At 42.6% G+C, this 144,179-nt stretch overlaps 4 protein-coding genes across 19 annotated transcripts in view; 2 read left to right on the top strand and 2 right to left on the bottom strand.

The window, feature by feature from the left end:
- Window positions 1-1,532: 1,532 nt before the first annotated feature.
- LOC118362231 (MAP kinase-activating death domain protein-like) lies at window positions 1,533-75,322 on the top strand. 15 transcript variants are annotated; one of them, XR_008079307.1, is made up of 39 exons: window positions 1,533-1,857; window positions 24,382-24,599; window positions 24,742-25,380; window positions 28,220-28,523; window positions 31,018-31,149; window positions 31,583-31,696; window positions 32,370-32,450; window positions 35,096-35,152; window positions 36,031-36,203; window positions 37,519-37,754; window positions 39,503-39,662; window positions 39,907-39,942; window positions 40,189-40,289; window positions 40,630-40,850; window positions 41,084-41,337; window positions 41,597-41,736; window positions 42,135-42,248; window positions 47,207-47,321; window positions 47,639-47,825; window positions 47,934-48,084; window positions 50,701-50,910; window positions 52,431-52,487; window positions 54,173-54,276; window positions 54,579-54,659; window positions 55,198-55,356; window positions 55,578-55,710; window positions 57,496-57,558; window positions 58,050-58,170; window positions 58,276-58,381; window positions 58,524-58,634; window positions 59,625-59,732; window positions 59,982-60,146; window positions 60,318-60,390; window positions 61,063-61,169; window positions 61,551-61,928; window positions 62,037-62,121; window positions 64,223-64,292; window positions 71,971-72,017; window positions 73,590-73,606. XR_008079307.1 is itself a non-coding variant. In XM_052479310.1 (37 exons), the coding sequence occupies exons 2-37, from the start codon at window positions 24,541-24,543 to the stop codon at window positions 73,701-73,703; spliced, it is 5,106 nt and encodes a 1,701-aa protein (XP_052335270.1). In that variant the 5' UTR covers window positions 1,534-1,857; window positions 24,382-24,540; the 3' UTR covers window positions 73,704-75,322. The 15 variants fall into 15 exon arrangements, 4 of the variants coding, with proteins under 4 accessions (XP_052335270.1, XP_052335275.1, XP_052335281.1 ...); XR_008079302.1 differs by having other exon boundaries at window positions 54,579-54,662; window positions 73,590-73,605; XR_008079303.1 differs by having other exon boundaries at window positions 50,704-50,910; window positions 54,579-54,662; window positions 73,590-73,605.
- A 735-nt stretch (window positions 75,323-76,057) lies between these two features.
- On the bottom strand, window positions 76,058-99,636 carry LOC118357547 (gamma-butyrobetaine dioxygenase-like). Of its 2 annotated transcripts, XM_035734764.2 has the most exons (9): window positions 99,617-99,636; window positions 99,311-99,394; window positions 97,720-98,159; window positions 95,276-95,390; window positions 87,430-87,628; window positions 80,013-80,118; window positions 79,663-79,859; window positions 78,323-78,489; window positions 76,058-78,076 (listed from the first exon to the last, which is right to left on the bottom strand). In XM_035734764.2, the coding sequence occupies exons 3-9, from the start codon at window positions 98,143-98,145 to the stop codon at window positions 77,916-77,918; spliced, it is 1,371 nt and encodes a 456-aa protein (XP_035590657.1). In that variant the 5' UTR covers window positions 98,146-98,159; window positions 99,311-99,394; window positions 99,617-99,636; the 3' UTR covers window positions 76,058-77,915. The 2 variants fall into 2 exon arrangements, with proteins under 2 accessions (XP_035590657.1, XP_035590668.1); XM_035734775.2 differs by lacking the exon at window positions 99,617-99,636 and having other exon boundaries at window positions 97,720-98,145.
- A 659-nt stretch (window positions 99,637-100,295) lies between these two features.
- LOC118357549 (fin bud initiation factor-like) lies at window positions 100,296-102,331 on the bottom strand. The gene has a single exon (XM_035734789.2). It carries the CDS (start codon window positions 101,830-101,832, stop codon window positions 101,203-101,205), a length of 630 nt encoding a protein of 209 aa, XP_035590682.1. The 5' UTR covers window positions 101,833-102,331; the 3' UTR covers window positions 100,296-101,202.
- Window positions 102,332-133,947: 31,616 nt separating this feature from the next.
- Window positions 133,948-144,179, top strand: part of LOC118357556 (mucin-15-like) — a 13,004-nt gene continuing 2,772 nt past the window's right edge. The window contains exons 1-2 of the mRNA XM_035734801.1: window positions 133,948-134,088; window positions 135,505-136,362. Coding sequence (XP_035590694.1) covers window positions 135,528-136,362 — 835 coding nt within the window. The 5' untranslated portion in view covers window positions 133,948-134,088; window positions 135,505-135,527. The remainder of the gene's footprint in view (window positions 134,089-135,504; window positions 136,363-144,179) is intronic.

Consider the following 144,179-nt stretch of genomic DNA (forward strand, 5'->3'; position numbering starts at 1 on the left):
ATTGGATTCAGTTCTGGGGAACGGGCGGGCCAGTCCATAGCATCAATGCCTTCCTCTTGCAGGAACTGCTGACACAGTCCAGCCACATGAGGTCGAGCATTGTCTTGCATTAGGAGGAACCCAGGGCCAACCGCACCAGCATATGGTCTCACAAGGGGTCTGAGGATCTCATCTCGGTACCTAATGGCAGTCAGGCTACCTCTGGCGAGCACATGGCTGACCCACCGCCAAACCGGTCATGCTGGAGGATGTTGCAGGCAGCAGAACGTTCTCCACGGCGTCTCCAAACTCTCACGTCTGTCACATGTGCTCAGTGTGAACCTGCTTTCATCTGTGAAGAGCACAGGGCGCCAGTGGCGAATTTGCCAATCTTGGTGTTCTCTGGCAAATGCCAAACGTCCTGCACGGTGTTGGGCTGTAAGCACAACCCCCACCTGTGGACGTCGGGCCCTCATACCACCCTCATGGAGTCTGTTTCTGACCGTTTGAGCAGACACATGCACATTTGTGGCCTGCTGGAGGTAATTTTGCAGGGCTCTGGCAGTGCTCCTCCTGCTCCTCCTTGCACAAAGGCGGAGGTAGCGGTCCTGCTGCTGGGTTGTTTCCCTCCTACGGCCTCCTCTACGTCTCCTGATGTACTGGCCTGTCTCCTGGTAGCGCCTCCATGCTCTGGACACTACGCTGACAGACACAGCAAACCTTCTTGCCACATCTCGCATTGATGTGCCATCCTGGATGAGCTGCACTACCTGAGCCACTTGTGTGGGTTGCAGACTCCGTCTCATGCTACTACTAGAGTGAAAGCACCGCCAGCATTCAAAAGTGACCAAAACATCAGCCAGGAAGCATAGGAACTGAGAAGTGGTCTGTGGTCACCACCTGCAGAACCACTCCTTTATTGGGGGTGTCTTGCTAATTGCCTATAATTTCCACATGTTGTCTATTCCATTTGCACAACAGCATGTGAAATGTATTGTCAATTAGTGTTGCTTCCTAAGTGGACAGTTTGATTTCACAGAAGTGTGATTGACTTGGAGTTACATTGTGTTGTTTAAGTGTTCCCTTTATTTTTTTGAGCAGTGTATGTGGCCCTGGGTGTCACTGAGCAGACTGATACCCCATTTAATTGATCCACAATCCATATGTAAGACTGTACAGTGCAATATGATTATGAATATAAATATACAGTAGGCTGACTAAGCCCACAGTCAAAGTCCTACAATAAGAGCTATGATACTAATATTTGTGTAAACTATTCACAGTTGTTCTGTGGGTGTCACTGAGTGGACTGATACCCCATGTGATTGAACCACAAGCCATAGTTAAGGCTGTACAGACAGATAAGTATGCCCCCAATGCAATTATGAAGTCTAATACATCCACTGTGCGATTTCAACTGATTGTTAAATGTATATAACATGCCCACCTTGTTTAACATTATATTGTCCACATATGACATGATATGATTCAACTGTGTCCGTTTGCATCACTTTCAATGAGGGACTTTTATTTTGAAGACAAACCGCAAATTCAGTCTGCCCCCACCCGCGGAACTCCTGTCCCTGCAGATGATCTGGAGGAAGTGTTATGAAGACGGGTTTTATGCGAATAATCATACGTATGCAAGCAAACTAGCATTTCACAAGCTAAAATTAGGCGTGGATTTAAAAATACACATTGAAGAGCTGTTGAATCGCCATCTCTGGAAAATGGATCCAGGATACGTATTACATCTCGCTATTTGAAATACGTCTCAATTCATCTCCTCGCTGGCTTTCTTTCTACCACCAACAACATACCAGGCCGACATCGACGACAGCTAGCGAGTATTGCTATCCACCTAGCTAACACTGCTAGGTAAGATGTTCTTCCATTTTCAATTCGTATCTTGGTTGATAATTTCACAATCATCACAAATGTGACAACTGCAATGAGTACAGATCGACCAAATATTATGTTACTTGCCATGGTAAACAAACTTAAAGATAGACAGTCCGCTACTTACGATAGCTAGCCACTTACGGTAGCTGTTAGCTAATACACTCGTGACGTACGTATAAGTGATGGAGTTGGGTTTGCTCTGTACCTGTCCTGAAGGACGCTGAATATAGATGGTGCTTAACACTGGAACAACAATTACATGTGGGTCGTTGTAGATATAATATCCACGTCCTTGTTGTAATTAAACACGGGACTTATCAACCATTTGGAGGTAACTTTTCCGTTTCACATAATTTAAGTCACCTTCACCACTGTCTTCCTTATTCCGTCACGACAACGTGAGGTAGTGTCATAGTTTAGCTCTATCAAGCCAGCAAATCAGGCTATGTGTAGCTTGCCGAGAAGGGCGCCATTACGACCCGCAATTTGGGGCGTTCGTGCATTAGCAGGAACCCCTCTGTATATTTCCATTGGTCCGTTTTTAAGCTGGTACACACGCGGGAGTGGGGTGGGGGGGCTTCAGTACAGTAGGTGGCGGTAATGCACCATAACATTGGATGCCAACCGCTGATAAACCACACGGAAGAAGTGACGGGGCAACAATCCTTAGCTAGTGACGGGAAACTAAGCTTCCTGAAGCATTGAGGCTTTTCACTCAATTCTTTCAAATAGGTCCATTACTCGAGTCTTTGACCAACACGCTTACTATTGGCACCTGCTGGTCAAAATAATTTAGAGCAGCCAAATGATTATAGATGACATCCCACATCCTGTAGCGTGTGTGCAACGTAGCCTTTTTGTCTTCTGGCAAACTGACCAGGTGGTTGTTCAACAAAACGAAGCATCGGATGTCATTGATCACATGCTTCTGATAAATTGATACAGACATCGGCACCCTGCTTTGAAGTACACTTGCCGATTTCGACGTGTGCCTCTGAGCTCCAGTATCAAATGTAGCATCACTAGGTAGATGGTGTCCATTGCCCCCGCCTGTCGGCAGGGATGCAAACTAGTCACCTTTTGGTGGAATTTGCCGTTTAGAATCCAAAAGCGGGAGTAGATACGACTAGTGATGTGCGTTTGTAGCAATATAAGAGCAGAATGCAGCACGCGACTGAAGAGAGAAGAGACAACCAATTTGCTTGTTACAGCATCATCGCATGCTCTGGAAAGACAGCAGAGAGTAGGACGGCAGTTTACCATTTACAGTAGCACGTCCCCTGAATGAAAACAAAGAAGTAGGTGTAAAGTCTGTCCATGGAGACAGGGGCGAGAAGGTGATGAAGTGTACTTCATGAGCTGTAACTGAAAAACAACTGGCATTTGGAAGGTTTGAGGTGAGGGAGAAGGTGTGGTGGAACAAGTATTGTTAGCATTGTTAACTATCCTGCTAACGTAAACTCGTACATCGCCTTGGTCAGTACAATTGCCCTTATTTTAACGCCCCAAAAACGTAATACTTCCAGATCAACTGTAATGTCAATACCATTGTAAAGCACAATTTCTCCCCATTCTACAGAATCAATTACATGACCTAAACACTGTCAGTTTCTGCATAATTCAAGCAGGCAATGAGCCCCGTCGGGTCTTTTTAAAAATGGCGGGTGGGGAAGCAAAACTAATGCGTGATAATGAGAAGGAGAGATCACGTGTGGGAAAATTGCTTTTTTTCACCTGATCTGTACAACTTATCACCTTATTGCCTCTAAAATGTAAATAAAACACTGTAAAGAGTTTATATAATGTGTCATTACATACCTATTTGAAGGTTTGTGTTGAATTTGAATAGGGTTTTTAGGGCGGTGCTAAAGTGATCTTAGAAGTAAACAGCGGCTTTGAGAATGATGATCGCATGCAATGATGACGCAAAAAAATGACTAGGAATCCCCCCTTACCCCCGTCACTGTCCATTTCTTGTTTTTAAAGGTTTAGAGATGCTACACCTGGTGGAGCGAGATTGTAAGACAGAAATAGTTGCTTTATGCGTGCTGTACGTTACGACATGACACGCCACGATGTAACGGAGGGTCCGTTTTTTCAACTTGTCTCCAATACTATAGAGCCATTACCATGTCGGTCAACGCTTGAATAGAAACCTAGTTCACACCCCCGATTTTGACGTCAACACAGTCGCTACAGTCCCGTTAGTTTTCTTTGTAGCCTCGTTTGAATGTTGCGGTTGCGCACATTTGTACGGAATGGGGTTAGTTTACGTTAGCTGGATCGAATTCTCCGTTAGCTTGCCAGAGAAATTTTGAGCAACATTAGCCAACTTCACTGATCAAATAATTGAGTTTATGGTGTGAAAATTAGCTGACTAATAAAGTCAGGCAGCTAATTTTAGCTAGCTAATGTTACAACATCAGATGAGCTAACATAAGTAACCTAACCAATTCGCTATAGTATTAACTGGTATAACGTTACGACTCCTTGCTGTTCCTCAAGTTATAACGCCTTAGTTGCTTACTGGACGCTGGCAATCTGTAAAATGTTGACTAGCAAACTCGCTAACTAACTACTATCTGTGAACTAATGTTTTCCCTCTACAATAATATTGTGGTTCATTTTCAGGATGAGAGAATTAGGTGAAAATGAGGCGTTGCTTGTAATTTCTTGTGACTCCCCATCCCGGGTCCGGGAGCGTAATCATCGGCAGACACTAATTAGCATAATGCAATGGACATAAATCTTCCTAGAAAATCTTCCTATTCATGAAAATCACAAGTGAAATATATTGGAACACAGCTTAGCCTTTTGTTAATCACCCTGTCATCTCAGATTTTCAAAATATGCTTTACAGCCAAAGCTAGACAAGCATTTGTGTAAGTTTATCATAGACTAGCATAGCATTATGCCTTGCTAGCAGCAGGCAACCTTGTCACGAAAATCAGAAAAGCAATCAAATTAAATCGTTTACCTTTGATGAACTTTGGATGTTTTCACTCACGAGACTCCCAGGTAGATAGCCAAAAAGTTCATTTTTCCCAAAAGATTATTTTTGTAGGCGAAATAGCTCCGTTTGTTCTTCATGTTTGGCTGAGAAATCGCCCGGAAATTGCAGTCACAAAAACGCCTAAAAATATTCCAAATTAGCTCCATAATATCGACAGAAACATGGCAAACGTTGTTTATAATAAATCCTTAAGGTGTTTTTCTAATATCTATTCGATAATATATCTGTCGGGACAATGAGTTTTTCAGTAGGACCGATTGGAGTAATGGCTACCTCTGTATTTTACGCGATAGTCACCCTGGGAGCCATCAGGTGACCACTTACGCAATGTAGCTGCCTACGGCTATTCTTCAACATAAATGCGTAAAACTACGTCACAATGCTGTAGACACCTTGGGGAATACGTAGAAAGCGTAAGCTGGTTGATAGCACATTCACAGCTCAATAGGGACTCATTGGAACGCAGCGCTTTCAAAATATGGGGTACTTCTGGATTGGATTTTTCTCAGGCTGCAACATCAGTTCTGTTATACTCACAGACAATATCTTTACAGTTTTGGAAACATTAGCGTGTTTTCTATCCAAAGCTGTCAATTATATGCATATTCTAGTATCTTGTCCTGACAAAATATCCCTTTTAAAACGGGAACGTTTTTTTCTCCCAAAAATTAAAATACTGCCCCTAGAGTCGCAACAGGTTTTAACAAGTGGATTCAGGGATCAAGTGTAGCTGGAGCTGGGTCTGGTTGGAGTGAGGGGTATTCCATTTTTTACTGTGTGAACGCTATTTTTTTGCACACATGTAGCCTTGTGCACTTAATCGATGTCTACTATAGTTGCCACTATAATAGAGCAAAATAGAATGCCCGTTTGTGTCATTCTATTTCAACTTTAAGAAGTTTTCTCCAAGTGCAATATTTAGATGTGTATGGTCATAAGCATTCTATTATAAAGGCTGTCATGGCTAACTGCAATATTAGTGTAATGTTTTTTTCTCCAGACTTTAGTGTCATGTGCAGTAAAGTCTAGGCAACAAATAACATTGGATTGCTTCCTTTAAATGTTTCAGCTGTGAGTTAGGTTCACATGAACCACTTTTTATTTTACACACACAGACAGAGCATGTAGAGCATATGCTTTGTTGTTTAATTAGCTAGGGCTTTTTTTTTTGCATGTTTCAGTGAAGAAGAAAAAGTGTCACCGTTTTGGGCCCTCACCAGTTTGCATCCCTGATTGGGCACAGCTTTCCAGCAGTTTTGTTAACGATGGCGAGGGCAGGTGTTCGGCAGGCAGGAGCGAAGGACACCGTGTGAGCCCTCTAGCTAGCTAGGACTCCTGTACACAGCAGGTGGGAAAGGTCGCGAGCTAGCACACCGGTAGACTGTACGTCACTCCCGCCTCTCTGGCACTGTTTTCCCGCAGTTCTGTTATCAAAGACGAGGGCAGGTGTTCAGTGAATGACACTGAGTGCTAACAATAGCTAGGACACCAGTAAAAGGTGTATTTTGCCCCCGCCTGTCGGGCACTGCTGTCCCGCAGTTCTGTCAACGGCGGCGAAGGCAGGCTGGAGCAAAGGACACGGTCTTGAACTGTCTAGCTGCAGTTGCACGTCAGGCAAATTATGATGACATTGCAAGAATGAGAAAGAAGCTCAAGCCTATAGCTTAAATACTTTCATGAATACTACTCAAGCAGTTTTGCTTGTACTAGTCGGTGTCTTCTTCATTTGATAAAGGCATAATATTAAAAATGTTTTTTTTTTATTTAACCTTTTTTAAACTATATTAGGCCTATGTCTGAATCCTGACACACTAGCCACAACATCAAGATCTGTCCCTTTAGGGACCAAGAGAGAGAGAGCCACATTTGTTTATTTACTTTGAGACCATGGCCAGCCAGCTGGTGTGATGGAGTCATTTTCATGTTTTGAAACATCATCAAGGGCACCAATTTCCAGTGAATGGTGAAAATGCAGTACTTCAGAATATTCCCAACTGTACGGCACTTTTGTGTACCTATGTTTTAATGTTTCTAGGTGTCTTTCCGCAGTTTTAGTTTGTTCTCAGCAAAACTATCAAGATGTTGTCTTGTCCAATAAAGGGGCAATCTGGCTATTTTAAAAATGTGAGGCCACTGCAATAGGTTACATCCTTTCCATAATATAATAATAATAATAATATATGCCATTTAGCAGACGCTTTTATCCAAAGCGACTTACAGTCATGTGTGCATACATTCTACGTATGGGTGGTCCCGGGAATCGAACCCACTACCCTGGCGTTACAAGCGCCATGCTCTACCAACTGAGCTACAGAAGGACCAAGGATGTTCAGTATTACTGGTAATAGTTGGTTTGCATGTTGTGTGAATCATATCTCCCCCCCAATGCTTACATAACCAGTCAGTGCCTGCTGCAGAGTAGACCGCTCTGACCAGATTCAGCTGTTGCCTTAACCTGTGCCATTATTTAGCCTGTGAAGATGATTCGATTTGTGGGGGTCTGCTTTCTCCCACATGGCTCAGTCATTACGCTAGCCTGCTCTCCGAGAAAGGAAGGCTTTGATTGCTTGACCCAGGTCTCACCTCTTGTCAGATGAGGCAGCTGAGAGGTTTACAGTGTATCTTGTGTTTTTTGCCAGTGTTGCTGCTGCATTGGTAAACTTTGACCTGGAGCTCTAGCTCTGATACCCCTACCCTAAAAAGTGTATTTTCAATAACTCTATTTCAATATGTCACAATGTTAAAATTGTGCAGCTATTGAAACCTGGCATGCAACGCATAGTGTACACAGTGACGTACACTATGCATAGTGAAGAAGGGTTGTTGGTTTTGGTGGGGAAATTGTGTATGTTGTCAGCTTTGTATGTTGATGCTGGCCAGATATAAAAACTCTGGTGTTGTCATTAATGTGGCAATACTGAAGGTGGCAGTTACAAATGTTTTGCTGTATATTGGACAGAAATGACCGGCCCAGCTTGGCCCTAACTGTAAACATAAGACAATTACATTTTCCAATCAAAAGGATATTTCTTTATCAGTTTAGCTTTGTGGCAATTCCAAACAGAATTTGCTAGTGATGGGGGATTCATAGTTACATATCACAATATTATTTTGGACTAATTTATATTGATACTTTGACTCCAAATATCGATTTATTTTTATATACACTGAACAAAAATCTAAATGCAACATGTAAAGTGTTGGTTGTATGAGCTGAATTAAAGATACCCGAAATGTACCATATGCACAAAAAGCTTATTTCTCTCAAATTTTATGCACAAATTTGTTGACATCCCTGTTAGTGAGCATTACTCATTTGCCAAGATAATACATCCACCTGACCGGTGCGGCATATCAAGAAGCTGATTAAACAATAGGATCATTACACGGGTGCACCTTATGCTGGGGACAATAAAAGGCCACTCTAAAATGTGTGGTTTTGTCACATAACACAATGCCACAGATGTCTTAAGTTTTGAGGGAGCGTACTATTGGCATGCTGACTGCAGCAATGTCTACCAGAGCTGTTGCCAAATAATTTAATGTTAATTTCTCTACCAATTAACCACTCAACATTATTTTAGATAATTTGGCAGCATGTCCAACCGGCCTCTCAACCGCAGACCACATGTAACAACGCCAGCCCAGGACCTTCACATACGGCTTCTTCACCTGCGGGGTCGTCTGAGTGGGGAGTGCTGAGGATTATTTATGTCTGTAATGAAGCCCTTTCGTGAGGGAAAACTCATTCTGATTGGCTGGGCCTGTCTCACAGGTTGGTGGGGCTATGCCCATCCATGGCTGCGACCCTGCCCAGTCATATAAAATCCATAGATTAGTGCCTAATGAATTTATTTCAATTGACTGATTTACTTATAGGAACTGTAACTATAGGAATTTTGTTCTCTCTGTGTGTGTGTGTGTGTGTGTGTGTGTGTGTGTGTGTGCATATATGTACGCTGCTCAAAAAAATAAAGGGAACAATAAAATAACACATCCTACATCTGAATTAATTAAATATTCTTATTAAATACTTTTTTCTTTACATAGTTGAATGTGCTGACAACAAAATCACACAATTATCAATGGAAGTCAAATTTATCAACCCATGGAGGTCTGGATTTGGAGTCACACTCAAAACCACACTACAGGCTGATCCAACTTTGATGTAATGTCCTTAAAACAAGTCAAAATGAGGCTCAGTAGTGTGTGTGTGGCCTCCACGTGCCTGTATGACCTCTACAACGCCTGGGCATGCTCCTGATGAGGTGGCGGATGGTCTCCTGAGGGATCTCCTCCCAGACCTGGACTAAAGCATCCGCCATCTCCTGGACAGTCTGTGGTGCAACGTGGCGTTGGTGGATGGAGCGAGACATGATGTCCCAGATGTGCTCAATTGGATTCAGGTCTGGGGAACGGGCGGGCCAGTCCATAGCATCAATGCCTTCCTCTTGCAGGAACTGCTGACACACTCCAGCCACATGAGGTTTGTCTTGCATTAGGAGGAACCCAGGGCCTAATGATAGTCAGGCTACCTCTGGCGAGCACATGGAGGGCTGTGCAGCCCCCCAAAGAAATGCCACCCCACACCATGACTGACCCACCTCCAAACCGGTCATGCTGGAGGATGTTGCAGGCAGCAGAATGTTCTCCACGGCGTCTCCAGACTGTCACGTCTGTCGCATGTGCTCAGTGTGAACCTGCTTTCATCTGTGAAGAGCACAGGGCGCCAGTGGCGAATTTACCAATCTTGGTGTTCTCTGGAAAATGCCAAACGTTCTGCACGGTGTTGGGCTGTAAGCACAACCCCCACCTGTGGACGTCGGGCCCTCATACCACCCTCATGGAGTCTGTTTCTGACCGTTTGAGCAGACACATGCACATATATGGCCTGCTGGAGGTAATTTTGCAGGGCTCTGGCAGTGCTCCTCCTGCTCCTCCTTGCACAAAGGCGGAGGTAGCGGTCCTGCTGCTGGGTTGTTTCCCTCCTACGGCCTCTTCCACGTCTCCTGATGTACTGGCCTGTCTCCTGGTAGTGCCTCCATGCTCTGGACACTACGCTGACAGACACAGCAAACCTTCTTGCCACATCTCGCATTGATGTGCCATCCTGGATGAGCTGCACTACCTGAGCCACTTGTGTGGGTTGTAGACTCCGTCTCATGCAACCACTAGAGTGAAAGCACCGCCAGCATTCAAAAGTGACCAAAACATCAGCTCGGAAGCATAGGAACTGAGAAGTGGTCTGTGGTCCCCACCTGCAGAACCACTCCTTTATTGGGGGTGTCTTGCTAATTGCCTATAATTTCCACCTGTTGTCTATTCCATTTGCACAACAGCATGTGACATTTATTGTCAATCAGTGTTGCTTCCTAAGTGGACAGTTTGATTTTACAGAAGTGTGATTGACTTGGAGTTACATTGTGTTGTTTAAGTGTTCCCTTTATTTATTTTTTTGAGCAGTGTATATATATTTTTTGCTAGGGAGCTACTAGTTAGCCCTAGTCAGTTGTACCTGCTCCAGAACTATTTTTCATCTCATAGCTTGTTATTCATCTTCTTTTTTAAATGGTTAGCCAACATGTTTTCAGCACTTTTGTTTCCGTGACTGATAAACTCATTTTGTCATGCTCTCTCTCTCTGCAGCAGACATGCACTACATGACCGAAAGTATGTGGCCACTTGCCCGTCAAACATCTAATTCCAAAGGCATGAGCATTGATATGGAGTTGGTCCCCACTTTGCTGCTATAACAGCCTCCACTCTTCTGGGAAGGCTTTCCAGTAAATGTTGGAACATTGCTGTCTGGACTTGCTTCCATTCAGCTATGAGCAGTAGTGAGGTCCGGGCACTGATGATGTTGGACGATTAGGCCTGGAGGCGCAGTCGGTGTTCGAACACCTCTGGGAGGAATTGGATGTGGTTGAGGTCAGGGCTCTGTGCAGGCCAGTCAAATTCTTCCACACCGATCTTGACAAACCAATTCTGTATGGACCTCACTTTCTGCAATGTCATGCTGAAACAGGAAAGGGCTTCCCCAAACTTTTGCCACAAAGTTGGAAGCACAGAATCGTCTAGAATGTCATTGTAGGCTATAGCATTAAGATTTCCCTTCACTGGAACTAAGGGACCTTAGCATAAACCATGAAAAACATCCCTAGACTATTATTCTTCCTTCACTCAACTTTACAGATGGTATGATGCATTCCCCTGTCATCTGCCAAACCCACTTGAAGATATTAACAAAGTTCTTGAAGTTCTCCATATTGACTGACCTTATCTTAAAGTAATGATGGACTGTTGTTTCTCTTTGCTTATTTGAGCTGTTCTTGCCATAATATGGACTTTGTCTTTTACCAAATAGGGCTACCTTGTCACAAAACAATTGATTGGCTCAAATGCATTAAGAAGGAAAGAAATTCCACAAATGAACTTTTAACAAGGCACACCTTGAAATACATTCCATGTGACTACCTCCATGAAGCTGGTAGAGAGAATGCCAAGAGTGTGCAAAGCTGTCATCAAGGCTATTTGAAGAATCTCAAATGTAAAAATATATTTTGATTTGTTTAACACTTTTTTGGTTACTACATGATTCCAAATGTGTAATTTCATAGTTTTGATGTCTTCACTATTATTCTACAATGTAGAAAATAACGAAAAACCCTTGCATGAGTGTTCTAAAACTTTGACCGGTAGTGTATTTGGAACGTCAAATAGCAATATATTTGCAGTATGAAATCGCAATACATATAGAATTGTGAGAAACGCAATATATCTGTTTTCGGCAGCTATGTATTGTGATAATATTGTATCGTGAGGTCCCTGGCGATTCCCAGCCCTAGTTTTTGTCCATAGATTCATTAGAGTTGAATCTAGTGATGCACCAATATGACATTTCTGGCCAATCCCGAAATACGATATTTTCCTTGCCAAAAAAAAGATACCTATACTTAACATTTTTGCTGCCTTTTAAGCATTCTAGTTCAGTTAAATAGTTAACACACACACATGGACGCAGAGGTCTAAATCACTGCATCTCAGTGCAAGAGTCGTCACTACAGTCCCTGGTTCGAATCCAGGCTGTATCACATCCAGCCGTGATTGGGAGTCCCATGGGGCGGCGCACAATTGGCACAGCGTCGTCCGGGTTTGGCCGGGGTTAGGCCATCATTGTAAATAAGAATTTGTTCTTAACTGACTTGCCGAGTTAAATAAAGGTTACACACACACACACCACACTGACCAAAAAGTTATATTGTTTGCATTGACGTATGTCCCCATTACAAGTAAAACATATTTATTTCACTTACTTGCTGTGCTGTTTCATTGTTCATTTGTTCAGTCGGTTCATTCTCAACCAGGATTGCTATGGAACTCCGTTTGGGTCTTTTGAGTGTCAAAAAATATACTATTTAACACTATTTGACGTGTCAAATATTTGGCTTTAATGGATTTTGCCTTTGAGTTGTCTCGCTGAATAACATTATTTGACAAATCGGGACCTGAATATGACTGCACTTCACATAATAATTTAACACGCTCATAAATGTTTGATGTAATTATTACACATTGATTACGCTATCACTCGTATTTCATATGTCACAACGATTCATCGATACGTATGCTATTATGCTGGTAAAGTTGTCTTGCGCCCCTACAATGCTGGCCATACAAAGAAAAGCTAGCTAGCTCATGGATTCAAATAATGTTCTTCCTCCAAATTCAAAGCAAAACAACATCTGTTTCAGTAGCTATAGTTAGCTAGCTAAATATATATCTAGGTGTCATCATCTAAAATAACCCTAATTTATTAAACTGTTATTATTTGATTAATGTTGGTCAGACCCATCTGTGAAGCTAGCCACAATAAGGATTAGCCACAATAGTGGATTTGCAGTTAGTCTTCAAAATAAACGTATGGCATAATTCTACTATTTGTATTAATTTGCATCACTGTCAATGACATACTTTTATTTTGAAGGCAAGCCTCAAATTCCACTTTTGTGCCTAATCCTTAATTGTGGCTAGCTTCACAACACATAACCCGGTCCGGTCGAGTCTCACTAGCCAGATGAAGCTAGCTGGCTGCTTAGGTTTGGGCAACAGAGTTAAGTAGCTGCTAGCTATTTATTTTCATGAACTGAAGTTCAATTTCAAGAAATGAACAACAAGTGGCAACCCAGCTAATACTTACTCGCAACGATTCCTAAATTGCTAAGAATAATGGAAAAAGACTGCAGTTTCTACTGGTCATTGTTTTCAGGCTGGTTGTAATCGTGCTAGCTAGGTACCAAGCTAAAGCTAGCTACCCCAGAAGTTGCGGTCAAACAAATTATTTATCAATATCAACATGGTATTGTAGACACATTGTTCGTGGCCGGTGTTTGCTTGTTTGCAGACTTTTTTTGTACAGCTTTGATAGTGGTACTGCTTCTTTTTTGATACGCAAAGACCCAAACGGCGTTCCATAGTATTGGTAGTGTGTACCGGTGCTCGACCAGTCGACGAAAATCCAACATTACCCATGACTGAGAACGGTTGATTGTCAAGGGCAATGAATTCCATTATCTTGGCTTTAATGGATTTTGCCTTTGAGTTGTCTCGCTGAAATGTTGTTACGCTTTCAAATGACTACTCGACTTGTTGACTGCTCGATCCACACAGCAGACATTGTGGGCTAGGTTAGGAACGCTGTGTTGCACGTATAGCTCAACATTTTACCTGGCGTCATTATGTTATGTACCTACGTTCTATAGGTATCCACGTCAGCTTTGACATTGGTTTTGCACATCAGCGTTAAACTAGACATCGGCCAATACTGATGTTGGTATTTTTAGCTAATATCGTCCGATTCCGATATGTTCACCGATATATCGTGCATCCCTAGTTGAATCCAGTTGGAGGAAGGCAGCCTAATGGTAGCTTGTTTTTTGTACAGGTTTGAATTATTTTGTAAATGTTGTCTAGGCCCCCGAGTCATTGAAATTCAGTGTCTGAATTTCAGTCTTTTGCACTCTGTTGTGTGCTACAGGCTGTTTCAGCCATAGCCACTCCAAATGGCAAACTGTTAGCAAATGAATGGCACGAACAGCCTGTATTTCATGTCTCCATCTCCGGGCACACACACTATCCAGACGGTCTGGTGCTTTTACTTCATTCTCCGTGGCTATTTCTTTTTTGCTGACCACTTAGGCCTAGTAGGCTGATATTTGATTATGCCTATACCCATCAGATCAAACACAACCTACTTTAACATATATGCTACTTGTAAGCTGATCTGGTTGTGGAGTGTTTGTCTTTCTGGGTGTAGTTTCAAAGGCACCACTTGCAAATGTATCTAGTTTCTAGTGCAGAATGCACTGAGTAGGCCAGATGTAGGCACTGGACTACTTTGTTAAATGATCACGTTGTCTGGCTCTAGATGTAGCCTAAGCCCATTTTGAATTATAGATGCTAGGTGGAGCTGACATTTTATCACCATTTAAGAAGGCTACTGGATATAAAGCGTGCATAGTTTCTACATGGCCACATAGATTTGTTATTTGCTGACACTTCACTGCTGAGGTCCCTAGTGCATTAGCGCCCACGCATTTCTAAGTTAATTACGCTACTCCGAGAAGGAAGGTAAACAAGCCAGTGAAGGTGGCTCAGCCAATATTTGCTGTGCTATTGATGGGAGAGAAAAAAAGCTAGGCCTACGTACATGCAGTGGCATCTTAAATGAAGATTCTAGACCGTTATATGCCTAGTTGCTTTGTTGACAATTCAGTGTGGGCCTTTTTTGACTGAGAATAACCTTCCACGGACATGTGTTTGTACCAGCCTTTGGCGTCTGCATAATATTGTACGCGTATGACCTGAAATTGAGCACGCAATTAAGTTTTATCAATATCCCAGGCCTGTGGGTAGGTAATTAGGCTTTATTGTGAAAGGAGCAACTTAAGAAATGAGCCGCGTCGTCCTTTGAGGAAATTGAATGAACTTGAGCTGCTTTAATCAAACTTTAGGCTACCTTTCAGTGAATGGCCAGTTATGCCTATTTTAGATCACAGCCTCACTTTTTATGAACCCAATTCACATTATTCTTTGAGTCTACTTGAGGTACTTGTCCTCTTCCGTTCTTTGCTAAGCTTGTTTGCCTGTCAGGTTTTTTTGTTGATGCTTGCCATTTGGTCAGGCTTTGTCCAGAGCCATATATAGGCTACATTCTTCCTGGTTTTTGCTTTGTAGCTGTCATGGTAAATGTACTAATTTGACCTCATCATATTTTGTAAAACCATTAGCCTAGATAATAAAACCTTTGGTGCCACTGATAACATGGTGCCCTGCTCACTAACGTTCTCTGATTTAAGAATAGCCGGCACACAGCTGAGCAAGAAGAAAGCAGGGTTGGGTTGCTATGACGACTATGCTGAATGTTATTACCTCAGGCCGATAGGGCTGTAGGCGGAATAAAAAATGATTGACTGGGAAGCAAGTAGGTCACATGACCAGTTGAGCAAAGACGTTAGATTGTTCTCTCAGATCCACCTTGTTTTTCACACTCAGTAGGCTAATATTTCTTCAATGAATTATGCCTAAAGCCTAGTTTATACCCTATGTACAGACGCATTGAAGAACTACAAGTAGCTATACACAATGGTGTTGCGTAGGAAACCTACACAGACATGTGCAGCCCCACAATTCATAATTTGACACAAGAATGCAGGCTCTCCGTTTTACATACTTTTTTTGTGTTGCGTACGTCATTTATAAACCAGCCTTAATTGTTCTAGATGGGAAAGGTATGACAAGCCTAAATAAGTTCAGGAGTAAAAATGTCCTTTCAAAGTCAGTCACAGACTCACTGTGAGTGCAATAATAGCTTTAAACATGATTTTTGAATGACTACCTCATCTCTGTACCCCAGACATGTAATTATCTGTAAGGCCCCTCAGTTGAGCAGTGAATTTCAAACCCAGAGTCAATCGCAAAGACCAGGAAGGTTTTCCAATGACCCGCAAAGAAGGGCTCCTATTGGTAGATGGGTAAAAAAAAAAATCAATGAATATTACTTTGAGCATGGTGAAGCTATTAATTACATTTTGGATGGTGTATCAATACACGCAGTCACTACAAAGATACAGGTGTCCTTCCTAACTCATTTGCCGGAGAAGGAAACCATTCTGGGATGTCACCATGAAGCCATTAGTGTCTTTTTAAAACACTTACGGCGTTTAATGGCTGTGATAGGAAAACACTGAGGATGGATCAACAACGCTGTAGTTACTCCACAATACTAACTTAAACGACCGAGTGAAAAGAAGGAAGCCTGTACAGAATAAACTATTTCCAAAATATGCATCCTGTTTGCAATTAGGCAGGCACTAAAGTAAAACTGCAAAAAATATGTCAAAGAAATTAACTTTGTCCTCAATACCAAGCATTATGTTTGGGGCAAACACAACACATCACCTCTCTTCATATTTTCCAGCATGGTAGTGGATGCATCATGTAATGGACATGCTTGTCATCGGCAAGGACTAGGTTTTTTTTTAAGGATAAAAAGACAGAATAGAGCCAAACACAGGAAAAATCCTAGAGGGAAAACCTGGTTTAGTCTGCTTTCCAACAGACACTGGAAGATGAATTCATCTTCAGCAGGGCAATAACCATTTATTTAAAAATATTTGACTATGTAGCTAATATTGTTTTAATTAGAACAATTTTTGATAAAGGGGGTGGATTACACCAAGATGGGTGCCCTAGTTTTTTGTTGTTATGTGGAGGTCCGTGCTTTCTGATTGGCTCAAAGTGAAGTTGTCGGCCACCGAGTGGCAGGGAATTCTACATGTAGAAATGTTCGGTTTGTCAGTACCAGCCCGTTGCGCAACATGCAGTGTCTTTTTGTTGTTGTTGTTGTTGTTCTAGCAAGAGAAGGAACGGCCTCTTACTGTACTCTTACTGTACTCTTACTGTACTCTTACTGTACTCTTACTGTACTCTGTAGGCCTACCTATTGGCAGTCAGTTTTCTCTGTGCACCTGACCTCCTTTGTTATTCAGTCTTTTTTAACAGAAGATATTCGAAATACTTTGCATCTTCAGTTGAGCCACGAGTTCACCTTCTGGTGAGGCGAGAAAGGTAATTGGGGAATTCTAATGTAGGCTTTCTAAAACATTACAGGGAAACCACTAGAGCTGGGCATTGCCAGGGACCTCACGATACGATATTATCATGACATTTCGGTGCCGATTACTATTATGTATTGCGATTCTTGTGATTTTCACAATTCTGTATGTATTGTGATTCGATAGTGATTTTATTGCGATTCGATGTTCCAAACCTATTGCTCACCATATGTCTGCTGCAGAGGGATGGGCGAGCCATGAGAAAACACGTTTTGATTAGTCATGGTGGAAATGACGGTTGAAAACAAATTGTGCTCCCTATTTAAAAAGGAATATGGAGAACAAGCTATGACGGACAAGTACTGGAGTTGAATATAACGTAATGCAGAGCTGTGGTAAGTGTCCACTTTGAGAGCGCACACTACTAGATGGGGTTGGGGTTGTCTGTCAATTAGGCTATAGTTTACCTTTGTTTGTAGTGTCTCCTGACTCTCCAGTTACTCCTCTGATGGGTGCTGTAGCACTGGTTTTAGACTACAATCCTCGATTCCACATGTGAGACACACATCTCCATTAAGTTGATTCAGTCTCTTTTAGTATGTTAAAATCTGTCCTGTAGCCTAAACTGTACTTGGAGACATGTTTATGTCTCGTGGTATTTACTATCCAAATGGCCCATTACTGGTAACTTACTATGTCATCCCAGCTATCAATCTCCAATCTCTGTCCACAGGTTGATTTGTGAGCTATTTAGCCTCTTAGCAAAAATTGCTTTACGAGCAGAAGGGTCTGTGCACTAATCACTGAATCATGCCTTCATTTCCACCTCATTGCCAACGAGGCAGATTGATAGTTTTTCTGGTTCGAGAGCTGCGAGAGTCTTGCAGCCCAAGCGATTCTCCACAAGCAGGATCTAATCAGAGTATTTAATTATATTTATAGTAGTATTCGTCTTATCGTAATGTGCTGTTTTGGAAGAGGAGTACTAGGGGTTTGAATGTGACACCATGTGATCTATAGCCGATGATACAAAACAAATTCACGGGTCCATTTCCTGATTTATGTTTAATTGCAACGTGTGTTTTGAATTCCTACGTCTGTCCTAGTCATGGGTTGGTGTAGTTGTTAAGGTGGATGTGGATAAAGCTTATTTCCACATTTCATATCCTCTGTCCTTTGGGCTACATCTCCATAAATCCTTAGTTGGATTACTTCTCATGCTCTCAAACACTTGAGGCATGTACTCTAAATATACAGTATTTGACACAGCTACTCATTCAAGGGTTTTTCTTTATTTGTAACATTTTCTACATTGTAGAATAATAGTGAAGACCTCAAAACTATGAAATGACACATGAAATCATGTAGTGACCAAAAAGGTGTTGTACAAATATATTTTATATTTGAGATTATTTAAAGTAGCTACCCTTTGCCTTGATGACAGCTTTGCACACTCTTGACGTTCTCTCAACCAGCTTCACGAAGTAGTCACCTGGATTTAATTTCAATTAACTGGTGTGCCTTCTTAAAAGTTCATTTGTGGAATTTATTTCCTTCTTAATGCGTTTGAGCCAATCAGTTGTGTTGTGACAAGGTAGGGGTGGTATACAGAAGATGGCCATATTTGGTAAAAGACCAAGTCCTTATTATGGCAAGAACAGCTCAAATCAGCAAAGAGAAAAGACAATCCATCATTACATTAAGACATGAAGGTCAGTCAATACGGAACATTTCAAGAACTTTGAAGGTTTCTTTAAGTGCAGTCGCAAAAACCATCAAGCGCTATGATGAAACTGGCTCTCATGACGACCGCCACAGGAATGGAAGACCCAGAGTTACCTCTGCTGCAGAGGATAAGTTCATTCGAGTTACCAGCCTCAGAAATTGCAGCCCAAATAAGTGCTTCACGGAGTTCAAGTAACAGACACATCTAAACATCAACTGTTCAGAGGAGACTGTGAGTCCAGGCCTTCATGGTTGAATTGCTACAAAGAAACCACTACTAAAGGACACTGATAAGAAGAAGAGACTTGCTTGGGCCAAGAAACACAAGCAATGAACATTAGAACGGTAGAAATTTTGTTATTTTGGTCTGGAGTCCAAATTGGAGATTTTTGGTTCCAGCTGCCGTGTCTTTGTGATACGCGGTGTGGGTGAATGGATGATCGCCGAATGTGTATTTCCCACAGCAAAGCGTGGGGGTGTTATGGTGTGGGGGTGCTTTGTTGGTGACACTGTCTGTGATTTATTTATAATTCAAGGCACACTTAACCAGCATGTCTATCAAAGCATTCTGCAACGATACTCCATCCCATCTGGTTTTGCCTTAGTCCCACTATCATTTGTTTTTCAACAAGACAATGACCTAAAGGCTGTGTAAGGTCTGTTTTACCAAGGAGAGTGGATTGCTGCTTCAGATGACCTGGCCTCCATAATCCCCCATTCTCAACCAAATTGAGATGGTTTGGGATGAGTTGGACCACAGAGTGAAGGATAAGCAGCCAACAAGTGCTCAGCATATGTGGGAACTCCTTCAGGACTGTTGGAAAAGCATTCCAGGTGAAGCTGGTTGAGAGAATGCCAAGTGTGTGCAAAGCTGTAATCAAGGCAAAGTGTGGCAACTTTGAAGAATCTCAAATATAAAATATATTTTAACACTTCTTTGTTGTTGCTTACTACATGATTCCAAATGTGTTATTTTATAGTTTTGGGTTCTTCACTATTATTCTTCAATGTAGAAAAGGGTCAAAATAAAGAAAAACCCTTGAATGATAGGCGTTCCAAAACTTTTGACTGTTAGTGTACATAAATATATGTTTGACCCTTTTTTTCACCCTTTTTTCCCCCACTGCTCGACTAAATAAATCTTGGTCGACCAAACATTTTCCAGTCGACTAAATAGTTTCAGCCCTAATGCTAGTAGAACGCTGATTGGCTAGCTCAATGAGGAAATAGCAAGAATTTGAAACGGTCTGTTGGAGATGCAAGTTTGTGGTGTTTTTTTTAAGTGTTTTTATCTCCAACTCATGTTTTGCCCACATACAAGTATAGGATGAGTCAACATTATTATTAGTTAAAGAGATTCTCTGGTACTTTCGTATACTTTTTAGATAGTAGTTCTGAAAGAAGTGTTCAGCAACTTCGCACAGCCATTGAAGAGGAGTGGGACCAACATATGCATATCTGTATTCCCAGTCATTTGAAATCCATAGATTAGGGCTTAATTCATTTATTTCAATTGAACTGTAATCCTTTAAATTGTTGCATGTTGCGTAAATTTTTTCCCACTATATTTACATAAATGGATATAGATTGCAGCTGTCTCATATGTACAGAAAATATTTATACCCCTTGACTTATTCTATATTTTGTTGATTTACAGCCTAAATTCGGAGTTGATTAAATCGATTTCTGTCTTGCCCATCTACACACAATACCCCATATGAGAAAGTGAAAACTTATTTTTTAGGAATGTTTGCAAATGTATTTAAAAGATGAAATACCTAAATATCTAATTTACGTAAGAATAGAATCATAGAATCACATAGAATCACCTTTTGGCAGCGATTACAGCTGTGAGTCTTTCTGGGTAAGTCTATAAGGGCTTTGCACACCTGGATTGTACAATATTTGCACATGTATTTTTTTCCATTCTTCAAGCTCTGTCAAGTTGGTTGTTGTTGACCATTGCTAGACAACCTTTTTCAAGTCTTGCCATAGATTTTCAAGCCAATTTAAGTCAACTTTAACTAGACCACTCAGGAACATTCAATGTCATCTTGGTAAGCAACCAGGGTGTATATTTGGCCTTGTCTTTTAGGTTATTGTCCTGCTGAATGGTGAATTTTACATTTTACATTTACATTTAAGTCATTTGTCTCCCAGTGTCTGTTGGAAAGCAGACTGAACCAGGTTTTCCTCTAGGATTTTGCCTGTGTTTAGCTCTATTCTGTTTCTTTTAATCCTAAAAATGTACTAGTCCTTGTCGTTGACACAACCTGATGAAGCCACCACCTTGGTTGACAATATGAAGACTAGTACTCAGTGATGTGCTGGATTTGTCCCAAACCTAAAGCTTTGTATTGAGGACATAGTTTATTTTATTTTTTTCTCAATTTTTGGCAGATTTACTTTAGTCCCTTGCAAATAGTATGCATGTTTTTGAATATTTGTATTCTGTACAGGCTTCCTTCTTTTCACTCTGTTAGTATTGTGGAGTAACGACAATGTTGTTGATCTACCCTCAGATTTTTCTTATCACAGCCAATATACTCTGTAACTGTTCTAAAGCCACCATTGGCCTCATTGTGAAATCCCTGAGCGGTTTCCTTCCTTTCCGGCAACTGAGTAAGGAAGGACGCCTGTATCTTTGTAGTTACTAGATCTACTGATACACCATCTACAGCGTAATTAATAGCTTCACAATGCTCAAAGGGATATTCAATGTCTTCATTTTATTTTCATTTGACTCATCTAGCATTAGGTGAGGCATTGGAAAACATCCCTGGTCTTTGTGGTTGAATCTGTGTTTGAAATCACTGCTCAACTGAGGGACCTTACAGATAGGTGTGGGGTACAGAGATGAGGTAGTCATTCAAAAATCATGTTTAAAGCTATTATTGCACTCACAGTGAGTCTCACTTTTTAAGCACGTTTTTACTTACTTTTACTTATTTAGGCTTGCCATAACAAAGGGGTGGAAAACGTATTGAATTTGTAAAAAATCTCTTAACATAATTCTGCTTTGACTTTGAGGTATTCTGTGTAGGCCAGTGACAATCTCAATTTAATCTATTTTAAATTCAGGCTGTAATACAACAAAAAGTCAGGGGTGTGAATACTTTCTTAGGCACTGTATATAAATGAAGGCATGGCACATTGCACAAGCCCTGTGGTTTTAAAATGGCTGTGTTCCGATGTGAATCTGCGCATGTTTAGAGCGCCACCATTAGGTAAAAGATCAACAACAAAACTCACTTTTTTTGTCCTTTTGAACAGTAATTGGCTTCTAAATCTCTTAAAGTCTCTTAATTAAAACACAAACAAAACCATTTTTACATCCGTTTTGGGCTTTTTAGTAATCCTATTGTTTCTGACATCTTTATCAGAATCTCACAGTTCTTTCCTTTCTAAATGTACTAGGCAGGTGTTTATAATTTCTACAGTTTTGAAACTGAAATGTACTTTGAGGTTAGTACAGAATATTGTGGCTCTTGCTTTGTTTCTAAAGCAAGGCTAATCCCTGCAGGATTGATTGCTCCCGCCCAGTTGACTGAGTGTCTCATGCTGATGCCTCTGTAGGGTCTTTCCAGATTCGCTGGCTGTGCGCTCCTGAGCTAATTATCCACCAGTGGTACCTTTTCGGGTAACTAAAGGACACACACACACACACACACCACACACCACACACCACACACACACACACACACAATATTTTTATTTTTTGAGAATTATTGTACATACTCAATCTGGTTTTAGTAATTTAAGTTTACACTGTAAAGCACTTTTCAATCTTGGCAATTATCATTATTATTAACATTTAGGCCCAATGATTTAAATGGTGGAATTAACCTGGTCAGCGCGCACTGCGCCCGGCCCACCACAGGAGTCGCTAGTGTGCGATGAGACGACGATATCCCTTCCGGCCAAACCCTCCCTATCCCGGACGACGCTCGGCCAAATGTGCGTCGCTCCATGGACCACCTGGTTGTGGCCGGCTGCGACAGAGCCTGGGCTCGAACCCAGAGTCTCTGGTGGCACTGCTAGCACTGTGATGCAGTGCCTTAGACCACCGCGCCACCCGGGAGGCGTGTATTGATTTTAAGAAAGGCATGGATGTTTATGGTTAGGTGCACGTTGGAGCAACGACAGTCCTTTTTGCGAATGCACACCGCATCGATTATATGCAACGCAGGACACGCTTGATAAACTAGTAATATCATCAACCATGTGTAGTTAACTAGTGATTATGATTGATTTATTGATTGATTGTTTTTTATAAGGTAAGTTTAATGCTAGCTCGCAACTTACCTTGGCTTCTTACTGCATTCGCGTAACAGGCAGGCTCCTCGTGGAGTGCAATGTAAAGCAGGTGGTTAGAGCGTTGGACTAGTTAACCGTAAGGTTGCAAGATTGAATCCCCGAGCTGACAAGGTAAAAAATCTGTTCTGCCCCTGAACAAGGCAGTTAACCCACCGTTCCAAGGCCGTCATTGAAAATAAGATTGTGTTCTTAACAGTTAAATAAAGGTGTAAAAAAAACAAAAAACGGCCAAATTGGTGTCCAAAAATACCGATTTCCGATTGTTATGAAAACTTGAAATCGGCCCTAATTAATCGGCCATTCCGATTAATCGCTCGACCTCTACTGAGTTTATCAAACATTAGGAACACCTTCCTAATATTGAGTTGCGTCCCCTCCCCTTTTGCCCTCAGAACAGACTAATTTCGTTGGGGGCATGGACTCAAGGTCATTAATAATACATTATTTTTTTCCTATCTTTTACATTCTATTCTCTCTTGGAATTTGAAAGGCCTGAACTATCCTATTAAATGTTCCAGCTGTCTTGATATCCTAGCAAGAAACCATGTTGATATAGCAATGCTCCAAGAAACACACCTGGTTCAAAAGGAGAACCATTTGTACAAACTGTCTGCTTTTTCCATCAGCCCCAAACAAAACTTAAGGTGTAATCATAATGATGCATGAAGGCTAACTAACGAAAAAGTTGGTTACAAAAAAGAGACAACTGATCATAGACTCTTAAGATATTTGCCCGGGGTCGACATATTACCAATGGTAATTGTCCGCACTGCTGAGGTGGGGTGGGAACTCTCTTTCTGTAGAGTCTGAAACTGCATGGCACACGCTACCTCAAATTAGTCATTTTTAACAGACGTGTTCAAGTTGTCATAGCAGTATTAGCTAGACGAGCTTGAATGACAAAAAGTGGTTAAACAAGTAAGCCTTGTGGTTAGCTGCTTTTTCAATTTACCGTCAGTTTTAGGCAATAGATTTCCATTCAAAACATTTACAGTTACCCTTGCTACTTTAGCCTTGTTCACACTGCAGGCCTTAATGCTCTAAATTAGTTTTGCTTTTCAAATCCGTTTTGGAATGCTGACTGTTCAAACAGTAAGTTACAAGTGATCAAATTGCATTTGTGTGTATTCAGACCTCAGTCATTTGCTGACGTGGCTATGCTAGTTGTCATAGTAACGACGGGTGTGTGCGCAGTGTTGTAGGTTGATTGGTGGTGGTGCTTGTGCTTCCTATCACGCAGAAGTGATGTCGCAAGCTAAGGTAACTTTCAAAACGAGTCCTGAAAAAGCTGAAAACCATAACCGTAACATACTACATTTTCTTGTTTTGCAGGTTTCCCCATTTGCTTTTTCTCAGATGTCCACAATGAAAACTAAGTTCCTGCATGCTCCACCCACACCTAGCCCGTCCTCTTCGTGATTGAACAGCTGCTGACTGACCAGAGAGGTGCAAAATGTCTGTGTTGCCATGACTTAAAGACATCAATCAAAGATGGAGAAAAAGAAAATGTGCCCCCGTCTACTGGACTACCTGGTGGTGGTGGGAGCCAGGTGAGGACTTCATAGGGTTGGTTGGGAGATAACAGTCCAATCCTAAACTGATCCCTACTACCTCACATTATATCGTTAGGCCTTTGTTTTTTAAATTCAAGACTGTTTCTAATGCCCATTCTCCTTCCATCCTACCTTCCAGGCAGCCCAGCACTGACAGCGGGTCCCAGACCCCCCAGCTCCTCCGCCGTTACCCGCTGGAGGACCACCCAGACTTCCCTCTGTCCCCGGACGTGGTCTTCTTCTGTCAGCCTGAGGGATGCCAGAGCATCCGGCAGCGCCGGGTCAGCCTGCGAGACGACGCCTCCTTCGTCTTCGCACTCACTGACAAAGACTCTGGCATCACGCGCTATGGTATCTGCGTCAACTTCTACCGCTCCTTCCAGCGAGGGGGGCACCGCCGCGACAAGGCGGGTAGCGGTGGAACGGCGGCACAGACAGCGGAAGCGACCAGCGAGGGTTCGGATGGCAGCGGTGGCTGCCCCAATGCCTCCACGTTGCCGACGCCTGCCAGTGCCGACACAACAACCACACCTGTGCCAGGCACGGAGCCGGGACCACCCGGTGGCGAGCCAAATGCCGGCAGGTCCCCTCGGCACAAACGCAGCACTGCCAAGATGGTCAGTCGGAACCGCGACAGCACGCTGACCTCGCTGTGCATGATCAGCCACTACCCCTTCTTCTCCACCTTTAGGGAGTGCCTGTACATCCTCAAGAGAATGGTGGACTGCTGCAGCCACAGGTTGACCCAGCGCGCCGGCCCGCCCCGTGCAACTCAGAGGTGAGACCTATGCATAATGCCAGGCTTATCAAACGATGGAGCCCCCTGGTTTCCATTTCTTTCAGGAGATTTAGTTGAGTAAATTCACAACGTTGCTAAAACTATCCTGGAACTACACCGGCCAGAACACTTCCAACCGCAGTACTAACCCCACTCGTGATATTTTAATGGACAAGATGTAATTGCCCCACTCATTATAATTTAAAACAACACTGGTCTGAAATGCCGGCGGATTAAATTCTTGGAGGTGAAATGGACACTGGACAGTGAGAACCTTGTGGGTAGTGTCATCAGTGAGTCAGCAGGGCCTTATCCCCTATTGTGGGGTCTCCTAACAAATGCTGCAGGAAATGCGTGGTTCCCCTGCTCTCGGTAGACACACACACACCGGCACGGCCTATCATGCTGGTGTTCATGCAAGGCAATTGATGAAGATCCGTGTCATTCATCTTTACGCACACAGGGTATTGAGACATTCCCATTTATTATTTTTGCAATAATGTTTATTATTTAACGAGTTAACGAGTTCTATTATGTTTTCTTAGAGATATATTGAAAATAATGATTTGAATAATTTTAACTTATTACAGTAACTTATTTATTTGCTTCAATTGGAAGTTTTCCTCCCTCAAAAACCAATCCTCTCTCCTTTCCTCTATAACGATCAACACCACAATGGATCCATATATTGTCTGCCCAGACAATAGTAACAATTGTCCCTCTAGTAACAACAATAGTACCCTATCAGAAGCAGAGGGGTGTAAAGCACAGATAGAGCTGTAAAGATGCTTCTGCTTCGGGTTAATGAAGACCTCACTTACTGTCATGACATTTTCCCTGGTCTGTGTATAGCGCGGTGACAAAGATCGAGAGAGAGAGACCCAAGGATCGTGCTCAGGGATCTAAATTTAAACAATGAATTGGTAGCACTTGTGCTCCTAACTTTCAAAAAGTTAGGAGCACCACATATATCTTAAAGTAGCAGAAAAATAGATTCTATAAATTGATTTAGATATAGCCTGCATTGCGCCTATATGAATCCTACTTACTTTTAAAGCACAGCTCCTGAAAAATATATCACTTTTTCTTTCTTTCTGTGCAACCAAATGTTTGCATCTACTGGTAAAGTTACCAGGTTGTTAGTAGCGCCGCACGATAATATGGGCGAAAAAAATAATGTGTTTTTTCAAACGACTCTTGTAATTTGACTTGCGATATAGATCAAAACACTTGGGTGAACTGTTGGAATCATATAAATACTATTCAAAATTCTACGGTTGGTGTTGTTTGGCATGACAACAAACTAAAAAGCCAGCTAGGAGTTATGACGGGGTGGGAACCAACGTGTTGGTGAGTGTTTCCCAGGGGACCCTAATCACATTTAAATAGATGCTGCATTTGGACAAAGATTTTAGAATAGGCTGTCTCATTCAGAACATGGCGTTGCACAAACAACATGCTGATCTACACCACCACTGGTAACAACTTGTATGAAAGCTAATGTTTGCTTTGCCCAAGCTTGAGCTTTTAGCTAAATGGCATTTTAGCCAGCTAGTTAGCGATCAGCATTATTTTAGGCATATGCCAGCTTCCTTAGACTAACTTGGGTTTTGCAGAGAGCAAGATACACAAAGTAATAGTATAATAGGGAAGACCTATAGATTTATATTTAGAAACTGCCTGGAAAGCGCCATCGTTCTTGTTTTGGAAGAATATGTGGAGTGTATGAATTGACACCATGCTGAGAGAGAAAAAAACGGCTGTGGAGGAACCAAAGACCGTAACTCTGTGGAGGAACCAAAGACCGTAACTCTGTGGAGGAACTGTGTGCTCTCTGCTTGATTAACAGGGGCCGGGGCTTGGTGTGTGTGTGTGTGTGGTTCGGGAACTGGCAGGAAGCAGTCTTATTAGAGCAGTGTAGAGAAGTGTTGCGGTGAATTATTAAGACATTTATTTATTTGTGATTTTCTTTTAGTCGCACTGGTGCTCCCAAAATAAAAACCCCGGTCGTACAGCAAAATATTTAGTCGTATATATACGTCCAAATTGCTCACACTTTAGAGCCCTAGCCGTGCTGCCTTACATAACACTGTGAGGGTCTGCTGTGTTGCGGGCTGCTTTGGCACACACACACACACACACACACACACACACACACACACACACACACACACACACACACACACACACACACACACACACACACACACACATATACACAGGCGCACAGACAAACACGCACACACAGTCACACTTACACACTCCACACTACAGTCTATGACATACACACACACAGCGCTCGCCTGACAGATTGAGGGCTCTGACTGCCTTCAGGGAGCAGCTGCAGTGGGCGGCGGCCCAGGGCGAGCTCTGACGAGCTACTGATTAATCTCCCTCCCTAGCCAACAGACGCCAGGCAATCGCAAAGAGGGTTTTAATGCCGCCACGTTGTGTGTACAGGTGTGTACGTTCAGAGTGGAGGGCTGTCGACATATTGGCGGCTCGTATCTGCGTCTTGTTTGCTCAATACACAATGACAACGTACAGTAGAATGCAGAGGGAAGGGTGTTTTGTCTGTGTAAATGCATTTATAAGGCTTTGATGTAGCACTCGCTTAATATTAGAATAATGTATGTGTACAGGTGTTGCAGGAGCAGCAGTAAGGTTCGTTTGGGTTGATTATCTCGCAGGATATGCTTGCTTTTATCACCTGTTGAGAAGTATGATTTGTTGACTGTCTCCTGTCAGGGACACCATTTCCCTCTGCATGTCACAGAGGCCTCTACGTATGTGTATCTAAATTGTCAGTTTGTTGACTGACTTGTCATTCTGCCATCAGGGACACCATGTGGCGCGTGTTCACGGGGGCCCTGTTGGTGGAGGAGAAAGGCAGCCAGCTGCTGGCTGACCTGCGGGAGATCGAGTCCTGGGTCTACCGCCTCCTGCGCTCCCCGGTGCCCGTGGCGGGCCAACGGCGCGTAGATGTGGAGGTGCTGCCCCACGAGATGCAGCCGGCACTCACTTTCGCCCTGCCCGACAACTCTCGCTTCTCCATGGTGGACTTCCCCCTGCACCTGCCCCTGGAGTTGCTGGGTGTGGACGCCTGCCTCATGGTGCTCAGCTGCATCCTACTGGAGCACAAGGTTAGGGGAAAGTGTGGACGTTTTGAATGGAGTTTACCCTGAGAACTGAGTAGTTATTTAGGATGCAAAATTATTTGAAAATAAGTCAGTTGGTGCAGTCGGTGATCAGCGACTCAGGAGAATTTATGTTCTCAAACAACTCTGGTTTGACATTTCAGCCAACTTTAAAGGCAAGTCAAGACTGACTTATCTACAAACCACCTTGCATCATAAACAGCTACTCAATATTATTTGTAGATCACTCTCGAGCACAGCCTCTGCCTTAAATAAGGCTATTGCTCAGTCACAAATCAGCCCATTGCCTCCTAGGTGGGTCAGTGCAGTGAGTACTGTTGTGTGTGTGTGTCCCCGTCCTCAACAGCCAAACTCAGCAAAAAAAGAAACGTCCTCACTGTCAACTGCGTTTATTTTCAGCAAACTTAACATGTGTAAATATTTGTATGAACGTAACAAGATTCAACAACAGACAAACTGAACAAATTCCACAGACATGTGATTAACAGAAATGGAACAATGTTTGTCACCAAAGCCCCATATTACTACCCACCACTGCGACCAGTATGCTCTCGTTGGCTGGTCCTCGCTACATATTTGTTGCCAACCCCACTGGCTCCAGGTCATCTATAAGTCTTTGCTAGGTTAAGCTCCGCCTTATCTCAGCTCACTGGTCACCATAGCAACACCCACCCGTAGCACGTGCTCCAGCAGGTATATTTCACTGGTCATCCCCAAAGCCAACACCTCCTTTGACCGCCTTTCCTTCCTGTTCTCTGCTGCCAATGACTGGAACGAATTGCAAAAATCACTGAAGTTGGAGACTTATCTCCCTCACTAACTTTAAGCATCAGCTGTCAGAGCAGCTTACCGATCGCTGCAGCTGTACACAGCCCATCTGTAAATAGCCCATCCAACCAACTACCTACCTCATCCCCATATTTGTTTTTGTTTTTCTGCTCTTTTGCACACCAGTATTTCTACTTGCACATCCTCATCTGCACATCTATCACTCCAGTGTTAATTGCTAAATTGTAATTACTTTATCCCACGTGTCATTACTTTATCCCATGTGTAACTGTTGTTTTTGTCGCACTGCTTTGTTTTATCTTCGCCAGGTCACAGGCCAGTTGAGAACTAGTTCTCATTTACAACTATCTGGTTAAATAAAAGTGTTTTTTTTTATTTTTTTCATCTGTAAAGTAATGCAGCTTTTGAAGTTTGACTAAGGTCCATCACTAGGTGACAAGAACTGTCAATCAAATCTCGAGCTGGAGGCCTGCTGCCTGCCCACAAACTACTCTCTCCTAAAAAGTACTTTACCGTTTGTTAAATACCGTGACTTACCATGACATTTTAGTAGAAAGAAAACACTTTTCCATCTAGGAATCGACTCCAAAAATCCGGTTTCCTTGGAACGAAGGAGACTGATTAGTTTGCTTACTTTTGAGAATATAAACACTGGCTTCTTTCGTAGCTAGCTACCGAGGGACTGAGAGAGGCACAGTATAGGAAGGTCGGCTACGAGGCAGACTGTCAGAACGGTGCACTAGGCCTATCAGCAATCAAAGCTGTATCTCACTGGAAGGCTGTATTTTGCAATTTCTTGGCTTGTAATGTCTCGCAACTTCAGTAAAGCAGGGCCTATCATCAATGAATAGGCTAGGATATTCTACACGCAACAGACTGAAGACTGAACACACACTTGCATCATTAAGTGAAGAGAAATAGCAGGCGAGCCAGCTGCACTGTGATTTTAATTTTGTAGAAAAAATAAACTAAACTTTGTTTGTCCGTTCAGGTTTCTTTCTTAACGTTAAGGATCCCGATATCTTTTTAAAGTTGAAACCTTCTCACCCCTACTGTAGTTCCAACTCTTGATAATTGAATAAAAGGGCCGACTCAAACATTATGTTCACAATCTCACTAGATTATTAAAGACCAAGTCCCACTCTACACACAAACTGATTTTATATGTAGCAGGGGTATTCAACTCTTGCCCTACGAGGTCCCGGAACCTGCTGTTTTTTACTGTTCTGCGTGACGATTACAGTCACCACTGTAATCGTCACGCTCCCTTATTCCGTCCCCTTTGGGTCACTGTCTGAACACCCGCAGTGACTACGCTCGACCCCCCCTTCCCATTTACTGTAAGAACAATATGTCAGGTTAACCTTGAAGGACCTCCTTTCGCTGTTCAAGCTTAAACATGCCACTGTTTGTAGAGTGAAAACAGCAGATTGTGGTCTGTATGTTTACTGTTGAAACAACCACACAACTAGTCAATGCTACTTCTCTTATTGTGAAGGAGTAAAACTCTTTGGGAGAAAAATGAAGATACATTCAATGACTACCACCCGAGAAAGTCATTGAACTGATCTTGTATGGAATAAACAGCATGTGATCACCTATGGCCAACCAGTCTTCTGAAGTATTTGTTGTACATTGAGATGTTTAAATGCACATCAGATAGTTTTTTATTTTTATTTGTGTCTTCCAGGTGGTCCTCCAGTCGCGGGACTACAATGCCCTGACCATGAGTGTCATGGCGTTTGTAGCCATGATCTACCCCCTGGAGTACATGTTCCCTGTCATTCCCTTACTGCCCACCTGCATGGCCTCCGCTGAACAGGTACGCCAATCAAACCAATGACTGCAGCACTGATAGTTGTAGTATTATTCGGAGAACAAATAGAGGGCTTTTTAATAGCTGGAACCAGAGGTTGTGGATGGATTTTTTTTTTTTTTTAAAGGGATGCATTTCTAGGAATTCCCGCGCCGTAATTGATTGCCTTTTGAAAGTTTCACTATTTTTGTTATTTGATTCATTTTGCCAATTTTATCATCCATTGCTTTTTTTTGTCAGGGCATTTGTGATTGTAGATGTTGAAGAAGAGATTAGTCCCTGTATTATGTTTGAATCCATGCCTAGTGGAGTTCTAGCCCACTAGCTTTAGTCTATGGTGTGAGGCTCCTCCTATTGGAGCTATTCTTGCTTGTGTGCTGGTTTGATTTTTTTGTCTGATCGTGACGTCATACAATGTCCTTTCTCTCTCCTTTTGTAGCTTCTCCTCGCCCCCACCCCTTACATCATAGGTGTGCCTGCCAGCTTCTTCCTCTACAAATCCGATTTCAAAATGCCCGACGATGTGTGGCTCGTGGACCTGGACTGTAACAAGGTAAATGCCCCAAAATGGAGGTGCGCTTCAGCGTCCCTGCAAATGGTCTCTGCAGATCTTTGGTAGATCTTTTCTATTCTTTGGCAGATCTTTGCTATTCTTTGGCAGACTTATGCTGTTCCTTTGCAGATCTATGCTGTTCCTTCACAGATCTATGTCATTCCTTCGCAGATCTATGCTGTTCCTTCGCAGATCTATGCTGTTCCCTACTCCATTTGAGTTCCATACAGCATTATCTCTGATTGGGAGACAAGATTCTAGACACTTGCTTGAGATGTCTTTATTTTCACTGCTAAATCCCTTTTGGGGTTCAGTTCTCTCATTGTGACAGATATTGTGTTCGGCTAGATGTCGACTTGATGCAGGAGGGAAAAGCCCTGCTCTTGTCATCCTCATTTCAGACCTGTGCAGAAACTGACTTCAACATAAAAGTCCTCCCTCTCTGTGAGACAGAGAGAGCATCAGTGTTTTCAGTGCTAAAACACCCACCCACATCCCAGGCTGTCTTTCTAGGGGCAAATTCCTTCCCTTTCGTCTACTATTTAGTAGGTAATGGTGACCGATGTATGCTTTCATCATTTGAAGGGATATTTGTGTACTCTTGTACGTGTGTAGTGTACATCTCGTTTTTTGCTAACTTTTGACAGTTTGAGCATGCTTTGTTGCTCCACAGGTCAAAGCACCCACCAATGCAGAGCACCTACCCCTTCTTCCCGAGCCGGAATCCACAGAACTCAAGAAACACTTGAAACAGGTAAATATAGCCTGTCGCAACATACCCGATAGCACTATTTCCAGTGGTCGTTCATTAAGCATGTATGTTAGCACTGCCAACCGTTAACTTCTACCTCTTGTATTGCTTTATTACGTACAAAATAAACTGCGATATTGCCGCATGTGTTATATTAACTATTTGTTTTCACGTGATCACCTTCTCTTCTTTCAGCTTTAGATATGTTTCAAGAGAGGTTTGATGAATTGCGCCAGGCACATCGGTGTCCTTGTCCCTCTTACCGTGTTGTATGCACTAACTGTGCGTATAGTGTGGGAGCATTGTGGAGTTAAGCATTGTAATGTCCTAACGACAACAAGTATTTTTTTTGTTTTCTCGTTTTGTTTTCTTCTGTCTCCCTCTCTCTCTCTCTCTTTCCTTTGCATGCGCTAGCTCTCTAAGGTAAAAAAAAAAAAAGCAGCTACTAGGTCTTACTCCCTTGGACCTCAGTAACAGCTGTAGCAGTAGAACTGACCGAATCCTCTAAGCCCAGAACCTCAAATAACAATACGTTGATGAGAAGCTGGTTCTGATTCGCCATCCTCTCTTACGCGTGTTGTGAAATGCCAATCAAACATTCCACTCTGGTACCACGTCACAGCTTGGCATTGTAACTAAAACCACCTGGAATTATCCATACGTAGAATGTATGCACACATGACTGTAAGTCGCTTTGGATAAAAGCGTCCGCTAAATGGCATATATTATTAAATGGCATATATTATTATTATATTATTATTATATTATTATATTATTATTATCAGCGACCGTCTTAGTTACCCCCCACCCGCCATCTTGACGTCTAGCTATCATTAGCACATTTAGCCATTTAACTATTACTACCCAACATTGTCATCATCTAAGTTTGGAGTTTATTTGATTTGAAAGTGCATATTAAACACAAGATGCTTTATGAAGAGAAGTTACATGAAAAGAAAAACGAGCCATATGAACAAATGTCACATTTTAAACATTCTAAGGCACGATTCCTCATCGCCCTTTAAGAAATGCGTCTCAACTCGTCACCAAATGTTGTTCAGCGCTTGTTTTTTAACATCCAAACCCAGTAACCCCAATTTGAATCCCCAGTCATACCTCGTCATGTTGAAAATCCCTGCATATCATAGTTTGTTGATATGCTTTGAATCAGAACCAGTGTAGTTACTTGTGTGTGATAGACTTGGCCCTATCCCAGAGTGTGTGCGATTTGATTTAAGATAGACCTGTGTGTTGGCAGAGCCAAAAATCTGTTGTGTTAACAAGCCATTTGATTGAAACCATATGGGTAAAGGTGAGTTTTCATAGGTTCTATTGTTTTAAGGGTTAAAGCTGTCCTCGGCAGTCCTCAAAACAGTGACAAACAAGTGGTAGCCGGTAGGTCCTTGCAGTCCCACACAGAGAATGGGTTAGTGTACACTGAGTGTACAAAACATTAAGGTACACCTTCCTAATATTGAGTTGCACCCCCTTTTGCCCTCAGAACAGCCTCAATTCATCGGGGCATGGACTCTACAATGTATGAAGCGTTCCACAGGGATGCCAGGCCACTCCAATGCTTCCCACAGTTGTTAAGTTGGCTAGATGTCTTTTGGGTGGTGGACCATTCTTGAAAAGCCCAGCAGCGTTGCAGTTCTTGACACACTCAAACCTGTCTGCCTGGCACCTACTACCATACCACTTACCTTTTGTATCTTGCCATTTACTCTCTGAATAGCACACACAATCCATGTCTCAATTGTCTCACTGCTTAAAAATCCATCTTTAACCCGTTTCCTCCACTTCATCTACACTGATTTGATGTGGATTTAACAAGTGACATCAATAATGGATCATAGCTTTCACCTGGATTCACCTGGTCAGTATATGTCATGGAAAGAGGTGTTTTGTAATGTTTTGTACACCTAGTGTATGTCAGAAACTCACAGGTTAAGAGTTGGGGGGGGTGTATGGACAGTGTAAACAAAAAGCCAAAAGGTTTTTAATTTACAACAATTATTGTCAAGAGATCTGCTCCCTTCTGTGCCTCAGTATCACCTCTCCATCGTATCCACCCGCTATCCTCCCAGTTGGTATCCATCGATAGACTCTTTAGTCTTCAGTGGCTAACTTGCGTTGGGTGTGGTGTGGTGAATTACTGTTCCTTTTTGGGTGTTGTTTTGTCGCACTCATGTTTGTTTGTGTCTCTGTCATGGTTTGTTCTCTTGCACCTCTTCTCTCTCTCTCTCTACTTCTCTACAACATTCTCTCTCTCTCTTGTTCTCTGGCTATGTCCCAATTCTCTAAAACTGCCCCTTTCCTGTTCTCCCTTCTTTTGCAACCACTTAGCTGAAAGGGCTGTATGTGGAAGCAACAGGGAGGCATCTCCATCTGCCCACTAGCCCACTTATTGGCTAGTCAAGGTTCCGACGTCGCTTTCAAGCATCCCGTCCTTTCAGCTGTTTTAGTAGTCAGGATTGAGAGGAGATGAGGAAAGGAATCCATTTAAAGGGAATTGGACCACACAGCCTCATATCTTGACCTTTTTTTTTTGTCACACGTGGTTTCAATTCTGCTCAGCCTTTTCATGTGATCCTCTTCCTGCCATCTCTCTTGTCCCCCTCCTCCTCCTCTCCCCTTCCCTTCCCTAGTGTCTGGTTAGGTTGACCGTGATCACCCAAAAGCAGATCTTCTCCTCTGACAATAAGGTTGCTAATTTTTCCTTCTGCGGAATGTGCCCACGCTCCTTTGCACGGATATTCTTCCTAACCAAACTTAAATATGTTTTGTTGTTGCTTGTTATTGTTTCCTCCAAGTGTCGTACACTATTGTTGAGATGTTGTAACAGACTGGCGGCAAAGAGAGATATTTCGTAAGACCCACCACTGGCTGCTTAGTTTTGGCTTGAGCATGCCTGAATGTATGCACATCTATCTTGTCATCAGTGAGTGTTCTTGTAAGCAAACACAGTGGATATGCAGATTTCTGTTGTAACACATAGGTTGCGTCCAGGACTGAACCTGGCCATCAAACGATCCCACTGTGCTAACATCGTGCAAAACCCTGAATGAGTCTTGTAGCAGTCCCAGAGTGCTAGTGAATTCCCTCTGCTGTTTCTTCTTCCGCCCGACCTTTCCGAAGTGACGCTCCCATTTCAGGCATCTGCAAAAACATGCACTCTTCAGATTCATTCGCTGGGGAAACGGGCTTCCTCATTTTATCCCACACGCTCACCTGTCAGCTAATAACATAATCACATTGTGAGTCCTCCAAGCTTAGTCCTTGTGTTTTATTAATGATTTATTCTCAAATGAGAACTTACATCATACAAACAAAAACATAGTAAAGCAGCACAATACATAAACAAATAAATGATAAGTTGTAACTCAATTTTCTCAAATTACTTGCTTCCACCGTTTTGAACCTCAAACAGACATTTCCACACTGGTCCTAGTGAGACCATTCTGTTGCACTACCCTTCAGCTGATGCCTGAGGTGAGGGTGCCCCCTAGTGGGGCCGAGTGACCCCGTCATCTCTCCACGACAGTGTGTTGATTAAAACCTTCCTCACCTCTACCCGCTCCAGGCCCTGGCCAGCATGAGTCTCAACACCCAGCCCATTCTGAACCTGGAGAAGTTCCAGGAGGGCCAGGAGTTACCCCTGCTCCCCCCCGGCCAGAACAAGGCGTCGCCCTCCTCCACAGAGTTCAACCCCCTCATCTACGGCAACGACGTGGACTCTGTGGATGTGGCCACCAGGCAAGGCTTGACAAAGTTTCTCTGTCCCTTTTTAAGTAGATCTCATATTACCCATGCGAGGCAATTTGTGAGGTTGGTTCTATTTTAACTTTGACCCTAGCAGAATAATCCAGTCAGGACCGAGACACTCCTCCTCCATTTGGTTCCTGAATATTGTAGATAATAGATATGAAGGGCTATTTACATATGCACGATTTATGGATTGACCCCTGTTCCTACTTGAAGTTTCTGAAATCTGAAGTGTATATTTGTATTTGTATTTATTATGGATCCCAATTAGCTGCTGCCAAGGCAGCTAATGGGGGTCCAGCAAAATGAAGACCGATATACATCATTAAAAGCATTACAATACATTCATAACAGATTTCCCAACATTGTGTGCCCTCAGGCCTCTACTACCACATATCTATAACACAAAATCAGTGTGTATAGTGCGTATGCTATCGTGTGTTTGTATGCATATGTCTATGTTTGTTGATTCACAGTCCCCGCTGTTTCATACGGTGCATTTTTATGTTTTTTTAAATCAAATTTTACTGCTGGAGTTACTTGATATACTGCGTGAGTTACTTGATTTGGAATAGAGTTCCATGTAGTCATGGCTCTATGTAGTACTGGTCGTCTCCCATAGTCTGTTCTGGACTTTGGGACTGTGAAGAGACCTGGTGGCATGTCTTGTGGGGTATGCATGGGCTGTGAACAGACACTGGACAGAGGAAATCTGCCTAGAAGGCCAGCATCACGGAGTCGCCTCTTCACTGTTGACGTTGAGACTGGTGTTTTGCGGGTACTTTTTAATGATGCTGCCAGTTTGAGGACCTGTGAAGCGTCTGTACGCCTATTTAGATATTCCGTTTAAAAAACCTGCCGTTTCCAACTACAATAGTCATTTACGATATTAAAAATGTCTGCTGTATTTCTGATCAATTTGATGTTCATTTAATGGACAAAATTGTGCTCTTCTTTCAAAAACAAGGACATTTCTGTGACCCCAAACTTTTGAACAGTAGTGTGTATTTTGATTTGTTTAACACTTTTGTATTGCATATGTGTTATTTCAAAGTTTTTATGTCTTCATTATTATTCTACAATATAGTAAAAACCCGTAAATGTGTCGATCTAAAACCTATGGCCAGTAGTGTATGACTCAACAAAGTCATAATGTCATGTGAAACAATGTGTTTTAATTTGAACCTCGTATCAAAGACGCATGTCTCTCGCATGTGAACTTGATAAACAAGAAAGCTTTTTGAATTGAACTAAATATGACTCATTGAAGCGTTAACACACTCCCCTTTCCTTCTTTCTCCAACAGGGTTGCCATGGTGCGGTTCTTCAACTCCCCCAATGTGCTCCAGGGTTTCCAGATGCACACACGTACGCTGCGCCTCTTCCCCCGGCCCGTGGTGGCATTCCAGGCCACGTCCTTCCTGGCCTCTCGGCCCCGACGCTCCGGCTTCGCTGAGAAGCTGTCGCACACCCAGGCCGTGGAGTACTATGGCGAGTGGGCCCTCAACCCCACCAACCTGGCCTTTCAGAGGATCCACAACAGTAAGTCCCTTACCCTAGCCTACACACCTGCTGTACTGCATATACCATGCACTGACTGACAATTGGTGTATTTGTGTTTAGAGCTGACCCGAACCATACTGTGCTAGCTTGGATATTTATAGTGTGATGTAAAGTCTAGCCCTTTACACTCGTACCTGTACGAGTTGAAAATTGCAGATTTGTGCACTAATTGTCTAAATTGGAACGTAAGTGGCTGTACGGTAACATGCTATATATGAAGTTGGAGCTCTGGCTCTGCGCTTCACAGATGACGCGGATGCTACACTACAGGACTGTTTTGCTAGCACACACTGGAATATGTTCCGGGATTTATCAAATGGCATTGAGGAATACACTGCCTCAGTCAGACATCAATAAGTGCATCGATGACGTCGTCCTCACAGTGACTGTACGTACATATCCCAACCAGAAGCCATTGATTGCAGGCAACATCTGCATCGAGCTAAAGGCTAGAGCTGCTGCTTTCAAGGAGCGGGACAACAATCCGGACGCTTATAAGAAATCCCGCTATGCCCTCAGACGAACCATCAAACAAGCGAAGCGTCAACACAGGATTAAGATTGAATCCTACTACACCGGCTCTGACGCTTGTCGGATGTGGCAGGGCTTGAAAACTATTGCGGACTACAAAGGGAAACACAGACGCAAGCTGCCCAGTGACGCGAGCCTACCAGACGAGCAAAATGCCCTTTATGCTCGCTTCAAGGCAGAGCAACACTGAAGCGTGCACGAGAGCACCAGCTGTTCTGGATAACTGTGTGATAATGGTCTCGGTAGCCGATGTGAACAAAACCTTTAATCAGGTCAACATTCACAAAGCCGCTGGGCCAGACGGATTATCAGGGCGTGTACTCAAAGCATGCGCGGACCAACTGTCAAATGTCTTCACTGACATTTTTAAACCTCTCCCTGACAGTCTGTAATACCTACATGTTTCAAGCAGACCACCATAGTCCCTTTTCCCTGAGAAGCGAAGGTAACCTGCCTAATTGTTTACCGCCCCGTGGTACTCACGTAGGTAGCCATGAAATGCTTTGAAAGGCTGGTCATGGCTCACTTCAACAGCATCCTCCCGGACACCCTAGACCCAATCCAATTTGCATACCGCCCCAACAGAACCACAGATGACTCAATCGCACTCCACACTGCTCTTTCTCACCTGGACAAAAGGTACACCTATGTGAGAATGCTGTTCATCTACTACAGTTCAGCGTTCAACACCAATTATCTCCAAACTGTTCTCTTTCAATTGCTACCATTGTTATGTATATGCTCGAATGCTTCCCACAGTTGTTGGCTGGATGTTCTTTGGGTGGTGGACCTTTCTTGATACACACAGGAAACTATTGAGCATGGAAAAACCCAGCAGCATTGCAGTTCTTGACACAAACCGGTGTGCCTGGCACCTACTACCATACCCCGATCAAAAGCACTTAAATATTTTGTCTTGACCATTCACTCTCTGAATGGCACACATGTCTCGGTTGTCTCAAGGTTTAAAAATCCTTCTTTAATCTATATCCTTCCCGTCATCTACACTGACTTGTAGTGGATTTAATAGGTGCCATCAATAAGGGATCACAGCTTTCACCTGGATTCAACTGGTCAGTCTGTCATGGAAAGAGCAGTTGTTCCTAATGTTTTGTGCACTCAGGTATAGTTCAATGGGCGATACAGGCAGTTTGAAGGTTTCGTAGTGTTTCTGAGCGTACCTCTGTGTTCTGCAGACGTGTATGACCCATCTTTAATCGGAGACAAGGGCAAGTGGTACGCCCACCAGCTGCAGCCGGTGTTCTACCGCGTGTACGACGGCAGCTCCCGGCTGGCCGAGGCCATGAGCGGACCCCTAGAAGATGAGGCCAACGACTCGGACCCCACAGACGACAGGTAAAAAAAAAAAAAAAAACAAGACCTCCACGGTTGGAAGGTATAATGTCTTTTTTGATACTACTGTGATAATATAATTGGCAAAATGTTAAATTAAAGATGTTTTCAGTGCCAGGTACTGTCAATGTGGAAAACATGTTAGTGCACCATTTTAGCCTCATAACAAACTAGATCTGAAAAGAGGTCCTTTCCAGTGTTTGATCTGTGTACGTGTGCATCATTTGTGTGTTTGTGTGTGTGCAAGTGCGGCCGACGGCGACAGTGCAGAAGAAGCAGCATGGTAGGCTATAGAATGTTGATAGACAACACATTAGCCACTAGATGGCGAACTCTAAACATTAACAAGTAGATTTGCCAGGCTCAATAGTTAGCTTGCTGGTCTTGCTAGAAATGATGTATGAGTTGAGGTTAATTTTAGTCTGAGAAAGGGTTAGTTAGCGTTTTTCAGTTAGCCTTCTGTAGACATGTAAAGGTGTCACCAGGATGGGGTCCGGGGTAATGCTACTCTGTTTTGTCTCCGTGGCAGTGACAGCGAGGCTGGCTACGATGACTCCAGTTCTTCCTACTCGTCACTTGGAGACTTGGTGAGCGAAATGATCAAATGTGACATCCAAGGGGACACGCCAAGTAAGTATCTGTGCCATTTCACCAAGGCTGCATTTACCCAGGAAACCCAATTCTATTATTTTGCCCAATTATTGGCAAAAGACCAATAAAGTGAAAAAAAGATCAGATTTGGGCTGCCTGTGTAATTGCAGCCCAAGAACCACCCAGCTTACACATACTTATTGTTATGACAAAAAAAACGGTAAATTCCACTGATTATAATAACCGACAATTGTTTTCATCTTGAAAAATGGCAACGTAAAATGACCAATTCCTTTCAGAAACCATCACGAGCTAAACATTTTGTTTTGTGACCCTTTTGCCATCAACACTAACTAATATCTGTCTTTTGGTGTCGTAGACCTGGATCCCCCTACCCACGCTGCACTGGGAGACGCCAGCGAAGTGGAGTTCCAGGACTTCCAGGAGTTCAAGGGAGGAGACGGTCCCCTCCCCCAAGAGAAGGCACTGCCCGAGGGGGGCGACGGAGCTCCTGAACCTCCTGATGGACAAGCCCTCCGCTCGAGCTCCAGCACAACCGCCAGCTCCAGCCCTAGCACAATCATCCAGGGAGTCAACAATGTCAGTGAACCCCTCAATTTACACCTGTATAAAATGATGCAGTCAACACAATATGTGTTTTTAGCAACTGACATTTTTGGCAACTTATGTTTCTATTTGAGAGCAAGAGAACCTAATGGCTATAATTAAATCTTTGCTTGAGTTTTTTCTTCATCTTCCTTCTCATAAAGTGGCAATCTCGTGTATTGAATATCAACCATTAGTGTCCATTGATTGATGTTCATTGTGTCCAGGAGCAGGCAGAACCAGTGGAAATGGAGGCATTGGCCAGTGCAGCTCTACAGAACCCTGTCCCGGGATTGGGCGCTCCGCCCTTCTCCAGACCTCCCCCAGACGCTGCCCCGGTGGGACCAGCCAATAAGAAGGGAGAGTACGACAACCCCTACTTTGAGCCTCAGTATGGCTTCCCCGCTGAGGAGGACCCTGAGGCAGAAGACCAAGAGGAGACGTACACGCCCCGGTTCAACCAGAACCTCAATGGCAACAAGTACGTTACAACACACCTACGCCATAACGATGTACACACAAACAAGCATCATAAGCCACACATTCTGAAAACATAGTTTAAAAAAAAAAAAAATAAACTGTGAAGTATACATCTCTTAAACACACTCACTCAATTAAGTCTCCGCTTCTGAATTCTGCGTCTGTGATATGCCTCTGGTGTAGCAGTCGAAAAACTAAGCTAACAGAGCGTGACAGACCTCTAACAGACCCAGACCTCCAACACTTGTTCTGCTCCACAGAGCCCAACGCCCCCTGAGGCCCAGCAGCCTAAAGCTGCCCGGAGAGTCGGACGGAGAGGGCGACTCCCGCAACAGTTCTCCAAACTCCACCATCTCCAACAACAGCAGCGATGGCTTTGGGGGCCTCATGTCCTTTGCCAGTGAGTCTCCTTAACCAGGGTCAATTTCAGGTGTATGATAGTCACAGATCTGAAAGGGCTGGATAGGTGACGGTTAGACTTTGTCCTCCAAAGCGGAGCTTTTTTGCCCTTCTGCTCGTCTCTCCTGTCCTATGGGATCTTTGGACACTGAAGGGGGAATGGGTAAGGGTTACCCAGCGGGCAATACTGGTTGCTGGTCTTCTCAACCAGGAAGACAACCAGAAATGTATAGTTTACAGCCAGAAATTGGCAATATTTGCCAGCTAGGTTGGGATTGAAATGGAACTTGACGATGGGCTGCAAATCATCACGGGTAATACTATAGGATGGTGAAACATATGGTTAAATGTTGGTTGCTTTGATAGACTTCATCAGCGACGCGCTCTCTTTCACTGCAGGTAATCTGTACAAGAACCACGGTTCCAGCTTTAGCCTCTCCAACCTGTCTGTACCCAACAAGGGGGGGCTGAGGGAGAAGGCCGCTGGGGCTGGGCCCTTCCCCAATCTCAAAGGTACAGTACTAATGCAGCCCTTTGCCCTGTTTTGTCCTCCTTTCACGTTATCGTCACTCCTCCTTCATCTCTCTTTCTATCTCTGACTTTTATCCATCTCATCTCCTTCTCCATTTCACTCTCTGTGGCTGTATTCCCCTCCTATCTGTTTTCTGTACAGTTTTTGTGCCCTACAGACGATTGCGGTCAGGTTTGTCAGTTGAAGGCAGTAGAGGCAGGCTGTCTACTAAAAACAATGCCCTTTCAAAGTGTAAAGGTTTTTGTTTCGTCATGGGCATTAAAAATAACATTTGGAGTGCTTTATACACCGTATCGTGTCTGCTATTTATCTTGATAAGACACATTGAGCATAAGCTACAGTAAACGTAATCATTTAAAGTAACTGTCCAGTGTTTCCGGATTTCTTAGAAATTTGACCAATAATTAATTACAATATGAGTGAAATAGTTTTAATAATAAAAAAAAAAAAACATTTTATTAAGTATGTTTAAAAGCAGCTTTTCTTTGTTTGAATTATGTGGGCATACCCCAACAACAGAATGGTGTCGGAGTATACAAGTAATTAAAACCAGACCGCTGATTGGCCAGCTCAATGAGCCAACATGATGTCATGTTCTATGAGGAAATAACAGGCATTTTTTTAAACTGACTTTGAGGTGGGGGGGTTTTCCCCTCCAATTTATGCTTTGGCCACAAATACAAGTATGGGATGAGTTAACAACATGATTTGGGTACGGGTTAACAGAATATTACTTTTCAAAGTAAGATTTTCACTGGACAGTTAGGCCTATTTTAACCTGGTGTGGAGAAGGAAGGAGAGAAGATGACATAACAATGTGTAACTCTGACTGACATGTTGAACTTCTTGAACATCATCATATTTCTTCCTCAGAGGCTGTTGCTTTGTTTGCACTAAGTAAAGTTAGTATTGACAGTATGTCAAGTAAGCATTCAGTGCTCATGCCGAGATGTCTGGCATGCCAGTTTAGGCTACACAGTATTAGCATTTATGCAACTTCATCATGTAAATGTTTATTTTATTTCCTTTTGCCTTTTCCCCTCTAATTATTTTACTTTACAAAAATATAGAATATTTTCATTTTGACATAGAGGAGGAAATTGAGGAAGGTTTGTAGAAATCTTTATTTTTTTTTTTATTTTTTTTTTTTGAATGAATAGACTTTCATTCTAAATTTGTATTTGTCTATCTGTGGACTGTCATGTTTATGTAAGTTAGGCAATAGGTGGATATTGAGGACCCCGTTTTCAATGTTCCCAATCCCACATGGTTGCCTGATTTGTTATGGGAACATTTGTGAGAGAACATAAGAAATGCATGTGTGGCCTCCCGGGTGGCGCAGTGGTTAAGGGCGCTGTATTGCAGCGCCAGCTGTGCCATCGGAGTCCCTGGGTTCGCGGCCGGTTACGACAGAGCCTGGGCGCGAACCCAGGGACTCCGATGGCAGGGAGGTCCGTGGGGCGACGCACAATTGGCCTAGCGTCGTCCGGGTTAGGGAGGGCTTGGTCGGTTCGGATGTCTTTGTCTCATCGCGCACCAGCGACTCCTGTGGCCGGCCGGGCGCAGTGCGCGCTAACCAAGGTTGCCAGGTGCACGGTGTTTCCTCTGGCGCATTGGTGCGGGTGGCTTCCCGGTTGGATGCGCGCTGTGTTTAAGAAGCAGTGCGGCTGGTTGGGTTGTGTATCGGAGGACGCATGACTTTCAACCTTCGTCTCTCCCGAGCCCGTACGGGAGTTGTAGCGATGAGACAAGATAGTAGCTACTACAACAATTGGATACCACGAAATTGGGGAGAAAAAGGGGTAAAAAAAAAAAAAAATTAAATGCATGTGTTAAACTCAATAACCCCACGCTGTGTGAGACAGCTGCCATAGCAACAACATTTGTTTCTTTTTTCCTTTTGATGGTGATTTTGTGTTGTCTTGACTGTTCAGATGACAGCCCGGCTAGTACCCCGGGTAGCCCGGGTCCAGACAGTCCGGGTATGTTATTGTCTAGTGTGGTAGTTTGTTTTGCCCTATAACTAGCTCCATCTTTGACCCTTATTTGATCCCACCTGAGTCCATATTACTCAGGTTGCATACTAGGAGATATACCTGTATTTTCATTCATGTATATCCATATCCTTCCCTCTGTTTCCTTGTTTCCTTCCTATTCCTATTCCTCTCTGTTTGGTGGGAGTCTGATGCGCTATGATGCACACATTTCTAGACGACAGATCTCTTAATTTGCGTACATATTTTATGTGGCATTTTCACATTTAGTGTTTTTTTATCTTGGTTTCCCAGCAGGGTTGGGCTCAAGTCCGTTTTCAATTCCACTCAATGTTTGAGGATGAATTGACATTCAGTTCCTGAATGTCAAATGACCCATTGCTTTCGATGAGGATTTTTCATTTCATCGATTGAAGTACAATTGATTACCCAGGTGGACTCGAATTGAAATTAAACTGACACCTGATCTCCTTGCTCTGTGCAGTCTGTTACCTTGCTTGTTCGGTGGCTCTCCATCGTTCTTGTGTTTTCTCCGTCTGAGGACTCTGTGGTCCGAGAGCCCACAAACTCGCTCTCTTCTGGACGTAGACACTTACAATTGGCAAATGCTTTCTCCCACCCCTAGATGGTCTGAAAAGATATAGTGTTCCTAACAATCACCACATGTAGGCTTGGTCATGAAATGTAATGGCTATAACCTTTTGAGATTAAGTCCCAACATTTCTTTGTAAGAAATGTCCTTCCCCCTTCCTTGGTCTCCCTCGTTCTTTCTTTTTCTCCTCTTTATTTTCGGCACTCTTTGTGCGCTCTGTCGATGTGTTGCTGTGCATGTGTGTTGTGGGTTGTTGGGTTGTTCAGACTGGTTCGGTCTGGGCCGGTGTCCCTCTCTGTCCCTCTTTCCACTTCTCTGCACTAATTCTGGGTTTTGTGTCCAGTATTTGGACTAAATTCTCTAATGGAGATAATTACAGAGGCCGGTCCGGTGAGTGGAGAAGGTGGGTTCCGCCCTTTAAAACTGCGTGGGCTGCATGCTTCTCCTAGCCAGTCAACTACATCTCCCAGCATCCTCCTCGCTCACCCTCTCACTCCTCTGTCACCTGACATGCACCATCGAGAGATCATTCATCGTCATACATCGAGTCGGTCCTGTTGTCTTTCACCATCCATAGTGACTGTTCCCCCAATCACTAACCTTTGCCGAGTCACTCCACCCATCCACACGTCTTTGCGTTAGTTTGGGTTGGGCCCTCAACGATCTTAGCTTGTTAGAAGCTGTGCATCCCATATTGACAATTGTGAAGATGATGCCATTCATTATTTAATTTTTTGTGCCAATCTAAGTCTCTGCATTCCACAGTATTGTATGGGACCTGACAAGATGTTGATTCGAGTTGGTCAACATCAGCTTTCCCATTATTCTCCAAGCCAAGCAAGAAGCTATATTTTCTTGTTTGGCCACCTCTTTGGTCTCACACATACACACCTAGACCTCCCATCACCTTGCCAGTGGAGGCAGGCCGTAGCCAATCAAAACTGCTACCCTGTAGGTAAGGCATGACATCATTCTTCCAGTGCTGGCAGTTAGTTTTAAACACTGTTTCATTGCTAATTGAATTAAGGAGTGCGGTCTCGCAGCACCAAGAGTGCTGTTCTGTCTTACTTCCTAAACTCATAGTCACCGGTTTTGATTGGAGTTGTCATTGGATACTTAGCTGGCTTTGCGGTTACTGAGCATCTGTACCAGTACCACAGTGATCAAATGGAATGGAATTGTTTGAGGTGCTTTGATGCATGTTGTACGACTTATGGACGATGCTTCGGAAAATGTGGGGCAAAATGGCTTCGTTGTCAGGTGAGGTCTTTGGTAACATGCGGTGATAGAGCCTACAATCATGCCTATGTAATGCCATGGTAAAATTGGATATACCGGTAACAGCCGTTGTCTGTTTATGACAAGGTCCCAATGCATATTTGGTGGATGTATTTATTTGTGTCCTCACATTCAAGACATTACCTTTAGCTTAAATGTTCAAAGTGTCAAACAGGCTACCCACGGGGCAAAAACTGGTTGAATCAACGTTGTTTCCACGTCATAAAAATAAGTGATGCTGAATCACCGTGGAAAACTGATTGGATTTGCAAAAAGTAATCAACGTAAGGGATTTTTTTTTTTTTTTTTTTTTTTGGTGTTTATTCTCTTTAGTTGACAACTCAACCAAATGTAAATCAAAAATAGACGTTGAACTGAGGTCTGTCCAGTGGGTAAGCTATGTAGGCGCAACAATATTATAATCAGTTTGATAATAATATTGTTCACAGGCCAAATCTCTGCAGGGGATCCACCATACTGTTGTATGCCATGGCACTGTGTGTTCATGCGTCTGTCAAACTGTACAAGGTGACTAACAGTATGAACACTACAGTGTGGAGCGTTCCGTTAGCCGTGTGTGTGTGTGATTGTCGACCCATCTGTATTTTTGTGTTATTTTTCTGCATGACACACAACTTGTCTTGTTGCCATGCAGATCCCGCTCCAATCTGATCTCGCCTCTGTTCTCTGCCAATGTGTGATGCCCAAACGCAGCGCCATATTGACTCCTTCTGTGTGGCGTCCCAGTTGATCTGTCCCTCACCTTTTAGTGTCTGAATATGAAACCTGTAGCTCAGCTAGTCATTAGTTAGTGTCCCCGCCACTGAAAATGTATGTGTGTGTGTGAGGGTGTCCTTTCATGTATGCAGGATGTGTCCCATCTTTGTCTGTTAGTCTTTGATGTGGTTTTCTAATTAGTACATTGTAGACTGTGATTTAGGGGCTTTGTAGTGAAGTTTATAAGCTCCTCCTGTATCAAGTCGGCTAGTATTTCTGTTTGTATGTCCCCGACTTGTCGTTGGTTATGGTTTTGTGTTTTCCATGGTATTTATTATGTTCTATATGACTCCTACAGGAGGCGCCCGCGGTCCCCCCAGGGCGCTTGTTGACCAGAAGTCGTCGGTCATTAAGCACAGTCCCACGGTCAAGAGAGAGTCCCCTTCGCCCCAGGGTCGTGCCAACAACACCAGGTAACAGACCTCTATGAGACTGTATTACCAGGACTTTGCTGTCATGGCATTCTTTGACAACTCACGCTGACCGCCATATTTGAATTAGTTTACCACCTTCATGGCATAATGTCTTCATGGTATCCTGTTGGCCATCAAAAAACAATAGCTGGTTGTCATAAACTTTCTTGCCAATATAATGTCAAATGACAGACCTGGATAGGTGATATATCAATCCTCTTTAGGAGAAGGGTTGTCTAACTTAAGAGCCAGTGGTGGCGTATGCAAAAAAGGGGAGTGTGATCTGAGTGACTGAACCAGAGCTGGGTCTGTCCCAGTGAGAACCAGCAGTTCCTGAAGGAGGTGGTGCAGAGCGTGCTGGAGGGCCAAGGCGTGGGCTGGCTCAACATGAAGAAGGTACGCCGCCTGCTGGAGAACGAGCAGCTGCGCGTCTTCGTGCTGAGCAAGCTGAACCGTGCCGTCCAGTCCGAGGAGGATGTCAGGCAGGAGGTCATCCGTGATGTGGTGAGTGTAGAAAGGAATTGGGCAAGAGAGGGGGAGAGAAGATTGATTTTGAATTAAAGCTGAATAACACCTTTGAATGAAACTGTGCGTGTGTGTTCTACTCTTCAGGAGATTGGCAGGAAGGTTTACAAGGGTATGTTAGACATACTGAAGTGCACCGTTTCTAGTCTGGAACACTCGTACACCAATGCCGGGCTTGGAGGCATGGCCAGCGTCTTCGTTCTGCTGGAAATCGCACGCACCCACTACCAAACCAAAGGTAACGTTCAGAAAACCTATAGTCAACTGAAAGTGTCAACATTTTCTCTCAAAGTACACATTTAATCAGCATGTCATGCCCCCTCCTAAACGATGACTTAACTATTTCCTCTGGAAAAAATGAAAGTTACTGATGCTTTATTCTTGTTTGAAACCAAAGAAGTGCTTAACAGCGTTTCATACACTCCACTTAAAGGCAACTTTAGTATTGGATAGGAAAAGGAGTGCAATCTGGATCATTTCTGGTTCCAGCCTTTTTTTGTCTTTTTTTTCTATTATCAACTCATCTGAAAAGTAAGCAATATGTTTTTACAGCAGTGAGTTCAGGTTTAATCTCTGAGTCAGTACCGCCAAAGCATGCCTAATTTTTAGGTGACCTTTGCAGTTTAATTAAGCATTCACTGAGCGAATTACAACTTGGGATGTGACAAATTATATTTTTTTTTTTTTTAAACATTTAATAAAAATTCAACTCAAATTCACAATGCAGCTTTGCTACTGCCAGCAACAGGTTGGGTCTCGGTTTTCCCTTTTAGATGGGTAAGCATTGCACATCTACTGCCATTACTGTACCTCAATTCCACCTTGCAAAGTTTACATTTCCTTCCTCACGTAACTTATTAAAATATTGCATTACAGGACTTCGCTGCTTGCCTTTCTCTGCCATTTTTCCAACTGTTAACGAGCATCGACTCCAAAATAATGACTTACTGTTAACGCCAGGGAGTGGGCATCGACGTAGAATGTATGCAAAATAATTGATTATTCGACTCCTTGCATGTCGACTCCCATTTCTAAGTGCTAAGATTGGATTCTGCTAGGAATCACTCCTAAAATTTGGATTTTCTTTTGGAACGCAAGAAATGTATTAGTTGCCGTACTTACGAGAATACACTCACATATTTCATAGCTAGCTAGCAAGGGACAGAGGGAGGGGAGGGGCACAGAATAGGCATGTCGGTCGTCACCAGGCAGGCAGACAGAACCGTGCGCTAGGCCTACCTATCGGCAATCAAAAGCTGCATCTCGCAATTTCTTGGCCTACAATGTCTCGCAACTTCAGTAAAGCAGGGCCTATCATCAATGAATAAACTAGAATATTCTACACGCAACAGACCGGAGACTGAACACATGTAATCATTAGTCTAAATAGTTGCAAAACATTTTGCATCTTCTTAGGGATCAAATCCCGTTAACGGGATCAATTTGACAACATCCGGTGACATAGCAGAGCGCCAAATTCGAATTAAATTATTAGAAATATTTTACTTTCATACAATTTACTTTCAAGTGCAATACACCAAATTAAAGCTTTATTTCTTGTTAATCCAGCCACCGTGTCAGATTTCAAAAAGGCTTTACAGCGAAAGCAAACCATGCTATTATCTGAGGACAGCACCCCATCAAACAAACAAATGACAATCATATTTCAACCCGCCAGGCGTGACACAAAACTCAGAAATAACGATATAATTCATGCCTTACCTTTTGAAGAGCTTCTTCTGTTGGCACTCCAATATGTCCCATAAACATCACAAATGGTCCTTTTGTTCGATAAATTCCATCGTTATATCTCCAAAATGTTCATTTATTTGGAGCGTTTGATTCAGAAAAACACCGGTTCCTACTCGCACGACATTATCTAATAAATTACCTATAAACTTTGTCCAAACATTTCAAACAACTTTCCTAATCCAACTTTAGGTATTTTTTAACGTAAATAATCGATACAATTTAAGACTGGATAAACTGCGTTCAATAGCGAATAAAATGAAAGTGGAGCGAGGTTCAGGTCGCGCGCCCAACCACAACAGTACACTTGGCTGTCCACCCAGATAGGAAATGGCTACTTCTTCATTACTCAAAGGAAAAACATCAACCAATTTCTAAAGAAAATACTGCCCCCTAGCCTAGAGATTTTAAACAAGTTTCTATTGGACAAATGCAAGTAGCTCCCTACCTTTTTTGTTCCGTTTAAGAAACGTTTTGCAGTATGGGGATAATGAATATACGCCACAGGCATCCAGAAAAAAATGTGTGCATAGACTGGTTGGTTGTTTAGCAACAACGGCGACGCATGCGCAACTATGGGGCAAAACAGACTGGGTTGGCTTAGATTGTTAACATGTAAACTATATTTCGTCTCCAATGTTTATTGAAAACAAACACATTTGCACAATGAGCACTTTTTGTCTCTCAAATACATCTTTACAGTTGTTGATTAGCTAGCTTGTGAATTATTGCCATATTAGCATTGACATGAAATCAGTCAAATTACCTCAGAACAAGACCTGGTATCAAGAACAAGATGAAACTAGCTGAAATGTGTCACTTACGATTCCCCACATGGCAGTTTCTTGTCAGTGTTGGTAGCCATCTGGCCATCCAGAATCACAACTCACAGACTTCTGCCCAGCTTATGTATGCACATCATTTTCTAAATGTTAAAGATCCCAATTTCGTTTTAGCGCTTGAACGTTCACACCCCTACAAAACAACAGTCTATTCTAACCTTCAAACCTCCTACTGCAGCTCTACACTGTTTCTTTATTCTCTCGCTACTATCTCTTTCCCTTCTTCGCTGTTCTTCTCCCTTTTCCCCCCTTGGTGGCCCCAGTAGACCCAGAGAAGCACAAGAGGAGCCCCAGTGACTCTGCAAGCAGCCCGGGCAGCAAGGACAGCCCGTCTGCCCGCATGGAGGGCACCAGGCCCCCGGTGCTCCTCCTCGTTCCCCGTCTCCAACTGCCGCACCCCACCTCGGGGAGAAAAGACACCCACCACTTTGACACCCGGAGTCTGAACGAGGAGAATTTTATTGCCTCCATTGGTGTGTAGCCCACCCCATCCCCCCTTGCATGCGCTCTGAGAGCACCCCTTGCCCCCCCTGCTCACCAGTCTAAACCCTACCCTACCCCTTGACCCACCTCTCTCCAACCAGGCAACATGGGGAGTGCTTTCCCCTTAGAAAAAGAGCCCCTTATGATATTCCATCCACTTTGACCCACACCACTGATGTGCGCCCAATGGGTCAGCATTTAAAGCTGTAAAACTCTGAAATATATTTGGAACATAAATACACTATGCTGGTTTGCCGTAATATTTGTACACAGGTTGCATATTTGCACATCATGCAACTCCAACCAAATTTGACAAATAACCACATTTGAATTCCAGATCTGGCCTTGGATAATATGTTGCTATGTGTGTGAGATTGGAACAGCTTTGAGCGGTGTAGGCGTGTGTGAAATATTGCTTTGAGTCCCCCCCCCCCGGCCTGGATGTGTTATGTGTTCCTCCCACCCTCTGAATGTTGAGTGCCCCTGTTTGCCACCTCCTCTCGTGGAGTCCTCCTTTGTTTGCCTCCTAGCACCTTGACTGTGCATGTCTTTCGTTTTCTGTTGTCTTCTCGAAACTCCAAATCTGCAGTACCGTGCGAAGGAGTCTGACCACCTGTCTCTGCCTTTACTGCAGGTTTCCTTAAAGCGTGCCGTACAAGTAGAAGTTCTCTCAGCTCTAGCATGGAGGGTGGAGCGTCACTCCCCAGTAAACAGGCCCAAGGAAGAGACAAATGTCATGCTCACTGTTAGCAAGCCACAGTTGGCATTTAGTTTAGTGATAGGGCTAATTTAACACTGACCATCGTGGAAAAGGAGTGAAGCATTGCTTCTCCTTTCGACCACCATTATACTATCTCAAATGTTGCTTTGGGTCTGTATACAGGGGACAGATTCACCCAACTCCCTCAATCTCCCTACCTACCAACCTACCCTCACTTCACCAGCCCCTTTTCTCTCTTTGGGAAGATGCAGCTTCAATTCTACAGAATGTCTTTTTGAGACTTGCACCCCTGCTTCTGCAACAGCTCCATTCAACCTGCTGGCTCGCCGGCCGGCCACTCCGTCCCCATTTCATGCCCTTCACCAAGCCCTGCTGCCTCTGTCACACTGGTTCTGGAGAGCCACACACTGCTAGCCAATAAGTTAACGCCTCGGTCACAGAACATTTTCAAGGAACCCCAGAATTCTCCCTTGTGTGGTTCTCCAGGACCATGGTCCAGGAGTGTTGGGTGTGTTGTAATGTTACACCTCAGTAGCAGTAACTGGCAATGGATCAAACTCTGCATACAGATAATGATGTCATAGTGTTCCATATTGCCAAGCTGAAATGTGACTACTCTCAGACATTACAAAACATCCTCAATTGTTAAAATAACATATATTTTTTTAATGCTTAATTTTGTTTTATGCTATGGTTTATCTAATGCTCACCCTCCATACCTGCCTACTCAACCAGCTCTCTGACACTCTCTCTGTCTTTCTCTCCTTGCTTGCAATGCATCTTGGGTAGAATTGTGGAGCAGGCACCATGAAAAGGATAAGCAAAAAGCTATGGAAAAACAACAGAGTAAGATATTTTTCACACACAAAAAAAGACTGGGGTATTGCACAACTGCCAGCTCTTAACATTTCCACGCCCTTTTCTCCACCTTTTCCCAACCTAACTATGTCGATTAGTCACAAATGATTTAAATAGTTAATGTAAGTGATCATGTTGACATGGATAATGATTCTAGGACTTTAGGTCCATAATCTTGATTTGAGGTGTGTACGTAACGTTTTGTAAATTTGGGGTGAATCATGTCTTGATATCAGTGGAATAACTGAGTTACGCTTGCATATCTCAAATCAGGAGTCATAATATAGGGAGTTCCTCTTTCTTTCCATATAGCTACTCTGTCATATGTTTGCCAACAACTTTTTCCATTCCTATTCACTGAGTTGTGAAATAGTCATTGGAAATGTAGTCTGTCAGACCCATACCTAATCCCAAACATTCCCTATTTTCCTGGGCTCTTGAGGTTCTATCAAAGTTAAGTCAGTTGTGGCATTTTAAGTTAGCAAATGTGCTTTTCTGGAAAATCACTACATAGCAAGAAGTTAAATTGTACAAAAAAAAAACATAACTGAGCCATGAATGAATACACAATAGTTTGTTAGAGTACAAACATCTCTTGCAGGTTTGTTGGCTGCATGACCAAATGTATCACAGAAGTCATGTCATGGTTACATTTGCATTGAACATTTGTACATTTGCACCATTGTAATTGACTGTACTTTCTTCCGATGTAAAGGTTTGATATCCCGGACTCTTCAAAATGTACAGATTGCAGGCCAGCATTTGTTTAATTGTAGTAACATTTTCGTAGAGGTGCATTATGTGAGTCATAACAAGGTGTTTCTGAAACAACTGACTGGTATATTAACAACAGCGCTGTTGGTCAATGCTTGTCTAAAAGCAAACTTGTGCAGAAAATGGTCTCCTATTTTGACTGTCCCTCAGTTTGTCTGCATGCCTAACTGCCTGAGTCTGTATGTCAATTTTTGTAACGTTGACCTCTTTTATATTGGTATCTGCCTTTGTCAATTACAGATTGATGTACATCTATCAATATTCCTACTGATTTTGCACTCTCCACTTGCCTCTGAATAGTCACATGCTTGGTCTATTGAAATCTGACAGCTGGGTCATGTTCATTAGGGCACACATAACAATGTTTTGCAACAGAAAACAAATGAGATATGATCTCTCTGTTTTGAGCCATTTTCTTCTGTTTTGACCTACTGAACATGACTGATTTATTATACATTTCTTTGCTTCCTGAATATAAAAAAACAACAGCTGTTGTTCATTGAATTCCACAACAAAAAAAGAAAGGCAAGATCCTCTGGCTAAACGAAGTGCCCGTTTGTAGGGCCAGTATTTCCGGTCAATCCCAAAGTGATGGTATTAGAGGTCAGACACACCAATAGCGTTTGCTGGCCGAGAGTACCTTGCACCTCTGAACATAATTTGCGAACCGAGTGCGCACCAATTTTACATGGAGAATCGTGTGAAAAGTGTCGTCATTCAAATCGGAAGACGAAAGCTAAATCCACATTCAGTGTGATGTGTGCAAGCCTTTCAATAGCAGTTAGGTCACCAGCCCCCTCCCCCACTTCTCTGCCAGTTGCCAATCATGTGACACTCCATACGGGGGCAGTGTGGAAGTGCGCATGGCACCCGTGCTGACAACAACATGTATCCTGCAGGAGCGGAGGGGGCTAAGAAACAGCACCCTGAGCTGACTGACACGGAGGAGAAGAAGTCCCAGATCAGTGCTGACAGTGGCCTTAGTGTCACCTCTGGATCCCAGGTCTGTTCTTTTCGTAACTAAGTGAAGAATGCACACTTTGAATCTGACACTTGTTTCACGCCGGTTGTCCCCCAACTCTGGTGCTTGTCTGCTGGACATTTTCCTGTCAAACTGTAACGAGTACTTTTGGGTGTCAGGTGTCAACTGTATGGAGTAAAAAGTACATTATTTTCTTTAGGAATGTAGTAAAGTAAAAGTTGTGATAAATATAAATAGTAAAGTACAGATACCCCCAAAAAACAACTTAAGTAGTACTTTACACCACTGTCGGCTCACCTCTCTTTCTCGGTCTTGCTTTGCAGAAGAGTGACACAGAGTCTGTGACCGGCACTGAAGCGCCAGTCCTTACCAGAAGCACCAGCCAGGACTCAGAGGCCAGCACAGTGGTAGGGCGCGGCCAACACAGAGAAACAATCTCAACCCAATCCTTAGCCCCTCTCAACCTTACCTCAGTGTGACTCATCACAAGGCCCGCTTATCCCAAAGCGCAATTTTTATCTTTAGTCTTACAAGGTTTACACTCAGGGTTCTACAGACTCATTTAAGCTCAAGCCATACATCCCCAGTAACACTTATCCCAAACCAGGTTGCTTCCCAATCTTACTAAATTCCGAGCTTGATTCATTTCTAGTCTTTGCTAACTTTAGTCCTACTCATCTCTTGTCTTGCTTTGTCTCAGCCTGGCACAATGGCTGTTGTCAAAACCGTACGTGTCATACTAATCTACCTCTTCCCCAGTGTTTCTTAGCCTTAGTGTAACTCAGTGATCCTCAAAAAAAACCTGTAGTACTGCAGCTCTCCAAGCGCAGGGTTGAGGAGTACTGATCTAACTCTTGTCTCTTTTAGCCTTAGTCAGTGTGAGTTCTCTGTGTCTCAGTATGCCTGATATTCACTCGTCTCCTGACACTTTGACCTCTCCAGATAAGTAACAGCTCAGGAGAGACGCTGGGAGCTGACAGTGACTTGAGTAGCACCGCTGGGGAGGGCTTGGGTGGCAGGCAAGCCCCCCATCTCAACCTCTCCAGGGGAACACTGTCCGACAGCGAGGTTGAGACCAACCCGGCTACCAGCTCAGTGTTTGTGAGTGGAAAGTCCTTCCTGGCTGATCACACACTTGATTCACCAGTTAATATTAGTGCAAATGTTTTTTTTTTTTTTTGGGGGGTTGATAAGTGCAAATGCATTCGCTGCGGAACATGAAGTCTGCCTGTGGATGCCAATCTTGTTAATGCAGGAAAATCTTGAAAGTCTTTGGCAAGATGAATTTATCCCATGATTTATGTTTTGTGGTGTTTTCCCAGGGTAAGACCCAAAAGATGAAGCCTGGTGTGAAGGAGGCGAAGGCTAAACTTGTGCCTGTCATGGCTAAGGGGCCTCCCACCCAGCCCTTGGAAGACATCAGTATGAGGATTTACCTATGTGATGGCCTGCTGGGTACGTTCCAGATGACTGATGTTTTAGAAAGGCTGTGGTTTAACATCTATTCCAGTCTCCCTCTGTTCAACTTTGTGTTAAAAAGTTACAGTAAATATCAGGTCAATTTCCGCAACATCGAAGAACGTTGAAGCGCGAGGCTAAACGTCTCTGCTGGCTTGCATCATGCTCATCTCACATCTGCGGTGCTGCTCGTTGTAATGTCATCTTGCTGAGTGAATCCTTCCTATAAGGCATACATACATATACACACACACATACACATACATACATACATACATACATACATACATACATACATACATACATACATACATACATACATACATACATACATACAGTGGGGCAAAAAAGTATTTCGTCAGCCACCAATTGTGCAAGTTCTCCCACTTAAAAAGATGAGAGAGGCCTGTAATGTTGATCATAGGTACACTTCAACTATGACAGACAAAATGAGAAGAAAAAAAATCCAGAAAATCACATTGTAGGATTTTTAATGAATTTATTTGCAAATTATGGTGGAAAATAAGTATTTGGTCAATAACAAAAGTTTATCTCAATACTTTGTTATATAACCTTTGTTGGCAATGACAGAGGTCAAATGTTTTCTGTCAGTCTTCAAGGTTTTCACACACTGTTGCTGGTATTTTGGCCCATTCCTCCATACAGATCTCCTCTAGAGCAGTGATGTTTTGGGGCTGTTGCTGGGCAACACAGACTTTCAAATCCCTCCAAAGATTTTCTATGGGGTTGAGATCTGGAGACTAGCTAGGCCACTCCAGGACCTTGAAATGCTTCTTACGAAGCCACTCCTTCGTTGCCCGGGCAGTGTGTTTGGGATCATTGTCATGCTGAAAGACCCAGCCACGTTTCATCTTCAATGCCCTTCCTGATGGAAGGAGGTTTTCACTCAAAATCTCACGATACATGGCCCCATTCATTCTTTCCTTTACACTGATCAGTCGTCCTGGTCCCTTTGCAGAAAAACAGCCCCAAAGCATGATGTTTCCACCCCCATGCTTCACAGTAGGTATGGTGTTCTTTGGATGCAACTCACCATTCTTTGTCCTCCAAACACGACGAGTTGAGTTTTTACCAAGAAGTTCTATTTTGGTTTCATCTGACCATATGACATTCTCCCAATCTTCTTCTGGATCATCCAAATGCTCTCTAGCAAACTTCAGACAGGCCTGGACATGTGTCCCCCTGCTTAAGCCAGTACGTCTGGCACTGCAGGATTTGAGTCCCTGGCGGCGTAGTGTGTTACTGATGGTAGGCTTTGTTACTTTGGTCCCAGCTCTCTGCAGGTCATTCACTAGGTCCCCCCGTGTGGTTCTGGGATTTTTGCTCACCGTTCTTGTGGCTACTTTGAAGAATCTCAAATTTAAAATATATTTTGATTTGTTTAACACTATTGGTTACTACATGATTCCATATGTGTTATTTCATAGTTTTCATGTCTTATCCTACAATATAGAAAATAGTAAAAATGAAGAAAAACCCTTGAATGAGTAGGTGTGTCCAAACCTTTGAGTGGTACTGCATATCAATCTGATACGTCTAACTCTTTCTCACTATTTGACTAACACTGCATGAACTGTACTATAAAGCGTGAAGGTAGGTCTGGAGTGAATGAGGTTGGGTATATTTATTTGTGCTTCCACCCCTTCCTCTCTCTCTCTCTCCCCGCTTGGTTTGTCATTAACCCACTCAGCTCTGAGCTTAACCCTCTTTGCTCTGCTGCTCCTCTTCCTCCCTACTGCGTGTCCCGGGAACACCTTGCAGGGCGCGACAAGAGCTCCATGTGGGACCAGCTGGAGGATGCTGCCATGGAAACGTTCTCTCTGAGTAGGACTGACCTCTTTCACCTTTTGACCTTCTATGTTTGTGCTTGTATGAAATGGCCACCTGGGCTTTGATGTGCTGCTTTGATCCTTACCGCCACTGGGTTTCCCATCACACTGAGTGGTTGGTGTTGTAAACAATGTAGCAGGGCTCCTATGGACAAGTAAACAAGGGACAATGTCAAAACATTTTCAACAATCACATGGTCTGGTGTGTGTGTTCGTATGGGTGAGTGTTCGTTTGTGTGGGTGTTTATGTGTGTGCAGTTATGTAAGGTTCTGTGGGATCATGTGTATGTTAATGCACGTCTACTGGTGAGTGTGGGGCGACATGAACAGTAGATGTCAGTGTGAAGGTGATTTTGACCTGTGGATGATTTTGTAGACTAGTTTAGTGTTTTTTTGTGTGCCCTTGTGATTGTGGTCATGATGTGTTTTTGTGTACGTGTGTGTCCTTTTGGATACAGATAAGCAGTGAGTGTTGTATTTATGTAGGTAAGGAGCGCTCTACACTGTGGGACCAGGTCCAGTTCTGGGAGGATGCTTACTTGGATGCTGTCATGTTGGAGAGGGAGGGGATGGGTATGGACCAGGGACCTCAAGAGATGATTGACAGGTACAGGTTGCCTATTAGAGTGGATCTGTATTTTTTGAAATGACAGCCATCCTTGTATAGCTGTGTTTCCTGTTTAGAGGCTGACGGTTACCACTGTTTACACAGATACCTGTCACTCGGGGACCACGACCGTAAGCGCCTGGAGGACGATGAGGACAGGCTGCTAGCTACTCTACTGCACAATATGATCGCCTACATGCTAATGGTTAAGGTGGGTCTATCACACACAATGTTTCACTCTGTAACCCCCGTATGCCAACTGCAGCAACTACGAATGTTCAGATAAGTAGTAATCGCATATCTTCCGACGTCTCTTGCTAAGTTTGTCTGTACGTCCTTCTCTGTCTGGCCAGGTGAACAAGAATGACATCAGGAAGAAGGTGAGGCGTCTGATGGGGAAGTCCCACATCGGCCTTAGCCACAGCCAGGAGATCAACGAGTGTCTGGACAAACTGGCTAATTTGGTAAGAAAGAACCAATGATTCTCTCTCTTCAATAAAATAAGAGCCACTAAGGCAGTCAACTGTTCTACCAAGTGGCATAAAGATTCAACGTTTTATGTGGTCCTTCGAGCCAGATCCTTTTATGCAACACATGTTTTTAGTGTGTGTGAGAATATCAGTGTTGCTGATATTTGTTTAACCCTCTAGAGTCTAAGCCCTGTCTAAGCCGGGGATGAAACATTTGATATGGCCATTGTTGCTTTTAGCCCATAGAAAAGTGTTGAATAACAGATTCAATACATGGAACAATAATACCCCCCCACAAAAAAAAAAATCCCCCCAAAGGAAATTCTGTCCTATATCTGAAAGATATAAGAAAGATCAGGAAATTTATTATTTTTTATTTATTTTTTTGCATGTATTTAACCCCTTATTCAAGGCAATTAACAATCTCCATATTTACTTCCATTGATTTAAAAAGAAACTGATACCGGGGACCTTCAGATGAGTCTTGAGGCCTTGTGGGCATCCTAGAGCAAAACAACCAACATGAACGTGTTTGTGAGAGACTCGCCTTTCCACAGAGAGGGGTCATATTACTGTGTATCCCAAACTGTTCGGAGGCTACAGACAGAAGTTGGCAGAAGGGGATGTATCAACTTCGTAGAGCAAAACAGAGAACACCATCGGGTTCATGAGTCATAATAGTTTTATAGGCCAAACCATTCAGATGCTACAGACGTTTTTCGGAGAAGACTGATTTTCTGGATATCTCATGGTCCGACAAACACCGCTCTTCTAATTCTGCCACCTTTCACCACAGATGTGGAAGGGCGATCTCGGCGGATGCGGTGGATTGAGACGCAGCCCATGCAAAAAAGAGAAAACAACATATCTCTAGCTTAAACAGATTAACATAATAAATAAATCCCCATCCAAATGAATTTGATTTCCACAGGGCTGCAGAAATTGTAGGAGAAGGGTAAAAAGTCTTGTTCACTCACATTTCAGAATGGTCGCGAGCTGTCCATCAGACCTAGCGGAAGCCGTCACATCAAGAAGCAGACCTTCGTGGTGCACGCTGGGACTGATACCACGGGGGACATCTTCTTCATGGAGGTATGAGAAAGACACTTTCAGCATTCACTTTCCTGGCCCTTCCTTGTACATGCAGTTGGCCTTGTTCATGTTTTTTTTTATTTTGCCCCCAGAGATGGCCCGACGAGTATCTGAATAGATCGACTTTACAAATCATCGTCAAGAACTGTCAAAACTCTGCAATTTGTAGTTTCAGTAGATCTAGCGTTTAGCTCTACAGTGGATATCAAATAATTGCATCCTTTGCCTCTGTCCATCTCCCCCATTCAGGTGTGTGATGACTGTATAGTCCTGCGCAGCAACATCGGCACAGTGTATGAGCGCTGGTGGTACGAGAAGCTCATCAACATGACCTACTGCCCCAAGACCAAGGTCCTGTGTCTGTGGAGACGCAATGGCCAGGAGACCCAACTCAACAAGTTCTACACCAAGAAGGTGAACCCCTACCGTTAGCGCTGAAATGCAACTAGCAATTATGAACACCTTTGATATCCGTGTTAGTGGAACCTGTGATTAAGGTGACTGTAAATTGTGACTTTCGTGTCAGTCTTTGTACAGCCATTTTTTGTATTCCATAATCTGAAATTCAAATGTTTTGTTGTCTAGTGTCGCGAATTGTATTACTGTGTGAAGGACAGCATGGAAAGAGCTGCTGCCCGACAGCAGAGCATTAAACCAGGTATGTGGGTGTGCACGTTGGCTGGAGTCTCTTTCTTTGAGGCACCACCAATGTATTCTTGCCCTGCGTTTTGAAAATGGATGGCCCTAAGGGCAGTGGTATTCAAAGTCTAGGTCGGGACCTAGAGGAATTACAGTGGGGTCACCAAAATATATTTAAAATAAATGAAGAGTACAGATTAATGTATGAGACGATATACAAACGTTTTTGAGAAAGATCATTTGAAAAATGAATTATTGAGTAAATGTATTTATTGATTTCTTTTCATTTCGGTAAGAGAGATGAAAATGTCATGAAATAAAGGTTATTTGTTCGTGTAAAAATGGAAATGTGCCGATTTTTACGGTTGTCATTACATTTGGCCCCGAAAAATGGGGTCCCCGATGAAGAAGTTTGTATACCGCTACACTAGGGGCTAATAACAGTTAGTAACAGTTCATTAGTCTATGGAAAAGTAGAACTTTGAGATGTATGAATAACTCTGAGTGAAGGTGAGCTCTACCCTACTGCTTTATCGTCCAATAAATTCTATAACCATTTGAGTCAATCAGCTCAGTAGGCCAAGTAAAGACTTTTCTGTCTGTCATCACTAACACTTTTCAAAAGAGATGTACAGCGGAATGGATAGGAGAGGGATCCTTTGGTTTAAGCGATCTGCCCATCTCTCCATAGGTCCAGAGCTGGGTGGAGAGTTCCCTGTGCAGGACATGAAGACTGGCGAGGGAGGACTGCTGCAAGTCACCCTGGAAGGCATCAACCTCAAATTCATGCACAGCCAGGTAGGAGGACTGTATTACCACATACACACGCACACGCAAAACCATTTAACCTCCTTCCAACCACCGCAATTCTTCTCCTCGTTTTCTGTTTTCTTTCTCTCTCTCACACCCACACACAGTGGCTCACTTCCTCTAAGGTCCCTTTAAAAAAAAGAGAGAATAGAAGGCATTTATCTTTGACATTGATACATTTTTATAGCCTACTGATTTGAGTGAAAAAGCAGAGTACCAGTCACTGTTTTGATCAGGACCTTAGAGGAATAACTCATTTTTGTGCTTTGTCTTTCTATGATTTAAAATATGTTATGATTTATTTGTGCAGTCACTAAGATGTATGTTTCAAGATGAAAACACATATCCACTTAAACATTTCTGTTAAAGGCCTCCCGAGTGGCGCAGCGGTCTAAGGCATTGCATCGCAGTGCTAGAGGCGTCACTACAGATCCGGGTTCAATCCCGGGCTGTGTCGCAGCCGGCTGCGACCGGGAGAACCATGAGACGGCGCACAATTGGCCCAGTGTCGTCCAGTTTAGGGGAGAGTTTGGCATGCACGCGGACTTCAGGTCCCCAGCTGTACACTGTTTCCCCCGGCTGACTTCCGGGTTAAGCGAGCAGTGTGTCAAGAAGCAGTGCGGCTTGGCAGGTCGTGTTTCGGTGGACGCGTGGCTCTCGCCTCTCACGAGTCCGTATGGTAGTTGCAGCAATGGGACAAGACTGTAACTACCAATTGGATATCATGAAATTGGGAAGAAAAAAGGGGTACTTTTTTATTTATTTATTTATATATATATATATATATATAATCATAATTTGACATTTAAAAAAAATATATATATATTAATACAAAAATATTCTGTTCATGCTTAGCATTCTTAGTTGTGGTGCCCAAACCTTGTCGTTTGTGAGGGAAGGCGAGTGTTCTGTTTGTGTAAGAGCGATTTGTTCATCAGAGGTAAGACATATGACCTTGTGCAAAGACTTTTCATTAATAATTGCCATTTTATTTTACCGTTCTTTTAAAGTTTTGTCCCCTTGACCTGCATATTAAAGTTAGATGAAAAATACCTCAAGTATTCACAACTTTTGGGGTTGGGGCAATTCCATTTCCTGAATCAACTTGAGGAAGAATATAATTGACCTCAGTCCACAAGTAGATATTTTTGGACCCAAAGGAAATGCTTGGATCTGAAAGAACAATTATACAATTGCTCCGCCAATGATTGAGGGTCATAGGAGTGGCACTCATTTTAATATAACCATAGTGAAGAAACACACTGGACATATCACACTGTAGGATTGGGGCAAAAACGCATTGAATCAACACATGGGAATGCCTACTCATAAAGTAATACTCTATTGTAGTAGAATAGAAAACAATGTTTTTGACCACTACATTCTTTATGAAAGGTCCTAGCTCTTTGAACTGCCTTCTTGATTTCTTTAGATCACACAGTGCACCTAATTGAAAGGAATTAAGGCTAGACATCGCAGTGGCCAATCGAGAGTGTATTTGATTGTGCCTTCTTTTTGAAGCAACACCTAACAGGTTAGAACACGTTGCTATGGTTGAAGAACAGTTTCATCATCATCATCATATCGAATTGAACAAGGGTACAACAGTCATAATGTTGTAATACCCTTTCCCTACTACAGACACTTAACCTAATTGACCTTTTAGGAACAACACGTACGTGCTGCTTGGAAAATTCAAACCACCTCTTTTTTTCCCCGCGTCAGCTCTGCAGGAGCTCATGCACCAGTAGTAGATGTCATATTCATAGACATCATTCATGCAATCATTTTTTTTTTTAAACAAACACTTAACTGTCTTGTTTTAAAGAACCTTTTCAAATTAATAGTTCATGCCCAACCCATTACGTTTTGCCAGTGCAGGCCAACCCAAGCTTCCAGTGACAGACGGGTCACCGTAGGGTTAAATACGCGGGCATGTTACAGAGGGGTGAGGTTGTTATAGGTGGCAGCCTGTTTTGTTGGGGAGGCGATGTGGCTGACTGCCCTCTTGTACCTGTACTACTGAGCTGTTGGTGCCAGCCCTCGTTGCTGGAGGAGGGGGCATGGAGGGCATTGGGGGCGGGAATGGGTTCCCAGCCGTCAAAACTGGTAGTAATTATGTCATTTTCTGGGTTAGGCCCAGGAACGAACCCCAAAAAAGTCCAGCTGTTTAAAGTATAGACTAGACCAACTTTCAGTAGTTATTTTCCCACCTTTCGTAGTTTAGCACTTCATCATTCCAGTAGAATTTTCTGTGACCGGTATATTAGCATTGATAGCTGTTAATACGTCAAGTCCCGTCCATTAGGTTAATAGTGCAGCGCCCTCTTTGAGCGTCGTCCAGTGTTTGTGCTCTTCTGTCCGATAATAATCCAAACCGTTTCTCTTCCATGCTCTCTCCCCCTGCAAGGAGCGGAAGGTACACAACCTCTGCCATGTTTGCTTGTTAGCGGTTATGACTTTTTTTTTTTTTTGGGGGGGTATTTTTCCCCTCAATTTCTTTAGCTGTGTGTGGTCAACTTTATTTTATGTGTCCTCATCTCTGTTTTCATATGGAATTTCCATGTATGCTAAGCATTACATGGGCCACAGTGCATTTGCATCGGTAGCGAAATGGAAATGAATTAGCAGTCGCCATTGCTTCACTGTTGACAACAAATGGCCACAATAGCTTTGCTGAGGCACACTTTATCTAAGGCACTATAGTGTGAACAAATGACCATATTATAGTTTCATTCAGCCAGTAATCATTAATAGCACTCACTTCATCATAGACCTTCCCACAATGCATTGCTACTCACCTAACCCCAGCCCATGTAAGCATTCAAACATGGAAACTTCTGTTCTGTGCTGTCCTATTTCATTTTGGTAGCGTTTTAAAAGCTTGCATATACCATCTTTTGTATTTCTTTCCCTTTTAGTATTGACTAGATGATAATTTAACGTTGTTCATTTTCTCTCTGAAATGTTTCATTTCAGCATGTTGTCATTGAGTTACTAATGTTCTGTCTTGTTGTTTTTTTTTGTTTTTTTTGTTTTAGGTTTTCATAGAGCTGAATCACATTAAAAAGTGCAATACTGTGAAGGGAGTCTTTGTCCTGGAGGAATTTGGTAATTACCACATCTATTGATTCTAGGTCTGTACTCGACACGGCAGTAACTCAGCTTCACGACAGACGAAAACGCTGACGCACAGAGTTAGCAACTGTAACGACTCGGGGTTCAGTGGATTCACACCAGCTCTTGTTTAGCTAGTTTCATTTGGCAATTTGAGAAGTCCAGCCCTCACAAATATGAATGTGTGCTTATTTTCATATTTATTGCTGACTATAAAACAAGACAAAACAGCCCTATTTGTGAGGTTTGTCTTTATTTGCTGTGTTTTTAGTTTTTAACCATGAGGTCTTAGGAGTCAGGCCTGCTGTGTTAAGATGGAAGACTTGATGCACCGCTTGTTTCTGCATCAGATTTTTGTAAGGATCAAATGTTGGAAGTTAGAGCTTTAGGGTATGAAATCGTTTTAGGGTTCACTCGACCAAGTAAGATGCTATGTGCATGAGAGGGAAGCGGAGCCACAGATCGTATTTGAACTGTTTTAAACGCTCATTAAGAATAAAGGACACATACGTTAATGATGTTCTCAGTTGAAGCTGAATTATCTCGCTCGATCTTCAGGATAGAAGGATGCTAACTTGTTGGATATGGCCACATTTGGGTTGCATTGAATAGACACACAAAAAAACAAATTCAGAAAGAAACGGAAATGGTACTTTCTTAGGCACGTTCAGGTAGGATCTCAGCCATTTTCAAAACGTGTTCTCTCAATGGAGCCTACTAAATGTGACTGGGGATTCCTTTCCTGAGACCAGGGCTAGTATTTAGATATTTAGAGCATTTCCTTCCAGATGTGTACAGTAGATGGTTTATCGTGTCTTTTTTACACTGCCATATTTGAAACCGACAACCAGTGACCAATGAGATTGTTAGGAGAGGCCTAGATCTGTGAGGTTATAGCCCCCATTAATATCAGCGCTGGACTGGGTTACTGCCGTGTCTCTGTGCTGCTTTTGTAATACGTCACCCTCATCCTTGCCGCTATGAAAACCTTCATTCTCCAGCAGGTAAAGTGCTGTCACCTTTCTCTTCTCCTTTCCTCTCTTAAGAGCATTCCTCCTCTCCACTCCCGCCTTCTCTCATGCCCCTCCTTCTTTATGCAGAATCCCCCTCGTTCCTTTCTTGTAAACGTTGGCTGGGTTTCTGCCTGTCCTGACAGTTTATTAAACTGAAACTTCCTGCCCCTCTCCATCACTTTTTTTTATTTTTAAAGCAAACCCCTCTAGTGTTGTTTTTTTTTCCTCAATGCTTTGCGGTTTCGGGGCCAAGGATCCTGGCTACTTGACTTGACAATGTGGGGAGCAGAGGGCCCCTTTTTATCGTTGTCCCCTCTTTCAAGGGTTCACAGTTACTAATGAAAAGTCTGTCCACCGACACTGGCTTTGAACGTGGTCTAGGGAGTTGGGCCTCATTAAAAGGACACTTTGGGATTTTGTCAGTCTACTTCCCCAGAGTCAGATGAACTCGTGGATACCATTTGTATTTCTCTGTGTCCTGTGCGGATGTAGTTTTGTGAGCCCATAAACTTCCAGTCATCACACAAACGCTAGCTTGCAATTGTTTTAGTTATAGCAACTTCCTTCAAACTGCACGCAGAGACATAAACATTGTATCAATGAGTTAATGTAACAGTGGGGAAGTAGGTAAAGGGCCTCCATGCCAAAATCCTGAAGTATCCCTTTTTAACATCTTATGTATTTGTGTCTTTAAGTAGTCAGTTTCTTGGTTGGCACACTTTTTTTCCCTATAATCTTGCTTTGTTTCTTTCCCATTCTCCACATTTGTTTTACATTGTTGTTGCTGTACACATTTGCTCGCACTGTGTGACTGATTTTGTTTTTGTATTTTCAAGGCATTAGTGTGAGTTCTTTCCTTTTCCGTGGGCCACATATGTCCTTTACACAATCATTTGGATGTCTGTATTCTAATGGCTTGCTGCTACAAACAGTTGAATCTATTCGCCAAAACAAATCTAGGAACAGTAAGTAATGGGGGCAGTAAAAACCACTTTTTAGGAAACAGCAGAACCTACACTACTGTTCAAAAGTTTGGGGTCACTTAGAAGTTTCCTTGTTTTTGAAAGAAAAACCCATCTTTTGTTCCATTAAAATAACATCAAATTGATCAGAAATACAGTGTAGACATTGTTCATGTTAGAAATGACTATTGTAGCTGGAAACGGCTGATTTTATTTTATGGAATATCTACCTATGCGCACAGAGGCCCATCATCAGCAACCATCACTCCTGTGTCCCAATGCCACATTGTGTTAGCTAATCCAAGTTTATAATTTTATAAAAGGCTAATTGATCATTGGAAAACCCTTTTGCAATTATGTTAGCATAGCTGAAAACTGATGTCCTGATTAAAAAAGCAATAAAACTGTCCTTCTTTAAACTAGTTGAGTGTCTTGCAACAGTGCAAGAGATCCAGTACATTAGTGTCTAGTTTGAGAAACAGACGCTTCACAAGTCCTCCACTGGCAGCTTCATTAAATAATACTCGCAAAACACCAGTCTCAACATCAACAGTGAAGAGGTGACTCCGGGATGCTGGCTTTCTAGGCAGGGTTTTTCTGTTAGCCTTTTAAAATGATCAACTTGGATTAGCTAGCACAACGGGTCATTGGAACACAGGAGTGATTTTTGCCGATAATGGGCCTCTGTGCGCCGTTTCCAGCTACAATAGTCATTTCCAACATTAACCATGTCTACACTGTATTTCTGATCAATTTGATGTTATTTTAAATGGGTGTTTTTCTTTCAAAAACAAGGACATTTCTAAGTGAACCCAAACTTTTGAACTGAAGTGTGTATATATATTTTTTTATCAGGTGAGAAACTGAGCCAGCTCATACAGGTATACTGTTTGACATGTACCGCAAGGATACAGCTGGCGGCAAGCTAGAAGCGAGGTCGAAGTTTGGGTGGTTCTCGGAAACGAAGCTAAATAAACAAACTAGCCAGCTGTATGTCAGAGCTGTTTGCAGTTGGCCGCTTGCTGTGGACGGGGCAGACTAAATCCTCTACCTTTGCGATCTCATCTCTGGTGAACTATGCAGACAGTCTTCAAGATGGTAGTCCGGTATGCAAACATAGTGGAAACATAACCAAACTGTTCCCCAAGTTATATTCACACAAGCAGTTTTCCATATTTAGCTTGAAAGATGATGGCTAGCTACCTAACTTAGAGGTGGCTGTTTGCCAGTCAGCATAGCTTGTGGAATACTATGTGTGTTATGCACTGGGAGTGCGACCCTGGCCCCCTGTGTCTTCGGTCAAGAAGACGATGCAAGCCGTTGATTCACTGTGAACACTTTAATTCCACAGTAACCAGAATAATGGTGAATATGTAGTCGTGCAAATTTCTACTAGAGAAAATGAATGATAATACAACATTAGTAACGTATAATAATTCACTAGATGAAACATTGACATAGGTATACAATAGGAAATAAGCAGGGGAAATATGCATAAATAGTCATAAGGAATGTACACAAACATAATGGCAAGAATACCTAAGAAATATGCATACATAAATAAGTGGTTGGGATGTATACGTAATAGGTGACACCCATGTATGCATATATTGTTTGCAATAATAAACCGTGCCACTAGGCAGCAGGTGAGCCCTGTAATGGCTCTAATTGCAAAGGCTGACTGACATCCGTGAACATGCCAAATAGGGCGGTGCTAGGAAACGACACCTCTTTAACGGCTGCATACAAACTCAAAGTAGACCGCCCTCCGCCCTGAACTCTAAGCCCTTGAATGGCATTTTACATCGTCACGTCCGAGTGTTCCTTAAATGTCCCTTGCCCAAGCGAGGGAGAGTGTTGATCGAAGAGGCAACGTCCTTGGTGAAAATCTTGACGTTTGAACTGTTAACGACGCTGGGCCAATTGGGACTCCCAATCACGGCCGGTTGTATATACAAATTTCATAATTCCCAAAAATATGTTTATGCATCTACGGTTTTATAGGCTCCTCACTATGACACTAAGCCAATTTTACAACGCTAAAAATCAATGTTGTCTAGATACATTTTTTTTATCAAGCTAGGTTCATAATTTTGTCTGGCATGCCGGAAATGCAGCCTTGTTGATTAAATGTAAAAGTTTGCGGCCACCAGAGTTTGACATGTGACTACAGTTTGTATTTAATTGTGGGTTATATCAACCCTGCAAGTGGCAAGTATATCACTCGCTCCGTCGAGCAAAATCGAGGGCCAAGGGGGCAACGTTTGTGAATTGGACCTCCATTTAAGGTGGCAATAAAACTACATCCGGTTTCAATGGGGATTCCCAGAGGGAGAGTTACTAGACAAAGGGCTGAGGGACTAAAAATCACGTATTTGGACTGCAGCCTAGTGAGTGACTTATTTCCCCATAGAGATTAGGCACAAATGGTGAACTGCCTAATTGGCGTACAAATACATACAACACTAGGATAGGAATGGAAAGGCCTCCCGGGTGATCTAGGGTACCGCATCGCAGTGCTAGCTGTGCCACCAGAGACTCTGGGTTCGCGCCCAGGCTCTGTCGCAGCCGGCCGCGACCGGGAAGTCCGTGGGGCGACGCACGGTTAGGGATATCCTTGTCTCATCGCGCACTAGCCCAGTGCACGCTAACCAGGTCGCCAGGTGCACGGTGTTTCCTCCGAAACATTGGTGCGGCTGGCTTCCGGGTTGGATTCACGCTGTGTTAAGAAGCAGTGCGGCTTGGTTGGGTTGTGTTTCGGAGGACGCATGGCTTTCGACCTTCGTCTCTCCCGAGCCGGTACGGGAGTTGTAGCGATGAGACAAGATAGTAATTACTAACAATTGGATACCACGAAATTGGGGAGAAATGGGGGTTAAAATTAAAAGAATAGGAATGTTCAGGCACAAATAACATGCAGGTTGTAAGCATACATGGTAACAAAAGGGATAGTAAGTAAGATTATATGGAATATAAACCTGTACATGGCTGTAATGGATATAACAAAATGCTGTTCTGACCACGGTTTACCGCAACGGTGAATGAGCCAGTCAGAGGAACAGTAATGGAAGCCTACATAATATGCAGCTTAACAAGGAACGTGAACTATATGTTGTAAACGAATAATGATATATTCATTTGTAATAGACAATATATAAAGGTGAGTAGGCTAGCATAGGCTGACTGGGATGTTAGCAAGGAAAAATGGTAGAAAGTTATATGTGGGGATATACAACAGGCATAGCAAAAGTATTGTAATCAGATTTTTTGCAATCAGATTGTAGATACTTTAGAGTATTACTTTTTGGATTACATGTAAGGATATTTGTAGGGAGAAAAATATGACAGGGTTTTCTCTCATTTAAGTTTTTTTCCACCTGAGTGAGTCTGACCACCAGTCAGAGACTACTATGATAATCACCAAATGCATTTGGAAACTTTTTGTCTTCTTCTCAGTAGAGGTGCATGGGTAATATCACTGGGGAAGCCAAGCCAGGACCATGCAGACGCCCTTGAGCGATCGGGTAGGCTGTTTGGAATATTTGACCTACAGCATGGTCAAGCAAGTTAATGTTTACGACATTTTCGGACAACTAAACAACTATTGATTTAGAACTAAGTAGAGTTACCGCAAATCGCAAAGAAAACAGACGCTGCCTCCAATATTCCAGCACCATTTCAACATCATTTTTTTGTTTACCTTTGTTTTACTAGGCAAGTCAGTTAAGAACAAATTCTTATTTTCAATGACGGCCTAGGAACAGTGGGTTAACTGCCTGTTCAGGGGCAGAACGACAGATTTGTACCTTGTCAGCTCGGGGATTCGAACTTGCAACCTTTCGGTTACTAGTCCAACGCTCTAACCACTAGTCTACCCTTATCATCTATGCTTAGTCTAATAGTGACAACTAAAATTTACCCCCAAAAAACAATATAGTCCGATCAAAATGAGCTAAATATGATGTGGCTGTCCATTGTCCTGATTTGTGTGTGCATGCAGAAAAAAACATGTTGACTCGCCCTACTACAAGCATTTCACTACACCCGCAATAACATCTGCTAAATATGTGTGTGACCAATACAATTTGATTTGTTGAGAAACACCAATGTCTTCCTCCTCTCATTCATGTTGACGAAACGTTCTATGACTGTCATACAATATACACTTTTATCTTTTGTTCATAGGCTACCTGGCTAAAATGCTTGCTCGCTAGCCTAACTTCCTTTCGTGGGCAACATTAGCTAGTTAATATTAGCCTTCTACATATACAGTAGCTACATAGCTATTGAACTTCCAGCCTCTCAGTCCAGGGGAACCATGTCTGAATTTATGGTTGGATCAGAATCGCTTTTATAATCATTGGTCAGTACGGAGAATTAAGTAAAACCAAATCCCCAACTCCATCCATGGCAAGGGAAGGGCCAATTTTAGCTAGCTAGCTAGCCACCGTAGGACAACACGAAATGCAACAATTGAGGTTGCTTCTGTCATTTACGTATTTTTCTTGAAGCGATGTGAAATCCAAACTGGTATCCCTTGACACTTTTTTTTGGTGCACCATGAGCATTCATAGTTGAGCTCACTTAGTTCAGCGCAACGCTGATTGGCTATTATTTAATTTTCTTTCTTTCTTCTTCCCTTGCATTCAATGCTACGGGTGGCAACAATGTCATACTCTTTTAAGACTGTGTAACTCTGTGTTGTTTTTTGTCCCGCTGCTTTGCTTTATCTGGGACAGGTCGCAGTTGTAAATGAGAACTTGTTCTCAACTGGCCTACCTGGTTAAATAAAGGTGAAATAAAAAATGTAAATGACCAGACAGCATCAGATAGAAGGCCTACACATACGTGATATACATTCAGCCTCTTGCGAATTGAAGGAAAATTATGAAAACAAATACACGAAAGATATATTTTTTGTCAATTTTTCAAGGAAGCCTGGCTTCCCTTGGTATCCATGACTACACACCACTGCTTCTAATGCCTCATAAGGGGAAAGTAATAAATTATGTTACTGAGTTTGGGTAATCCAAAGGTTACTGATTACAATTTTGGACAGGTAGTAACAGATTACATTTAGAAAGTAACCTACCCAACCCTGCTGGTGACTGAGGGATAAGGGGATTCTTCACCTAGCTAGCACACTAGCTAGCTTATTAGCTGGCTAGCTACCTACAGTGGCTTTCTTAGCGCATTGTTAGCACATTATTGAACTTCGCTTCGCAAAGACTATAATTTGAGATGGTTTACGAAGAACGTATTTTGCCTGCAAGAACCACCCAAAATTGCACTTCGATTCTACTGTCCCTCCCCCTTAAATAGCAAATATATTTGCTAGACCTAGCAGTGGCAGAAAGGTCATTTTGAAAATGCCACACTTTTTCAGATAGTATATGAGAGTATCCACCGTCTTAGAATTCAGATTTTCATCATGCCAAAGTGAAGCGTGTCCGGTCCAATCTAGCATATGCCCAAAGCAAATCAGGTAGCATCATTTTTGTGCTAAGTGTGAACTCTGAACCAGTTCAGTACTTGTGTGGACTCTTGGCCCACAGCCTCTTTTGCGTACCCTCTCATAGTCTGAAATCTCTTATCACATGCTACACCCGCTGCAACACCCAGCTCTAACACTCTTTCTTAAAGTGGGGTTTCAACCTCTTGAATCCTTTGTTTTGTCTCTTGCACCTGCACTTGTAGTTCCTGAAACTAAGGAAGTGGTGATCCACAAGTACAAGACACCCATGGTGAGTTAAACTCTTCCGCTCTTGTGGCTAACGCCATACGCATTCAATTGCCACCAGATCTGTTTTAACAGTACTGCATTGCATATACAGTTGAAGTAGGAAGTTTACATACACTTTGGTTGGAATAATTAAAACTAGTTTTTCAACCACTCCACAAATGTCTTGTTAAACTATTTTATTGTGCATGACACAATAAAATTTTCCGACAATTGTTTACAGACAGATTAATTCACTGTATCACAATTACAGTGGGTCAGAAGTTTACATACACTAAGTTGACTGCCTTTAAACAGCTTGGAAAATTCCAGAAAATGATGTCATGGCTTTAGAAGCTTCTGTTAGGCTAATTGACATCATTTGAGTCAATTGGAGGTGTACCTGTGGATCTATTTTAAGGTATACCTTCAAACTCAGTGCCTCTTTGCTTGACATCATGGGAAAATCCAAAGAAATCAGCCCAGACCTCAGGAAAAAAAATTGTACACCTCCACAAGTCTGGTTCATCCTTGGGAGCAATTTCCAAACGCCTTGTTTGGAATTTGGACCGAATCACAAACAATAGTACGCAAGTATAAACACCATGGGACCACGCAGCCGTCATACCGCTCAGGAAGGAGACTCGTTCTTTCTCCTAGAGATGAACGTACTTTGGTGCGAAAAGTACCAGAACAACAGCAAAGGACCTTGTGAAGATGCTGGAGGAAACAGGTACAAAAGTATCTATATCAACAGTAAAACAAGTCCTATATCGACATAACCTGAAAGGCCGCTCAGCAAGGAAGAAGCCATTTCTTCACAACCGCCATAAAAAAGCCAGACTACGGTCTGCAACTGCCCATGGGGACAAAGAAGTTCAGCTATTGGAGTGGCCTTCACAAAGCCCTGACCTCAATCCTATAGAGAATTTGTGAGCAGAACTGAAAAAGCATGTGCGAGCCAGGAGGCCTACAAACCTGACTCATTTACACCAGCTCGGTCAGGAGGAAGGGGCCAAAATTCACCCAACTTATTATGGAAGCTTGTGGAAGGCTACCTGAAATGTTTGACCCAAGTTTAAAAAAAAGAAAATGTAAAGGCAATGCTACCAAATACTAATTGAGTGAATATAAACTTCTGACCCACTGGGAATTTGATGAAAGAAATAAAAGTTGAAATAAATCACTCTATTCTGACATTTCACATTCTTAAAATAAAGTGGTGTTCCTAACTGACCTAAGACAGGGAATTTCTACTAAGATGAAATGTCAGGATTTGTGAAAAACTGAGTTTAAATGTATTTGGCTACAGTGTATGTATGTAAACTTCTGACATGATTATGAAGAGTAATCCCTTCGACATTACTGCTAAAATGCGTGTAATATTAGTTTTTTTCAAGGAGCCTTTTTATTTAATCTCTTAAGTATTTTAAAATAATGTAATCCCCTTTTTGTTCATAACACGATTAGTTCTACAGAGCCATGACACCAAATAATAAAGTGAAAGGCGGCAGAAGTAGTATAACTATGCCACAAGTAGCTTGGTCATAGCTACACTTCCCTCATGTTCCCTGTTTTTTTTCTTGCTCTCAAACAGGCACACCAGATCTGTTACTCCGTCCTCTGCCTTTTCTCCTACGTGGCTGCGGTGAAGGGGAAGGAAGCAGAAGGCAAGCCCAAGCTTCTATCTCCAAGACCCCTGGCCAGCTAGTCTACAACCCCCTCCAACCCCCCCGTGCCTCTCACTCTGCAACAAAGTGGAATCTCGGCCCTACTATGACATTGAGTTCTCACAATCCTTGATCCTACACACCTCTTTACTCCTCTTTGCACCCTGTAAGTACATCTCCAAGAAATACCCTCTACTCTTTGCGCCTTGCCATGTAAGTAAAATTCCTATGGTGTGTGTGTGTATGTACATGTGATCCCTGGTCTGTGGCATCGTGTGTGTACACCCTTCCCAACCATGGTCACGTCCACAAGGCTCCTCCCATACAGGCCCAGCCTGATGTCTTGGCCGTAAGCTTGCTTGATCTTCAAGGCGACAGTTCGTTCCCCATCTCTTTCTTTTCTCGTCCTGGCCTGCTGCCAAGGTCTTACTGGTTGTTTTTAATGGGATGGAGACAGCAAGAGGGATTGATGTGAGCCACAGCTCTACAAGTCGATAAGAAAGCAACCAACCGCCCCATCCACTCTCTGCGACTGTGTGATGAATATTCTATGTGGTACTACTGTAAAACTCCAGTCTGTCCAAACCGGTGAAACGTTTAAAAAGTACTCTAGTACTGACGGTTGTCACTTTGTTAATAAATGCTACTTCTGCATGGTGCATCAAACACTGCACGTAAAAGCTTGTTTCATTCCTTTTGATCCCAAAATATCTTGTGTGGTCCAAGATGTGTGCATCTCTTTAGCTTGCCCAGTGTTGCGAAACTACTGTAGTAGTTCTACTGTCAAGTGTCTTGCCTGTGGTCCTCTGTATTGAATGTTACTATGGAGAGAAGAAATGCTGTACATTTCAACATAAGATGTTTTGCAAAGTGTGGTTTATTTACTAGATGTGCAATACTTTACATAGTAAGCCAGAGCCAGATCATTGTTCTGTTTTTTTTTTTATCTTGGCAATTCTGGCTTACACAGAGCAAAGATTGTATAAAAAAAAAAGGACTTCATTGTCGTAGATATTTATTGAAGTAAATAAATATGACCTATTGTTTATACTTGCGAAATCACTATTTGGAGATTCTAGAGATGTGTACATCTACTGCTGTTATGGTTTTGTCTGTTGGAGAGGTGTGTTAAGTCTTCATGTTGTGTCTGTTGTAGTAAGATAAATCCAATCTAGCCCCATTTCAGCCCAATTGTAAGTGGTGTGTATGTGAGTGTATACATGCATTGTATTGTTTTGCCAGATAAGCAATATATGAATAATACAGCTATATGATCAGGATATTGTTTTTAATGTTTACGTGGCTTTTATTTTTTTAGAGATGAAATGCGTGTGTAAGGAACATAATGTTACAACTTCCATGAGGTAATTATTTAAGGTATTTCATTCTTGACAATAAAAACACTGGTGTAAATATGAGAGTAACTGGATGAGGAGTGTCTCAAAACAGTTTGAAGACAGTAACCGAACATAAGGTATTGTTTGTTAGACTAGTTACATATGAGAACATTACAAAACGGGAGTATTTGAAACCAACCAACCCAATTATTGTGCTAGCTAGCCTACTGCTGTTGAGAAATTGTTGTAAATATGTGTTGGAAAAAAGTATTTATAGAACATGTACAGCTTTGGCAATATCAAAATAAAAGTTGTCAACCAAAGCCCTCCATTTTGTCTCAAATCATTATTTTGCCACAACGTTTGGATGAACACCTAAATGATGCACATGCATATATTTGGAAAACATAAGAATGAAATCTAGAGTAATATTTGTGAAGATTTAATGCAATACTTGCATGGTCTAAGACAATACCCTTTTATGATCTCATTAATCTATCATATTTGCCAGTAAAAATAAAAGCCTTTTATAGAATGTCATTAAATTCATAATTCCATATGTATTTTTAAATACCACATAAATTACTGAAATTCCATTCTAAACATTGACAGAGATGGGCGTTAATCTTACAATATTTCCCCAATGCCAAATCAGTGTCTTGTTCGCACATAATTAAATCTGAGACGTCATTAGGAATCTAAACATGGTACTTTCAAATGGTTAGGCTTACCGACGCATAAAAATGTATGCCTCAACTGCTGGCTTCTGTTCTTCCATGTTTAACCCAACGAGGGAAGGTCAAGTGTTTCCCTAAAAGCTGTCTGGGTTTAAACATTATTTTAGCCTACAGAGAGTGAATAGCTTAATCAATTGATAGTGACAGAATGAAAATACTTCCCAAGCAAAGTCTATGTTATGTCTTCTCGGGCTAAAGAAGGTTGAATCTCAGCCTCAATTTCAAAGAAATTAAACAATGATATTCCCATATGCATGGAGTAATGTCTTTCCCGGGTATTTTCTGTTTCTAGAAACAAGCATAAAGCATCTCGGGCCAAGGCACTGTTAAACATCACTTTAATTTGATTCTTAAGCTTACAAAAGTGTGATTTTTGCCATTTTCTTTAATAAAAGGTAGGTGGGATGGCATCCCCTTTCATACCCCGTCAATTCGAGTCTTGGTTATAACTTAACAGCCTGTCATCGACATGGAGGTTGAATATTTAAAGAGCAGGTGGAGGAACAAGCGACAAATATATGGATATAGCATTCTATTGCCTAATTTCATCTATCAAACAGGTAGACCTACCTCTTTCTTAAATAGGAATAAATAGGTTCCAACACAAAGCCCTCTTGTTAACAAAGTCACATTCAAAGGAAGACTGCTGAAATGAATGCCTACTTTCAGCACCATGAGCTGTCTATTTCTGATTGATTGTGCCGCGGCTGCTGCTTCAAGTTTCAGCAACACAATGTGAATTACTCGAGAAACATATTGTTGCGCTCTCCTTCTCAAACTGAACAGAACATAGGCTAGTCTATGCGCAAGATTGTTTTTTTTTTTACATTTGTAGAAGCCTCCTGAGAACTGTAGCCCAACACAGCACAGCCATTGGTTAGGCAGCACACAAAAACGTTTTTGATCAGCAAGAGCAGGCAGGGGCTCCAGGTTGGAATATCCATTGCGGTGTGTAACGCAGCCAAGTTGTATTTACACCATCATCAGCTATCTTAGAAACATAACTTTGCTCTGTGCTTCTCTGAGCATGCACTTCGTAGGCTATGGATCATTTGATTGAGACGACACTAAAGAGTCTATATGCACACTTGATATTGAGCACCCAGCGGGAGAATCAGAGAAAAGGGGCGGCATCCGGCACACATCAGAATGTAGCCTAGTAACTAACTCATTCTAAACCATTGATCAATATTGAAATTACACGTTACACATGACCCTCCCCCTGGACTAGATAACAAAAAAAATACTAAACCCTCCACTTGACTGAAATTGAAAAAGCAAGACCCTACCCCAATTTCCTCCAGGTAACCATTCTGTACATTTAGATTAATCCCTTAGCAGATGCTTTAATCCAAACTTGCATGTGCATACATTTTACATATGGAGAGTTATTGTAAAGAGAGTTACTAAAAAAAGGATTGATTTCTGGGGCTGATACTAGTGCTATACACTATTTTTTTCTTAAGGTTAGATGGCTGAAACTTAACTATACTACTGGATACAAGAGGTAGAAAATGTCAAAAACTTCATCACCTCCTGTTGTTATGACACCCTTAAGACACTGAGAAGTTGAAGTAGTAAAGTGCTACAACATTTTGACCAGCAGAACACAGGATTAGAAAAATAGCTCAATATGTTCGCTTACACAACCCTAGGAACAAAGGCACTATAGTCTACCAGCTTCATACAGTTAAAGACAGATTCTTCGTAGGTATGCTACTTATAAAGGGGAGTGTTTATCATTTAGGGAAGTGCTCAACCCTTTCCCCCCCCCCCATCTTCTTGCACTTTGCCCACATGTCACTCTGTTCAAAAGACTGGCAGCCATCTTGACCCACACACGAGTAGCGGTAGCCCGCTAGACAATTAGCCTCTGCCTCTTTTGGATGCTCATAAATTCTGTAGATCAGGGCTCTCCAACCCTGTTCCTGGAGAGATAACCTCTGGAGAGATAACCTCTGGAGAGATAACCTACAGGAGGGTTTCACTCCCAGTTGCAACTAAACTGATTCATTCAGCTTCTCAACGAGCTAATTATTAGAATCAGGTGCACTAGATTAGGGTTGGAGTGAAAACCTACAGGACAGTAGCTCTCCGGGAACAGGGTTGGAGAGCCCTGTTGTAGATTGACTAGGTTCTATATATTTGGAGGAGGCTTCGCTCTGGGGGATTGGCGGGTCTAGCTCTCTCCGTGGACAGACTTGAAGAGTATCCGCAGGCGAGACATGACTTCGTCCCAGTCCAGGTAGGCTCCCTCCAGGTGTCTCATCCGGTCTGGGTGGCTCTGAAAGCTCTTCCGCCCATGGAGCAGGCGCCAGTTGTCAAAGGTGACCAGGTCGCCTGCAGGAGGAGGTGGAGGGATATGCCGACTCAGTACTCAACCAATATTATACAGATATTTCAAGATGAAAGTTAAAACGAACAGGCTACCTCTTAAGTGCTAGTATTTCACATAAAAGATAACCAATAGTCATAGACGTCTACCATCTCTGCAATATTTTACAATACAATCCTATTCATATTGCCAACTTTTATCCAGGGAAGCTTCACTTTAACTGCTAATGTTGAAGGGGCACACACACTAACCAGGCTCCATCTTGTAGGTGAGCATGTTTTCTGGTCGCATCATCAGCTGGACGTAGGCCTTGAGGGAGCTGTAGAAGGCCTGGACCTGGTGCAGGGGGAGGTCCAGCACAGAGTCCCTGGTGGCATTATTGTAGTTGATCCGGACCACCCGCCCATCACTGTCAACACTGTTCAGAGAGAGGAGGGGTGCCACTGTTAGTAAGTGTAGGTGTGTGACAACCTTTGGAAAACTATGAAAAAGATTGCATGTTGGACATCTAGATCTTGTTGCATAATAAGACTCAGCAGTTGTCAAGTGTCAGATGTACATATCTGATACAATCGTATAAATACGATCAGTAGCAGTATATATACACAATTCCCACAGTGACCTTGCTCGCTCACTTAAAATCATCTTCTTTACCCATCAGTTGGAGGCTATGTTCCCTCAAAAAATGTTGGGCACCGAGCAACATTCTGTGCAACTTCCGGGGAGCGTTTATGGTGAACACTGAGGCTGTACCCGCTTTAAGTTACAGTTACAGTTTTAACAGTGGCCAAGTAGGCCAAGTAGGCTACTGTGGCTAATTGATCATAAATCAAAAACAATGGAGAAAAATGCATCCCATAACAGCAGCAAATGTGTGATGTACAAAGTAGGTCTACATTCCATGAGACTTTTGAAAAAAAAGGCTTGATATTAAGCTGTTTAGATAGAAAATGTTGTGTGATTTGATGCAAGAATCCACTAAATTCATTATTATTAGCTGACTAGCTTTTCAAAGATGGATAGAAATGCACACATTTTGTGCTCTTGTTGGAAGCACCCACTCCTCCATTGTTGACAAAACATTAGCTATAACTGGACTAATAACTCACTAACTAGCAAAGAATATGAACAAATGTGCACAGGTGGCTACATGTAGCCCTTGGTTTGATCTCAAAACAAACGCATCTACACACAACCACTCACACTGTAAACACAGTCCAGTTCAAAGTGAATGACACAGATCCATATATGGCAATGCGCGGGCTGATATTTATTCTGCGCAGCAGTCCAAGGGGAGCTGCGCGCCTGCGCACAGCTTAGAGTGAACATTGGTTGAAGGTTGTATATTATACATTTATACTGCAGTTTACATTCTGAGCAGCAGATGGCGACACATATCCTTCAAGCTCCTAAATCACATCCATGAGAATGTGACTGTCTGTCTGTATTTTGGTCCATGTGCTACCTGGAGCAGTTCTAGACTGACCTCTGTCAAGTCACATTAATATGTAAGCTGAGTGATGGCTCTTATGTGTGCGAAAAACAAGCCATTGCATCCATGTCTTGTGTATTTTTATGGTGTGGCACTCACTCTATGATGTGGTTCTTGGACTGCACCATGAAGTCGCAGTAGTCGGACCCTGTGTCGGTGAAGTCCACCCGCAGGGAGGTGAGGGTCCTGAAGGCCTCGGGGTCTTCTCTCCTCAGTTGATCTGCCATGTGGAAGCCGTCCACCGCTTCACTCTCCCCGCCCTCACCAGCCTGGCTCAGGCAATGCAGGAACTGCACCTGCAAACAGCCATACAGGATATTAGTACCGTTGCTAACTGCCATCCCATACAGGATACAAACATCTATATGACTCAGGTGTCTGACTGATAGTGAGAAAGGAGAGGATTAATGTAGATTTCATGAACATGATGGTGGATCCTGTCTACTCACTCCAGGTGGGTAGTGCAGTGCTGGATAGTCAGTGTGGAGACTGAGTTTGCCAGAGGTGTAGGCCACGTTGTTAGCCTGGGATTTGTCCTGCACCTGCCATGTGTGCCTGTTAAAAGAATGAGAAAAGTTGAGAAAGGTCCATTATTAATGATTATTAACTCATTATCATCACAAAGCTGTTGAGCACTAATGACCAAGGCATTCTCTTTGGAAACATTAAAAAGGTTTGAGAGCAACAGGACATGGAAAAAGTTAACTCATCATCCTACATTTCTAGTATTTTGTTAAATGGATACTGTTGAAATAGTATGTCAATTGTGACCCGATTCAGGAAACTAGGCGTATGTCGCAAGTCACAACTTCACAGGAGAGCCGTTTGAACGTACATTTTTTTTAAATCAAAATGTGTTTTCAGACAGAAATGCCTTCTCTAACATGTGAGCTTTCATGTCATCTGTAAATACGAAGAAAGTTGTTAAATTAAGAGTCTAGTTGGTTGAGCCAAAGAAAAAGTCAGGAACCTTCCCGCAAGCCATGATTGGCTGAGATAATGAGTGGGCTGGACATGCTGAGAGGTGAGTTTCAGATTGGTCTGTGGTGTAGCATCTTGTGTCTATAAAATTAGCTGCTCGTTATATGCAGATAATCCTTTCTACTGCAGTTTTTTTCTAAAGATATAACGTTAGCCATGGAGAACTGCAAATATGTTGCTACTGCTCACAACGTTGCTGCCCTGAATTTATCAGGGGCTATCGACAAAGGTCAGTGGGAAAACAATCTTCATTTGACTCAATGTAAACTGGAAACCACATATCCCGAGGCTGCATTTATTGTAGCTGGGGATTTTAACAAGGCTAATCTGAAAACACGGCTCCCTAAATTCTATCAGCATATCATTTGCGCAACCAGGGCTGGCAAAACCCTAGACCATTATTATTCCAACTTCCGCGACGCATATAAGGCCCTCCCCCGCCCTCCTTTCGGAAAAGCTGACCACGACTCCATTTTGTTGCCTACAGCCTATAGATAGAAATTAAAACAGGAAGCTCCCGCGCTCAGGTCTGTTCAAAGCTGGTATTACCAATCAGATTCCACGCTTCAAGATTACTTTGATCACGTGGACTGGGATATGTTCCGTATTGCGGGGAACGACAACATCGATGAATACGCTGATTTGGTGAACGGGTTTATTAGCAAGTGCATCAGCAATGTCGTACCCACAGCGTCTATTAAAACATTCCCCAACCAGAAACCGTGGATTGATGGCAGCATTCGCAGGAAACTGAAAGCACGAACCACTGCTTTTAATCAGGGCAAGGTGACCGGAAACAGCAGCACCTCTTCAACCTCAGGAGGCTGAAGAAATTCAGCTCGTCACCAAAAACACTCAAACTTTTACAGATGCACAATTGAGAGCATCCTGTCGAGCTGTATCACTGCCTGATACGGCAACTGCTCCGCCCATAACCATACGGCTCTCCAGAGGGTAGTGAGGTCTGCACAACGCATCACTGGGGGCAAACTAACTGCCCTCCAGGACACCTGCACCACCCAAGCCACTGCCTGTTCACCCCACTGTCATCCAGAAGGCGAGGTCAGTACAGGTGGGACCGAGAGACTGAAAAACAGCTTCTACCTCAAGGCCATCAGACTGTTAAACAGCCATCACTAACATTGAGTGGCTGCTGCCAACATGCTGACTCAACTCCAGCCACTGGAAAAATTGTTATAAATGTATCACTAGCCACTTTAAACAACGCCACTTCATATAATGTTTACATACCCTACATTACTCATCTCCTATGTATATACTGTACTCTATACCAACTACTGCATCTTGCCATCTTGATGTAATGTATCACTAGCCACTTTAAACAATGCCACTTTATACACTGCTTTATACACTGCTCAAAAAAATAAAGGGAACACTAAAATAACACATCCTAGATCTGAATGAATGAAATATTCTTATTAAATACTTTTTTCTTTACATAGTTGAATGTGTGACAAAATCACACACAAATTATCAATGGAAATCAAATTGATCAACCCATGGAGGTCTGGATTTGGAGTCACACTCAAAATTAAAGTGGAAAACACTACAGGCTGATCCAACTTTGATGTAATGTCCTTAAAACAAGTCAAAATGAGGCTCAGTAGTGTGTGTGTGTGGCCTCCACTTGCCTGTATGACCTCCCTGACCTCCCAGTAGTGTGTGTGGCCTCCCTGGGCAAGCTCCTGATGAGGTGGCTGATGGTCTCCCGAGGGATCTCCTCCCAGACGTGGACTAAAGCATCCGCCAACTCCTGGACAGTCTGTGGTGCAACGTGGCGTTGGTGGAGGGAGCGGGACATGATGTCCCAGATGTGCTCAATTGGATTCAGGTCTGGGGAACGGGCGGGCCAGTTCATGGCATCAATGCCTTCCTCTTGTAGGAACTGTTAACACACTCCAGCCACACGAGGTCTAGCATTGTCTTGCATTAGGAGGAACCCAGGGCCAACCGCACCAGCATATGGTCTCACAAGGGGTCTGAGGATCTCATCTCGGTACCTAATGGCAGTCAGGCTACCTCTGGCGAGGGCTGTGCGGCCCCCCCAAAGAAATGCTACCCCACACCATGACTGACCCACCGCCAAACCGGTCATGCTGGAGGATGTTGCAGGCAGCAGAACGTTCTCCACGGCGTCTCCAGACTCTGTAACGTCTGTCACATGTGCTCAGTGTGAACTTGCTTTCATCTGTGAAGAGCACAGGGCGCCAGTGGCGAATTTGCCAATCTTGGTGTTTTCTCTGGCACACGCCAAACGTCCTGCACGGTGTTGGGCTGTAAGCACAACCCCCACCTGTGGACATCGGGCCCTCATACCACCCTCATGGAGTCTGTTTCTGACCGTTTCAGCAGAAACATGCACATTTGTGGCCTGCTGGAGGTCATTTTGCAGGGCTCTGGCAGTGCTCCTCCTGCTCTTCCTTGCACAAAGGCAGACGTAGCGGTTCTGCTGCTGGGTTGTTACCCTCCTACGGCCTCCTCCACGTCTCCTGATGTACTGGCCTGTCTCCTGGTAGCGCCTCCTTGCTCTGGACACTACGCTGACAGACACAGCAAACCTTCTTGCCACAGCTCGCATTGATGTGCCATCCTGGATGAGTTGCACTACCTGAGCCACTTGTGTGGGTTGTAGACGGTTGTAAAGGTTTGACCCGAGTTAAACAATTTAAAGGCAAAGCTACCAAAAACGAATTGAGTGTATGTAAACGTCTGACCCACTGGGAACTTGATGAAAGTTATAAAAGCTGAAATAAATAATTCTCTCTACTATTATTCTGACATTTCACATTCTTAAAATAAAGTGGTGATCTTAACGGACCTAAGACAGGGAATTTTTACTAGGATTAAATATAAGGAATTGTGAAAAACTGAGTTTAAATGTATTTGGCTAAGGTGTATGTCAACCTCCGACTTCAACTGTATGTGATAAGTGCGTGTGTAACAGTATATAAAGTATGTTAATGTACTGGTGTGAAGGCACTTTGGCAGTGGTACTTAAGAAGCTCTTTAAAGTATTTTTACTTTAGTATTTTTTGGTGGTATCTGTACATTACGTTACTATTTATATTTTTGGCAACTTTTACTTCACTACATTCCAAAATAAAATGTACTTTTTACTCCATTCATTGTCTCTGACATCCAAAAGTACTTGCTACATTTTGACAGGAAAATTGTCCAATTCACACACTTATCAAGAGAATATCCCTACTGCATCTGATCTGGCAGACTCACTAAACAGAACTGCTTCGTTTGTAAATTATGTCTGAGTGTTGGAGTGTGCCCCTGGCTATCTGTCAATAATTTAAAAAAACATCTGGTTTAATATAAGGAATTTGAAATGATTTATACTTTTACTCAAGTATGACAATTTAGTACTTTTTCCACCGTTGGATGTGGCTGGGGGTTATAGCATTTATTTTACATCAATTTAGACTAGTGTGTCTGGGTAAGTGTCACCTAATATTTATCAAATATTTTTAGCACCTGGACACTTTCTGTTTACCTGGACTCTTTCCTTATTGTAGACTACTACCACTTTTAGTCTTAATCTTTACTACACTACTCACGGTTTAGCACATGACCTCATGTGAATCCTTAATGAGATGTGTTGGGCTGGCTTAAGAGGGTGTGAACAATACTGAATGGGTGTAGACCAAGTATTCCCAAACGGGCAATGTCGTCATGGGTACGCAAAATACAAATACAAATTTGGATTAAATAAAACTTCTTTTTTTTATTCCATTTATATACATTTGGGTGAGGCTTTTTTCTCGTCTGAGTAGCCCATCTAGTGTTCAGCAAATTTACAACACAATGTTAAATACAGGTAGCGTAGTCAAATAATGAACATCCAATCACATTAACCATTACTCTCTCGCGGGAATTCCACTAACGGATTGTATGTAGCCAAACGTAGCTGTTGCTCAAGTTGGTATCTGTACTAATGGCGCAAATGCCATGACAGGAAGACATAGTGGAGTGGTAAAGCGTGTGCAAGCCATGCACTATGCAATGATATGGGCAGCGACCAAGTAACGCTTTTACAACATGCAGAAGTGCACTGGTTATCAAGGGGCAAGTATTGACTCATTTTTTTTTTTAAATTGAGAGACAAGCTTAAAGTTCTCTTTACTGACCATAATTTTCACTTGTCTGACCACTTGCACGATGACGAGTTTCTCACACGACTGGCCTATCTGGGTGATGTTTTTTCTCGTCTGAATAATCAATCTAGGATTACAGGGACTGTCCGCAACTATATTCAATGTGTGGGACAAAATTGAGGCTGTGATTAAGAAGTTGGAGCTCTTCTCTGTCTGCATTAACAAGGACAACACACAGGTCTTTCCATCATTGTATGATTTTTTTGTGTGCAAATAAACTCAAGCTTATGGACAATGTTAAATGTGATATAGCGAAGCACCTGAGTGAGTTGGGTGCGCAATTACTCAGGTACTTTCCCAAAATGGATGACACAAACAACTGGATTCGTTATCCCTTTCATGCCCTGCCTCCAGTCCACTTACCGATATCTGAACAAGAGAGCCTCATGAAAATTGAATTTAATCAAAGCCACTGCCAGATTTCTGGATTGGGCCGCGCTCAGAGTTTATTGCCTTGGCAAATCGCGCTGTTAAGACACTGATTCCCTTTGCAACCAGGTACCTATGTGAGAGTGGATTCTCGGCCCTCACTAGCATGAAAACAAAATATGGAAAATGATTTAATATATGCCATTTAGCAGACGCTTTTATCCAAAGCGACTTACAGTCATGTGTGCATACATTCTACGTATGGGTGGTCCCGGGAATCGAACCCACTACCCTGGCGTTACAAGCGCCATGCTCTACCAACTGTGCTACAGAAGGATTTAAAACTGAGACTCTCCAATACAACCCAACCTTGCAGAGTTATGTGCATCCTTTCAAGCACACCCTTCTCATTAACCTGTGGTGAGTTATTCACAAGGTTTTATATGTAAGATGGTGAAATAAAGAGCAAAATTATTGATTATTATTATATTATTATTTGTGCATTGGTCCTATAAGAGCTCTTTGTCAGCCGGGTTGTGACAAAAACTCACACTCATTCTTATGTTTAATAAATGTATCATATAGTGTGTGTGTGGCAGGCTTACAATGATGGCAAAAAAACTAAATTTGAGAGTGTGCTAGAAGGGGTACGCAGCTGGAGGTGGATGTTTGAAGGGGTACGGGACTATAAAAAGTTTGGGAACTACTGGTGTAGACAAAGGAGAGCTCTCCAGTAGGTACCAAAACATTCAAAAGGCCCTTTTCTCAAAAGTGAGTGTATCAACTTTCAAAGCAGAATTACTTTCCCATTGTTCCTCAAAGATGATGTGTATGATATACCATTTTGTTGCACTGGGTCTCTACTTTTATCCAATGTAAAAAATAAAAGAAATAAAAAAATGTTGCTTCATAAGACCGAATCCAGGTGATTAATAACAATTATACTAGGTCTCTTCTTTGCTCTTGGCATGGAGTCTCTGTGCTCAAATATATGCAAATATGTGCCCTGGTATTTTGTTGTGTCTCTTGGGTTGTTATTTGTGGAAGACATAAATACTGCAGCTTCTTTTTTTAAATAAACAAAAACTGCAGCTTCTTTAATGACATGTCTCTTGCTTTGGTTCGCAGCTGTTAGCTTCCACCGACCTGAGCTTAACTGCTGGCTGTGGGATGCTTGTTGTTCCAACCTCAGCTTTGATTATTGGCCAACGTGCAATCATTGGAAAACTAACTGGATGATCTACAATTAAGACTATCCTACCAACGGGACATTGAAAACTGTAATATCTTATGTTTCACCGAGACGTGGCTGAACGACGACACGGATAATATAGCGCTGGCTGGCTTCTCTGTGCATCGGCAGAACAGAGCAGCTACGTCTGGTAAGACGAGGGGCGGGGGTGTGTGCCTATTTGTCAATAACTGCTGGTGTGCGATGTCTAATATTAACGAAGTCTCGAGGTATTGCTCGCCTGAGGTAGAATACCTCCTGATAAGCTGTAGACCACACTATCTACTTTCTCATCTATATTATTCGTAGCCATCTATTTACCACCACAAACCGATGCTAGCATTAAGGCTTCACTCAACGAGCTGTATAAGGCCATAAGCAAACAAGAAAATGCTCATCCAGAAGCGGCACTCCTAGTGGCCGGGGACTTTAATACAGGCAACCTTAAATCTGTTTTACCTCATTTCTACCAGCATGTCGCATGTGCAACCAAAGACAAAAAAACAACAACTCTGGACAACCTTTACTCCACACACAGAGACGTATACAAAGCTTTCCCTCGCCCTCCAGTTGGAAAATCTGACCATAATTCTATCCTCCTGATTCCTGCTTACATGCAAAAAGTACCAATGACTCGCTCAATACGGAAGTGGTCAGATGATGCGGATGCTACACTACAGGACTGTTTTGCTAGCACAGACTGGAATATGTTCCGGGATTCATCCAATGGCATTGAGGAGTATACCACCTCAGTCACCGGTCTTACTACACCGGCTCTGACGCTCATCGGATGTGGCAGTGCTTGAAAAATATTACGGATTACAAAAGGAAAGTGTAGCGTTCAGTCTGGTTTTACCAGGCTGCCCATGTTATCCTCAGTATACAAAGGAGCGGATAGCTGAGAGTAGCAATGGTTTCTATAATTAGGATGTTTAGGAAAAATCAGACATGATGGCAAAGTTCAACAAACGCACCCTAGTAAATCTACTGCGATGGAAATATAAAGCTGTGTGGATAATGCAGAGCTTTTAGAAATTATATTACCGTGGTTAGGTTTAAGAGTATATGACACTAATAAGGTCAGAGGGCATGGTTTCTCACCCATAGAACGTCAGTCGGAGGTATCCGATCCTCTGGCTGAGTCGGGCCACCTGACCCTGCTCCACCGGCGCCCCCTTCAGGTAGACAATGCCCACGCGGCGTAGAGCCAGCAGCCAGGCCAGGGCGGCCTTGTCGTCGTGGAGAACCTCCTCGAAGTTGGCCGTGGGGATCCGCAGCTCTGAGTCCCAGTATGTACGCTCTGATAGAGCCAAGGAGATAGATGCACTTCATTAAAGTATTGTATCATCCTGTATGGTCTGTATCATACCGTCCTGTATCGTATCAGTTTGTCAAAGTTCCCAGGTTTTTCAGAAATTCCAGATGGAGGCTCCCCAGAATCAGAAGGGAATACGCTGGGAGGGAATCCTTCAACTGAAAATCCTTGAAGAAGGATTTCTGAAAAACCTGGTAAAGTTCCGGAATTTTGCAACGTCAGAATTGTGCAATGCATAGAGAGTGCAACTTTAACTAGAGATACAAATTTCAGCCATTTTCTACCAATATTGACAACTGACAGTTTCTGCTCTGTGCAGTGATTGAACTGCCTGGGGTGCAGGTCGGGGACAGAATAGAATGTCCTGGTTTGATTGCCTTGGTTTCAGGACAGCTCAGGTTGTCATAACCATATGAACAGACACCACAGCCTGTCAATGAACAATGGACTCTAACGACAATATGTGTAATGCTCCCGGCCACAGTCTGTACTGCCTGTATGTAATGTGTCTGTGTGTCCATGAAACGTTTCCTCCAAGGGATAGGAGGGAGGGAGGCCAGCTCGCTATGGTTGAATACTCTGTGAGGAGGAAAGGGGGAGAAAGGGGTGAGAAGAGTGCATGTCTTGACTGACAGCAGTGGAAAAAGCCTCCCACTGCTTCGCTTTGCACCAAGCTGGCTCCAGCCCTTTTTCCATAGAGTGTCTCTCCAGTGGCATGAGCTCAGTTAGTGTGTGTGGCTGTGTTAGTGTGTTAGTGTTAGGGGGGGGGGGGTACAACAAACCTCTTCAGTAGCAATTCATCAGGATTAAGTGGGGGAAAAATCCAAGTCAGATGTCAGAAAGCTCGACTTTGCAGCTTTGCTGTGAGTACAGCTATGGTAACACATGGAGTCTCTACGTGTCTAGGGGATTTGCAGGAATATGCTGCAGCTTGATTGTCACTCTGGGGGATGATCCTGACCCTTTTCACCTGCAACAGTGAGTCGTCGAGATACATTGATTTCTTTCACTGATACTGACAACCCACAGCAGGTTTTTACCTCTCCTTTCACGCCGTCATCTCCCAAACAACTCTCTGTCAAAAAGTCAAGAACCCCCCCAATCCAAACTCTGTAAATGAAGAGGGTTGAAATATTTTTGGAAGGGAAATAAGATCTTCATTAAAGGCTGGCTATTCGTGAGGGTCACCGACAAAAAGAGAAGGTTGAAGTATGAGGAACTTCTAGAATAAAGGCTAGTTCCTTCCAATGTTACAAGTAGTTCCATGAAATCAGACTAGCCCATAGGCACCATTTGACCAGCCGGTATGTATCTGCACACAAAGGGGGACATAAAGTTCTTGGCTAGGAGGCAGAACGGTGCTTCAGGGACAGAGCCCTGAGGTCCTGGATATCACACATGACAGAGTAAGCCATAACAGCAGAGGTAAAATCATCGTATCGAATTAGGAGTTTTGGCTGAACTGGCCTTCCCCCTGTAAATTTACATTTTCTTGTCTGGTAAACTTGTTCGGCTAACATCACTGATTGACTCCAGATCAGTATGTATTAACTACCTTCACTGTTATGTTTTAAACCGAGTACCATTATGTTTTGAACAAACCGATTTCAATCCTTGAGGGCCAAGACAAATGTAGAGGGAGAGTAAAGGAGAGAGGAAAAAATAGGAAGGGAGAGACACATGGAGAGTGGAAAGGAGCATAGAGAGAGTCCGAGCAGAGAGTGCTCTAAACCCGGGTAGGCCCTTTAGTGGGTGATGGATGGGATAAGAGAGCGGCTGGCTGGGCAGTGGGCCCGGGTCGGAAGGGTTCAGATGGTGCAGGGCCCAGAACGTTCTGCTTGGTTATTGGTGTGTAATGCTCGACACTCAAATTCTCACCAAGCGCAAAAATCGCTGCTCTGATTTCCTGGAACGTGTAACGTTAGTCCACCAAGCCAATCAGCGATTAGTCTCTGACTCTTGCATAGTTTCCAGCCATGTTTAACAGAGATACAATGTCAGGTTGTGTGTGTTTGCTTGAGAGAGAGCTAGTGCCTAGTACCTATGTGTCGAAGAACGCAGGAGTTTTAAATGTGACACTGTTATGCTTGTGTATGTACATGTTATCTGTCTGTTTGATGGGAGTGTGTATTTGTAATTCCTTTCCTCCCTTCCGTTGTTCTGCTGTGGCTTTCCCAGACGAGGAACTCCTTCTCTCTCGTTGTGGAGTTCCCCAAAAAGCTGCTCTGTGTGTAAGCGTGGTCTTTCACAATTCAATTACACTAGATCAACTTCCTCACACGGTCAACTGTGGAGTTCAGTTCTTTTCGACTGGAGGTATTTAGACGCCATATTGTATGTGGTAAAGGCCTTCACAAACATGGTGGCATTCATCAGTGCTTTCACTGCAAAGGGGGCTGATGCCAGTGAGTGTGCCCACTACAATTAGCAGGACAAGCCTGCAGCTGTACGGAAATTTTAGATGAATGGAATTGGATGTTATAATCAGCCAGAGAAATGTTACCTAGTTGAATACGGAGGTTTCCCGCAAAATAACTACAATCCTGTATCCAATCATGTGAGAAGTGAAGTCGCATAAACACACAGCCACACACACACACACACACACACACACACACACACACACACACACACACACACACACACACACACACACACACACACACACACACACACACACACACACACACACACACACACACACACACACACACACACACACACACACACGCAGGTTGCTACATTGTAGCTGTTGAAGTCCCATTTACAAAGAGCCTTTGTCTTAAACGGACGTGGCACAGCTAGTCCTTCTCTGGAGAACGCTTCCCACCCTCCATCCAATACAACAAACTAACCTTTCTCTGTTTAATGGAGAAACCTGCACAACAGAACCACCTCTGCCTTCTCAGCTTTAATAAGGAGTCTTGTGACCAATTCCAAACCGACCCCCTAATCCCTACCTCGACCCCATAGTGCTTTTTATAGATCTGGAAGACTTGGATAGGAGTCAGAAATAATAGCTTTCCCCTCTTGTTATAGCGCGACCTAACCCTCAGATGGACTGGATGGAATTTCCCCAGGTTGCTTACACCTATTCAATCCATTCAGATCTTTAATATCCTTATCACTCTCCTGAGCAGTAAAGCTGAACTGAGCTGTGCTGTGCTGGCCTGGTTACACATCCCCCGAAACATACCATACGCATCCAAGTGTGTGTGTCTGTGTTTGTGTATGTCTGTGCGTGTGTGGCGCTGTGTGCGTGTGCGTGCGCATGTGCTCAGCGGGAGAGATTCATCTTCTTAATCGATAAATCAGTGTGTGTACATGGAAATTGTGAGGTTTGGGGGAAATATGTGTGTTTTTCCATTGATGCACCGGTACAGCTATGTTTTTAGGAGCCTTGTTTTTTTCCCCAAACTGATGTGTTCTCACGTATCGGCCACAAGAGCCCGTAGGTTCAGAGGGAGTCTAAATTCATGCCAGATGAGTCAAGGAAGACATATCAGCTGCTGTTTGGATGAGCGGGAACCAATCAAGTCCCATTAGGACTAACTGAGCTGATGAGAGTACTTTAGACAGCAAACCTAGTGAATGCAATATCTATGCCGTTAAGTAACTTTTTTACATGTTATATTCATACTTGTGTTCATCTATAAGCCAAGCTAGTTATCAATTAGGTCTTCATTAAAAAGTGAGAAAGAATTCTATCCTATTTTATTACGATTTACAAACATGGCTTGCTTGCTAAAACTCCATCAGAACAGAATGTTCCATTCCTTGGTGGCCAAACAGGGACAGTCTTAAATATCTATCTCATTATACCACTAACAACTGGCCCAGAGTCAGATTAGGCCTGTTTATCTCATGACAGAATGCTTTAAACTGATGCATGGCGAGTTGATCCAAAATCTGCACCGCAGGGAAGAGAGTGACTCAGTAGGCACTATGGTAGTGACCAAGCAGACCGTGAGTAAAGGTGTTGACACATTTCAAATCAAATCTTATGCCACATGCGCCGAATACAACCTTACAGTGAAATGCTTACTTACAAGCCTTTAACCAACAATCCAGTTAAGAAAAATAAGTGTTAAGTAAAAAATAGATAAATAAAAGTAAAAAAAATATTAAAGAGCAGCAGTAAAATAACAATAGAGTGGCTACATACAGGAGGTACCAGTATCCATGTGCGAGGGCACCAGTTAGTCGAGGTAATTGAGGTAATATGTACATGGGTAGAGTTAAAGTGGCTATGCATAGATAATAAACAGAGAGAAGCAGCAGCGTAAAAGAGGGGGGAATGCAAATAGTCTGGGTAGCCATTTGATTAGCTGTTCAGGAGTCTTATGGCTTGGGGTTAGAAGCTGTTAACTATTTTGGACCTAGACTTGGCGATCCGGTAGCGGAGAGAACAGTCTATGACTATGGTGGCTGGAGTCTGACAATTTTTGCGGGCCTTCCACTGACACCGCCTGCTATAGAGGTCCTGGATGGCAGGAAGCTTGGCCCCAGTGATGTCCTGGGCCGTACTCACTACCCTCTGTAGCAGTCGGTAGAGAAGAGTCCAGAGGAAGATGTTGTGAGAAAAGACTGTGGCCTCTTGGATAAGCCAGCCAACACTGCTTCGTCACCTCACGGTAGGTAAAAGGCTCAAAGTACGCTAGCCAGAAAGTGAGAAAACACCACGTCATTCCCCGAGGATAATCCTCATCCTCCTCAAGCATTCAAAGAGAGCTTAAGGACACGGTAGTGCCAGTTTACAGGCTTGATTACTGTTCACAGGATGCGGTGAGTTGGAACAGTTGATAAACATACAGAAGATAATGACTACTACATTTAGAATAAAAGGTGCTATCTAGAACCGAAAAGGTTAATTCGGCTGTCCCCGTAGGAAAACCCTTTGAAGAACCATTTTTGGTTCCAGGTCGAACCCTTTCCCCAGAGGTTTATACATGGAATCCAAAAGGGTTCTGCGTGGAACCAAAAAAGGGTTTTCCTACGGGAACAGCCAAAGAACCCTTTTTCTAAGGGTGTACTGATAATGTTAATAATGTAGGCCTAGAAAGACCATGCCTAATAATAACGGGAATAATAACCACACTACTGTTGGAATATAACGAGTGCTATCCGATATTTCCCATGGAGGGGTGATTGAAACAGATCCACATCCACCAGGACAAGGGTTTTAATGACTATAGTACCATTCCTAGATTGCCTTCTTATTCCAAAGGTATAACAACTCACGGTTGCTAAGGTCCTCGGTAAGCTTCACAGGAAGTGTAAACACTAACAAATATCATGATGACAAACACTCCTTGTAGATTCCAATCTCCCTGTGCACAAAACAAGTGTTTGAGTGTTTGCTTGTATACTATACACACTATGGCTTCAAGCTCTAGCCTAGACGATTTAAGTGAGGTCAGAACCAGAGCTGGGTTTAAAAATAATACTTGAAATAATTTAAATATAAGTGCAAACCCCACTCACCTGGCACTCGAGGCAGGCTCGACAATGCCAAATAGCTTAATATTTAAATCCAAGACTGGTCGGAACAAGGTCCCCTCAGTTGCATGGGCTGGATAAACAACAGGGCAAATTGGTTCAACGAGTTGAGTTTGGCTTAAAAACGGTGTCTCTAAACATCCACTTCCATTCAGCTTCCCTTTAATTAGTATTCCATATGGCAGAGGCGGGGGGGGGTCTCAAGGTCTCAAGTTATTAAGCCATTTCACATACGGCCACTGCATACCTCAGTGATGTAGTCTGGTCTACATGTGTGAAAGCGACATCCTCTGGGCTAGAGATTGACAGGCTGCACACTTTCACAGCAGCAGCAGCGTCTGGGGAACCCCATATAATTAGAAATGATTGGAGGCATGTGGTCCATTTCCATGCTGTGTAAATAAATGAAATATAAATGTTTTTAGTTTTTTTAAGTAAATGCTTAGGGGGAAACTCCTAATTCCTACAAACACCAAAAGGCAAAAAACAAGTGAGGGGTGATTCAGTCTGAGTAACAACCCCACAGCTCATATTATCATATTAACCTCGGCATCTCCCGCGTGTGCTACACTTTGACAATCTTACCGGTCTTCTGGGGGAAAAGGAAAACATACAGATATTCCAAACTAGGTCTGTCTGTGAGTGAAATAGAGAGTGAAATAGAGAGTGAAATAGAGAGAGAGAGAGAGAGAGAGAGAGAGGGAGAGAGAGAAAAAGAGAGAGCGGGGCCTATAGGGAGCTAGGTAGGGATGTGAACAAAACTTGAGTAACAAAACTTCCAGATGTGAACATTGTTTCACCATCCATCCATCTAAAAGCGTAAACTTTTCCAGGGTTTTTGGCAGGAGGAATTTCAGACCAGACCTCAGGAGGATATAATTAAACCCAGAGACAAGGGGGCTGGTGCGCGCGTGTGTGTGTGTGTGTGTGAGAGACAGAGCCAGACAGAACATGAGCTAAACTCTGTCTGGTAGGAGCACTCCTGGTGCTGAGCTAGCAACAGTTGAAGAACAAATACCCTGCACTTACAAAGTGTGTGTGTGTGTGGGGGGGCCTCTTACACAGGTACTAAAGGAGAGAAGGAAGGGGGAGTGGGAAGGTTGCTATACACACATTGTATTTAAATCACTCTAGAGTGGAAACAAAGCAGGAGCCACTGAAACCTGTGGATCCTTCAGGACCACGTGTGGAAACACCATCTAGTCTCTCCTCAGTTGAAGTGCAGCTCCAGCCTTCATTTCACCTTCATTACTGCCTTGCCCACTGCTCTTTCCACGACATACAGTAGACTGACCAGGTGAATGTGATGATCCATTATTGATGTCACTTGTTAAATCCACTTCAATCAATGAAGGGGAGGAGACGGGTTAAAGAAGGATTTTTAATTACGACACGGCGTGTGGTGCATGAAATGTATTCTAGGATGTTACACATATTCAGGTTTAACAGTCTGTGCTCAACACTTAGCTAACCAACTGGCCATTTAGATCACTTGTAACAAGCAAATACTGATATACAGTAAATACGCTTATTGGTATCAATAATGTTTTTCTCAAGTACTTGTGGCCTGTAGCACAAGTTCTTTTAAAGAACTGAAAATTCAGTTAGTGTGGCACAAAGAAAAACGTCAATCAAAAAGTAACATTGGAATTTGCACAACAGGGATGCTTGGTTTAAGTACTGTATGAGGGCACAGAATCTTACTTTTTTTCAGATAAATTCTTCAGGGACATTTTCAAGAACAAAAAGCATTTATCTCATGGGTCTTCAGAGCACTGTAGCAGTTCAGCTACTGTTAAACTAGACAAAAATAGAATGGACACTGTCAGCATGGGTGAATTGGCATTGTGTGTTGTGTGTGTGTGTGTGTGTGTGTGTGTGTGTGTGTGTGTGTGTGTGTGTGTGTGTGTGTGTGTGTGTGTGTGTACTGTAGCAGTGAATTTCAATAAACAGAGACACATGCTTAACACAAACTAGGAGCTATGAAACTATGTAGGCCCTACCAGTTTGGGATTGGATCAAATTCAATAATTATGTATTTTTAAATGATTTATCCTGATTTATTCCAGAATATCTACTTTCAGCGACAGTGGGGAAATTGCCATATAGCAGTTTTTGGCATAATCGTCTTACCGTTTAGGAAGAGCTCCTCTTGTAGAGCTTGTCTGGCAGCAGGAGAGAAGCACCGTTTCCTCAGCCATTCTGGGTCAAACTCGCTGGTGTGCTGGTCCGGCCACACTATGGACACCTGAGGACAACCACAGAGGTTGGTTAAGGGTTTGCGTGAGAATCCCAAACCTTTCCCAAAGGAAGCTCACACTAGTGTAGCACATGGGGATGTGTGAAACTTGCTCCTCAGCCGGAAGTGTCCCCACTTGCACCTCTCTCAAATGATGTGCACAAATTGGTTTACATCCCTATTAGTGAGCATTTCTCCTTTGCCAAGATAATCCGTCCACTTGACAGGTGTGGCATTGAAGCTGACTAAACAGCATGATCATTACACAGGTGCACCTTGGGGACAATAAAAGGCCACTCTAAAATGTGCAGCTTTGTCAGAGAATATAATGTTAATTTCTCGATCATACCTCACTCCAATGTCGTTTTAGAGAATTTGGCAGTACGTCCAACCGGCCTCACAACCGCAAACCACATGTGGCGCTGTGTGGGCGAGAGGTTTACTGATGTCGTCTTTGTGAACCCGAGTGCCCCATGGTAGCAGTGGGGTTATAGTATGGGCAGGCATAAGCTACAGACAACACGATTGCATTTTATCAATGGCAATTTGAATGCACAGAGATACAGTGACGCGATTCTGAGGCCCATTGTCGTGCCATTTATCCGCTGCCATTAACTCATGTTTCAGAATGATAATGCATGGCCCGATGCCACAAGGATCTGTACACAATTCCTGGAAGTTGAAAATGTCCCAGTTCTTCCATGGCCTGCATACTTACCAGACATGTCACCCATTGAACATGTTTGAGATGCTCTGGATCACGCGTACGACAGCGTGTGCCGCCAATATCCAGCATCTTTGTACAGCCATTGAAGAGGAGTGGGACAACACTCCACAATCAACAGCCTGATCAACTCTATGAGAAGGAGATGTGTCACGCTGCATGAGACAAATGGTGGTCACATCAGATACTGACTGGTTTTCCTATCCATGCGCTTACCTTTTTTTTAAGGTATCTGTGACCAACAGAATCATATCTACAGTACCAGTCGATTTTGGACACACATTCTCATTCCAGGGTTTTCTTTATTTTCTACATAGTAGAATAATAGTGACTACATCAAAACTATGAAATAACACACATGGAATCATGTAGTAACCAAAAAAATCAAATCAAAATATATTTTATCCTGTTGAAAAACAAATGATAGTCCCACTAAGCACAAACCAGATGGGATGACATATCGCTGCATAATGCTGTGGTAGCCATGCTGGTTAAGTGCGCCTTGAATTCTAAATAAAAATCACTGACAGTGTCAACAGCAACGCACCCCCACACCATCACACCTCCATGCTTCACGTGGGAACCTCACATGCGGAGGTCATCCGTTCACCTACTCTGCGTCTCACAAAGACAAATTTGAACTCATCAGACCAACGGGCAGATTTCCACCGGTCTAATGTCCATGGCTCGTGTTTCTTGGCCCTTGGCAAGTCTCTTCTTCTTATTGGTTTCCTTTAGTAGTGGTTTATTTGCAGCAATTAGACCATGAAGGCCTGATTCACGCAGTCTCCTCTGAACAGTTGATGTATCTGTTACTTGAACTCTGTGAAGCATTTATTTGGGCTGCAATTTCTGAGGCTGGTAACTCGAATTAACTTATCCTCTGCAGCAGAGGCAACTCTGGGTCTTCCTTTCCTGTGGGGGTCCTGATGAAAGCCAGTTTCATCATAGCGCTTTATGATTTTTGAGAATGCACTTGAAGAAACTTTCAAAGTTCTTGAACTTTTCCGGATTGACAGACCTTCATGTCTTAAAGTAATGATGGACTGTTATTTCTCTTTGCTTATTTGAGCTATTCTTGCCATAATATGGACTTGGTCTTTTACCAAATAGGGCTATCTTCTGTATACCACCACTACTTCGTCACAACACAACAGATTGGCTCAAAAGCATTACGGAAAGAAATTCCACAAATGTACAGGTGTGCCTTGTTAAAAGTTAAGTTAATTTAAATGGATTCCATGAAGCTGGTTGAGAGAATGCCAAGAGTGTGCAAAGCTGTCATAAAGGCAAAGGGTGGCTACTTTGAAGAATCTCAAATATAAAATATATTTTGTATAACACTTTGTTGGTTACTACATGATTCCTTATGTGTTATTTCATAGTTTGTGTTAGGGTTTGGTCAGGGTAGGCCGTCATTGCCTAGTTAAATAAAAAATAAAAAATCTGAACTGTAAATCTTTGAAATTGTTGTGTTTATATTTTTGTTCAGTATAAATTAACTTAAGTGGAGTAGGATGAGTGCCATTAGATTGACATGGATATAAGGTCTGTTTTACATTTCACTCCTTATGGTTAAATTGAGGAAAGATAAGTTCATCCAAGATATGTTACCTTGTTGTTGTCAGTGACCTGCACCCGGTCGACCCCAGTGTGGATGTCCAGCTGGGAGAGCAGCAAGCTGCGAGCCTGGGCTGACTGCAGGGTACACAGTGGGCATTGACAGTTGTCCCTAAGCCATGTGTATGGGTACAGGCTCTGTCCGCTGCCCTCCCACTCAACCTCCAGCAGCCTTTCCTGCTCCAGGGCCCGGACCTGCCTCACCCCAGGGCTGTCCCCCAGGGCGATGGAAGGGAGCGGGGAGGGTGCCTGGGTCCCGTGCCTACGGAGCTGCCTCCAGGTCAGGTGAAGAGAAGGAGATGAGGAGATGGCAGCTGCCCAACCAGGCCTACCCCCAGCCCTCAAGGTATGGCAGGCCAAGACGGATCTTCGCTTGAGCATGGTCGGCAGGGTACATCGTGCTATAGTGGTCGTCCACATCTTCGAACCGGGACCTCCGGATGAGAGCAGAAGGGTTATTGGAAAGGACAGTACACACTGGGATCCAAGTCATCATAAATATTCCAACGGTTAATAAGAGTACAGGTCAAGACACATGTAGGCATATATTACTTGTTGTTTTTTTAAAGTTATTTTTGAATTATTGTTTTAAATGTATTGTATTATCTAGGCATATTTCACCATAAATGGAATTGAGATGTTTTTAAAAAAGTTCAATTTAAAATAGGCTAGTTTGAGGCAAAAGGTGTAATAATACTAAATGCACCGTGCTACCACACTGATGAGGAGAACAGGACCTTACAATTTTTTGTATCCAAAATTGCTTTAATTTGCTATTTACAAGAGCGGCAACATTGGCTTGTCCCTAGACACCACAGCCAAAGTCAAAAACCCGGACCATTTCTACAATGTATCTTCTTAAATGTGATTTTAAACATTACCCTAACCTTAAAACACAATGCTAACAAACAAAAAAAACGTGCTTTTTACGATATAGACCATTTTTGACGTTGTGGCTGTGCTATCTAGTGGAAACCACAACATTGCGCGATACAATTGTTGTTGTAGTTGTTATAATACTGTTCTGTGATACTTTGCATGTTTCCGCTTTGGAAACTAGGTGAAAGGTCAATACATGGGCAAGCGTCCCGGAAGCAGCTCGCACCACAGACTTATATATATATAATATATCGCCTTATTTTTTGTTATTCCGTACTTTGAGAAACCTTACAAACTATATATATATATTTTAAACAATTTGTACTTAGAGTCTGAACTACTAGGCTAGGTTTACTGTAGCTATCTGCCCAGGCTAGCTCTCGTTCTACTACTAGCTAACGTTACCTTAGCCAGCTACTATTACCGTTTAATTTAGCCTCCAATGACAAAATAATTTACATTGGACGCTCGCTCGCTGATATTAATTGAATGTTTTACGAAAATCCAGTGTTTTTAGCGAACTAGCTAGCATATATCCCATACATTTACGTGGAGACAGCGAGCTAACGTTACTGTATAACTTATTTAACGTTACCTTGCTTTCACTACGCAGCCAGACATTCCAGTGACAACACATGCTATATTTACCAGCAACATTAAAATATGTAGTATCTAAAATAAAAAAAAGTATGAAAAATGGATGTACCTGTATTATTTTGGTAGGCTTCTAAACTTTTGAATGTTCTTTGTCAACGAAGCGTCTATCAAAATTGCAGTGCCGACTGTCAAACTAGGGGAAAGGTTAGCACGTGGGTGAATGACATAACCACTGTCGTGGAGGCATCAGAGATTTTGAGTCAGTGAACTTAGCTGACATGACATCAACAGACCAGGGTTATCGTGTCCCAATATCAATGTTGGGAATTTAGGAAGTCGATCACAATTACAATAGCTATTAATCATTCTCCCACTCGGTTTGCATATTACAGAATATGGCAGAGCAATCTCTTACCTCAGCTCTTCAGTTGTGTCAGTTTGGACTTGCCCAGTGTAGTTGGTCAGTAACCGGTTGAATTAAACTAGCCTGTGGTCTGGAATTGGGTGCAACACCTGCTTAAAATTATATTCACACTACTCAGAACCCTGTTAGTGGAGAGTGACAGTATTCTAATTATTTCCTTAATACTGTCTGTTACTTACCCGGTATTGACTTAGAAAATACTTTAAACAATAATAGCTACATTGTAATATAATACTAATTATCTTCCGATACAATTTGTTGCCAGGTAGTTTACATTTGTGTTTAATTATTTTATGAAAGTGCTAGATGATTAACTGTTACCACACGAGTAGTGTAATTCTGCAAGAGAACATACTTTAGTCCGCTGAGCAAAAGCCTAGGCATTTGATCTGGGAGCTAACACAAGTCTTCGGGTATCATTTCCAGCAATTCTAGGCTATTCCTCCCTCTTGCCTGGCTCTCCTCCTAGCAAATGCACACAGGCTACTTCCTCATGGGAAAACAGTGGTGTGTGTGTGTGTAATAACACACTTATTGGTGGGCATGTCGGGGCACTTTGAAGTATGTCCTTAGAATCTTTGTAAAGTTGCTAACTACCGTTTGTCCTAGAAAGCTGTGCAAATCACTGGTTTCACCAGTTGTAGTTCAGTCTGGTGTCCAAACCCCTGAGTAGAATGTCAAACACAAAATCTTTATTAAAAAAACAGAACACACAAAACCTGTTAGGAATGTTGCCACAGACAGTGTTTGAAGTCCATGAGTGCTGCCTGCAGTCTTAAGTGTTAATCATACTTGTTGCCACACATACATATATCATTTCGAAAAGAAAAACAATAGATATTGCAGATATTGAAACATATTAGCCTAAACAAAAATGAGTACAATTAAGCTCTTCTGTCACATAGATAGTGACATGCACAGCATTTATTCCCATAACATGCTCTGAACATTTCCCCAAACTATATTGCATCCACAAAAAGGCAAAGGGATATACACATAATAAGTCACAACCTTATACGTTTAAACAAGGCAAGCATTGTTCCAATTATTATATAATACTCTTGTTAATTGGCCTTACTGTAAAAAGAAAAATGCAAATTGTTATACATTGTAAACATTTCAATAATTTCCAGCCAAATTCACTCAAGCTGCCAAGTGGATTTCTGTAGGTAGGCCATGTCACATACTCTATAAATAACACCTGTTGCGACTGTTAGACAACGTCATCGCGATGAATGAATAGTCAGTCATCTTTGAAATCCCCCGTCAGAGCAAGGCATCGACAATTATCGATTGCCAAGGCATTTTAACGTAACGCCATATTGCAAATGCCCAAGTAATGTTGCCACAAGTAAACCATAGGCCAACACAAAATGAACTGACAACATTGTCAATGAATTACATTTCACCCGACATGCGAAACCCCCCTATGCCTATTGTATTTTTAGAATAAATAACACTGGTATCATTTCTGTCTGCATGTTTTATCTCTCCGTTAATATAAATATGCAATGAAATACAGGATTTCACCAATATTATTTTCATCAGACTACTTTTATAACTCGGTTTAAACTAATTTACCCAAGTTTAACCTTCATGTATTCATTTTTCAATCGGCTCAATCTGGTCCCGTGACTTCGAATTATGAGAGAGAGAAGCTCGTGTTTATCCTTCAGCCCCACCGATATGTACAGTGTTTCTTTTAGTACGTCTCTTGTGTGGACAACCATGTTCAGAAAGTCGTCGTTTATACGGTGCTCCTCTTTCAGCTCGTTCTCCTGACTCTGTTTGAATTTCACCTCCAGTTCTAACAGAGACTTTTCGGAGTTTGTAAAAGCCTCGCCAATCTGAGTCGTCTCCCTTCTCAAATATTTTCCATAGCTGTCCTCTCCGTCCAAATCAAAAGAAATGCTTTTCCCGATCCCCTCTAGCACCCTGGCAGAGTCTTCGATGTGTCTCTTGATGATCGTGAAATCATCTCTGATTACCGAATCGTGGTCCTCGTCAAGACCGCATTTTCGGTCGTCCGTCATCTTAAAAAGCATTTGACATTTTTCCGGATCATCGTTATTCTCATAGTCGCCGTCTGGCACAAAGTAGTGATGGAACGTGCCGTTAGACATCTCGGGATACAGAGGTCCGTTAAAAAAAGCACCGCTAAACGGTAATGAAAACATCCCGATAGCGAGTAAGTGTATAAAAGCCATTCTACCCACTTATTGGCAATGCGTGAGCAATAGAATATACTTTCCTTTAGAGCGCATAAAATATGATTTAATTCGCTCACCAATCAAACATTTCTAAACTTGCAATGCATGTGGTATCCATGAGCTAAAATACAGAAAGTAACTAGGTGTCCAGACAGGCTTTGTGATATTTGTCAATCTTCTTTCAGGTCGCTCCTCGTTTGGCCTATGCAGCAAGTATTGCCAACTATTTTTCAAGGAAAGTAGCAGTTGGTTCAGCCACAGACAGTCACGTGAAGTTTGAAATACGTTCCCTTAACTTTACACATAGAAACCCCAAAGATTTCACGCAGGAGTAGCCTACCAAACGCATCAAACAGAGAAATGTTAAAGTGCCTGACCGTAGCTTTGTGACTCAATTTCAAGATCAACATCTGGATTGCTCAAGCACCGCGTTTGGTTTTGACTAATGATAGCCTACCCTCTCTCAAATCTCAAATTACATCCATGCTCCGTCACTTAAAAGGAAGCGCAGTTTCAATTGACTGCAGGCCCGGTCCTGGCCGATATGCAGCCTAGACAAGACCAAACAAATGCTGCCCTCCTATCCCCACAAAGTAGAATACAGTCTCGGCCCACAATGTACTTTAATGAATGACTTTCCATCTGGTAGCCTACTTTTGTAAAACAGGCACGTTACATTAGCTTTATAGTCCTGATACCTGACAGACTGGAGACTAATTATACTGAACAAAAATTAAATGCAACATGCAACAATTTCAAAGATTTTACTGAGTTAGTGCATGGAAGGAAATCAGTAATTTGAAATAAATTCATTAGGCCCTAATCGATGGATTTCACGACTAGGCAGGGGTGCTGCCATGGGTGGGCATAGGCCCACCCAATCAGAATCAGTTTTTCCATACAAAAGGGATTTATTACAGACAGAAAAATACTCCTCCAGAGAATTCTCCTCCAGAGAATTGAATGTTCATTTCTCCACCATAAGCCGCTTCCAACATTGTTTTGGAGAATTTGGCTGTACGTCTAACAGACCTCACAACTGCAGACCATGTGTAACCACACCAGCCCAGGACTTCCACATCCGGCTTCTTTACATTCCGAATAGTCTGAAACGCTAATGAATTTATTTCAATTTACTGATTTTCGTATATGAACTGTAACTCAGTAAAATAATTTAAATTGTGTCATGTTGCGTTTATATTTTCATTCAGTATATAAAAATATCAATATCATGCAGTGCATCACCATGTGCAATGCCAAGCGTCGGCTGGAGTGGTGTATAGCTCAAATGCATAGCACCAACTGTAAAGTTTGATGGAGGAGGAATAGTGGTTTGGGGTTGTTTTTCATGGTTTTGGCCAGGCCCCTTAGTTCCAGTGAAGGGAAATCTTAACGCCACAGCATACAATGACATTCTAGATGATTCTGTGCTTCCAACTTTGTGGCAACAGTTGGGGAAGGCCCTTTTCGGTTTCAGCATGACAATGCCCCTGTGCAAAAAGTGAGGTCCATACAGAAATGGTTTGTCGAGATCGGTGTGGAGGAACTTGACTGGCCTGCACAGAGCCCTGTCCTCAACCCCATTGAACACCCTTGGGATTAATTGGAATGCCGACTATGAGCCAGGCCTAATCACCACAACATCAGTGCCCAACCTCACTAATGCCTCTTGTGGCCTCTTGTGTCCCCGCAACAATGTTCCAACATCTCGTGCAAAACATTTCCAGAAGAGTGGAGGCTGTAATAGCTGCAAAGTGGGGACCAACTCCATATTAAAGCCAATGATTTTGGAATGAGATGTTTGACGAGCAGGTGTCCACATACTTTTGGTGTGTATATATAAACTCAGAAAAAAAATGTCCTCTCACTGTCAACTGTGTTTATTTTCAGCAAACATAACATGTGTAAATATTTGTATGAACATAACAAGATTCAACAACTGAGACATAAACTGAACAAGTTCCACAGACATGTGACTAACAGAAATGGAATAATGTGTCCCTGAACAAAGGGGGGGGTCAAAATCAAAAGTAGCAGTCAGTGAGTGTCTGGTGTGGCCACCAGCTGCATTAAGTACTGCAGTGCATCTCCTCCTCAGGGACTGCACCAGATTTGACAGTTCTTGCTGTGAGATGTTACCCCACTCTTCCACCAAGGCAGCTGCAAGTTCCTGGACATTTCTCGGGGGAATGGCCCTAGCTCTCACCTTCCGATCCAACAGGTCCCAGACGTGCTCAATGGGTTTACGATCTGGGCTCCTTGCTGGCCATGGCGGAACAATTACATTCCTGTCTTGCAGGAAATCACGCACATAACGAGCAGTATGGCTGGTGGCATTGTCATGCTAGAGGGTCATGTCAAGATGAGCCTGCAGGAAGGAGGAGGATGTCTTCCCTGTAATGCACAGCATTGAGATTGCTTGCAATGACAACAAGCTCAGTCCGATGATGCTGTGACACACCGCCCCAGACCATGACGGACCCTCCACCTCCAAATCGATCCCGCTCCAGAGTACAGGCCTCGGTGTAACGGCCATGCCTTCGACGATAAACGTGAATCCGACCAACACCCCTGGTGAGACAAAACTGTGACTCATCAGTGAAGAGCACTTTTTGCCAGTCCTGTCTGGTCCAGTGACGGTGGGTTTGTGCCCATAGGCAACGTTGTTGCCGGTGATGTCTGGTGAGGACCTACCTTACAACAGGCCTACAAGCCCTCAGTCCAGCCTCTCTCAGCCTATTGCGGACAGTCTGAGCACTGATGGAAGGATTGTGCGTTCCTGGTGTAACTCAGGCAGTTGTTGTTGCCATCCTGTACCTGTCCTGCAGGTGTGATGTTCGGATGTACCGATCCTGTGCAGGTGTTGTTACACGTGGTCTGCCACTGCGAGGACGATCAGCTGTCCATCCTGTCTCCCTGTAGTGCTGTCTTAGGCATCTCACAGTACAGACATTGCAATTTATTGCCCTGGCCACATCTGCAGTCCTCATGCCTCCTTGCAGCATGCCCAAGGCACATTCACGCAGATGAGCAGGGACCCTGGGCATCTTTCTTTTGGTGTTTTTCAGAGTCAGTAGAAAGGCCTCTTTAGTGTCCTAAGTTTTCATAACTGTGACCTTAATTGCCTACCATCTGTAAACTGTTAGTGTCTTAACGACCCTTCCACAGGTGCATGTTCATTAATTGTTTTTAGTTCATTGAACAAGCACGGGAAACAATGTTTAAACCCTTTACAATGAAGATCTGTGAAGTTATTTGGATTTTTACGAATTATCTTTGAAAGACAAGGTCCTGAGTTTATTTATTTTTTGCTGAGTTTATGTATATATAAAGGAAGAGAAGCTTAGGACTAACCCCAGAGAGATAAAGATATGCCGGTGACATGCTATGACACCAACATGCATTTCTTTATGTCAGATGGCTACTACGTCTGCAATACAGATATAGACATACAGAAGGATGGTAATTCGTTAACTCTCCTAGGCCTGAAACAGTCTTCCTCACCTTAAGTTCAACTGTCAGAGTCAGTTGGAGCGCCAGGGCGTACTGCCTTCATATCATAGGCCTGCAGTAGCTAAAGCTTAATAATAGCCACACCATACCAAACCTTCACAAACGTTTTGAAACTTTATTATGGTAATATCAAAAGTAAGTCCAGCCATTGTTTATAGGGAAAATACGAGCAGAAGAGCAAATGTAGTAAGCCAAGGAAAAAACGCACTACCCTCCCCAGTGCCCCCAAAAAACCCATGCAACGCTCCCCAAAGTTAAAAGAACAGTTTGACAACCCTCCCCTATTTTGGACCACCCCTCCCCCCAGTAAATTTCGACCTGTCCCTAAAGTAAATTGAAATACATTTGCCAAAATTATATAATTACTCCTGTCTTTACAGAAATAAATAAAATGCTTCAACAGAAAGCATGACAGCCACAGAGGATGATTAGCTTCTTCATTTTTTTTGCTGTGGATTGTTTCAAATCACATGCTAGTAGGCTTATGTCTAGTTCCGAAGTTCGCAATTTGGGCAGCACGTGGCAATTGGCGTAGCTGATTATAAGCATCTAAAATATGTGTGAAAATAATGTGTCTTGAATTGTTGAGAAATGGTGAAGATATAGGCACATCTCTCTCCAGAATGATCTCAGCTCTTCAGAATGCGTTCAGCTGTCTCCCGGCAATTCTTGCACATTGTTTCACAACCAAAACAAACAGCAAATGCATCCAACAAGTTTGTAGAGTCACAAGCTTTATGTAATCATTGCGTGCTAGGAATATGGTACCAAATACTAGAGCTCTGTAGAGCTCCAAAACAGGATTGTGTCGAGGCACAGATCTGTGTACCAAAACAGTTCTGCAGAATTGAAGGACCCCAAGAACACAGTGGCCTCCATCATTCTTAAATGGAAGACGTTTGGAACCACCAAGACTCTTCCTAGAGCTGGATTGAACTAGCGTCACGTCTGGAGGATACCTGACACCATCCCTGCGGTGAAGCATGGTGGAGGCAGCATCATGCTGTGGGGATGTTTTTCAGTGGCAGGGACTGTGAGACTAGTCAGGATCGAGGGAAAGATGAACGGAGCAAAGTACAAAGAGATCCTTGATAAAAACCTGCTCCAGAGTGCGGACTTGAACCTGATCCAACATCTCTGGAGCTACCTGAAAATAACTGTGCAGCGGCTCTCCCCATCCAACCTAACAGAGCTTGAGAGGATCTGCATAGAAGAATGAGAGAATTCCCCAATTACAGATGTGCCAAGCTTGTAGCGTCATACTGAAGAATGCTCAGAGGCTGTTATCGCTGCCAAAGGTGCTTCAACAAAGTACTGAGTAAAGGGTCTAAATACCTATGTAAATGTGATGTTTCAGTTGTTTTATTTTGATAAATTTGCAAATAATTCTAAACCTGTTTTTGCTTTGTCATTATGGGGTATTGTGTGTAGATTGAGGGGGGGAAACTATTTCATCCTGTTTAGAATAAGGCTGTAACATAACAAATGTGGAGAAAGTCAAGGGGTCTGAATACTTTCTGAATGCACTGTAGGTGAATTTGTCCTAATTCTTTTGGTCCCCTAAAATGGGGAGACTATGTACAAAAAGTACTGAAATTTCTAAACGGTTCACCCGATACAGATGAGAATACCCTCAAATTAAGCTGACCATCTGCACTTTAACATTTTAGTCATTTGATCATTTCAAATCCAAAGTGTTGGTGTACAGAACCAAAACAACAAATATCTCCCTGCCTAATGGGCGACCGGTCCTGATTGACTGTCTGGCAGGACTTGTCATCATAGTGAGAGAAGTCAAGTTCTCTTGGAAACCTAACACCAAATTAATATGCACCATCCAAAATAGGACACAGGGTAAGATGTATAACATCAATAATTTGCAATGGGTCAAAAAGGTCATTTAGCTACATATTTTTGTTAAACTATAATTGGTAATTTTTTAAAGAATAGCCTATTTTAGCCTTCATGATTTTGTAGGGAACTAATTCACAATATGTGCACTTTGAAGTGGAACATTGGTTGTGCCAGTCTAATTTAAAACATGTAGGCTTGCATGTCCTTTTTATGACGGCTAGATTGACGTGGCCACAATAAGTGTTAAATAATAGATAGGCTTACATGAAAACCACATTTTAAATGTAATCTTTGTAGTTCTTGATTAGTTCTTTTTGAGGTCGGTTCGGTTTCGGATAATCACGGTTTTCAATTTCATTAGATACTATGTATTATGTGGGTTGAATGCTATAACAACAGAGAATAAAAATCCCATGACGGTAGTGACTGCCCATTACTGCCCATTACTGCCCATTACTGCTTATATTAACCATCATTTGTTCACATTTACTTTAATGAAATATTTCAGTTGTTGTATTTATTACATGTGTTATTTGATGACTTTATTATTTTATTCCAAGTCATCATCTCATCATATCATCTCTATAGAGCTGCTGCCTATGCTTTCTGACAAAATCTCTATTTTAGTAGTATTCTCTATTTTAGTAGTTCTTCAAAGTAAATAAGGCCTACTTTTATGACTGCTGAACACCAACTACCAAAAAGAAACAGACTGGACAAGTAGGAGCGCAATGGATTATGGTCATTGTAGTTAATTCCCACATTTTCTGCGCTAAACTATGTAGAATATTGGCCTGTTGGAAACTACATCTCCCTACTACATCGCATAGTTCAGGCTTGATCTGATTTATGTCGAGAGAGACTGTGCAATGTGTGCATTGCACCTGTCAGTACTGCACATGTAGCCTAAAATGGGCATAACTGGTTCCTATTTTTGAGTGTGTGTAATAAGACAAAACAGTTTAGTTTATGCCTGTAATACATGTAACATAAAGAGTACATCTGAAAATAATTGTGTACATTTTGAACGAGTAGTTTATGAAAGGTTTTTGTTGACATACTGCTCAACATTTGATGGCAAGTAATCTATATTTGAAGGTAGTATTGTTTTAGTACAATTTCTACACAGGGTGAACAGACCCATAGAAGCTTGGCTTTATTTCCTTCTTATAAATCAAATCAAATCAAAGTTTATTTGTCACGTGCGCCGAACATAACAGTGAAATGCTTACTTACAGGCTCTAACCAATAGTGCAAAAAAAGTATCAGGTGAATAATAGGTAAGTATAGAAATAAAACAGTAAAAAGACAGTGAAAAACAATAGCGAGGCTATATACAGTAGCGAGACTATAAAAGTAGTGAGGCTACATACAGACACCGGTTAGTCAGGCTGATTGAGGCACATGGTACATGTAGATATGGTACATGTAGATATGGTTAAAGTGACTATGCATTTATGATGAATAGAGAGTAGCAGTAGAGTAAAAAAGGGGTAGGCCGGTGGTGGGCGGCGGGACACAATGCAGATAGCCCGTTTAGTCAATGTGCGGGAGCACTGGTTGGTCAGGACAATTGAGGTAGTATGTACATATGTACATGAATGTGTATTATATTGATAAAAATATGTACAATAAAAATATGTACCATATTAGACTGTGCAGATTCTGGTCAATAATGTCCAGGGTTTTTCAGTTAAAAACATGCTGAAGCACATTATGGTGTTTCAAAGCCTTTTTTATTTTGCCCAAATGTTCCAGCTATAGGCCTATTAATTGAAATAATATGGAACCACTCCTCTACAAAAATGTGTGCTTTGAGAGGGAGAATTAGGAGAGGAAAAGTGGTGAACCACAATTTTTCAAGTTGGAACATCAACATTCAACATGTTTGTGCCACAAGGTGTCATTCACTGAAAGTAGCATTGTCAAGATGGCTGTCAATCCTTGACCCATGGCTAAAGGTGGTCACGGAACTTGAACCCATCAAGTGCTATTCACGGTGACATGGTATTTAAGGAAATTCCGACTGCTTATTGCTTTCTTAAAGCAGGAAATTACTATACGTGTAGCACCCTTTGTGCCCCAAAAGGAATCCAAGATGGGGTTCTATTATTGTACTTGCAAACTTAGTGAACGGTCTTGATTGAACAGAGTATAAATATATATATATATATATAGTATTTAGTGCTACCTAAGTCCCTTCCCTTTATACTGAAGAAGTCCTTCTGTTTTTTAAACATATCATATCTCTGTGCAGTCTAAGCCCTCCACCTGATGATATTCTAGACAGTCCTGGTGAGTGAGGACTTCGATGTCATGATCCCCATGAATGGAGCCTGAACAGACCCTTGTCTTGCATTTACATCACCACGTCTCTGCTTATGGCCTCTCACTTTATATCCTCCATGAGAAAAATTGTCAATAGCGGAACTAAAAGTGGGTGGCCAAAGGTTTTTTAGCGTGAAGTTTGTCTCCAGTACATATTTCTCATGGACTTTGAGAGGTGTTTGAGGCTGCCACTACTGCGCAATGATAGAGGCAGATGTATTATTCTCACACAAATGGGTCGTTTGTATTAAAACATTCTATTATCATCTGACAAACATAGTTTATGGGTGATTTTGAAATTACGGGCACTTTTGTCATTTCTATTTTCTTCGTTTCTATAAGAAAATGTATCAACAGAAATACTCTTATCATTTTGTCAGGAATCACAAACTGGTATTGGCTGTGACCATTTTATTCGACAATACATGGTTTTTACTCAGTTGTCTAATAACACCTTCTGCAGATGTGGTTACCATTAAATCCTAAAACATTTTTGTTTAAAACTGAATGACATACACAATGAGGTTGTTGATTATTTGGTTAATCTGTACTACTACATTAAGAATTAATTATTTGATTTCCTTAATCCATAAATATGGGCCTGCACTGGCTGTGCTGTATACCAGCACGTAGGCTACCATCAATAGTGCAAGTTTCTTGTTAAAATGTATATATGGTGAACAAATATATAAATGTAACATGCAACAAAGGTTTTACTAAGGAAAATCTGTCAATTGACATTAATTCATTAGGCTCTAATCTATGGATTTCACATGACTGGGAATACAGATATGCAATCTGTTGGTCAAAGATACCTTTAAAAAAGGTAGTGGCGTGGATCAGAAAACCAGTCAGTATCTGGTGTGACCACTATTTGCCTCTTGCAGCGCGACACATCTCCTTGCATAGAGTTGATCAGGCTGTAGATTGTGGCCTGTGGAATGTTGTCCCACTACTCTTCAATGGCTGTGCGAAGTTGCTGGATATTGGTGGGAACTGGAACACGTTGTCGAACACGTCGATCCAGAGCATCCCAAACATGCTCAATGGGTGACATGTTTGGTGAGTGTGGACATTTTCAGCTTCCAGAAATTGTGTACAGATCCTTGTGACATTGGGCCATGCATCATTATGAAACACGAGGTGACAATGGGCCTCAGGATCTCGTCATGGTATCTCTGTGCATTCAAATTGCCATCGATAAAATGCCACTGTGTTCGTTTTCAGTAGCTTATGCCTGCCCATACTGTAACTAAATATTTGTATATGTAAAATAAAAACATCTAAATGAAAAAAACAATTGTTACCATTCTATCCCTTGAGACACAAAAAAGGCTGTTATTGCAAAATTGCCCTTACATACATAAATCATAATTTAGAGACAATGCAATAGGATGCATTACATCATTTTCAAAATCCAGTCACACATGCCGATTGACTTACTCCCATTATGGTGGAATAAATGTACTGTATAATAAGAGTCAAGGTTGTGTCCCTCTGCCTTTTTATTTATCCAAAGTGTGTGTGTGTGCCACTGTAAGGTAAATGGCAAAAACCCTTATAACTCTGGAGAAAAACAACAACTTCCACTCAAAAGGCTTCGTCTGGCAAAGACATTCCAGTCTGGTGTCTGTCAAGATGAAATCCCGACAGGAACATTCGAAAAGTGAGTCACAAGATACAAGGGTGTGTCTGCTTAACCTCGTTAGAACCCTGTTGTGGCAACATGTTGCACATGAAGCATTCAGGATTGACTCATAAAATCCTACAAAGTGGCTCATGACCTCACTGTCATTATCCTGCAGAGACTGGAAAAGAGGTTTGGGGTGGGGATGTGTTGTCCGTGATGAGTTCTGCAGTCAGCCAGAGTGGCCTCCTCCAGAGACTCTTTGAACTTTTATGACAGAGCTAACTAAACACACGATACCCCTTGGCCTCTTTACATCCCTTTAGGTCCGGGCCCCTCCTGAGATTTCCTTGTATCTGTGCAAAGAGGAGGTCCTGGCCACACTTACATTATATAGGCCTTAGACCAGAGCAACCACCGTACCAGTTAAATAACCTATATAATATCCCTGGAACAAGTTAGAGCGTTCGTGCAGGTAAGGAATATTTACAAAAATATAACATTACTGTAGTTTGTAATTGCCTGTAGGCCTTACATATAAGCATTCTGCTCCACTCTCATTAACATCTGCTAACCATGTGTATGTGACCAATACAATTTGATTTGATATTACAGGTTACCTTTCTTGGGTAAATACATTTTGAGAACCTTCAACATATCTAAATTCAGGATTTATAGTCTTGACTGTAGTTATAGCACTAGATCAATGGACACTTCCAATGTTTCTACTTCACCAAGCGTTCTTCTCAGCAAAATGTCACTGACTGACGCTTTACAAAATTCTGATGCACCCACATCTCTGTACAGAGCCCACTTGTGAGGTGTGTGGTGAGGCTGTAAACCCAGCCTTACGCAACACCATGGTGAAACGTACCAACTTTGATCTCCTTCCCTTGCAGATGGCCATGAAAATCTATTTTGACTTTAATATAGTGTCGTCTCAAGCTCAACTCACCACATCCTTATTAGTCACCTCTATATAATATTAAAGACCATATGACTAATCAAGTTTTGAAGGAAACACTTTTGTAGAACCAATGCATCAGAGGGACCAATCAACGTAGCATCTCAGGAGAAGCAGGCAAAATTTCATAAACTCACGAACTTCACATGAACTTGTACCTACGCCAGTTGAACTGATCTGGACTATATTTTTTATCACTATTTATACGGAACCCGATAAAGTATACTGTAGCTGTTTCGGCCTCGCAGAATTTTCCGTGAAATAAAAGTTTTCATTATTTGCAGCTGTCTGTTTAAGCACCATGGTATTGGACAGCAATGAAATCCTTAGATGCCAGAGAGGCTGTCACTGCAAATAAAAGGCCAATGAAACACAGCAGGACCTCTTTGGGCTTTATTTACTTTGCCTTTACAAGATATGATGGAGATTAAGTCGTTTTAGGTTTTATTGGTTTCTCGCAGTCATACACCAATTTGCAATCACAACATCAATCATGAATAATGATCAAATAGTAAAAACCTAAACGACCAAATCACTTTTAATATAACACAAGGCTAAAAAATGCAATTATAAAAAACAACAATACTACAAAGACCAGGTTTGGGGTGGCAGCTTTAGAAACGACATCTTTAGAGTTCTTAGGAAGGCATTCTAAGGCCCCGGGGCTATATGGTGTGTGCATTGATCAGTTTAGTGAAGAATGGAATAGGAGAGTTCTGATACCGGCCTGTGCGTGTCATGGGAGTGTTCAATTTGTGGCTGTTGTGGGTTGCCCGTCTAGGAATCTGCTGTCTGGTTGAGGGGAGCCAGTCTGCCAGCTGGGAGTTCTGCAGGGATTTAGCACGTCAGGCACATCTGTTCCTGTCTTGCTCTCCAAGGACATGATTCTGAGGGTTTCGAGGGCTTCCTGGTAGTGAGTGTATAACCCGCCCAGTATGATCCCTGCAGGCTCTCTTCTGGACACGCTCCAGCTGAGCAGTCAGGGTTTGAGTGAGGCCACGGTGTCAGGCAGGGACAGTATACTCCAGAACTCGTCTTACGTAGCCAATGTACATTGAGTATACAAAACATTAAGAACACCTACTCTTTCCATGACAAGGACTGACCATGGGAATCCAGGTGAAAGCTATGATCCGTTATTGATGTAATTTGTTAAATCCACTTCAATCAGTGTAGATCAGGGGTGTCAAACTCATTTCGCATCGTGGGCCACATACGGCCTAGGGAGATGTCAAGTGGGCCGGACCATTAAAATTATACCATACTCTGCTATAAATAACCAAAATATCATGTCTTTCCTTTGTTTTGGTGTAAAGAAGCACAAGAACATTAGGAAAATATTGAAATTTAATTAACTATCCTTTTACAAAACATTTCATGAAACACCTCATATTTCCTTAGACAAATGTGCAATTTACTTTTATCATTCACAAATATGCATTGCAACTGATCCCACTGATTGTACAAAGGCACAAAACTTTAATTGGTACTGAAAAATATAGTAATGCACTTTAAGATTAAATGAGACTTTTAAAGAAAGGAATTTTTAAACCACTTACACATACGCATATAAAATCTAAATGTAATCCCTGCGTACACCTTACAAACTAAGGAGAGTGATTTTAAATGTGTAATGAAGAAAGTGTTCGCCTGTCCTGTAAATCTGTAAACTTCATACATGAACATACATACACATACAATACATACTGAAAATGTATGGAGTTGTATGAACAGTAGTATTCCATCACACAACTTTTGTTTTGAAGCTGCTGACTAACATTAAAGTGCACATTTTTTAAATCACCACAGTAAGGATTCATCTTCACAGAGCTGTATTCTTTCAATGCAAACAGTATCTAAGGCAGCATTTTAAAGGTGTTAGTCTAGTCTGGACTTGTATTTGTACCTGAAACTTGGCATCTTTTGGCCTGTACAAGTGCATCAACACCAGGTGTCATGTCCTGACTAGCTGTCACTTTCAGAATGTCATTTAAGTGCTTGTTTGTGAGCCTTGAACGCATTTTTGTTTTATTGATATTCATCACTGAGAAAATTTGTTCACAAAGGTAGGTTGTCCCAAACATGCACAACATTTTAGCAGCCAGGGCTGTTAATTTGGGGTACCCTGGTAGTAGATACTGATAAAATCTGTCCAGACCTACAGAGGCAAATTTGCCCTTCAAATCTGCCGAGTATTCCTCGTCAGGCTAATATTGGCAAAAGCTTGTCGCTTCTCGGGACATACAAGTTCAGCCGCCTTCATCGTTTAACAAAGTCACCGTCGGAATACGGCTTCGATGCTAATGCTATTTCGCTAGCAATTAGGTAGCTGGCTTTTACCGCTGCTTCACTGACTTCTCGGCTCTGGATGAAAGTTGACTGCTGTTTTCAGACCCGCCAGCAATTCGTTAATCTTATCTCTTCTCAGTTGTCCTTGCAAGCCGTCATATTTTTCGCTGTGATGAGTCTCGTAGTGGCGTCGAATATTATATTCCTTCAATACCGAAACTTGTTGCAAACACACCAAGCACAAAGGTTTTCCGTGCATCTCTGTAAATAAATAGGACGTGGTCCATTTTTCTTTGAAAATTCTACACTCCTTATCTACTTTTCTCCGTTTGGATAACGACATTTTGGCTAATGATATTAACAACGTCGTAACAAGCAGCAGATGGCGCATTGATACCGTCTGCTGTTTTCAGTCTGTCTCAGTGATGCGGCTTGTCTTCTACTCTGATGGAAAGAGTGCGCCCCTTAGCGGATAATCCATGAATTGCAGCGAATTAAAAATATTAATTCCATGTCTTTTATGCATTTTTTCCACTTTCAAATTATCCTGCGGGCCTGATCGAACCTCCTTGGGGGCCGGTTCCGGCCCGCGGGCCGTATGTTTGACACCCCTGGTGTAGATGAAGGGGAGGAGACAAGGTTAAAGAGACAATTGAGACATGGATTGTTTTTTGGTATAATTCAGAGGGTGAATGGACAAGACAAAAAAACAAGTGCCTTTGAATGGGGTATGGTAGTAGCTGACAGGCACACCGGTTTGTGTCAAGAACTGCAACGTTGCTGGTTTGTTCCACGCTCAACAGTTTTCCCTGTGTATCAAGAATGGTCCACCACCCAAAGGACATCCAGCCAACTTGACATGACTGTGGGAAACATTGGAGTCAACATGGGCCAGCATCCCTGTGAAATACTTTTGATACCTTGTAGAGTCCGTGCCCCGATGAATTGAGGCTTTTCTGAGGGAAAAGACTGGGGGTGCAACTCAATATTAGGTAGGTGTTCCTAATGTTTGTTATACTCAGTGTAGATGGATTGTAGATCTGCTGTGGTTAGATAGAGCCACTTAATGTACTTGAGGAGGAACAGCTTCCTGCTGGTCCTTGTGCTCATGGTGTCAACCTGGCTGCTCCAGCGCAGGTCCTGCTGGACAGCGAGACCCAGCACAATGACCTTTGATGTCTCTGACAGGGGGACGCCATCGATGAAGAGGGTTGGTGTAAGGGGTGGGTTTTTAGGGATGGTGATGTGCATCACTAGAAATTGTTAAAACGAGTGGCTGCCCGGATCTTTAATTTAAAGACTCTTGCTCCCTTCGGTCTCAACGTAGACTTTGATCTGAAGCCATTCTTGTGATTTTGCTATTGTAAATGTTTGTAGGCTTATGCAGCCAAATTGTATCTATGATCGTATGCTATGCATTCATGTTTTTGGTATGTTATTTTTATATCTGAGAATTAACCAACGATATCAGGCCACACCCGGCCATGATTACAGACACCTGTGTGTGTCCTTTGACACTATATAAATTAGTCACCCTGCATAAATTAGTCACCCTTGTCATTATACCCTGATGAAGACAGCTTGTCTGTCGAAACGTTGGTTATTAGGTTATTAAATTATTGCATCTGAGCTCCTAGAGTGTGCGGCGCTCCTTTCATTTTTCAAGTGTTCCTCTCCGCTAGCCAGCACATCGCCTAAATTGGTGTGCGTTTCTTTCGCCTCTAGAGATGCATCACTAAACATGTATTTTCATTGAAGAGCATGTCGTTGGCAGCAATCCAGGTGCTGAGCGCGTCCAGTTGCTTCTGCATTGATGATGGTTGCAGCAGTTTCCTGGTTTCAAGCGAATTCATGTCATCACACAGGGTTGGCAGGTGCACGTGCATCATCATTGATGGGGGAAAGAAAAAGGACAGGTCCAAGGAGGGTCCCCTGAGCCACCTCACATGTGAGGGACTCTCATCTATATAGGGCACCACGATTGCACACCCACCCGTTGTCTCCTGCCAGAGATAAAGTCCCAAATCCATGGGACTATTTCAGGCCTCACCCCTATTGATAGGATATTTTTGATGACAGTAAGCTGGACATGCGAACACACACGTTTACCCATTAAACACACGCTTAGAGAATGCCAAGGGTGTGCAACGCTGTCTTCAAGGCAAATGGTGGCTCCTTTGAAGAATCTCAAATATTGAATATATTTTGATTTGTTTAACACTTTTTTGGTTACTACATTATTCCATATGCATTATTTCATAGTTTTGATGTCTTCACTATTATTCTACAATGTAGTAAATAGTGAAAATGAAGAAAAACCCTTAAATGAGTAGGTGTGTCCAAACTCTTGACTGGTACTGTACACACACACACACACACATTCTCACACACACAAACACACAACTACATAGGCCACACGACATGCACACATTCAACAGCCATACAAGCAGACATGCATGCACTTATGGATAAATGCAAACCAATTTTACAAATCACATGGTAGAAACATGATTGCTATGTATGAGCAATTAGAAAGTGGATACCATTAAAAGGGTTAAATCAGACTGTTAACAACAGTGAACTTGTACAACACAAATTATAGTAGATTGCACCATTGTTTTCTTTGCCCGACAGCCATTATAATTGCAAATTTGCTGATGTTCAAAGAGAAGAAGCACGATCCATCCCTACTGTACCTATCCCCCTTTTGCAGAGGATGCATGTGTATCCTTAGTGGAAGCAAAGATTGCATAGCACCAATATTGATGTCTTCAAAATGTATCAAAATTGAGTACGCTTAAAATGTCATGCACTCTATTCCACATTTCAGCAAAGGAACATTGGTTCACAGTGTGAAGTGTTTCACTGAAACAATGTGTACATTTCCCACGGGGACAGGTGTGCACAGAGACAGCTTGATCGTGTCCCAAAAAATAAGCACATTTATTACACAACAATAAAATGCCTTTTCGTTGGGGCGAGTTGAATGGAAAATGGAAGTCAGGTGATTACTCTGGTAACATTTGGCTAGCAAAGCTGTCAGACAGCATGCCAAGCAATACATTCATTAAGATGTGTGTTTTTTACAGCGCCAGATCTCTTACATAAATTGATCCATAGCACAGAACGCAGGCATTGCTGCAAACGAAGCCCGACAAAAACCCTCTTTATGGGAGCTTTTAAGAAGCCCGGTAGAAGCCCGATACAAGTCAAATTAAACCTACGTCACCATGACGTCGTTTTCTTCTAATTATCAGCCACATGTGCTCCATGTGCACTGTCCAATGGTGATCTCAGCAGCCTTTGCTATCAGATATGACGGCCACTATAAAAAGTGACCAGAGGGACTTTTGCACATTCTTGGCTTTCTCTCAACCATCTTCATGAGGTAGTCACCTGGAATTCATTTCAATTAACAGGTGTGCCTTGTTAAAAGTTAATTTGTGCAATTTCTTTCCTTCTTAATGCGTTTGAGCCATTCAGTTGTGTTTTGACAAGGTAGGGGTGGTACACAAAAGATAGCCCAATTTGGTAAAAGACCAAGTCCATATTATGGCAGGAACAGCTCAAATAAGCAAAGAGAAACAACAGTCCATCATTACTTTAAAACATGAAGGTCAGTCAACCCGGAAAAATTTCAAGTACTTTGAAAGTTTCTTCAAGTGCAGTCAAAAAAACCCTCAAGCGCTATGATGAAACTGGCTCTCATGAGGACCGCCACAGGAAAGGAAGACCCAGAGTTACCTCACTGCAGTGGATAAGTTCATTAGAGTTACCAGCCTCCGAAATTGCAGCCCAAATAAATGCTTCACAGAGTTCAAGTAACAGACATATCTCAACATCAACTGTTCAGAGGAGACTGCGTGAATCAGGCCTTCATGGTCAAATTGCTGCAAATAAACCACTACTAAAGGACACCAATAATAAGAAGAGACATGCTTGGACCAAGGAAACAAGCAATGGACATTAGAGTGGTGGAAATCTGTCCTTTTGGTTTGATAAGTCCAAATTCTAGATTTTTGGTTCCACTCTGAGACGCAGAGTAGGTGAACGGATGATCTCTGCATGTGTGGTACCCACCCACACATGTGTGCAAGTGCTTTGATGGTGACACTATCTGTGATTTATTTCGAATTCAAGGCACACTTAACTAGCATGGCTACCACAGCATTCTGCAGGGAAATGCCATCCCATCTGGTTTGTGCTTAGTGGGACTATCATTTGTTTTTCAACAGGACAATGACCCAACACACCTCCAGGCTGTGAAAGGGCTATTTAACCATGAAGGAGAGTGATGGAGTGCTGCATCAGATGACTTGGCCTCCACAATCACCCAACCTCCACCCAACTGAGATGATTTTGGTCTTACTGGAGGTCTGCCACCAGTCTTGAAACGCTCCCTACGAGCAACAGCATTTGTCTTCTTTAAGTAGATTTGTATGTTTTTCCATAGGACCTTCGAAAGACAAGACAATTTAGAAATGATATTAGTAATTATATACAATATTGTTTGGGTTACATTTCTGTCACACAAATACTGTGTAGTGTTACACAAGAAAACAAACATTTAAAAGTGACTCTGGTTTGTAAAAGTGGGCCAACAATAAATACAGTATCTTACCTGAAGTTGTTGTTGCGTCCTTTTGTTGACTTTTTCATTTGAGTTGAATTTGTTACAAATGGTAGTCCAGGCATTCCTTTTCTTGTTTTCTGTTGATGAGTCATGCTGTTTGTTCTCAATAATTGTTTGGTTTTGACACAATTCGCTTCAAGAGGATTTTTTCAGTCACTGAAATTCTTTGAACGTTTTCTTTTACCTACGTCCATAGTTTGGTTTCGGTGACTTGCTCCAATTCCACACAATACTTATGTATTAGTGTCCCGTCCCTGTTTTTTTAAGCATCTGTTTTGGCTTCACGAAGATGAACTGGTTAGTCCTTACTTACCTTAGTCTGGGACTCCCTAGTCTAGAACTAATTAATCTGAAGTTAAGCAACGTCTCAGAAAGCCATTTTTAAAATCTGGATTAATTTTAAGTAGAATTAGTCTATTAAACTCTGAAATTAAACTCTGTCTCCGAAACCGCCCCATAGTGTGGAAACGTACATTATAACATAGGAAATCACGTTTTTGACTACACTGGGCCTTTAAGTGAGGAGGCAACGGGATGTGTAATTGGTGAGCATGTTGCACACCCTCTGTTCTTATGTAGCTACAATAGAACAAAATAAAGATTAGGTTGGAACTTGCTCCATTTTGTTGCTTAGCATTCACTTTAGTAAATACAATGATCCATCTTCCATCTTCACCCTACCTACTTGAACTCCTTCCTTCCTTACACACACACACACACACACACACACACACACACACACACACACACACACACACACACACACACACACACACACACACACACACACACACACACACACACACACACACACACACACACACACCCTGTGACATACCCATGACTTTGAGTGGTGATGCACAGGTTTAAGAATTCTGCTTCGGGATATATGACTCACTGTCATTGTGGAAACATTGGAATAAAGTTCCATCTTTCAAGCTGAACAGAATGTTTCTCGTATAGGGCCACTCAAAGCAAAGTAACATTGAAGCAATTACACTACCATTACCCTGCAGGAACAGAAAGGACACAACACAATTACAATATCATTATCCTAAAAGGACGTGGAGGGAGTATGATTACCCCTCTTACTCTTTAAAAATTAGTTTCACATTGCTGAGGGGAAGAGAGACAGAGAGAAATGGAGAACCTTAGTTTTACCACTTTGCCCCCAAAAGATGACCTCATTTGTGAGTCTAGTAACCCTTAACCATTCTGTTTCTTTAGGAGAGCCATAATGATTCAAATATAATGGTTTGCATATGTCTGTCTTTAAAGGATGGCATCGCTCTGCGATATGACCTTTTCACAATCATTAGATGACGATGACAAGCGAACAAGCGTTGTGGCATAGGAGTAAAAAAGCCAATAAAGGACACAATGACTTCATTCACAGCAGGTGAAAAGGAGAACATTTTAATCTATTTTTACATAGATATACTATTGATTATAGGCATTAATCATGCCAAACTACAGTAATTGTGCCAAACTATAGTATTAGTGCATTTGCATTTGAGTAATTCACAGTAAGAAAAGGTTGACTGGTCGCTGATGTGTTCAAAGCTGTGCACAAGGCCCAAAGCCAGCTGTTATTAGCCCATATCAACTACTGGTACTGCTAGGACGTCTGTCAGTCAATGAAAAGACAGCCATTCCCCCTACACAACGTAATATTATATAATAGCAGGGAATGGGTCATACCAGTTCACATTTTTATTGAATGTCCTCCAACAAATATCCACATGCTTTTAAGAGTTCCTTTTAACGGCCAGGTTGGTGTTTTATGACCCTCCGGGGCTGCCGTGGCGAGAATTCGAGCCCCACATCCAGTTCCAGCCTCCAACGGGCCATTCAATATTTAGGGGAGAAGCTATATCTCCCTCTTTGAGAGGTAAAGAGAGGAAAAACAGACTTCAGAACAGATTGTCAGACCCTTTAACAAGGAGCATTTGCTTTCGCCAAGCACCACCAACCACACAACGTGGCTAGAGAGGGAGAGAGTGAATTATCAGACGCCAACTGATGTTTATAACGACGCTAGACACAGTAGACAGAGAGCCAGCACATTTCAGAATGGAAAGAGCAACCAGAAAAACAAGGCATCCATCTTTTTTTATGAACTGAATTGTAAGAGTAGCTAGATAAGCAGAATATGATATCCTTAGGAGAAGCACATTTTACCTCCCGACTGAGGCTGAGTGGAATCTTTCTTACCCATTCATCATAGTCGCCAGAGAGGACCGATTAATCACGAGAACAATTTGTTCTGACTTGTGGATACTGGTTCAACGGTGCACCTGATCTCACTTCTGATCTTTCAGTTAAATGAAAGCAGACATCAAGTGGACATCAACAACGCTATAAAAAAAAGCTATTTATGACTTTGGCTCTCCTATGATCAAGAGGGGCATATTTCTACTTTAAGTTCCATAGGCGCATAGAATTTGACATATGTTTAGCTTATAGCATGTTTAAACACTTATTCTACAGCAACATCAATACCCTTTTCCTTAAACGTCCCAATTGATAAATGAGAACTAAATGAGTGCATGTGATGATAAATACAGTGGTGTAACGATCTGAGTGTAGTGGGTGAGAAGTCAGGCGCAGGAAGCAGAGAGTTCAGGGGAGTGCTATTTTAATGCACAAAGAAACGGCGAACATAAGCCAACCCCACGAAAACACAGGGTGTAATGAACAAACAAACGCCCCAAAGAGGGGGACTTAAACTGTCCAGGAAAAACCACAAAAATGGGAAAACACGAAACCCATAGACGTGCACACAAGTACACCAAACAGACGGTCACAATAATTAATCCCGCACAAGGAACCAGGCGGGCCGGCTGACTAATAAAGCCTCACTAGTATATTACCTAACTCAAAACAGGTGCACTCAATAAACACATAAGGAGGGGGAGGAAATAATCAGTGGCAGCTAGTAGGCCGGCGACGACGACCGCCGAGCGCCACCCGAACGGGAAGGGAAGCGTCCTTCGGTCAGAGTCGTGACAAGTGGGATCTGAAATGATTGACACCCTTGATAAAGACTAGCAAAAATGACCTCATAAAAGAAATAATAAATGCATCTATTTTATACAAAAACAATTGCTCAGAGAAATGTAAAAAATTGTTCTCAAAACAGGTAGGGGACAAAGTTATTGACACCCCGGTTTTCAATACCTTTCAATACCTTGCCTTTGGAGAACACATTATAAGGGATCTTAGTCCATTCCTCCATACAGAATCCTTCCAGATACTTGATATTGTTTGTCTATGCTTATGGACTCTGCTCTTCAATTCAAGCCTCATATTTTCAATGGGTTTCAAGTCCGGAGACCAAGATGGGCATTGCAAAATGTTGATTTTGTGGCCAATTAGCCATTTATTTGTGGATTTTGATGTGTGTTTGGGGTAATTGTCTTGTTGCAAGATCCACTTGTGGCCAAGTTCTTTTCTGGTTATGCATTCTAAATTCGACGCAAAACCCACCACTGCTGTGCATGACAAAAGAGCACTATCTTCATGTCATCTGACCAAACCTCAAGTTTACATCACTGCTCCTTCTTCTCCCATCTCCTCAACACCATGGAGAGGAACTACGATGTCAGGAATCATGAGCTTCTCGCAGTGAAGATAGCGTTGGAGGAGTGGAGGCACTGGCTGGAGGGGGCGGAACATCCATTCATTGTGTGGACCAACCACAAGAACCTGGAATATCTCCGCACCACCAAGCATTTCAATTCCAGGCAAGCTAGGTGGGCCTTTCTTTTCACCTGATTCAACTTCTCCCTCTCATACTGACCGGGATCCAAGAATGTCAAGCCCGGATGCACTGTCACACCGCTATAGCCCCACGGCTATAACCCTGGAACCCGAGACCATCAATCCCACCGGGTGCCTGGCGACAGCACTCAGCTGGGGAATAGGGAAGCAGTTCGTGAGGTGCATCGTTCCGCGCCTCGGTCCTGGAGTGGGCCCACACCTCCAGGCTTACCTACCACCCGGGCTCTTGTCGGACCCTGGCCTTTGTGCAACAACACCTTTGGTGGCCTACCATGGTTCCTGACATCTCCGCCCTCGTCGCCGCATGCATGATCTGCGCGCAGAAGAAGACTCCTCGGCAAGCTCTGGCTGGTCTCCTTCAACCTCTGCCTGTACCTCACCGTCCCTGGTTTCACATATCCCTGGACTTTGTCACAGGTCTCTCCACATCTGATGGCAACACCGACATCCTGACAGCTCGCCTCCCTACCACTGAGGAAGTACAGTTCCCGCTCAGCCCAGTCAAAACTGTTCGCTGCTCTGGCTCCCCAATGGTGTAACACACTCCCTCACGACGCCAGGACAGCGGAGTCAATCACCACCTTCCGGAGACACCTGAAACCCCACCTCTTTAAGGAATACCTAGGATAGGATAAAGTAATCCTTCTCACCCCCCACCTTAAAAGATTTAGATGCACTATTGTAAAGTGGCTGTTCCACTGGATGTCATAAGGTGAATGCACCAATGTGTAAGTCGCTCTGGATAAGAGCGTCTGCTAAATGACTTAAATGTAATGTAAATGTAGTGGACCGGTTTTCCAAAGCCGCCCACTTCATTCCTCTCCCCAAGCTACCTTGAGCCAGCAACTAGTGTGGGTTGAACACGCCCTTTGAGTCTTCCCTGGGTTATCAGCCCCCCGCTCTTCCCTGAGCAAGAGGAAGAGGTCGGCATACCTTCGGCCCAGATGTTTGTCCGCCGCTGTCGTCGTACCTGGAAGAGAGCCCGTCAGCCCTTCTCAAGATCATCTCCAGGTATCGACGACAAGCGGACCGCCACCGGACCCCAGCTCTCCAGTATCGTCTCAGGCAGAAGGTATGGCTGTCCACAGGATCTGCCTCTCTGGGTGGACTCCCACAAGCTTTCCCCCCCTGTTTATCAGCCCGTTTACCCATCTCCAAGGTCATTAGACCCTCTGCTGTACATCCCACTTTTCATGTGTCTACAATCAAACCCATGTTTCACAGCCTGGACATCAGCGTAATAATGTATGCTATCTTTGAGCGGTCCTAGAGGAATGAGGAAGGCTGCAGCTCGAAAATGAGGGAGCACTGGGAAAGAAAGGCCCAGCAGGTTCTGGAATCTCCATCATAGCGCCCCGGGGGAGGTAAGCAGGGTTTCCGGGAAACCAGGGTGACGGCGCTGCTACCAGCCGTGTTACAGAGGTGCTGGGAGGTTACCGTCATGGTAGGATGCCTAGTAGGCAACCCACGGGATTGCTCCCGCAATGCCTTCAAAGCTTGGTCTTGACGTTCGGCCATGGCCTCGAACCCTTCCATCAGACCGTGAAGCGACTCTTGGGAGATAGCGTTGGGGAGCTGGTCCAGGTCTGCTGGGTCAGTCATGGCCAGTTTGTACTATCAGGTACCAAGTGCAGAAAAGAGAGACTTGAAAAAGCAGGAGCTGAGACACAAAATGCTGGTAGGCTTGAACAAACAAGAAGAACTAGCAACAGACAGATAGAAAACACAGGTATAAATACACAGGGGATAATGTGGAAGATGGGCGACACCTGGAGGGGGGTGGAGACAATCACAAAAACAGGTGAAACTGGGCGTGACAGTTAGACTGGAGGTGAAACCCAGAGGACAGGCTGGCCGATGACCCAATGAGTGCAGAATGCTTTCCAGAACCGGGACGAGAACTGAGGACCACTGTCAGAGACCATGTCCACGGAAGTCCATAGAACCCGGAAGACGTGCTGAACCATGAGCTGGGCCGTCTCCTTGGCAGATGTTAGCTTGGGGAGGGCAATGAAATGGGTGGCTCGTGAACAGGACTTTGGGAGAGATGAGGGCTGAAAAGGGAAAAGCCAGGGTGCTGTAACCCTGGATAAAACGGTGATAGAAATGGGTAAATCCTAAGAAGTGTTGTAGCTGCACACTAGACGTGGGTTGGGGCCAATCCACCACCGCTCTCACCTTTCCAGGATCCATCTGCACATTACCAGCAGCAATGATGTATCCAAGGATGGAGGTGGTAGAGCGATGGAACTCGCATTTCTCTACTTTGACAAAAAGCTGGTTCTCCAGAGAACGCTGGAGAACCTGTCGAACGTCGACAACATTTTCTTGAGATGAGCGGGAAAAGATGAGGATGTTGTTGAGGTGTACGAACACGAACCGGTTCAACATGTCGCCGAACGGCATCACCAGGTATTCGTTGTGCTAGCAGTGTTGAAGGCTGTCTTCCACTCGTCACCTTCCCTTATCCACACCATATGGTAGGCCTTCCGCAGGTCCAACTTAGAGAAGATGGTGGTCCCTTGCAGCGTCTCGAAAGCCGTGGCGATTCGTGCTAGTGGGTAGCGGTTCTTAACCGTGATGTCATTGAGACCCCGGTAGTCGATGCACGGGCGCAGGGCTTTGTCTCTCTTCTCAACAAAGAAGAACCCTGCGCAGGTAGGGGAGGCAGAAGGACAGATACACCCTGCAACCAGGGAGTCCTCAATGTACGTCTCGATAGCCTTGATCTCCGGACCCGACAGTGAATACAGCCATCCTCGGGGTGGTGTAGTTCCCGGGACAAGGTCAATCCCACAATCATAGGGTCGATGCGGAGGAAGCGAAGTGGCCCCGGCCTTACTGAAAGCATTCCGGACGTCCTGGTACTCCGTGGGAACAACGGAGAGGTCCGAGGCTTCTTCCGAGCCCACAGGAAAACAGCCCGGGGCAGGCTGCACCTACTTCAGGCAATGGGCGTGGCAGAACGGCTCCAGCCCATGACAGCACTGGCAGTCCAGTTGAAAAGGGGATTGAGTCGCTGGAGCCAAGAAAACCCCAATACCACGGGTATCTGAGGATACTTAATGAGCATGAACTGCATAGACTCGCTGCGGTTCCCTGACAGTCACAGGTAATTGGAGTAGTATTGTGGGTGACTGCCCATAGAGCGCCCATCCAGCGCTCTAACGTCCATGGGAATGGAGAGGGGCTGAGTGGGGATGTCCAGCTCTGACACCAGAGTAGCGTCCAGTAAATGCCTGGTAGGATCCTGGCCCGGCAGGGCAGACAGAGGTCAAAACTGGAAAAACAAGGGCTAGAGAGAAACAGGAGTATGGGAAAAACATGCTGGTAGGCTTGACAAGACAAGACAAACTGGCAACAGACAAACAGAAAACACAGGTATAAATGCACAGGGGATAATGGGGGAAATGAGCGACACCTGGAGGGGTATGGAGACAAGCACAAGACAGGTGAAACAGATCAGGGTGTGACAATCTATTGATAATAGCACCTAAATACAAACAATTCTTGAAACAGTTATTGCATCTACAGAATGTAACATACGACACGCATTGTTTTCTAATTTTACCTTGCTGTTCCCAATTTCATGAAAATTCTCAGGAAATTGCAATGCCAATTGGACAAATAGACTAATGTTAAAGACTTGGTGAATGCAAACTGAATTCACATGTTAATCATTTTAAGTAACATAAAAGAAGAGCCATTTCACATTCTATTAATGTTTTGTTCTTCAATAGGTTTGCAAGTTAGGATATTAGTACTGTGGTAGCCATCCCTCCATGATCATTGAATCCCAACACCTGCAAATAGGTTGTAATTGCAGTCCTTTAAAGGAGCAATTCAGACACACAATGGAGTGTTTGAGTGTCTTTTGAAACGCAGCCACGAGGCATGCTTATTTTAGCTCGGTGAGTAGTGAGCACACATGCTTTCCATATGCAGTAAGCATTTTGTGTGGTAGTTGGCAACACAGCTGAGCCGGTGAGGTAATCGTTGGACTGTGCTGTCGGTGAATTGTGGCAGTGGTGCTAAACTCTGTGCCGTATGCCAAAGTGCCCACCACAGGAACGGACTCTTGTCCTCAGCGTCTGCCGACTGCCGGAACCATTAATGCCCCTATTAATTCCCTGATGCTAGTCCTGGCATCTTTATGGGCACAGAAAGCTCTCCTGGGCAAATGTTACTCAAGGGAAAAGGTGCTAACTGAAAACAGTGGGTAGTTTCCTGATTGGAGAGACCTATTGGAGATACTTTCGTGGTAATAATAACATTCCAAGTAAGAGAAGTCTTTCTCGCAGACTCTCTCTGCGGTGATGCTCTGATGGACTGTATTTGAACATTTCAGAGTATTGTGCATAAAATAACATATTTGCAGAACGTGCTCCAGATCCTTAACTTTGAGAAAGAGATTCCTGGAGGGAGGGAGCAGGGCGGTGGAAAAAACTCTGTATTCGCAGCCACGTGCTTAAAAATAATAGAGCCCTGCATATCACTTATGAGTAAGTACACACATTTATTTGACACTTCTCAATATAACTGCTGACCACATACCTATACTGCGGTCAATTTAACCTAATGAACCTTTAGTTGTTTTTTTTAAACCACCTTAGTTACATTGACATTTTGTGGTTGTAGTGCCTTTCACCTTTTTAAATCCACCCTTCTAGTGGGATAAACATAATCCAGATTTTTGGCATCATCCAAATCACTACCTGTGAGTTTTGAAAAATGCAAAAAATTACATTGAATCCTGATTAAAGGCCAGATTCGATTACCAAATCCGAAAAATAAATCAAAATAATAATAAATAAATAAATAAATAAAATTAAAAATATATATATTTGAGATTCTTCAAATAGCCACCCTTTGCCCTGATGACAGCTTTGCACAATCTTGGAATTCTCTCAACCAGCTTCATGAGGTAGTCACCTGGAACGCATTTCAATTAACAGGTGTGCCTTGTTAATTTGTGGAATTTACTTCCTTTGTAATGCGTTTGAGCCAATCAGTTGTGCTGTGACAAGGTATGGGGGTATACAGAAGATAGCCCAATTTGGTAAAAGACCAAGTCCATATTATGGCAAGAACAGCTCAAATAAGCAAAGAGAAACAACAGTCCATCATTACATTAAGACATGAAGGTCAGTCAATACGGAAAATGTCAAGAACTTTGAAGGTTTCTTACAGTGCAGTCGCAAAAACCATCAAGCGCTATGATGAAACTGGCTCTTATGAGGACCGCCACAGGATTGGAAGACCCAGAGTTACCTCTGCTGCAGAGGATAAGTTCATTAGAGTTACCAGCCTCAGAAAATGCAGCTCAAATAAATGCTTCACAGTATCAGACACATCTCAGCATTAACTGTTCAGAGGAGACCGTGTGAATCAGGCCTTCATGGCTGAATTGCTGCAAAGAAAACACTACTAAAGGACACCACTGATAAGAATAAGAGACTTGCTTGGGCCAAGAAACACGAGCAATGGACATTAGACCATTGGAAATGTGTCCTTTGGTCTGGAGTCCAAATTTCCAACCGACATGTGTCTTTAAAAAATGCGTGTGGTTGAACGGATGATCTCCGCATGTGTATTTTCCACCGTAAAGCATGGAGGTGGAGGTGTTATGGTGTGGGGGAGCTTTGCTGGTGACAATGTCTATGATTTATTTAGAATTCAAGGCACACTTAACCAGCATGGCTACCACAGCATTTTGCAGCAATATGCCATCCCATCTGGTTTGGGCTTAGTGGGACTATCATTTGTTTTTCAACAGGACAATGACCCAACACACTTTCAGGCTGTGTAAGGGCTATTTTACCAAGAAGGAGAGTGATGGAGTGCTGCATCAGATGACTTGGCCTCCACAATCCCCCGACTTCAAACTAATTGAGATGGTTTGGGATGAGTCAGACCGCAGAATGAAGGAAAAGCAGCCATCAAGTGCTCAGCATATGTGGGAACTCCTTCAGGACTGCTGGAAAAGCATTCCAGGTGAAGCTGGTTGAGAGAATGCCGAGTGTGCAAAACTATCATTAAGGCAAACGGTGGATATTTGAAGAATCTCAAATATAAAATAGATTTGTTTAACACTTTTTTGATTACTACATGATTCCATATGTATTATTTCATAGTTGTGTTGTCTTCACTGGTATTCTACAGTGTAGAAAATAGTAAAAATAAGAAAAACCCTTGAACAAGTAGGTGTTCTAAAACTTTTGACCAGTAGTGTAGGACGGACATTTCAAAACATACTTCCTTTTGATACATTTCTGTACTGCCATGTATGAAGGATAATAGAATTAAGGCCAAATCCAATGTTCCATCAAATAATAATAATGAAAAAATGTATACCTACTGTATAGTGTCCTCCAATTCTAAATCAAATATCTAAATGATCCATGGTATGACCATCTTAAAACAATTCCATATGTTAGCTTAGTAGATATCGCCATCTAAGGGCTTAGACCTACAGGGGTTAAGCTTCATCTTCAGAGTGGTGGACCAACCCATTAACTTGAGAGTTCGTATACAATTTATGACATTATATGCCTCAGAGCTATGACATATTCTCAAAATAACCCAAATGGGAAAAGAGTGAGAATTTGCCATGACTTTCCATTGTAGTTACGTGCGTTCATTCTCCTAGTCTCACAAAACAAACCCTTCACAGTCCAACTTGTCCACAATGCATTAGGAGCGGTGCCTATTACACAACTCTTTCCATATTGCCGTTGAAACAGCGGTGTTGTCATTTGCAGCATCACTTGAATCTAATTTCAGTTTTGATGAAAAGGAAGGACCCTTCTGCAGCATACATTGCAGTAACCTAACAAAGATCTAAGAAACAGTGCCAGTCACCCACTGTGTTAAAGCTTAGGCATTGTCTTCAGAGCTAACACAAGTCTACAGGTCTCAGGCAAGGTTACTCATCACTTGGAATTGTTCACCTCCCCTCTTCTGTTATATCTGCAAGGGTAAATTAGGTGAAACACTGTCCTGTACTAAACTGCGTTGAAGTTTCCAAAACATATTGTATTTGCCAAAACTCAAAATCTCTGATCATGTGGTGAGGAGTAGAATAGGGAACTAGTCCCAGTGACTCACTTCCACAACAAGAGAAATATCTTCACAAAAAAAATGGAAATTAGGTCACAGGAATCCTTTGCTGGATAGTTTGTCATCTTTCCCATCTTTCAAAATCACTTCATCCCTTTTCTTAATGTCAGATCGTTTGAGGGAGAGAGAGAGAGAGAGAAAGATCGAGAGAGAGAGAGAGAGAGAGAGAGAGAGAGAGATGAAGGGAAAACTGAGTCAGTTTTCCCTTCATCTCTCTCTCTCTCTCGATCTGTCTCTCTCTCTCTCCCTCAAACGGTCTGATTTCAGATAATGGCGGTGATGTCATCGCAGAGGAATTCCTCTCCCTCTCTAGTCCTCTCTCTCTCCAGGCCTCTCTCTCCAGACCTTTCTGCTCCACTCCACATGTTGTTATTGCATAGTGGGCTGTTCTCACCATGTCGACAGGCCTGCTCTGTGTCTGCTAATGTCCTTCTGGAGAATCCTGGGTCGTATTCATAAGGCACCATGGAAGAAAACGGACTGAAACAGGGAGGGACTACCTAGACCTACCCAGTAAGAAACACTCATTTTTGTTTTCCGTTGCAAAATGTTGTTACACGTTCTCCATTGCATGCCCTTATGAATACGACCCAGTTTCATCTGCTCAAAGATCACCACAAGCAATCTGTTACATGAAGACATCCCAGGAGACGCTCCAAACCACAATAAACAGGGTATTAATTGAACAGTTGTTCATTTTACAATGATAGTTAGACGTTTAGAATGATTGTAACTCAACATGTTCATAATGCTACAGTTAATAGCAGATCGGGGACTTGCAGAGCTTAATACTTAGCCTATGATGTTTCAATATAATTACCGCCAGAAGTTGAATAATGTTAAATGAGGATAACACATTAGTCTGACAGCAACAAAAACACTATTGTTCTAACACTAATGTTAGACATAACATCAGTCTGTTTTGGACTGGAATATGTTTTAAAGGGATTTCATAGCGTGCTTCTACTAGGAATATCAATCCACAGGGTGTCATTCAACTGAAGAAAACAGTTGTGCATGACTGACTTAGTAATAGCGCAAGCATTTTTACTTCTAGAGAGCCATGACCATGCGTGGAGCACCAGCGAACAGTTCTACTCAAAAACATTGGGTGATGAGTTATTTATGTATGCTGACGTCCAGCTAACAGATATTTCCCTTGTCTGTTAGTACATTGTTTAGTGCTGACATCTGGTGGCATTCTAGAATTTCATACTGGTGAGACTTGGGAAAAGTAGGCATTCATACTGCGGAGGACATGGAAAATGGTGACAATTGTTATACAAAGAGACTATGTGGAAAGCAGTAAACGCTTAGAAACTGTATAATAGAGCAAGCCAGTATTTCTGGACACCTTATACGGGATTGCGGGATGGTTGAGCTAACGTGCGTTAATGTGCAGCTCAGTCTCCAGATCCCAATCACCTGAATTCTAATCACCTGTTCACACACCTGTATGTCATTATCACACATTATTTACTTCAGTTCTTTGCACCCCATCACTGTGAGGTTTTGCTTGTTTTGTGACACACGTCTTTCGGACCTCTGTTTTTCCAGTGATAGTTTTTGCCTGCCTCACTGATGACGCCTTTCGTCTATTCTCTGCATGTACTTTGGCCTATCGGATTTCCTGTTATCTACCTATTGCCTGATCTTCCGGGACGACGTTACTAGCCTTTTCCCTGCCTGTACCTTTTCCCATTTGGACTCCCTGTGTCTGCCCCTGGACCCAGCTATCTGCCTCCTCCTGTGGTCCTTTGCAATAAACACTTGCGCTTGAAACCAGCTCTCTGTCTCCCCTCGTGTTCATTACAGATTACATATATATTTTTTTGAAAACACGTTTTTTTATTTGTATTATCTTTGACCAGATCTAATGTGTTATATTCTACTACATTAATTTAACATTTCCACAAACTCCAAGGTTTTTCCTTTCAAATGGTATCAAGAATATGCATATCTTTGCTTCAGGTCCTGAGCTACAGGCAGTTAGATTTGGGTATGTCATTTTAGGTGAAAATGGGGAAAAAAGGGGCGGATCCTTAAGAGATTTCATCAGGTAAACCGTAAATGACACGCCTTCACATACATACACTACACGCATGTCCATGCACACAGACACCCACCCACACAAAAGTCAATGAGTCAATGGAAGGGACACTGACTCTGTGGTCAGTTCTTCATGATTGTAGACATTTCCACATGATTTCAGATGGATGCCTAATGTGCAGGTTCCAGTTACTCCAGTCTCACCTCATCCTACATCTAACCTCTCTATCGTGATGCTTAGCAATGTCACTTTGAATTAAATCACTATCTTTTAACCTATTGCAATATTGTTGTATTATATGATTTGCATTATGTGATCTATTTCATGTGGAAGCAGCAGCACTAAGACAAATGACCCCCCAGGGACAATAAAGTTAATCTTATCTTATCTTTGGGTGAGACGAGGCTGAAAAATTCATCCCACCAACCCTTTCATCGATTCCATGCCACTTTTCATCAATACTGACATGGAAATCATATGACGGCGGCTTACGGAGATAGTTGGGATGGACTGAGAGTAGGTGAGGTGTGGGTTTAAAAGCTCATGTTCTGTAACAGTTATGACTTAAACCCAGATTTATAATGTATAAGAACTATCTATCTAGATGTAATGTATATCAAATTACTTTATTCTTGCTATGTAACTACTGTAAAACATTTTTTTTAAAAGCCATGTATGTAGAATGTGTGTAGAATGTATATGTAACAACATCCCATGGCAGGATTATGAGCTATTTCTGCTTCATAGTTGGACGTATAAACATCACGAGACTTCCAAAAGCAATTTACAGCTCAATTTGAACGTATTCACTTTCACTGACTATATGCCAGATGTTCAAATCCCTTATAAACACAAAGGACAACCCTTGGATAAGGCTACTATTGTGAAATGATCTTACCTCTTACATAATATTCTTCATTTTATTCTATTCAACAAAAGCATATTGATTTGTAATTACACTCTTTGTCACACTTGTGTAATAACCTATACTCTGTTACTTAAACTCTATTACCATGCAATAATACAACTATTATAACTAACTCCAATGTTGTTACTAGTTATTACTGTGTATTTACATAGGTATAATGAGGGCAAATTAAGGTGTTACCAGAATATTATTCACAGCTAAAATAGTTAGACTAGCTACTCTAACTTGATTGATAGCCTGAAATGGCTTCTTGGTAGCTAGTTATAAGGTTGGGAGATTGGGAACCTATCTGGTCTAGCTAAAGCCAACTTAATAAAATTCCTAGGTGGCTAATAGTTTTACAGAGAAACAACAACAACAACAAGAAAAGTTTTTTTTAAATGAAACAGGACAGATCTGAGTCGGCACGTGCCCCTGTGCCCCCTATGGGCATGATGCCTCTGAGCACAGTTCAACCTCCCACACACTGCATTTAGTCTATGTGCTTCAAGTGCCACTTCTCCTTGTCTCCTTTACTTACACTGTCAGACGCTAGGTTTTATTGGCTCAGTTAGCAGAGGCCTACCGTACGTTCCGCCACATTCCACCCTGAATAAAACGACAACAAGAATACCAGGTTGTGACGTACAGAACCTGTAACGACACAAAAATAGCCCTAAGCCAATTGTTGCCAAATATAAACCAGAGACAAGGCACGGATGAAAGCGGTACTGCCCTTTTGTATCCGTGACGACAGCAGACATTCCAAAATCACAAGGGAGGAATGTTCCGAGGACCTGGGGGCAGATGCTTTGCCCAAAGGGGGGAATTCAGGTGCTGCACACCTGGAAACCAAACTCAACTGAAATAAACGGATGTGTAGTGTACATCTTAGCAACACAGAAGATAAACTGTAAAACCATGACATGTTTAAAATAACCTTAGTTACCCTAGAGACAGTATCATGTTACCATTTAGGGATTGGCTGGATGACAGGGTGTTTGTGTCAGGTGTAAAATCAGGTAGAACAGGTTCCTGGTTGTTCTGATCTGACTTCCCTGCACTGCCCCGCCCCTTCACTGGCCTATCGTTCCCTCTCTCTCATACGCCGGCTGTTTCACGGAGAGATCTCACTGCCTTCCTCACACCTGTTAGCTGTAATCACCTGACCGAGCACCAGAAAAAGGTATGTGGCGATGGTGATTTTAGTAACGTAGCTCTATTTCACCATTTCTTCTGTATGGGAGATGTATGGTAGACGTTGAGTTGTGTGACACTTATATGTGTTTGGTATTTTTGTAAGGTTACAGACTCTCCAGAAATTGGATTAGTTCAATGATAACGCCACAAAGCGAATGAGGAAAATCCATCCGATTGTAAATGTCATACCACTTTCGAATGAAACAGAATGATGATATTGCAGTGTCGGGGTTTAAAGTTGCTCTTAGTAGTTGTCCACCAGTCAGGCAAACCAATATACATGTGTCATCCCATCCAGACTATTCTTTTATCAATGCAGATTCAGGTAATTGTCAAACGTATATGGGTTTTTTGCTTAATGTCTGAGGGGACTCAAATGGTGTTATTAACCCAAATTTATTTTGACCAAACCAAATATGTAGTTGGAAGAGGACCTAACAAACCTAACAAACCACAAACCTAACACTCAGAGTGATTGAAGGAGGATAACATTTCGCCAAATGCATGGTCTACAATGACTGAGTTAATCATGACACTTTCTCTATGCTTACATTGAAATAAAATAATGTAAGATAAGCAGTCCCAACAGACGGAATACATCATTTCAAATATGTTATTTTATTTTTTATCATGCTATCAAAACCTATTCAACCCTTGGCTTTGAGGATATTTCTGAAGGGGAAATGCTAGCCAGACATTCATGTGAGCTTTGACAACACTGCAGAATGCATATTTAGTATGCTAACAGGAAGTATCGCCGTTCATCCAAGATTGACTCAACTAAAGTACATGGGAGTCTCCCCATAGTTACACCCTGAATGATTATTGCATTGACGTTCATTTAGTCTATCGTCCCCAAAACTGAGTTGGCAGACTCTTATCATATTGATTACAAAAACACTGGGAGTTTGCTTCCCATTCAGGGGAAATAATTGTCCTCCTAACCCTGACCAGCCCTTATAAAAATTGAGGTCAAAGCCAAACTGATAGCATCAACACTTCATCTCCTGGATTGGTATGAATAGATTATAACTCTATTAAAAGATAACGGTAGAGTCAAGTCAGCCAAACCCCCATTGAGAGCTTGCTTTTTTTTGTATTACAGGGTGAGCATTTGTTTCAGAACATGGGGAATATGAAATACTTAATGGGAATCTTGGGAATTCATAAAGTCCTTGTCTCGCCTTCATCAATTTAACTATTCATACATTTAATTCATTCTTGGTGACTGGTTGCCTAAGAAAAATGATGTACAATACAGCATATTCTCTACTTATAATCAATGGTGGCCAAAATGGGACAATACATTTAAAAAACATTTTTTTTTACATTTGTGGAGAACCAACCTTGACTCAATGTATCTAACAAAAATACTTTTGTTTACGTGTTGATTGTTGATCAGAACACGAACGAGAGAGACGGGATATGGACCTTTATTCAATCATCAGTGCTGTTTTGCTTCTGCAACTGCAAGGTTTTCATGTGGCCTTGCTCCAGGCACCAACAAACTCTCCAGGACGGACGATCGATCAAAGTTGGCTTCGTCAACTGTTCAAATCCAAGCTCAACAAGACATCAGAAGCTCCGTTCAATGACTTGGATGATATGAACCAGGAGGGTACTGAGTCAACAGATAACTCTGCTTGGGGTATCGCAGATGTTTACATGTCATCTAGTGGGGAACAGGACGACATCCAGGACACAACTTCTGGTGATGTTATGATTGGCACCACAATGCCACCAGAGTTGCCAGATGCTACAGCGGAGGACCCTGAATCGCCAGCGACCGCTGTTGAATCTCCAGAAACCACTGTTGCACCAGAACCCCCAGTGAGTGTTGCCTTAAACTCAAGCCAAGTTTCCAATGCAACTGGAGAGGACAGTGGACTCCAAACTACCACCACCACTCCAATCACAGAAAACTCAAATGGCTCTAATTACATGTCCAATGACACTGAATTGAAAGAGACAACCACAGCTCCAGACACCAATAGCACAGATGAGGCCGGTCCAGATCCTGATGTTGAGAACGGGGTAACCAACAGTACAGAGGACAGCCATAATGGAACGACTACAGTACCAGAAGGACCAGAGCCATCAAGAGAACCATCCACAGCTTCCCCCACCACAAAGCTCCCCTTGGACTCACCTGGGACTACAACTGCCAAAATCATCCCAGAAACTACAACAACCACAGGTCCCAGCACAACGACAGACATGATGGAAACTGGTGCCGCTTCAGGGAACAACTCTGCGAGAGGTGAGGAGACAGTGTCTAAGTATCTGGTACATTCTTTGTCTCAAGGGCACTGCTGTGTGCACCTGTAACCTACTTACTTGCTTGGTCAAGGGAGCCTATACCAAGAGATCACAACAATGTTTGAATTTGGATATGTTCACTTCACATAACCATTGTGATATTGTTTTAAATGTTTTGGGAGAGGCATTAATGAATGAGTCAGCAACCAGACAAAGACAAAGCAGTCAAAAAGTTACAAATAACCACTGAGTATCAGATTTGAACATCGGAGGGACCTCGTTAGAATGTAACACAATATCCAACAACGCTCAAAGGGCAGTTATCTTATATCACCATCGTCTTTTTTACAAACCGCTTTCTTTCCGGTCTCTCCCTGACCCACATTTGACAGATCTCTATTTTTTTCATTGTTAAAGCACAAACTCCCCTTCTTTCACCGGCTGGGCAGGGTTGAGTTTCAGACACTATCTGCATGCCCACAGTGAGTGGAGGCTTCCATTACAAATGCCTTCTCCAGGGGACAAAATACCCCTGTGTTAGCCTGTCTACAGGAAGGAGGAGGTCAGTAGCTGAGGTTCATTACTGCAGTACAGGGCGTGAGAGTACTACTCTCCAGTTTCTAACATACTTAACAAGGGAATTTTTGAGTGGGTGATTGATGACATTCATTAAAGGAGGATATCCCCAATTTTGACAGGTTATAATTGATTTACGTGTATTTCTTCTTGTACTTCAAATTCAATTGCATCCTTTTCAGAAACGTACACACAATTTGCCAGGTACAGTCATTCATTTGAATATGTAGTAACTACTTCTGTCAAACTTGACTTGCTGAAAAACATTGTTACCATTGGGAGAAACCTCATACATTTCAGCCAGTGATTAGTTTATACTGTGGCTTGTTTGACCTGTTTGTTTATCTCATTTGCATGTGGCTTTACAGATTTTCCATAGTTAGTACAGCATGCTAGCTATGTATCGCAGTCTCTTTATGCAATACTTATTAATCAATTGACAACACGTACTGGCTATTACCTTTTCTTTAGGGAACATGGAGAGAAAAGGTGTAGAGTTTCACACAACCATGTCACACAAAAGTACACAATATCTGGACCTAGATCATATTTTCTCTATTCATGGGTTTGCACCTCCGTCACTTGATAGCGTCACGCCATTGTTACACTAAAAATAAAAGATTCCAGGAGGATCCTTTAGGGATTCTTCAAATTGAAACTGTAGGGTAAACACCTATAAATGATTTGAAGAAACCTTTAAAACGAGTCTGGCGTGTTGCTGTTGATGTCCTCTGTAGACTATGAATAGCCAGAATGATTTTGCAATTCATGGTGATCTAACAGGTTTCCTGTTATATTCATCCGAGGTGTAGGGAAGGTGAAGTCTGTGAATACAAGAAATATATAATTATACAGATGATTAACAAAGTGTGCACACAACAGTATTCATACCTTGGTTTTTGTGGTAAATGTGAATGAAAACAAATGGTTAACTTATGACAAAGGTTTTCATACACATACCTTGTCCATAGTGAAGAGGGCTCTGGGATCTTCAGTGGAGAGGTAAGGGAGGAGGAAGATGGCTGCTGTGACAGAGTCCTATGAGGTTTTAGAGAATTTAAATGAACTGTTGAGCATATATGTGATCTGCATATTATTATGAGGCAAACCACTACTAATTGTACATACAAAGGCACACACAAATAACTGAGCAGTTCAGGCATCTGCACACAATGCAGCTATATTTTAAAGATATTCTTACCTCTTTGTTGATTGATATCCATTGAATATCCATTGTCCATTTTCTGTATTAGAAAGAATTGTAAAAAGGGACAAAGTGTCCAACAACAGCCATTTCAAAAAATATGAAAGATAGATGGTATAAATAATAAAACAATATAAATTTAGATCATACAAGAGAGAAACCAGACCTTAAATTGAGATCTTTCAATTTTCCAGTTAAATGCATGTACCTGCTGTCATCTCAAATCCAAATGTTTCAGTTGGGTAGTTAGGTTCTTGCAAGAACCACCAAGAACTTAAAAGGTTCCTCGATGAAACCCACCTCAAATGTGGTTCTTGGAAAAACCTTTTGCGGGAATTTTTCAGTGCCAAGAACCGTAACGTTCTTCGATGAACTTTGATGATCTTAAAAGAACCCTTGATGAACCCCACATTTTTAGAGTGAACATTAATTCTAAAGACACCTCAGCCACAGTAGACCCCAAAAGTTGAGTGGTGCCCAGTCATCCCAAACGGTGACTAATGACTGTTTCATCTAAATTACATTACATTCTTAGAAAAAAAGGTGCTATCTAGAACCTAAAGGGTTCTTTGGCTGTACCCATAGGAGCACCCCTTGACGAACCCCTTTTGGTTCCATGTATAAATAACCCTTTTCGGTTCCAAGTAAAACCCTTTCCAAAGAGGTTTCTACATGGAACCCAGAAGGGTTCTACCCGGAACCAAAAATGGTTCCCATATGGGGACAGCCAAACAACCCCTTTGGAACCCCTTTTTCTAAGAGTGTATAGCGGCCCGGAAATACGATGACATTGCGTAACAGTTGGCAAATAATTAGTAGGAAACAACTTTGCCATTGTTATGATGTCAACAGTATTCATGTCAATCTTTCTTGAATCAAAGTAGAGAAGAGATTGACTGCATCAATTTCTGTTTTTGTGAGAAATACTATTGTGCTAAATTTCTAATTGTTTGTATAATCAACTTACATAGCTCTGAGACGTACTTACCTCACCAGGAATCACTTCACAGTCCCCAAATCCAGAACCAATTAAAGGCAATTCACAGTATTATGTAGAGCCATGATCACATGGAACTCCCTTCCATCTCAAAATGTTCTTTAAAAAACAAATAAACAACACCTCACTGCACAAAGTGTTCTTATTTTGGTCTTATTTTCTTATTTCAAAATTGTAGTTCAGTCCTTGAGCTGGTCTTGTCTATTGATGTTCTATATTATTTCATGTTTTGTGTGTACCCCAGGAAGAACTAATGGGGATCCTAATAAAATAAAATAAATATACCAAATTTACTTTAGACAGATGGCAATGTTGCCGTTAGCTAGCAGTTCTTAAAAAATACCTAGCATTTCCAGAGTTAGCTAGCTAAAATCCGATGCTCTCCCCACAATCGTAGCTAGCTAGCTAGCTAGCGTAATACTACATCTAATGTTAATCTGATGACGAATGTTTTTTCTACTAAGTATTTGCCTCCTTTAGAAATGGCAATGGTATTTCCAAGCAACTATAATGCAGTTCTTCATCAGTGACAGTTGACAATGCATTGAGTGGAATGTTCAGTCAGGAGTCAGGCTTAAACATTCAAAACAATATTGTGATGAAACGTGTAAGCCAGGAATATGAATACCCCACTTTACGCCAATGTAAATGCAGGGTGTGCTCCTTTAACATTGTTTTAAAGTGTTGTGAGAAAATAGAAAGGGAGGTTAACAAGCTTAGTCTTCAGATAAGGAGATGTCAGGGAAGTAAACATTTGAATTTCCAAATGTGATGACCGAGATTATGAAAGCTTATTCGAAGAGGGGAAATTGTTGATCATGGTAAACATGTTGCTACTCATATTAGCATATTGACTAGTCTGGTACTTTTCATTTAGTTGTATCAAAAGTTCTATCAAAACTGTCTTGGAGTAGCTGGATCTCACCTTCGCATACCACATTACAGTGCATTCGGAAATTATTCAGACCCCTTGATTTTTCCACATTATGTTACGTTACAGCCTTATTCTAAAATGGATTCAATTGTTTTTTCCCCTCATCAATCTACACACAATACACCAAAATGAAAAAAAATATATATATCACATTTACATAAGTATTCAGACCCTTTACTCAGTACTTTGTTGAAGTAGCCTGGTTCCTCTCTAGGTTTCTTCCTAGGTTTTGGCCTTTCTAGGGAGTTTTTTCTAGCCACCGTGCTTCTACACCTGCATTGCTTGCTGTTTGGGGTTTTAGGCTGGGTTTCTGTCCAGCACTTTGAGATATCAGCTGATGTAAGAAGGGCTATATAAATTTGATTTGATTTTGATTTGAAGTACCTTTGGCAACAATTACAGCCTCGAGTCTTCTTGGGTATGACGTTACAAGCTTTGCATGCCTGTATTTGGGAAGTTTCTCTCATTATTGTCTGCAGATCCTCTCAAGCTCTGTCAGGTTGGATGGGGAGTGTCTCTGCACAGCTATTTTCAGGTCTATCCAGAGATGTTCGACTGGGTTCAAGTCCGGGGCCACTCAAGGACATTCAGAGACTTGTCCCGAAGCCACTCCTGTGTTGTCTTGGCTGTGTTTTTAGGGTCGCTGTCCTGTTGGAAGGTGAACCTTCGAGGTCCTGAGCACTCTGGATTAGATTTTGATCAAAGATCTCTCTGTACTTTGCTCCGTTCATCTTTCCCTCGATCCTGACTAGTCTCTCAGTCTCTGCCACTGAAAAACATCCCCACAGCAAGATGTTGCCACCACCATGCTTCACTGTAGGGGTGGTGCCAGGTTTCCTCCAGACGTGATGCTTGGCATTCAGGCCAAAGTGTTCAATCTTGGTTTCATCAGACCAGAGAATCTTGTTTCTCATGGTCTAAGAGTCCTTCAGGTGCCTTTGGCAAACTCCAAGCAGGCTGTGATCTGCCTTTTACTGAGGAGTGGCTTCTGTCTGGCAACTCTACCCCAGAGGCCTGATTGGTGGAGTGCTGCAGAGATGGTTGTCCTTCTGGAATGCATTCCCATCTCCACAGAGGAACCCTGGAGCTCTGTCAGAGTGACCATTGGGTTCTTGGTCACCTCCATGACCAAGGCCCTTCTCCCCCAATTGCTCAGTTTGGCCGGGTGGCCAGCTCTAGGAAGAGTCTTGATGGTTCCAAACTGCTTCCATTTAAGAATGTTGGAGGCCACTGTGTTCATGGGGACCTTCAATGCCTCTACACAATCCTATCTCAGAGCTCAATTCCTTCTTGTTCTGACATGCACTGTCAACTGTGAGACCTTATATAGACAGGTGTGTGCCTTTTCAAGTCATGTCCAATCAATTGAATAATTATGTAAATAAGGCATCTGTTTTTTATTTGTAATAAATTAGTAAAAATGTCTAAAAACCTGTTTTCACTTTGTCAAGGGGTCTGAATAATTTCCAAATGCAGTGCATGTCCAAGGAGACAGGGGTTTTATGTTAATCAGGTTTCCATGGGTAACACAAACAATCCTTAGTTCTCTTTGATTTATCTTTTCATTCAAAAAGTAATGAGTACAACCTGGTTGGTTAACGTAATTCAATCAGGGGTTCTGGGAGAGCAGGGATTGTCTCCCAGTGTCTGGTGGAAAGCAGACTGAAACAGGTTTCTTCTAGGATTTTGCCTGTGTTTACCTCTATTCCATTTATTTTTTACCCTAAATAACTCTGCAGTCCTTTCCAATGACAAGCATGCCCATAACATGATGCAGCCACCACCATGCTTGAAAATATGAAGAGTGGTACCCAGTGATGTGTTATGTTGGATTTGCATAATATTCAGGACAAAAGTTAATTTCTTTACCATATTTTTTGCAGTATTACTTTTGTGCATTATTGCAAACAGGATGCATGTTTTGAAATATTTGTATTCTGTATAGGCTTCCTGCTTTTCGCTTAGTCATTTAGGTTAGTATTGTGGAGTAGCAACACTGAACAAAAATATAAATGCAAAATGCAACAATTTCTTATTTAGGCTTGCCATAACAAAGAGTTTCAATATTGACAGTAAAATGGCGCTGACAGATAGGGCAGCCATGCTTCTAGTTGCTAGAAAACTTTGCAGTATTTAGTTTTTTTCTGTGTTATTTCTTACATTGTTTGCTCAGAAGTTTTTGGGTGTTATTACATACAGCCGGGAAGATCTTTTGGATATCAGAGCGCCGGTAACTCACCAACATTACCACTATTATGACCAGGAATTAGACTTTCCCCAATCGGATCCTTTGTTCGTACCCCCCAGGGCAATTGAATTGATTCCAAAGGCTGATCCAAAACACCGCCGGCGGAGACGAGGTATTCGGGGTGGACTTCTAGTCCGACTCATGAGGCGAGCACACCACCCACCGCTTCCAAGTATAGTACTTGCTGATGTTCGATCTCTGGATAATAAAGTTGACGAGCTCAGGGCGACGATTTCCTTCCAGAGAGACATCAGGGATTGTAACATACTCGGTTTCATGGAAACATGGCTCTCTCAGGATATACTGTCTGAGTCCGTACAGCCAGTTGGGTTCTCAGTTCATCGAGCAGACAGGAATAAATATCTCTCCGGGAAGAAGAAGGGCAGGAGTGTATGTTTCATGAGTAACTGGTGTAATTGTGATAACATACAGGAACTCAAGTCCTTTTGTTCACCCAACCTAGAATACCTCACAATCAAATGCAGACTGTATTACCTCTCAAGATAATTCTCTTTAGGTTGAGTCAAATTTGAGGAATACACTACCGAAGTTCTATCAACACATTGACTATAGTACTCACGCTGCTAAAACACTCGACCACTGCTACTCCAACTTCTGGGATGCCTACAAGGCCCTCCCCCGCCCTCCCTTCGACAAATCTGATCACGACTCCATTTTGCTCCTCCCTTCCTATAGGTAAAAACTCAAACAGGAAGTACCCGTGCTAAGGACTATTCAACACTGGTCTGACCAATCGGAATCCACGCTTTAAGATTGTTTTGATCACGCAGATATGTTCCAGGTAGCCTCTAAGAATAACATTGACAAATACACGGATACGGTGACTGAGTTTATCAGGAAGTGTATAGCAGATGTTGTACCCACTGTGACTATTAAAACCTACCCTAACCAGAAACCATAGATAGAAGGCTGCATTCACGCAACACTAAAAGCATGAACCACCACGTTTAACCATGGCAAGGTGACTGGGAATATGGCCGAATACAAACAGTGTAGTTATTTTCTCCGTATGGCAATCAAACAGGCAAAATGCCAGTATAAAGACACGAGACATAGTGTATGTGGCAAGCTAAACACCTTCTTCGCCCGCTTTGAGAATAACACAGTGCCACCGACGCGGCCTGCTACCAAGGACTGTGGGCTCTCTTCTCCGTGGCTGACATGAGTAAGACATTTAAGCTTGTTTACCCTTGCAAGGCTGTACCCTCCAAGCTCATCATTAAGCTTGAGGCCCTGGGACCTAGCCCTGCCTTGTGCAATTGGGTCCTGGACTTCCTGACGGTCCGCTCACTGGTGGTCAAGGTAGGAACCAACATCTCCACTTCGCTGATCCTCAACACAGGGGCCCCAAAAGGGTGCATGTTCAGCCCCCTATTGTACTCCCTGTTCACGCAGGACTCTGTGGCAAACGAAACAACAGTAGTAAGCCTTATTATCAACAATGACGAGACAGCCTATGTGGAGGAGGTGAGGGCCCTGGGAGTGTGGTGCCACTTCAAGAAGAGAAGGTGGAAAGCTTCAAGTTCCTCAGCGTACACATCACTGACAAACTGAAATGGTCCACCCACACAGACAGTGTGGTGAAGAAGGCACAAACAGCACCTCTTCAACCTCAGGAGGCTGAAGAAATTTGGCTTGGAACCTAAAACCCTCACAAACTTTTACAGATGCACAATTGATAGCATCCTGTCGGGCTGTATCACCGCCTGCAACCGAAGTGGCTCTCCAGAGGGTGGTGCGGTCTGCACAATGCATCACCAGGAGCTAACTACCTGCCCTCCAGGACACCAACAGCACCTGATGTCACAGGAAGGCCAACAAGATCATCAAGGACAACA

This window comes from Oncorhynchus keta, chromosome 2 (genome assembly GCF_023373465.1).
Source record: "Oncorhynchus keta strain PuntledgeMale-10-30-2019 chromosome 2, Oket_V2, whole genome shotgun sequence".
NCBI lineage: Eukaryota > Metazoa > Chordata > Actinopteri > Salmoniformes > Salmonidae > Oncorhynchus > Oncorhynchus keta.

Excerpts from the sequence above, each read along its gene's own strand:
- LOC118357547 (XM_035734764.2), bottom strand. The coding sequence starts at position 98,145 with ATGTGGACGACCACTATAGCACGATGTACCCTGCCGACCATGCTCAAG. Across the intron at positions 80,119-87,429 it reads CTCCGACTGACGTTCTATGG|GCACACATGGCAGGTGCAGG; the intron begins GTGAGAAACCAT and ends TTCTTTTAACAG. Across the intron at positions 79,860-80,012 it reads CACTGCACTACCCACCTGGA|GTGCAGTTCCTGCATTGCCT; the intron begins GTGAGTAGACAG and ends GGCTGTTTGCAG.
- LOC118362231 (XM_052479310.1), top strand. The coding sequence starts at position 24,541 with ATGGAGAAAAAGAAAATGTGCCCCCGTCTACTGGACTACCTGGTGGTG. Across the intron at positions 40,290-40,629 it reads CATCCAAGGGGACACGCCAA|ACCTGGATCCCCCTACCCAC; the intron begins GTAAGTATCTGT and ends TTGGTGTCGTAG. Across the intron at positions 54,277-54,578 it reads GTGTCACCTCTGGATCCCAG|AAGAGTGACACAGAGTCTGT; the intron begins GTCTGTTCTTTT and ends CTTGCTTTGCAG.
- LOC118357549 (XM_035734789.2), bottom strand. The coding sequence starts at position 101,832 with ATGGCTTTTATACACTTACTCGCTATCGGGATGTTTTCATTACCGTTT.